The sequence below is a fragment of the Hippichthys cyanospilos genome, chromosome 6, assembly GCF_059441005.1.
Source record: "Hippichthys cyanospilos isolate Australia breed blue-spotted pipefish chromosome 6, RoL_Hcya_1.0, whole genome shotgun sequence".
NCBI classification, from domain to species: domain Eukaryota; kingdom Metazoa; phylum Chordata; class Actinopteri; order Syngnathiformes; family Syngnathidae; genus Hippichthys; species Hippichthys cyanospilos.
Window position 1 is genome coordinate 4,299,824 of NC_142374.1, and position 122,677 is coordinate 4,422,500.

General features: G+C 38.6%; 2 protein-coding genes across 4 annotated transcripts in view; both read right to left on the minus strand.

Moving 5' to 3' along the window:
* Positions 1-10,454: 10,454 nt before the first annotated feature.
* Positions 10,455-80,600, minus strand: spon1b (spondin 1b). Its single transcript, XM_088417626.1, has 16 exons — positions 80,085-80,600; positions 77,231-77,337; positions 65,073-65,206; positions 51,625-51,698; positions 46,162-46,284; positions 44,558-44,706; positions 24,143-24,207; positions 22,948-23,149; positions 21,650-21,790; positions 21,145-21,220; positions 18,708-18,890; positions 14,697-14,867; positions 13,779-13,946; positions 13,495-13,653; positions 10,930-11,181; positions 10,455-10,844 (listed from the first exon to the last, which is right to left on the minus strand). Exons 1-16 carry the CDS (start codon positions 80,302-80,304, stop codon positions 10,681-10,683), a joined length of 2,388 nt encoding a protein of 795 aa, XP_088273752.1. The 5' UTR covers positions 80,305-80,600; the 3' UTR covers positions 10,455-10,680.
* Positions 80,601-92,861: 12,261 nt separating this feature from the next.
* kiaa1549la (KIAA1549-like a) overlaps positions 92,862-122,677 on the minus strand; it is a 98,845-nt gene continuing 69,029 nt past the window's right edge. For 2 of the 3 annotated variants that reach the window (XM_088416481.1, XM_088416479.1), the window contains 12 exons: positions 122,421-122,614; positions 116,251-116,393; positions 110,012-110,136; positions 109,557-109,771; positions 106,366-106,498; positions 102,625-102,866; positions 102,236-102,401; positions 101,758-101,855; positions 99,012-99,157; positions 98,621-98,775; positions 98,450-98,532; positions 92,862-95,693 (listed from right to left, as the gene is read on the minus strand). In XM_088416481.1, the coding sequence (XP_088272607.1) occupies positions 98,500-98,532; positions 98,621-98,775; positions 99,012-99,157; positions 101,758-101,855; positions 102,236-102,401; positions 102,625-102,866; positions 106,366-106,498; positions 109,557-109,771; positions 110,012-110,136; positions 116,251-116,393; positions 122,421-122,614 (1,650 nt within the window). In that variant the 3' untranslated portion in view covers positions 92,862-95,693; positions 98,450-98,499. The remainder of the gene's footprint in view (positions 95,694-98,449; positions 98,533-98,620; positions 98,776-99,011; positions 99,158-101,757; positions 101,856-102,235; positions 102,402-102,624; positions 102,867-106,365; positions 106,499-109,556; positions 109,772-110,011; positions 110,137-116,250; positions 116,394-122,420; positions 122,615-122,677) is intronic. The other variant, XM_088416480.1, reaches the window with a different exon arrangement.

Below are 122,677 nucleotides of genomic sequence, written 5' to 3' on the forward strand. Positions count from 1 at the left end.
CCGTATGTTTTGGACACTCGGCCGTATGTTTTGGAAAAATAGAGGAGCGGAGCTGTTAACTGATCTCCACCTGGTGGTGTGTTGTCTTTGATGGTGGGGAGGATGCCGGTGAGACCTGGCAAACCCAAATGTATCGTGAGGGCCTGCTGGGAACATCTGGCAGAGTCCCCCTGTCAGAAGGAGTTTCAACTCGCAATACCGGCAGAATGTCTTCCTTGTTGCGGGGGAGGTGGGGGACAGTGGTTCCTTAGTGGACCATGTTCTGCGCCTCCATTGTCGAGATGACCAACCGGATTTGTGGCCGTAAGGTTGTCGTGCTTGTGGTAGTCTATCCCCGAACCTGCTGCTGGACACCAGCGGTAAGAGATGTCATCTAGCTGAAGAAGGAGTCCTATCAGGCCTTTTTGGCCTGTGGGACACCGGAGGCAGCTTACAGGTACCAGCTAGCCAAGCGGAGTGCGGCTTTGGTGGTCGCTGAGGCAATAACTCGGGTGTGGTAGGAGTTCGGTGAGGCCATGGAAAGCGACTTCCAGACGGCTTCGAAGAAATTCTGGTCCACCATCTGGCATCTCAGGATGGGGAAGCAGCGCACCATTATCACTCTGTACAGAGGAAATGGGGCACTCCTGACCCTCAACTCGGGATGTTGTGAACCGGTGGGCAGAATACTTCAAAGACCTCCTCAATTCCACCGACACGTCTTCCTCTGAAAAAGCAGAGTCTGGAAGCACCGAGGTGGGATCTACGATCTCTGGGGCTGAAGTCACCAAGGTGGTCAAAAAATTCTGTGGTGGCAAGGCCCTGGGGATCAAAGAGATTTGCCTGGACAACCTAATGGCTCTGGATGTTGTACTGTAGGGCTGTTCAGGTTGACACACCTCGACAACATCGCATGAACATTGGGGACAGTGACTCTAGAAAGGCATAGCTTTCTGTTTACCGGTCGATCTACATTCTTGCCTTCATCAATGGTCACAAACTGTGGGTCATGACTGAAAAAACATCCCATATGCAAGCGGCCGAAATGAGTTTCCTCCGCAGGGTTTCTGGGCTCTCCCTAAGAGATAGGGTGAGAAGCTCGGTCATCCGGGAGGGACTTTGTGTCAAGCCGCTGCTTCTCCACATTCAGGGGAACCAGTTGAGATGTCTCAGGCATCTGGTTAGGATGCCTCCCGTACAGCTTCCTGTGGAGGTGTTCCGGGCATGTCCCACCAGGAGGAGTCCCCGGGGCCTGGAGATCCTCCCGGAGGAGCTCGATGGAGTGGCGGGGGAGATGGAAGTCTGAGCTCTCTGCTCAAGCTGCCTCCCCGATGACACGACCTCGGAAGGATGGATGGATGGATGGATGGATGGATGGATGGATGGATGGATGGATGGATGGATGGATGGATGGGAGAAAACCACACTACCCTAGAAAACCCACGAGGGGATGGAGAGAGCAAGAAAACTCGCAAACAAGCAAAAAGGCCGGAGCTGGAATTGAACACACAACTTCTACATGTGAGGCGAACATTCTAACCACTCTTCTACTGTGCCGCCCCCTTCTGATTTTCTGATGAAAATATTAAAAAAGGTTCAAGTATTAATATTTTGAGTTGCCACATTTCCAGGACTGTTCCAGGTCCAGTGTTCTGTCGAGGGTAGCTGATTTGTTGAGAGCAATTTGTTGGTGCCAATGGAGAGAGGCAGGTTGAGGCTGTCAAGTTATATTTAAACAATTTTTCTAATTTCAAGGATACTATTTTAAAAGCGCACCAGTAAAAACTTCCTTCCATCCCGTTTGCTTCATTTGGCTCTGTTGAGAGTTGCCTGTCTACGCCTCATATTTCCTCAGCAATAATAATACGAATCCCACTTAGTCATTGCTGAGGCAAAGAGGCAGTGGTCGATTGGCCAGTTAGCCGTGCAAGCCAGTTTGCTGCAGGAGTTAGTATACAGGCTCTAAAGCTGCTGGCTTGACGTAATAATAACTTTAGTCTTTAAATATGTAAAAACTATGACCAATCACAATCACAATTTACACACACATTTTTACTTTTATCCACTTTAGTTTGTAAGATAACACAACGCTTGTGAGGAAGAACAGCTGGGATAATGGATGGCTGGATGATCATTACAATGTTTGTGAAGACATTTCCTCATCTGTGGTGACGTTGAAGTCAAAAGATCCAAAGCATTGTGCAAATGTGCATTGTGTTTTTTTTATTGGATCTCTATGGTGGCCCAGAAGTGCAAATCACACAAACATCTAACTAAGCAAACAAAAACAGGTAAAAACGGTAATTGCAGAAAAAAAAAAATATATATATATATATGTGTATATATATATATATATATATATATATATATATATATATATATATATATATATATATATATATATATATATATATATATATATATATATATGTGTATATATATAAAGTATTCATTTACCTATAAGTGCTGCTTGTTATGTCCATATTCCTTAATAAGGGTTATCTCCAGCATTGTTTCCATAGCAATCATCTTCTTACTTCTGTCTTTAACATGACTAGCAATCTTGGGACCCAAGGCTTACCCTTTCAAGTTTAAATTAAGCAGTACAATGCACTATAATTACGGTTTTGTAACCACTTACAACTGAACAAAGCTTTACCATTCCGGCATTTTAAAGTGAGGCCGACCTATAACAAACTACCATCTCCATTAGGAGACACCGACAAATAGCAGACCACCATCTCCTTGAGGAGATGCCGACCAATGGCAGACCACCATCTCCGTGAGGAGACGCCAACCAATAGCAGAACAGCATTGTAGTTACGCGTTGCATGGAAGCAGTTCGACGGCAATAGTAAATAAGTGCAATTACCTAAAAATGCTAACAACACAAATACAGCCAAGCCCCTAGGGTCATGAAAGTGTTTTTGGTTGCATAGCCGGGAATGAAGATGAACTTAGTATTCCATGTCGCAACATGAAAATAACGTAAATCAGGGACATTGTAACACGAGGGTCCACTATTACTGGCTTGCTGATGCTTATTCCAGCTATGTGCTACGTTTTTCTTGCTTGCTCTATTTTCTTGTGTGCTCCTTTTTCTGTGTACCTTTATCTTATGTGCTCCTTTTTTCTTGCATGCTCCTTTTTCTTAAATTATCTTTTTCGTTTTTTCTTGTGTGCTCCTGTTTTTTGTGCGCTTCTCTCTTGTAAGGTGTTTTAGTTTGCAATTACATTTGTTTTGTTTACTTAATTTTTTGTTTGTGTGGGGCCCTGTGGGTCACAGGTTAAAGTGGAGAAGAGTGGGAATGTACATATGATTTTTGGTGGCAATCACTCACCTATTGAGATCATAACTGAATGTGACAAACCAAGCCAGGAAGCACAACATAGCTTGTCTTCTGCCGACAGTGATGTTGCCTGTCTTGCATCACACTGACTCCTCCCAATCTTGGAGTATGTCAGAATCAGTTGGAAGCTGAGAAGAAAAAAAACAAAACACCTGTGTGTATTTACTGAGGTAGATATAAGTGTCAATTTTCCTCACCTATCAAGAGTCCCTTTAAAGCGATGTGTGCTATGGTAAAGCATGATTACAGCCAATACGAGCCAATGGAAGCTGCCCCACTCTTTCACTTTAAAATTGGTCCAGAAGAGCCGCACAGTATTTGACACGATGGAAAGAGGAACTGATTTGCAAGCAAAACTCAACAGGTGGATTCATGAAGATGTAGAGATCACAGGTCTGTGAAGCGGGCACTTGAAGCAGGCACTTAAAGTCTGCCTTCCGCTGTGATCCTACTTGTCCGTTGTGCCATAATCACCAAGAAAATGAGTGACACACTCAAGCCTAATGAGGCCAGGCCTTGTACCAGAAATAATTCAGAGTCCACTGCACCATCATAGACCAATGGATTCTCATTCCTCACAATGGAACATCTAAAAAGCTCTCCAAAATTATAACTCCACATGAATGGTAAGAATCTGCTCATATCTTTGACGAACATGGGGGGTAAGCAGCAAATATGGCAATTCCACTATTCTCTGGCAAATTCCAGTAAGGTTGCTTAAAACCTGATAGTGAGCAAACACGTTTCTTGTGTTAGTGAAAAGCATGAGCAGTCAGGGACTAACCAGAAAGACCGAGATGGGAAAAAAAAGAAAGGCACCTTAAAGCCATTCCTCATTAAGATTGTTGTGTCCTCTCCATCTGGTGTCAATTTAAATAGACACAACAGTAGATGAAATTGACTTTGGTGGGGGACTAAAATAAGAAAGCACTTGACCAACGTATGACATTTGCTAGCTTTTTGATGACTTCATTTGGTGGTTTAGCCTGACTCCCATAATGCAAAGTGCTTGCTTGAATTGTGGGACTTGAAGCTGAAAAAAACTTTGATCCAAGAGCTAAATGTGTCCCACGCCATAACATAGTATCTAATTTGTGTCTGCTGTGTGGTTGACAGGACTTGTAGGTGGCCATGATTGGGGAAGGCGGAGTTATCGGCCATCAGCTATTTATGGACGCAAAGAGGACATGACAAGTACCGTTACCTGTGAAGTTACCCTCGATATTGCGTCTGAGAACTGTTTGTATTTTGTTTTGTTTGATACTTTGCTTGTAAATGGACTTTTTGGGCCATGTGCCACTCCTTCCGTTAGCACTTGGTAGCCTCATATGATAGTGTCCTCCCGTCTACTCTGTCTCCTCCACTTTTAGGAAGTGTGTTGTTCCTGCTCATTCGTCCACGCTGGTTTTATTGTGTCGCTTTTGGTCGCACTTTATACCTGCTGACCGACTTTGAGTTGATAATTTGTTCACGTGTTATGTGCTCCTTTAGTTTAAATAAATGTGTTCTCTTTTCGTTCACCTGCATCCTGTCTGCTTGAGGTTCACTGCTTTTTAGACTCAGTGCCATTCCACAGTTCTGTAACAGAATGTTGCAGGAAAGCTTTTGTTTTGCTGCAGGGGAAGAATGCTATTTCATGGAATGCATACCATTATAAATGCATAATCCCATCTGCAAAATCTGCTGCTTTGAATAGCTGTTAATGTTTTTTATTTTCCTCACAAAATGAAAATTCTTTGAAATGAAACTTGGAATATATATATATATATTATTTTTTTTTCTTTTGTTATGACCCTTTCAAAATCAGCTCAAGTTGGATGATAATAAGGCCAGTTTGGTGAAAAATCCCCAGACACCCAGGGGTTAAGTCATATTAGCTTTCTTTTATAGAAAGGTAACCGGAATACTGTACGTGGAGAAAACTCACGTGAGCACGAAGAGAACATGTAAACTTCGTACAGAAAGTTTGGAGCCAGAATCAAACCCACAGACAAGTTAACCACTCTTCCACAGTGCTGCCCCTTCATAGGCAAATATAAATTTGTAATGTGCAGTGACACAAAAAAGGATTACGTGGCTTTGTTTCAATGTTCACAAGATATAAACCTTATGTACTATGCATGCACTAATATAGCTTCCTTTTCTTCTTTTGACATAACCCTTAAGATTCAGTTAAGATTCAAGAGTTTTATTGCCATGCACAGTAATACTACACAATGAAATTCTTATTCTGTTTGTCATTCCTTCTGTATTCATCAACTTGGTAAGCAATTGCTGAGAACCTGAAGTGGTGTATCCAAATGCATTATTTAACAAGGTACATTAGACATCATTTGTGGCGTAACTACTACAACCTAACTACTTCTCATCTCGAGGAAAAAAAAATAGCCCATCAGAGTTTCACACACCTATGCACAAAGACCTTTTAGTTGAGCAATAGCCCATGGGACCACATGTAGCAGAGCCCCGCCAGATGTTTTTACGTACAGTTTACAGGCCATTGAATACTTTGAACATCAGAATTAGAGAGATACATGAAAAAGCATATTCGAGCAATATTGTGAGAAAAAAACTGAAGGTTAAGTGCATTGCAAGGACATGAACACTGTCCTTAATGATGTGTGCGGATTTGATGTTACTTTTCTGGACAAACCAACGACAAACTGTCAAATATTTTTTATCCTTTACATGCAGCCATTTTTTCTGCACCAGAGGAAACCACATTCATCCAGCCATTATCTCAGCCCATTATCCTCCCAAGTCGCAGGCATGCTTGGGCTAATTGTGCCGGAGAGGCAAGAAGTAGCATGAGTGACTGTTAATGACCTATGTAAATATAGTACATGCAAATGACTCTTTGTCAAGTGAAAGGCACATGCGGCTCCCTGGTTTGCAGTGCAGATACCGCAATGAACTCTCACATTTGCCTTCTGAGTGTATACACCAAATAAAGACTTTGAATTGTGACACCACTCGCTGCTTCTATAATGAGAACGTGTTTATTAGTTCAATACATTAAGGACACATTCTTTCTTGATTGTTGCTGCTGTATACTAATACACTAGAACTTGGGTCATTCCTGAATGCATGCGTGTATGCTTGCTGCCTATTTAGACTGAGTTTAAACTTCCATGCTCCCAAGTATATGGCAGTTTAGACATTTTTAGAAATTTGGAAAATATAACTGGATTAGGTGATAGGCCGTTACTGTGATGGTGATGGATGAACCAATTAGCCGCTTAAGCTGAGAAACGAAATATACGTTTCCGTCAGGCTTGGTTTGTCGTTTTTAAAATGTTTTTGTCATTCGGCGGTCCCTCAGCAAAACTTGGTCAGGAACGGACAGTCTCTCAGTACCGACAAACTGCCCACCTCTGAAAATGACCATATATTTTTCAGTTTTATGTATTTATCTTATTTGTCATATATGGTCCTGTATTTACTCTTTTTGCCATGCAGTTTGTTCCTTTATTTTGCTTATCTTATTGTTGTATAGCACAGGTGTCGAACTCCATTCCTGGAGGGCCAGTGTCCTGCATGCTTTCTAACCACCTCACAACCACTCTCTCAAACACACCTGATTCAAATGATTAGGATCATTTTCAAGCTCCTGTGTAGCTTACTAATGAGCTAATCATTTGAATCAGGTGAGTTGAGGCGAGAAAACCAGGAAGCATGCAGGATACCTGCCCTCCAGGAGTTCAACATCTATGTTGTATAGATGTTTGACAATATTTAGGGTTAAGTTTTTCAGGGAAATGTTGTTGTTGTCAGACGATCAAACTGTCAAGCTGTCACAGTTTTTTTCTGAGTCCGTATTTTTTTTTCAGGTCCAGTTACCGAGTCTAGTTTTCCAGGTCTAGTTTCCTATGCTTTTTGTGATTATGTGAGATTTTTGTGTCTAAATACTTCTTACTTTTCCATTCCACATCCCACCTGCTTCTGGGTCCATATTCTACTCCTCATGCGGTATTTGAAGCCACATATTTCTATAGAGGACACTAAGCATTTCCTATTCAATTTTCCACTAAACACATCCTTCCTTTTGAGCTGTGTAAAAGCTATAAGCCCTTCAGAGATTGTAATTTAGCCAGGCTCGAAAATCCTGCTCTCCGTTCAATGTGTACAGGTCAACCACAGGGAGCACAATGACAGACATTCAAACCACAAGAAATCTTCTCACCGTTCATGTAATGCAACAACACAAGAGAATGAGAAAATCAACTAAATCATTGGTAGAACATGTTAAGTCCTCACAGAAAAGTGAGCCGAGAATTGCTGATTTGGTTTGAAAGAAAACTTTCTTTCTTTGACCGGACACCAGAGGCAAAAATGACACAACCGCCAGACACCTTGTGTAAATCTAATAAGTCTGCTACAGCTTTCATTTTATTAGATTTAACGCATCTGCCTCTGAGGTGACTATTTGTTTGAATCGTAGCATATAATGAGAATGAATGAAACCAGTCATCCTGCCTTGTTCAGATGATACTCATCAATATTAAAAGCTCAATGGAGCAGCCGTTTGAGCATGTAATTTCAAACAATATTGCACTCACTCATATATTTCCAGAAAATTATGAGTTAGTATCAATTTTTTGTTTTTATCTTTTAAATGAACATTTTTAATGTTGTTAGAGGGCTTGTAAAATTATCAAACCATCACCGTCTAGCTAAAAAAAACATCACGAGCAAAACGAATGTCATGCTAGATAGATAACAGTGATGTTGAACCATGAAATCCTTTCTTTTTTTTTGGCGGGGGGGGGATCTTCAAGCCTCAGCTTAAAAATGTGCGTCAATCCATAAGTGTGTACCATCCCCATCTAGTGGAGTGAAGGTGTAAGAACACAAAAGGAAGAAATTGAAATATTAGTGTACTGTGTAACCGAACATATGCCAGTCTGCGTAGTTTTTTGAGTCATAGCACATTTGTCGTGAGCTATGTGATTAGCACTTGTTGGGTTTTTATACAAAAAAAAAAATAAGTATAACACCAAATGAAACATGGGATTTTTATTTATTTTATTGCAAATGTGGTTTCTTACAGAAAAGTCTGGAAACCCAATAAAGTGTGATCGCTGACAAATCCCTAACAAAATGCCTGCAGTCATAAGAGCTTTTATAGTTACATTTATCAAAACAGGAAAAAACAGATTATTTCCAAGGTGATGATAAATAACACACGTTAATCGGCTACGGCTTCACAATAAAAAAAGCGCACTGCAAATCTAAACCTAATTTAAGGCCAAATCACAAATTGCAATTAAATTGTCCATCCAAGAACGTATATAATGTGACACTTTTGATGTCTGTTTTTTCACAGACTGACTAAAGGCAGCTGAGTAAAGGCAGCTTTACTCATTTAGCTATGCATTTAAAACTGCATTATTATGGCTATTGCCAAAGCAAAAATATAATACTGTACATGCGAGTCAGACACAAATATTGCAGTTTCAATGCTACATCAGCTTATATGACAAACAGCAGTGACAAATATATGACTAACGTGAACAGTAAAAAAAAAAAAAAATCTCATTTTAAGCGTATGTATAAGGTACAAATTCTCAATCATCATCAACTCAATACATTTGTTACTTATATATGTATGTTAGCTAGCTAACAGATGAGCAGTCTTGTGTTTGCATCAACACGTTGAGGAAATACGACACCTCGTTTTTAGTATATTCAGGCAAATTTTACATGGGTTACTATGCTTCAAACATCATCTGCTTTGAAATGATTTCTAGACTAAATGTGACTGAAATATCAAATCATACTGACATTTTCAAGGAAGAAAGTAATTTCAGGGTAGCTCATAATTTATTTATGATAATTCAGTATGTATTAAATGACTTCTCTCATGTTTTGAAAAGTCATATTGCTCATTTCATTTGATAATTCTATAAAATGAAATGAGCAATATGACTGTTCACTGCATTCACTGCTAAACATGTGCAAGTAGTCACACAAGAGAAACAAGAAAAGAAAATACAAGTGTTTTTGGAATTGTTAGCTTTATGAAAAACCAATGAAGACATGCCCTCACATTTCAAAATGCAACAACGTCATTGTAATAGTGACTGACCAATGTAAAACTACCGTATTTTTCGGACGACAAGCCACAACTTTTTCCTCATGTTTTGAGCCCTGCGGTTTATATTCCAGTGCAGATTATCTGTGGGTTATTTATGTATTTATTTTTTTTGCTAGCCACCAGCAAGCAAATGTGTGTATATGTTCGAGTTGTCAATTTATGGAACAACTATCAAATAGAATTGAAAAGATGTGAATCAATGGCTCTGCTCAAATAGAGATAAAACAATATATAATTTAAAAAAAAGGTCTAAATTTAATATGAGAATGTATACAATTTTGGGTAAATTTGTGATGTGTAAATTTTATATATGTTTTTAATTAATTTATGATTGTATATGAATTATGTAGAATGTGTTATTATGTTCACTAAAATAAACTACAAAGGGAGGCAAAAAAAGATGTTATTGAAGTATTTTTACATATTTAAAATATTGTTTCAATTTTGAACTGCTACTTAACTAACATATATCCACCCATTCACTTTCTATAAATATGTTTGGACTAAACATGCAGGCATGTTCAGTCAGTCTATTAAAGAGAGGATGTTGCTGGTGACGGACAAATACAAAAAAATTAAATAACTAAAAAAAATGATAAACTTAATACAGCATCTTGTTGCGTAAAGATCTGATGTTATTACCTGCGGGTTTATAGTCCAGTACGGCTTATCCGTGACAAAAATCTTTTTTTTTTTGCTCATATTTTGCTGCTGCAGCTTATATAGCAATGCGCCTTATAGTCCGGAAAATACGGTCGTTTTTTTCTACACTTGGACAACAGTATTTGTGCAGAGTTTGTAGACAATGGTTCATCAGATTCAGGTTGGTCATCGGACGTTCCGCTATTGAACGGGTTCCAATTTTGCTCAGAAGTGTTCTATCATTCTAATCTTGGTTTCTCATATGCAGCTTTATTCCATGCCCCAACACTCAAAATACAGGAAAGCTACAGCACTAACACTCTTTAATAATTCTGTAGTCCTTTAAAGGATAAAGGGGGGGGGGGGGGGGGGGGGGGAAATCAGCCATCAGTTTAAGACAGGATTCACCTCACCTTTTCCTTTCAAGCCAGATCACTGTGCCCCCCCCAAAAAAAAAAAACAAAAACAAAAAAAAACACAAAACAAAAACAACCACAAAGACCTCCGCTGCATTGTGCGGTCAACATCTTCCAATCTATTTTTTCCATATACTGTACGTATTTCAAAGACATGGAAATGCACATACTTCTCTGTATACCACAGCAGCGCCCCCTAGCAGGGATGAATATTACAGGCGCGTATCTCTTTGCGGTCCTTGCAGTTAGCCGTCAGAGGGCCTTTAGCTCTTTTCTTCTTCAGCATGAAACGTTCCTGGATGCCTCCTCCACATGATTTGGTGCAGTCTGCCCAGCCGCTCCACGGCTGCATCCCACAACCTTGGAGGTAAACACGAGACTCTTTTATCTCTCCTAATAATCTCATAGGGTAAACAGAGGAAATGATTGAAACGTAATGACCAACCTGACTGTTCTTCTAAAGCTGCATCTCTTCCCTGTTTACCCCTTCTTCTCCTCTTGCCTTCACCTCTCTCCTCCTTTGGTTTTGAGCGGCACTTTCGGATCTTGCATTTCTTACGCTGAATGGTCTCGGGACATGCGCTGCCCCCAAACTGTGGCTCCAGTTTGACCATGCGGGTTCGAATAGTGTGGCCTTTACCGCAGGACTTGTTGCACTCGGACCACTCGGACCACTCTGAGACCATACAGTCAGTAGCTGGACGAAATTAAGAAAAAATAAATACATAAATAAATACAAATTTTCACTCTATCGTATGTGCAAATGTATGTTGGTCAATCAGATGAAATCCCAATGAAATACATTTACGTTTCTGGTTGCAATGTCACAAAATGTTGAGAACTTCAACACAACATTGCAAACCGTTGTGGAAATTACACCAAGTTTGTACTCAATAGTTTTATTTATCAAAGCACAATAAAAATATCTACTCCTTTTGAGGCCTTTCGCTAAATAACATACAATGACAATAAAAGCACTGTATTCTATTTTGGTCTCCTCAAACCCTGTGTCCCAACCGGGGGTACTTGTAAACACCTCAAGGTAAGTGAGGACAAGTGACAAGTGTCCAGCTAATGATACGATAAGTTTCACTATTCACACTATTTACAGTATCCAATCAAACGCATCGACAGCGTTCCCAGCATATTAACCCCATGCAGGTTAGCAAGCTAACAGCAGTGATGTGCGGCGTCAAGAGACGAAAATGCGAACCCCTTTTCCTCGCGAAACAAACGAGCAGCGACACATCCACTCACCAAGCCAAAGTCAAAAAGAAATGCGCTTTTTTTTTATGATGGAATGGCTGAGTATATGCAAAAAGAAGAACAAGCGGTGAAAGTGGGTGAGATCTTTTTTCATTTTCACAACTTGTGGCTCTTTTATTGCCATGTTGACAAGTACAATATACATTACACTGTCATTTCTAAAACAAGTATTGCTCAAGATATAAAAACAACAACAACAATAATAATAATAATAATAATCACCATGATAATAATAATAAGAAATTGTTGAAAATGAAAAAAATAGTTGTGACATGTTTGGCAACATAGTGCGAATTGAGTCTTCTGGTCGCCTGGCTTGCCCGTACGCTTCCCCAGGTTCAAATACAATAAATAAAATTAAAAAAAACACAAGTCTATTTTTGATTCAATAAAATTATAAATTTATTTCAATATTAGTTGCAAAGCTCTTCAAATAAAAATACTCCAAATAAAAGGCAAAAATCACAGTAAAGAAACCGTGTTCTCTGACTTTCAATCAATCTGCAAACTGTAAACATTTTTCATTTTGGACAGCAGGAGGTGCTGCAGGTGCTGCATTTACCATTTTCCGGAGCTATAACAAACATGGCTGCCTCCGGAGAAGTGCCACTCCCCCACTTGTAATAGAATTTAATGATAACTATGATTATATTTACTGTATAACATACTGTTGGTCATTAAAAACACATTACCGGTAATTTGAAAGTTTTTAAAATTTACAATGATTTAGTTTATTCCTTTTTAATGAAATTCTTACACACTGTCCCTTTAAAGGGCCATTATTATGCACCTTCTTCCCTGCCTTAGCGGGGCAGTAAAAAAAATGGCCATTGGACAGTGGGCCAAAACAATCAAAAGACAAATAACGAATAACTTTCTAGCTCTTGACCATTACAAAAAAATGAAATTAAAGTAACTCTGTTTTCAGGATCAAAACCAATAATAATTCCAAATGCTGTGAATTGGCTCCTACAAACATGTCAATCATGGATGTGTTGGTCCCGGATGACGCTCTTGACCTCATCTATCCCTTCCTAAATGACGGGATAAGTACCCAGAAGCACATTACGAGTCCACACATACGTTTAACAGTTGTTGGACATCATAATGTCGTGCTGTTCACATGAAATCTTGGAGTTTCGAGGTGCCTTGCACCATCAAAACACGCGCCACGAATGAGCTCACTGGCTTAGTCCAGGGCTGCAGCTAGGCTCAGACGAATTGAAAATTAGAGGAAACATTGGTTAGCGCGCCCCCCTCACTGTTCAGAGTCGTAGTTTGTTTCCAGCCTCCACACCTTCCTGTGTGGTGTTTGTAGGTTTTTTCACTGGGTATTCTGGTTTCCTCCCACATTCCAAAAAAGAGAATGTGAACACTCTAAATTGTCCTTTGTCCCACAATTGTCTGGCAACCAGGTCATGGTATACCCCAACTAATGCCTGAAAACAGATGGCATCGGCTCCAGTGCACCCACGGCCCCTCTGAGAGTAAGCGGTCAAGATATATGTTTAGGTAATGGATGGGTAATACTTATATTTGGTTCATTTTATTGTATTTTCTGAAAAAAAAAAAGGAAATAACATCACTTTAGCCATTATTTTAGGAAGGTTAAATAAAGGAACTGTACCACGATTGATGAAAACCTTCAATCATAAGAGACAAAATTAGAAAACCCATCTTAAATTCAAAGTAACATTACAGTGTTACATTAAGAAAAACTGCTTAATGTCAGTGGGATACTTACGACACTCTGGCAGCATGCATTTCTCAGTTTGCTCCAACTCTTCGGTGCACTCTGCAGGATCTGACTTCAGCATCCTTTGGCGAGTGCGTAGGCCACGTCCACACGTGACGCTACATTCGCTCCAGTCGGACCATGGTGAAAACATGCATGGGATAGTATCTGCACAAGCATACAGGTTCGACATCAATGAATGGAACTAAAAAAGGCAGTTACCTTGAAAGTCAGTCTTGTACTGTATTTGGTTGGATTCACATTACGGAGAAAGTCAATGTTTATTAACTCACAGCATTCTGGCATCATGCACTTGTCAACTTCAGCCACTTCTGTTTTACACATTGATCCATCAATTGGAGGCATTTTAATCATGCGCTCACGTCTTCTCATGCCCATCCCACAGGACACACTACAGGGATCCCACTCGGCCCACTCTGTCACCACGCAGCTGCTGGCTGCTGTAGGGCAAAAGAAAAAAAAAAAAAATCTTATATTCCTGACAGTAAGGCAAAGTTGAAAAAAAGAAAACTTGCACTTCTTTAGGGAAAATCATTGATGCTTGATGAACTGGCCTGGCTCTCAAGCTCATAAACACGGTAGCTTCTTCCAAAAGTGCTCTTTATAGAACCAAACTTATCCAATTACAACTTTATGAACCATGCTTTGTGCACAGTCATCTAGAGCAGAAAAGAGTCTTCTCCAAACTATTTCCACTGTTAGAAGCCAAGAACTGCATGTGAATTAACAGTATGATTAAGTAACGTCCAGGGTGAACTAAGTCTTCGACCTACCGTATTTCTCAGTGTACAAGTCGAGTTTTTCCCCCCTCATTTTCAACCCCCATATTGGGGGGGGAATCGACTTATACTTCCATAACTCAAAACTAGACCAAAGTTTTTCCAGATATCGGTGTTTGAATAACATTAATTTGAATGCTAAAAAAAAATATATATATATATATATATATATATATATATATATCTTTGTTGTCAACAACGAGGCTGTGTCGATCATTTGTCTGGTGGACATTGACCCATTATGAAAAGGAAAAAAATATGGCTTGACTTGTCCATTCAAGACAAAAATGTATTATTGTCCCTCTAATTGCACGCATCTCCATATTGTTGTTTATGAGTCTGCCATCATGTGAATAAAATAGAGTATGCAACCACATGTGGACACTTAAATTAATTTCATGAGGTACTCACAGCATTCTTCATTGACGACACACTTCTCTATCTCCTCTGTGTTGAGTTGGCATAGCGATCCATCCTCGGGATACTGTTTGACGTAACGCTCTCTGGACCGCATTCCCATCCCACAGGAAACGCTGCAGGCCGACCAGCTTATCCACTCGGACATCATGCATGTCGATGGCTCTGCACATCAAAATGGGAAAGACTAAGGCCTCCATTTTCTTACCCAGCACAAGTCTAGTGCAAAGTTAGGTCTTGTCTTCATGGGCGGAGTTTTCATTTTCATCAAGAGGTGCACTGGCTTTGGCACCGCAGAAGCAGATGGTACAAAAATCAAGATGCACCTGTTATTACACCCGAGCACATGTTACTATAGAAAGTTCCCCTTTTAATGGTTACTGATGCAATTTTTTTCATTTAAAGAACTTGAGTGTTCAGTACAATCAGACAGGTGGCTCAAGTAGCCTTGAGCAATGCATCAACTTCCCAACCAATAAAGTAGATATTTGTGTGCAGTCCTCAATGACTACTCCCCATCAGCGTGCCATGTCCTCTGTGTATGTAACATATCCAATAAAGAGTCATTACATGATTGCGTTGAGAGAAACTCAGACCCAGGGAACTTGTCTTACGAAAGGAGAAAGCATTTACATAACTTTACCCTACACAGCTAGCCTTCACATAAGTTGAGTAGAGGTACATTTTATCCTACATAATAACAGTTTACAGGAATATATCAATAAAAGCTGAAGGACAGTGAACTCATTCTGTGCCCGTCATTTTTAGATCCTCATTAATCCTACTGCATGGAAAATATAAAATAAAATAACAATTGGACTGGGACACTGGATTCTTTAGACATTAAATACTATACATCTTTGGGAGTAAATAAAAAGACACACCCTGACATCATTGCCTATTCAAATTCTAATTGCACAGGTAAATGTTAAATGAAGGTGTAAAACTCTTCCCAGACCTATATACTGCACATGCACAAATAGCAGGAAACAAATTGCAGATCCATCGCCCAGGTGATGAGAGGTGCAAGAGGTGCATGAGCATTTCTAGAGGAACTAAACCATTTAAACATATTCCATTCCTATTAGTCTCTGAAATGTCAGCCAATAAATTCACTCTCAAAGCATCAAATCCCCAATTTAGAGAGAGCCAGCTTGTTATGCTCATCCTGTCTTGTTCCCTTGATCTATCCTTGTCATCAGACACACACAGACATCAACAACCCTCTTTGTTCTCATTTGGCATTCAGTGGAAGTGAGGCTAGATAATTACTACATGATTGGCCAGCTATGAATGGTGGTAAGTCATTTGTCTTCATGTAGAACTGTTCTTCAACATGTGAGACCTCACCTGGTTTGCAGATCACTGATACTTTTATCAAGGATTCTGTTGTATGTATATACGTATGTATTGATAATAAAGTGCCTCACAATACCATAAATGTTATTTCATTTTCTAAGTGAAAATAAATAAAATTGGTTAGAAGAATAAAGTAGAAGGTTGCTAGTTATTTGAAATCCATATATCTTTTTTTGTGCAAAGCATCCTTGCATAGGCCATGGTTACTAATTTTCTTTCAGTGTCTCCTTTGCATGTTCAATTACTTTGTATGTTGACTATATTCATCAGCTGTCTCACGGTGACTGATAAAAGACAAGTCATTATTACTGATTGCTAGGGAGTAATGTGGAATCAGACAGATGGCATTCAAAACTTAATATTATTAATGTTAGTGTTTAACATGTTCAGTAGAAGTACTTTCGATTTAGTTTTCCTTACAAATGACATGCACTGTTGGATTTTCTTGTGAGAAAGGAATCTCTTGGTTAATAGAAGCTGCTGAGGAAAACATAGTGAATCCAACTTTTATTATTCTGTCAAGTACAGTAATTAAGGTACTGCAGTGTGACTGTCTAAATTTGTATCTACAGCAAAGTGTGACATTCTCATCATGAACAATCAACTTTTGAAATTAATTCTGGCACCTCTTTGACACACATTCACAGAGAAGCCACCTGATTTCCACCGTAGCATCTGTTTCTTCAAACTTCATTATTTCTCAAAACAAAGGTGGCCCCATTTAAAGATAAGGGTCAAACAATTCAGTTAAGCCATAACAAATGATGACAAATAACTTTATTCAATTGGTTTAAGGCAAAATAAACAACCAAGAGACAATGACTGTCTACCTGCCAATACAAAAAATAACAGCCGAGATTTAGCCAGTATATTAATTGAATGCTTTTTAATAGGAAAGAAACATTGTTGAAAGGATAAAAACAGGAGAAAGTATGGTATTCTTTGATAACAAAGTATGAAATAAGCAAGATCATCATTTCTATAAACGGCAGTTTGTTCCCAAGAGCCTAAGGTATCTATATTGTAGGCTGGTGATAATATCAATGTACCGATATATCACAATATGAAGTGAGGCAATATGCATATTGCAATACGACATTCATTCTCCAATATGTTGCGTGTCGGTTTTGAAACGCCTTATTTTCGTAATATTTTGTTTTTGATATCAATCTGCTCTGGAGTTGCTTTTGTAACATGATTTTTGTCATATTATGAATCATGTTTTACATATAAATCATTCCAAGTGCTCAAAAACAGCACATTAATGTTACAATAGTGCTGTGTGAATAGTGTGATTAGAGAGAACGAAAGATTAATGAGCAAGAAAGAGAGAGCGAGAGAGAGGAGGAGCCACATGCACGGCAGGAGAGGAAGTTGTTGAGGAGGACAAGCAGACAAGAAAACTTTCCTGTTCAAGTTTCCCGCAGTAAGCTCGTTCATGTGCTCCCGAGCAGTGCAATAATATCTGAGCAGTCATATTAACGAATGAAATGGAAAATTTGAGATTTCAAGTTTTGCTTTGTTTTATTTCAAATTGTATTCTTTTATATGTTATGTAATTTTTGTGATATGAAGGGGGGAAAAGGCAACCGTGTCTCGAGGTTTCACTGAATTTGATAAATTATAATAGATTACTTCTTGGTTTTGTCTTTTTTAAAATGTATTTATTTATTTATTTTCACCAACGCAAGTGACATTACAGATCTGTTTCATTTACGGTAGGAGAGAGCTGTCAGCAGTATCCTGTGCTGGAACTTGTGGCAGTGCTACATGTGTTTTCATGCCACATGAGAGCCATCTGAAAGAGTATTCCCAACTGCTGGGGACATTTTAACAGTCAAGTGTTAATATCATGTTTGAAATGAAAAAATGTTACATGCTTTTTTTGAAAAAGAATATTTCATGTGTGCTCAGAGATGTGTGGCTCCTGAAAAAGAAGTTTATCTTTCCAGAAGAGCACCTTTTGTTTAATTCACTTTTGGGACTTTTATAGCTTATCAACTGTTGTAAATGTTCATCTTGATTCTTATGCAAATTGATTTTTTTGGCAAACTTCAATTGAGTATTCAAGAAGTGCATTCACACATGTATGACGTAAATTACCGTATTTTCCGCACAATAAGGCGCACCGGATTATAAGGCGCACCCTCAATTAATGACTTATTTTAAAACTTTTTCCATATATAAGGCAATTCAATCACAATATAGTAATACTCAAAGTAATAACAATAAGAACTCAAATAATAACGCTAAACTCTCAATGGCATAATAACTCAATGTCAATATGACCAACCTTGTTCAACTGTAAACACACAAAAGAAACAGGTAAAGCTAACTTTATCAGTTCATTCCCCATCTACGAATCCCAATCTCAACATTCATCCATATAATAAGGCGCACCTGATTATAAGGCGCACCATCAGCTTTTTAAAATTAAGGCTTTTAGGTGCGCCGTATAGTGCGGAAAATACGGTACTGCTATTGTTGAGTATTTTGTGAAAAAAAAAGTTTCAGTCAATTAGTATTTTATCTAACAGTGCGTAAAGTAGACGTTTGTAGTTTTATGGAGTTGAATCAAGTTAAAAACGCATTAAGCTTTTGTAGGGTTACTGATGAGGACTGCAATAAATGTTTCAGATCTCTCACCCTGCATACTGCATCCAGGGCCCATGCAGGGCTGGAAATCTTGAGTGTGGGGACACGGAACACTGAGGTCCAGCTGAGCCTTAAGCATCCTTTGCCTCATCCGTCGGCCTTTTTCACACGATGCACTGCTGCAGGCCGACCAGGGAGACCAACCGGAGTAGATACAAGTCTCAGGTGTGTCATCTGGAGGCAGAAAATCGGGACATTGGCTTGTTGGAGGCCACAAAGAAAAATATATGCAATGCTTAGCCCATGCGACAATGTGTGGTTCCACCACCTTAACTGCTTGCAACTGGTAAGTGTGCTAAGGGTGTGAAAGATATGGCGTTATATTTGTGCCACAATTACGCACGCGCGGAAAAAAAAATTGAGCGGAGAAAATCAAACTGAGCGAGCGAAAACAGATTTTGAGAGCAAGAAAAAAACTATTGAGCGCGTAATGATAAGAGTTTGAGCGCGCGCCGATGGAGTTTGAACACAGAAAAAGAAATTGCTCGCTCAAAATTCCTTTTTGCTCGCTCGCAATAGCATTCTCCCGCTCAACATCTCGCTCTCGCTCGCGATACTCCTCCCTCCCTCGCTCAACATCGCGTTTGCTCAACATCGAGCTCTCGCTCGCTCGAGTCGTCCTCTGCGCTCGCTCAGTTCTGTTCACGCGTTACGTTTGTGCCACAAAACCAGCCAATCAGAGCTTGTAAAAGCACATTGATTGACAGCTTTGTATCCAATGAGATTGCTTGTTGTGTTCACCCGGAACGAGCAAACGAGAGTGCGTCACATCGACGTAGGCGGGAGGGGTGGGCTTATATTATTAAAGTACAAAAACTAACAAGGTATTTCTGTCAAATGATACAATACAGTAATAATAATAATATTAAAAGTAATTCTCCAGCCCAAGTCCGTGTTGACGCACACTCGTTTGCCCTTTTCGGGTGAACACAGGGCAAACGAGAGTGCGTCAACGGATAGCGTACAAGCAATCTCATTGGATACTAAGCTGTGTCAATCAAAGTGCTTTTACAAGCTCTGATTGGCTGGTTTTGTGGCACAAACGTAACGCGTGAACAGAACTGAGCGAGCGCAGAGGACGACTCGAGCGAGCGAGAGCTCAATGTTGAGCAAACGCGATGTTGAGCGAGGGAGAGAGGAGTATCGCGAGCGAGAGCGAGATGTTGAGCGAGAAAGGGCTATCCCGAGCGAGCAAAGAGGAATTTTGAGCGAGCAATTTCTTTTTCTGTGTTCAAACTCCATCGGCGCGCGCTCAAACTCTTATCATTACGCGCTCAATAGTTTTTTTCTTGCTCTCAAAATCTGTTTTCGCTCGCTGAGTTTGATTTTCTCCGCTCAATTTTTTTTTCCGCGCGTGCGTAATTGTGGCACAAATATAACGCCATAGAAAGACAGATGTAGACAGATGAGATGTAGAGGCAGGAGAAAAAATCACAGCCACCCAATGGCTGAGCTCAAGACTACTATGTACTTACAGATATCATGTTGTGCCAAAAAGGTCTAATTTGGTCTAATCTCCCTGTTTGATTGGCCTGAAAGGTCACTCAGCTAGAACTTCAGCTTTTGGCAAAAGCTTTGTTTCTTCCTTATTGAACAAGTCTTAATGGAAAGGTCATCCCACCCTCTGTTTGTGTGCCTGGTCTCCTACAAGGAACTGTAGTTTACAAAGGGTCCACACCCCTCGTCCCTGCTCCCTCACTTGCCATTACCTTCAGGGATGGTGCAGTACATTAAGGAAAATTTCAAACAATAGGCTACACCAGAATCTATGATCTCTTATGGAAAGGGTGTGTAATATTAATGTACCTTGTTGCAGGCGGGAAACCTGTGTGGCAGGGTCACGGTGCCAATTGAACAATTCTCAAGGAGTCTTCCCTATGTCTTTGTATCGCTAATGTTCATTGTATTAACTACCGTATTTCTCAGATACGATATTGTAAGCACCCACACGAGATCAAGTCTTTAGAATATCGGCATTTTAGTGACACCGACCAATAGCAGACCAGTATCTTAGCAACACCATGACGCCGACCAATTGCAGACCAGCATCTTAGGGGTGCCGCGACGATGAGCAATAGCAGACCAGCATCTTAGCGATGCCGTGACGCAAAGCAATTGCAGACCAGCGTTTTGGTGATGTATGCAGTGATGCATGTGTTGACAAATGAGCGTGGTGCGACTCACAGTCATACGCACGCACACACTGACCGCTAAGTTTGAATTTTGTAAGTTGTTGGTGCTGTAAAGGGAAAAAAAAATGCCGTAAAGAGGGGACGAAAAAACATAGTATTCCACTTCGTAATGTGAAAAAAAAAAGCCAGGGATGCCGTAACCTGGGGGTCCACTGTAGTTTTCTTTCGGTATGTAGCATCCTTGTTCCTAATTTTAAGTTTCTCCTCTCTAATGTAGACGTGTGCTAATACATTACCTTTATCTGCTTCTTCCTGGCCAATGTCTGCTACAATGTCATCAATGCTGTCTGGCACCACATTACACTGCTCACCCTGTATAAAAACAAGGAAGCCCAGGATTAAACACAAATAATACAACAATACATCCAACATATAATCAAATCTAAATGACACACCATTGATTTTTTAATAGAGCACACTAGTGATACATGTGCAAAAATAGCAAGTGATTTGATCATTGAAAGCAGGGGTCACCAACCTTTTTGAAAATGAGAGCTACTTCTTTGGTACTGAGTAATACAAAGGGCTACCAGTTTATGTGAAGACATCGATCATGTGCCCGTGAGCACCACATTGGTGACCCCTGATTTAAAACGCATTCTGCAAAACTGGGAATGACATCATGTGTCTTTCTGAATTATGGGCTAGGTTTTTGCATTATTACTCTACTGATTTCAATTAAAGAAGAAAAAAGTTTACTCGCTGCAAAAGAAAAACTGTATTTTATTTTATTTTTTTTACCTTCCTGGCGATACGCTCCACCACCAACCTGGCCACGGGGGTAATTGCCCCACCCTCAGGGTCGTAGAAGGGGCTCTGAGGGTGATCCAAACTAGTTAAAGGTCGAATTTTCTCTTGGGGAATGATGGGCTTGTTTGGTGACTATAAAGAAAGGCAAAAAAGAAAGGCGGTCACCTATAACTAAACATTTGTTCAACAGATGATTTTGTGTATGTGTGGAAATTAATGCACTTGATACGTGCATGGTGGTATTACTTTGGTACAAGCAGCCGCTCTACCCATTTTTTGCTTTGTCTTGTTCTAGTTGTGTAGTTGTCAAGTTCATACTTCATAATAATTTCCTTATGGGTTTTTTTTCTCAGTCATAATCATATGCCATAGATTTTTTTTACAAACATTGCCCATATTATTGCAATATGTATCACAATACACCTTTGTTGTATCGCAGTACATCGCAATACACCTTTTAAGACACGACACCCAGCACTACTGTCAACAGAAAATAACATCACGTGTGCTCGTGGCTCAGGTAACAACCAATCACAGCTCACCTATTTTCTGGGTTTGGTCGTGTGATGTTCACAAGCTGAGCCTTGAATGGTTGGTACCAGAGCCCTTAGTACATGTGTTATCATTTTCAGTTGATAGCAAGTGGAAAGAAAAAATGTGCTTCACAGGTGATAATTGTACTTTAAAAGTCATTCAGTTATCAAATTAAGGAGATACAAAAAAGACTGTATATTGCTGGAAATGGGTAAGATTCTTTTTAACAGCAAAAGTGAAATGAGATTCAAGACTGCTATGAAAATATTGCTTTCACAAACATGGTAATGTCCAGGTTTGATTGACTGTCAGAAAATGTATTAGTTTGTACCATAGAGTGAAGCCTTAATTTAACAAACTAATGAGTCAGTTTCATCTCTTGAGCCGCACAGTGCATAATGGTAAGGTACAGTAAATAAACAATTATAAAACGAATCGCAGAAAACAACAATGAAAGCTGTGATTAGGACGTTTTAAACAACTGTTCAGTTGATGTTAATTTAATCTATTTTAAACCAGCATAGCCTGTGTGATTTGTTACTTTGTCTAATCACCGCCCTCCGCTTGGGTAGTTAAGATTAGTTAGGTGCTTCCTGACATTTAGCTAGATGTGTGCACCGGACTGGGAGAAAGATCACTTCCTGCCAGTACAATTGCATTTCAGAGAATAAAACAGCTGGCTCTTTTGAACACCTGTCACTTTTCTTTTAGCTGTATAAGTAATTGTCAGTACAATTGTAATGAAATAAAAGTACTTCATATGTGATTCCACTGTCAGTGCCGGCATCCCAAGGAATAAGGTCAGTGACCAACCGCTGGACCCAGCCACAGTCCTTGGTACATAGGTCCTCTCCTGATAGCCCCACATTCCAGTCTGGACTGGGACCGAGCATAGTGAGAAAGGACATCAGGTGGCGTGTCTGGTCAACAGAGAACTCAGCGGATGGAGCTGCTCGTCTGGGGAGAAATGAGTAGCGGGGGAAAAAGTCAGCTGGGACAAGCAATTTTGAAAACCGATGGATGGAATAATTAGGACACATTGAAAAAGCGTTTTTACAACTACGATGGTACTTGAAAATTTAATGGGGTTTTTTTTGACGATGAAAATCAAGTCAATTCATTTACTTATGCAGCTTTAAAAAATACCTAATTATTAAGATGTTTAATAGCTGTATAAGTGTTAACAAGTACTGCACTGCCAACAGGTACAAATTAACACCGCTGTCACCCGTTGTATTTAGGTAGGTGCAGAGTGGACCTCTAAAATAGGTCCGAATACAACAGTTAAACTTACTTTGTTGGTGGCGTTCCTTTCCCTGTGCATCGGATTTTGCACCATCATTATTCTTTTTATGCCATTAATGTTATCATGTTAAAGTGATTTTTTTTTTTTTTTAAGATTAGTGTAGTAAAGTGTTTTTACTTTTTTCCCTGTTTGCACTTCAGGTTGTTTTGTTTGTGAGGCTGTCTCACACTATATATATAGTGAGTAACAAACAGAAAAAGGTAATTTACAATGTGTATTTAGTCATACTTTGTTTCCTTTATGTACATGGCTTACATGTAAGAAAGCAAATCTAATTTTTTATTTAATCAAAACAATTGACATTGACTCAGTGCATAAATGTAGCTAGATAAAAGGTTAATTATATGTAAAAACTACAGTAGATGGATTGTATCTTAAAATTATACACACTTATATGATAGAGACAAGTACAGGATGGCAATCATGCAGTAACTAATATATGAAAAAAAAATTAAGGGAAAGAAAAATCAAATTACGGTACTTGAAGATAACTACTTGCTTCTTTTCATTTTTAATAATGTATTTTTTAATAAACTATCTGTACTGTTCCACTTTTGTAAATCTTGCAATAATCTTAAATGTAATTCCAATGTTCCAGGAGCCTTTACCTTTGTTTGGTGTGAGTGACAGGGTGAAATACTTACAGATTGAGTGGCTGCCATGCTGGCCACTGAGCTTTGGTTTTTATCACAGTCAAAACGTCCTCACCCTAATCAGAAACGACAAAAAAGAACCAGTTGAATTATATGATGATTAATGATAGCGATAATAGCCATCATTCCTGTGATGAATTTCATTGTGCAAGACACAGCACACAGAGGGCAGAAAGTAGCTACTGTAAATGACACATGAGGTCAGATGATGCAACTCCCAATTAAATACAAAAGTAGGACACATATCTTCCTTTAAATGTAGTTACTTTTACTACACTTGTTGTGCTGCCAACCGTTCATTCCCTATGTATCTCTTGGTGTCTACTAAATTTCCATCATTTCCATCCTTCTGTTTTCCTTTAATAATCCAGTTGTTTACATCAATTTTTATTTATACTACTTTTACTTGATTTGTTTACAAATGGGCGGCTCGGTGGGACCCGAGTTCAAATCCACCTTGCTCTGGCCTTCCTGCGTGCCCGAGCCCACGTGGGTTCTCTCTAGGCACTTCGGCATCCACACACACTCCAAAAACATGCATGGCGGGGGTATCGGACATATTAAATTGTCCTTAGGTGTGATTGGGAGCGTGAATGCTTGTAAAATGAATGGTTTAAGCAGCTTAATCCATTCATTCATTGACTGAAAATGACACTCAGGACTCAGGTTACAACCAATAATTTTCTGAACGTAACATAAAAAAACTCAGAAAACAGGTTCATCCCCCGGGAAAAATTTGGATATCTGGGATTTTTCTGCCATTTTCAGAAATAATGCAGTATTCTTAACTTTATGATGGTCTGCCACAGATTATTTATGTTAATTGCATTTTTAAAGAACAAATAAGTCTTATCTAAAGAGTATTTTAATTTCTGCAGTTGTTGTCAGTCAAATTCATTACGTTCACACCTTAGATACACAAAATACACAAAGAACATGGCCAAGAAGTCAATGTTGGCCATTCCATCGACAGTCTTGTTTCAAGAAATAAAATGCACACATAAACCAATCTAGCACATACTGTGCACTCATAATAAAAGCAGGAACAAACACAAGAAAATGAGAGGTGTTTAAAATGTGGTGAATTTAAATATTTCTGTGTCATCTTTTTTTTTTTTAATATTTGACTAAACGAGCAATTGAGTGCCGTACGCAAAACGACATTGGATGTTGGTGACAGTTGAGCGCAGCTTCCGAGTAGTAGTAGAAGTAGTACTAGTAGTAGTAGTAGTACAAGTACAAGTAGACGGTCAGCACTCAAAAGCAAACTGAGCTCAGAAACGATGTTGCTTTATAATCAGACTTGTTCCTGCTTGACCAGTTGTTATTGATGTGTGAATTTTGTTTCATGAAATCCTGTCCGTAAGCTGGCTGATAAAAATAAAATAAATTAAACAAAAATGATGGAAGCAAAAAAAAAAAAATAAAATGATGGAAGCAAGCACACGTGCACAGCCGCCCCTCACTTCAGGTGTAATATCACACTGAAAAAGTGGCACCTTTGTGTACCTGTTAGATTGAACTTTGTAGGGTCTTTGTATTTATGGCAGCTCATTAAAAATATGTTTGCTGTTCTCAGAACGAAGCCTATAAAACAAGGACATGCAACTTTGTTTTCCAATCCCCTCATTAGCTATTAGCTTCACACTTTTCCTTTCATCAATCACTCTCTTTAGATTGTAATAGGAATGTAATGTATATTTAAAACCATCCAAATCTGTCAAAACCGTGACATATTTTTTTCCAACTCCCGCGTTATCTGCCTTAAGGGGCAACGGTAGTGTGTTCTCATTGAGTATCATACGCAAGTCCACCTCTGCTGCAGCAGCAAATCACATTGTCCTTTTGCTGCTTTGTTTGCCGCTACGGCTACCTAACACAGGTAACATGGCTAACAAGTTTTCATATTGTTGTGCCTATGGGGCCAGAACTGAGAGTGAGGGAGTGTTTTTAAAATATTGTTGTACTGTAGAATTGTAGTTATTTGATCCTAAGTGTCCATATTTTAGTTTGAATTGAATTAGAAAGGATTCATGTATATGTTTATTGGTGAGTAAAACCTGTTTTGCTCACTGAAGGTTTGTTTTGATTTGATTTACATATATATATATATATATATATATATATATATATATATATATATATATATATATATATATATTTATATATATATATATATATATATATATATATATATATATATATATATATATATATATATATATATTTAGTCAGAAACTGATATCATCCCATGGCTATGTGAGATTATGTTGTGAATTTGGGACCCTCTTTTCCCAACTTTACAATCAGACTTCTCAATTCAAAGGGACATTTGAGTGCATTTTTCATCAAAGCAAGAGGTCCAACTTTCCACCTCCCATGAATGCAGTCTGTCAGTGTTGGGAGTGATGAATTACACACAGAAAAAAATAGTAATACACTACAGTGATCCCCCTACTTCGCGGTTGATGGGGGCTGTCAACCCCCCGCAAAGTCTGAAACCCGCGAAGTAGGGTATCAGTTCCTCGATTTCTATGTACGCCCCAATATAGCCGCAGTAACCATAAACAACAATCCCTTTTTTTTTTTTTTTGCCTATTTTATTTCCTTTCTCCTATTATTTAACATTACATTATCCTTTTTAACATTATTGTATATTCATTAAATAACTAATATTACTTAGTTTGTTGAGAATGTGTTCTCAGGACTGGTTGTCTGCACCAAGACTCCGGTGAAAGAGTACGCAAGTCATCGCGTTGAATTTCACATTTATTTTGGCTCATGTATCTTAAAGTCAGTCAACTAACATATAAACACTTAATCTATGAATTTACTGTATTTTTAGCCGACATTAGCGGGTTAGCAACAACTAACAACAACTACTAACTATAAAGTGCAACCTCTACAACGAACACATAAACAGAATAAAACACTCATCGCTTACTAAACACAGGCAGTAGCGTGCGTTATCAACATAAATGATAATAAACTATAAATATGAGCTTACGTTGTCATTCACTACGTCACCGTAACGAGCCGAATGACGCACAGAGAACCTAAAACAGGAAACGGAAATGCAACGCGACCCGACAAATTAAAAACACACATTTCAAAATAAGATAAAAAATGTCACAAACTGTAACGCTTGAAGAATTCTTGACATAGTTATTAACTAATATTACTTCGTTATTTGATTAATACAGTACTGTATAATGTACTTTTTTGCTTTTTTTCAATTTTTGTACATTTTTGCACATTTTTTAGATGATTTTTTATTTTGATTTTTTATTTTTTTTTTTCCTGGAAAAAAGCGCGAAGTACTGAGACCGCGATATCTGAGACCGCGAAGTAGGAGGGATAACTGTATTTTAATTGGTTCAAATGAGAGTAACACAATGCATTTCATTGCATTTTTATTCTGAAGGTGGTGACCCCCCCAGAAAAAAATGCCAAAACCACCATGGGATCAGAGGAAAAAGGTCCGCTTTCTTCGTTTTGTTTCGTCTCTACAGACAAAATAATTGTTCTCTCGCCCAGAGATGCCTCTTCGACCTCGAGTTTAGGGGTCTCGAGGGGGAGTATTTCGTACCTTTGAGCGTAATGAGCTACATCTAAATGGCATATCCATATTTTCAGTAATGTTGGTTGGAGTAATAAATAAAATAAAAATAATGCAATGTAATGTCTCATGTTTCAAATACCTTAATATTGTAATGGAACTAATTACTCTGAAATGGCAGTAATAAGTAATAAATAATGCATTACCGTTTTGAAGTGACGCCCAACACTGGTCTATGTCAAGATTAAATTGGAAAGCCGATTTGATGAATGGAGAAGGCTCAAAACAGCTCTTGGTTTCAACAGACCCACCGCTGGCTTAACTTTTACTGATAAGATGAGAAGCAGAAATCATGACAGCTAATATACATTAGCTGCATGTGATAAATAATGTAATTCTCCAAATAAAGGACGCCCCTGTGTATAGGACGCATTCTTAATTTTAGGGTCAAATTCTGGCATTTTCTGTTAATGTATATAAGAAGCACCAAGAGTTTGGCAAAAATGTAAAAACTATAGCAAAACAGAATACATCTCATCTTTTGTAAATTCGTAATCTTTTCTTGTGTTCATATCCTTAAGTTATTCATTTACTGTATGGGTTAAGTGTATTTGAGATTTCATTGTGAGCGGTCAGTGAACGTCGCGCCAGTGTAACGTTGAATGCGCTCGAAACAGTCATTTTTCCTTTTCCTCGCGACACAGCTCTAATTCATTTTCCAAAACTTGAAGTTTTGCAGCATTCGTGTTCCACCAAGTTGATGAATGTGTGTACTGTATATGCCAAAAGACCACTTTTAATAAACAAGTCAACTAGATACCTTTCCATGTCCTCTAATCGATGCACACAGGGCCCATATCTTGCCACTCTTAATTGAATCAGCTGGAGACATCATAACCTTTATATGATCTCCTCGGTTTTAGTAATATTCCTGTGTGTGAACAAGGATAGACTTGGACACCGCTTCAGTCTGCTCGCTTCTTTTATTGAAAATAATGCCGTAACAACCTCAGCGAACACAGCTGCTGTTAGCTGCAACAGGCACCTGCTGCTAACAGCCAACTTAGGTCTGCCCTCTAGCTCGTCCCACTACGGTAATTATTGGAAGTATGACAGATCGAGTGTGACAGATCAATCTTCCTCGAGTGGTGATGAATTAAAAAAAAAAGAATCAAAAATTGCATTTTTAAGTTATCGTTAATAGGACACACTCTTACAGTCGGCCTTCATTTTTGGAGAAAAAAGTGAGTCTTATATTTGGGGAATTATGGTAGCTATCAAGGCCTGAAGATGTCATCGTTTAGCTTTAAACCCATATGCAACTTTTTTGAACTGTGTACTGTAAACTTCACACACTTGTCATGTGCAATAGGTAAAATATATGATAGCCACCCAAGGAAAAATTGTGACATGCAGGTATAGGAACATTGATAACTCATGCCGAACAACTTCTCCGTTCCAAACAGGAAGAATCCTAGTTAATGACTGCCCACGGGTATGGTGTTTAATTACACGACTGTCTCGAAGACATACAGTTAATTACAGAACTAGTACTGAATTTAGCCTTACTCATGCGAGCTCAGCATGTCTGTGCTCATGCAGGATTTTTGGGGTAAATGGCCAATTTTTTCCTTGTATGTATGTTTTTTTTTAATTTGATGTAAAATCTGATCAAAACGCAGTATACAGAGGGAAGCTTCATGATGTTTGAATGTGAAATAAAAAAATGTAAATAAATGAATAAATAAATGCCCCTCTCCAGCTGTTAGGATAAACCCTCTACAGGTTTGGTTTTAATGTGCATTGACATTTAATCCAAACAACTCAATGGAACAGGGCTGCAAATAAAGGTAATTGTAATAATTAATTAAATTATAAATAACTTTGTCAAATGAGCTAGGAATTGGGTGTTTAAAAAACATGATTGATTTTCATACTTTCATTGAAAAGCCTTTTTTCCAAATAGACATTACAGAAAACATATTTTTGTTATGTTTTGGTGACTTGTTTGGGCCGTAACATCAAAAAATATCAGGTAAGTTCAAAAAGTCATTTGCAAGTTTAACCATCCAATAGTTATAGCTTTTAAGCATGAGTCTAAATGGTGAAAGTATTAATATTTTCCTTATGACTACAAACCAAAATTATTTTATTGTGATTACAAATCTAAAGCCTGTGAGTGCAAAGTCTTTTCAACACAGCTTTCACTTCTACGACTATGAAACTTCACCACGCACGACTTCAAGTCTGTGTACGAACCTCTTATGTGGATCTTCTATGGATTGCCTCCTGTGAGTACGAGGCACAATATGCAAATTGTGCTGACGTCACATCAAGCTACTAGTGAAAGTACCGTGACCCCTCGCTATTTCGCGTCTCCCCTTTTGCGCATGTGCATCACAGATTTTTTTTTTCATGAAAAAAAAAGCTAGAATGTGGAGAGACGTGCTGTGATGGTTTACTACATGCGAGACGGACAAGTTAACTGTAAGTGCACACGGCACAGGCACTCCTCGGGTGATGAGATACAGCAGTACCCGTATTAAATTATTAAACCTTTTACAATAACTGTAGTACTGTTAACTCTACTCGTTTTCATGTCCTGGCTGAACATAGTCGGGATCACGGTGAGCCGCAGTTGCCCTACGAGTAGGCGCTCAGACATCTAACTAAAGTAAAGCTACCAGCTGACCAAACATGATTAAAAAGCAGAGTTTACTCTTGAAATTCAAATTTAATATTAAATGTAAGAGGATCCCAAAGCTTTCTTTCCTCCTAGCTCAATCTCTTCCAGCCGCTCATGTGTGATTGCCACAGAGAACTTCCTCTGCTATGTCAAAAAAAAAAAAAAAGTACTGCTCTCAGCTGATTGGCCAAGAAATCTGTCAATAAGCTCAAGGGGCACTCCTAGGATTAGCAATCATCATCAAACTTGTATATTGTTTTCACCATAGCCTTATTGGCCTTTTTATTTGTTTTGGAAAGTTTCTCCCTCCAGTTTTCTTTTTAGGAGCTAGAATGTATTCTCTGACGTGTTTAAGTCTGACCTTGGCCAGTCAAAACCATCCACTTCTTTCCCCTGATGGTGAAAATCCCCTTGTTTATGGAAGACAGGAAATTTCTCTTCATCATCATTTTTTCTTCCTTCCATTATACCTATTAAAGGTCACCTGTGATTTTATTTCATCTGGGATAGATTACTGCTCTGCTGGCATCCGCAGGAATAAATGGCATCAGTAGAGATAACAAATAAAACAACTGTGCCGATAATACTTTCAAAATGATGTTACTACAACAAAAGAGTATAGCATAGCAGTTCTTGCTGCTCCCTTTGACTAAATGTCAGTTTTAGCATTTATTTTAACAGACTTATGATCAATATGATGAGATCATTAAATTCCATAGCTGCTAATGCCACACCATGAACCCCGCTGCTTAAATAATTAATTGTGGCCATTTTCTCCATATTAAAGTTTTGTTAAGTTATTCTAAGGGACCGTTGAGACGCAAATGCTCAAGGTGTGCTTTATAATTCTTCACGTGTTCTATCTCATGACGCCAGTTTGTTTCTATTTCCCGTTTTTCCTGGCCTGTCACGTTCTGAATTCCTCATGTTTTTCAAGTTCTGTCAAGGCCTCAAAACATTCAAAACCTATTAACAATCACACTGGATAATACTGAGTGTATGGTAAAATGGTTAAGAAAGTGAACAGAAAACCTTTAAAATCATTTAAAATCTGGAAAACCTTTGAAAGTCTGAATCTGTTGAATGCAGATTGAATGTTGAGTACAAATGAAGACAAACTGTTATGTTATTTCTTTTAATCATGCTATTTCATGTTTTTTGTTTTTTTTAATTACATAAAATTATTTTTCTTTGTGTCATGGGCTTGTCTGTGGCTGTCATCGCTCTCTTTCTCTGGGTAATTTTTCAAGTTAAGTACGTCATAAAAACTTGCTCCATTGTTAAAACACTTGGGAAATAAAAGGTGCTGACATTTATTTGAGGTTATGAATGTTGCAATTTTGGCTGCGGATGACAGATAACTTATCAGAACTGCAGTCTAAAGCCTCTGCTTTTCAGGAACAATTTGATAAGGAAGCAAAATCGATTACATGCTCTTAATGACTGCAGATTCTTCACTTCTGGAAACAGGTAAAGTGATTGCTTCTGGTGTGGAATTATAACACATTTGTACGTGAGAGGAAGCACATTAAAACACTGTATATGCCATTGTTCTACTGGTGTTTTTGTTGGGCAACATTGTATATAGCTGAAATGCACCAACAATTCACAAAGCAGGCGCAAATAGCAAAATGTGTCTCTGGGCTAACAGGCAGAATTTTTCTTTGGTGAGATTTGCACCTATTTAAAAAAAGGGCTAATACACATATTTTTGGCGGAGAAATTGCGTTCATCTGTGCAAATAAGTCTCAATAATAGAAAATGTCAAATTCACTGACACAAATACGATAAGGCAGCTATTAGGGAGCAAATAATGCCAGCTCAAAGCTGTTTTAAAAGTAGCGCTCTTCAGTGGAACCTCAAGTTATGCAAGAGGACATTGTAAATGTAAAAAGGCGCTTGTTAGTTAATGTCAAAAAATGATGCCCAATTGTTATGAAATTTCACATGTGCAAAGTCTCCAGTGCAAAGCGCTAGCCTTGGTTTTCTATGGTCATCCTAAGGCATCTTGTTGCCATGGACAGAGCTCAATGATCTAGTTGTGCCCATTTCCTAGAGTAAGCCAACAACATGAATACTGGCAAAGACTTCTTTCTGTTACTGTTTTGAAGTTTGTTAAAGGGCCAATATCTTTGACAGGTTGGCGATTTAATTTCTTATTAAATATGAATTTTTTGGTATGAATATTTCTAACCAAAGAGTCAAACTTCTTGTTTGCTGAGGTCGCACCTCTCACTCTTTGGCTGCTTCGCCTCCTTTATGATGTTGTTCAATGTCAGCTAGCCAGAAATCCTTCATCCATCGATCATCTTGACGGCTCATCCTCATGAGGTTCACGGGTGCAGGAGACTATCTCAGCAATAAATAAAGGGGCCAAAAACAGGCATTTTACTGATATTAAAATAAGAAAAACATTGTAAATACACCACTTTCACTAATATGCGTACCTCCTATCAAATAGTCTGAAAATGAACGCCAGACTCCCACGGCACAAGGCCAAATCTCAGTGAATTAATGACTTTATAAAGACTGCGCTGAATGTTAGGGGAAAAAAAAAAACATAGACGTAGTTAAATTATGTGCGTGCCACAGAGAAAGAAAATTAAAGTGACACAAAAAGTCAACAGAATGTACGCGAGGAAATGTTTTTTGGAAGTCAAGGCAGGTGAAATGAAGAGACGAAAAGTGCAGTATTAAGAGTCAAAAATTCCATGCCCTCGGCCCTGTCACTTCATGAAAGGGTTTTTGTTTATATTTACTTGAAAAAAATGGGAGGACACACAGCAGTCACGTTGACTGGTGCAGGAAGCTTTAAGGTCGTTATACAAATAAGAAGGGCTGTGGAAGAGTGATATTATCTGTTACAGGGTTTGGGCTGATGTAGTCTGTTCGGGTATCCTGGCATGACAAGTTTATTATCACACAAAGGCAAGGGAAACAATTTGGAAACAGAACTATTCAGTCACGGGTGTTTGTAGAAGATCATATCAGTGGTATTTCGGATTAATTATTTTAGAATGACTACAACAGCTACATATCTCAAACGTTTCATTTCCAAACCATTGTGGACTTGTGTTTTTAGCTCATGGTTAATGAAAGGGCCGCTGGTTATGTAGTGATACCAAATTCTACGCAATGCTCTTCATAATCTTCGAGTGCCTGTAAAGCTTTCCTCTAAAATAAGTTAGGTTAGTAAGTATAGATCAGATAATCGCTAAGATGGAAAGCTGCCAGTAATCTTTTGCTTATGGTGTGTAATTAGTAGCTCAGTATATTATTGGCTGGTGATCTGTTATCCTATCTCTCTCAATAGCTAGAGGCTCAGTTAAAATTAATACACTATATCTTCTAGGTACAGAGGGCATTCAGATCTACAGCCTTAGTAGATCATGGCTAAACTGCAGACAGATCTTGGAGCTGATTTGGTATACTATAATGGTTTAGCTGCGGGCAAAATTTTGAGCCGCTCCGATAATTATCTTGTCACAGAAACCTTCCTCAGTGCGCTGAACACAGTGGGATGATGGACACAAACTATAACTAGGTTCTGAGGGTCTAATGAAGAAGGATCGAGACATGTGTCAAGAAGCTGTCACGCTGTTAATGCCATCCCACATATCAGCACTGAGGTTGAGATGGGGATCTTGATGATAACCTTTACCCCTGGCTCTTATCCAGTTTCAGGATAGCAGGTGAGGCCATAGTAAACCTAACAACAAAAACTGTTCTCCAAGGTTATGGTCAAAGCTTGAAACGAGCGATTTAAGATGGACGTTTGATTTGGACTATATCTTCTGACTCATTCAAAGCACCCTACTTTGTTCAAATGTGCCCAGTAGAAGAAATCCTGGCCTTTTAAATGATGTCTCATGTGTTTGGGTGGTATTAAATTAACTTTGCTGTTTTTCTGAAAGAAAATGGAGAATGCTCATGAATAGGCTGGGTCTCCGCAGGACAGACACTTGCACGCATGCACACTCAAACACAGACCGATCAATAGACAGACCGATACACAGACATTACATACAGGTATGAAGTGGTATGCAGGTATGCATGCGTGACAGAAATCACTGATGCGCAACATTGTGTGCTTTACTGCGTGCATTTGCGTACCCTGCTGCAGCCATGACAAAAGCAAGCCTGAGCTGAACTTTTTTTTTGTTCCTGAAAAGTTGTGCCATGGCTTGAAGCACACTTAAATGCGGTGCAAGATTTACCGCTCGTGTCCTCAACTAGCAGACGAAACCAGCGCGTTTGATATAAGCTTGAAGATTTTCAGTCATCCTTTATTTGGCGAGCATGAAAAGAGCATGTGAATGTAGCAAAATTTATGGCTAACAAACAAGCTAATGGAGAAGCAATGGCTAATCGCCCTCTTGCTAGGTAGTGAAACAAACTGCAGGAGCAGTGCAGTGGATTCCACATACTGACCCGAGGATTCAACACTATGTGTGTCAGCTGCGCCACGCTGCGTCACTGCAAAGACGCGGCACACCCTGCCTACTGCGTGACACAACCTGGAAGGTCAAACTGCACTATAAAATGTTTTTCTAAATTTTCGGAAACGAACCAAGCTCCATTTGTGTAAAGTTTAGCAGTTCATTGCATGCTTCAATTACAATTAATTTCAACCCTTTAGGTGAACTTTGAGGAAGACTTTTAAATGACAGAAAGGCAAAAGAAAAAGAAATATATATATATATATATATATATATATATATATATATATATATATATATATATATATATATATATATATATATATATATATATGTGTGTGTGTGTGTGTGTGTGTGTGTGTGTGTGTGTGTGTGTGTGTGTGCGCGTGCACCCCTGAGTATATATACATTTTATGTATACACAATCTCTATACAATATATTCAGAAAGGTTATGACTACTCAACCTTTAATTTGCTCCATTTTCAAAACAATAAGACCTTGAGTAGATTTGGGATGCTTGATTTCAAAAAGAAATTGACACATTAAAAATGCCATTAACTCAGTATGCAGTCTTATATATCATAAAAGAATAAATGGGAAGTTAACCACTGTTATATTGTTTAACCAACCAAGCAACACTCTTAATACACTCTCTTAACTTTAAACATCAATGAGGAGCAATAAAAAAAGGGTGATGAAAAAAAGGTACACATCACTACACCGAGAGGGTTCCTACCAGCTGCCTTGTTTATGTTAAGCTTTGTTTGTTTGAGTTAAGTTGTACACTGTACACACCATACACACTACACAGTAGTAGTAATAATAATAATAATATTAATTCCACAGGAAAAAAGCAGTCTAGTAGTCAAGGTATTTGAAGCTGTATTACTGCTATATTTGAAGACAAACTCGGAAAAATTGGGATGATCCCCAAGTACTTTTCACCGTAGTGGGCTGCTGATGACGCAGTATTGTTTTCATTGTTCTTTTTTAATCTTCTAAAGGTTTACTTTTGTTTTTACCGTGTTTATATTTAGTTATATATTTTACATACTTAGTTATTCATTCATATTTGGGTCATTTTTCATTTTGTACAACACATTCTGTTTGTTTTACTTTGCTCCAACAATTACCAATTCAAGTGCTTGAATCTGTTTCACCCTGTCAGCATTTATGTCATCCTCCTATAGGGATAATAAGTCCGACATGTCTAAAATGATTTCTGGCAAGCTAACTAAAATGCCTTTCAAATACTATCAATTAAAAGATGTGCATAACAAATATACGTATTTATATTCAACACTTTGGAGAAATCACATGGACACTTACTCCAATGTATTTGTTGCTAGTCTGGTTCTTTATCTTTAAAACGAAAGAGGGTTTATTCTGGCTGACATTCTTCAACCTTGCTTGATTTGCTCACTTGTCTCCTTTCTGCAGCCAATTAGACAACTGCAAGACTCTGCTTGTCACAAGCACTCTTAAATTCCCTCCAAAGGATGGTGAGATTTTATAGGCATGTGTGTGCGCGTGTGGTTATGGGGTGAAGATGTCTACATGTTTTGATGTCATCACTTCAGCTAACCACCTCCAGATATACAGAAAACATTTCCACAAACCATTATGCTTGCAATATATGATACTCTTAAGTGGTTTCAAATCACATGTATAATGACACATGCAAACACACGCACATGCACACACACACACACACATGCACACACGCACATGCTGCACAAACACACGCTGTGCAGGCCTGAAGAGTTTGTCATTTCCCACCCACCTCCTTCTGTCTGAGATGACTGACAGTAAATCCAAATATAGCCCATCTGACAGCACCCATCAGAGTAACCTGCTTGATGACCAGCTAGCTAAAAAAACATTGGCACTTCAATGCTGACAGCAACAGCAGCATTTTTCCTTCATTTATGAAGGACTGGCCACAAGCATGGCAGAGAGAAAACCAACAATTTGTGGATAAGTGTCATACATTCTATAAAAATCTTTTGCAACAAACAAACGAACATGAGCCTCATTATTTTTGGGGGTACCTCAAGTCTTCAGAATACATCATAATAAAGTGACACAATGCGTACTCCAAAAGTGTAATTATCTTCTGTGAGTGATTTAATCCCAGGGAAATTGTACAGAATCTTGGACAGTACATTACCTGCTTCTTCCAGTAAAATAGGGACTTCATATTAAGACTTATTCAATATTACTACTAGAATTTGCCACATTGCTGAGCCACAGTCATCAACAAAAACATTTTGGAGGACATACGTTTTTAATTTGACTCTTCCTATCATTTATGTTAAAAAGGTATTGTACACAAATAAATGCCAACATGCTGTCATGGCCGCATCAATGGACAAGTTGACTAAACTTGGCAAGTATCTTAACAATTGAGCTCCATACACAGTACATGTTTGAACAAAGTGGATTTGCATTGCTGCTTGCAATGTTCATTTTAGACTTTGAGCTTCATTTAAACACAAGGAATTGCTAGACTGCTTTTCAAGTCAAGTCAAATTTATTTGTATGGCCATGAATGTCCAAACTCTCAAAGGGATTCGCAGATAAATAAAAAAGTATACAAGAAAGTATACAGAACATCATGAATACATAACGTCAGCCCCTGAACACAGCGCCCAGAAGAGGAAGGAAAAACTCAAAAACCCCATCTGGGGAAAATGAGAAACCTTCAGAAGGGACCGCAGGTGGGAGGAGTCCCCTTCCAGGCTCAAAAGGTAGCACTCGATGCCGAATACTAACAATAACACGTTGTGCCATATTGCGCTTTTGAGCAAGTTATGACAAGCATATGCCCGCCAAACAACGATCCAGTCGAAGCGCGATCCCACTTTCATTGTTTGGCACGCCCGCCCAGCCAAGTTGTGCGTACTCAAGCTCACGGGACCTATTGCAGATGGCTCAGCAGAGTTTGAGGAACTTCATGCTTGCGGGAAGGCCCGCAGCCATGAGCTCTGTTACAGGATGCTAGGTGACACAGGCATTTTGAAGAGGAGAAAGACAAGCAAACACAAACACTATGCTTTTTTCTTCCCCGCTGTTAGTTCATATGCCGACAAAGGAACGGTGATTTACTTGTTGGCGAGCAGGTGCATGAGTTGTGGCTAACGGCAGCTACAGTTAAATGTATTGGATTACCGCAATACTTTCAATAAAAGAAGCGATCGGATTGAAACACATCTTGGGGCATCACGTTGATAAATCCCCATGATTGTCTTACATCCTTGATTATAAAACGACAAGTGGCTTGTGTCATAGCTGCATGTCTGGTGTTTGTAAAAAAAAAAAAAGCAACAACACAAAATTCATTTCAAAATCACTGAAGAATTCATATGCACATCATCAGCAATGTTAGGCTTCCAGTATCGCTTGTATATAGGCTGTATGGGCCTTGCGACCTGTGGAACATTGTAAAACGATGACACAAATTTACGTAACACAACAGCATGGTTGTTACTCATCAAACGCTGCAAACTTGCAGTTGTGTTACATGGATTATTGCAAATGTTTTATAGATCTGGATGTCTATGAGACCCTGAGGGTGACTGTGATTTGTGGACAAGTGAGCTGGGGCGCGAAAACAATTTCCAGCCAGCATCTGAAAAATTAAGGCTGACCTTTGAGATAAATGCTTGTTGGTTGTTTTCTTAAGCAACCTTAAGCATATTTTTACGACACAGAGGTTATTTTTGTTAAGTCCGTGAATTAACTGGTACCCAAAATAATGATGTTTTGGAATTGATTTAGTTTAATCTTTGACAGTTCATTCATTTGTGCTTCATTTGGCTCGATCTTTGTTTTTGGTACCGCCTCTGGCCACTGTTGATATTACAGTTTGTAGTGAGGAAGGACGGTGTGGCTTCTGTGGAGTCACTAGTTGGTCACACACGCGTTGTTCTGTCTCTGAAATCTGGCCACATGTCTGTATGTTGTACTTGCATTATTAGAATGTTGTCATTTATGATAATATGCCCAAAATGAGTTTGTTTGTTGATCCAACAACATGCTAGCTAAAGTTGGTTCTTATCTTAAGCATATTATATAGTGCTGCCTTGTATGTGTTTAGCTCGATAGCATTTTCGTTCGTGCCAGGTATTTTCCTTTGATATATGTTTGCATATGCAATGGTTTTAATTTGTAAGTAGTCATTTGCATCTTATACATGTTTTGTATTGAAATGAATAGCATTTGTAATTGAGTGATATGATTGATTTAATCAATGTAATTTGTGTACCTTTTTGTACAATGAGGCGGACGCCTCAAAAGTAAGCTGGGGCTCCCATTAGTTTGTCGTTAATGGTGAGCTCACTTTATATTCAAATCCCCTAACTCCGGTCCACAATAATAAGCGTTGACCGGTCCGTCGTAGAGTATACTATCTCTTTTCATTGTTACATCGAGAACTCAGTGATGACGTGAGGTATCAAGGCTGCTTGTCAGGCATCGTTAGTGAGTGTCTTTTTAGATTGCTTATATATTATGCAAGTTTAATTAAAATACTGCCACACTTTGGAGGCGCCGCTGTTAAGGTTGCTGAGCAGACTCACTACCATTAGTTTTATTTAGGCATCTGTGTCATTGTCGAAAGACAAGATTGACAATTCAGCGACAGCAAGCTACTTTCTTTCATGTCAAATTTGAAACAGACAAGTTAGCAATTTTCAGCAGAATATTGTCCACAGTTGTCACTAAACATGACAGAGAGCAGTATTTATTAGTGAACATGCATATAGCAAAAAATGTGTGTATGAATTTTTCAACATGGCGGTCCTTTTTCATAGTTTGGAAAGCTGACAAGCAAGAGAAAAGCAAAGGAGGGGGTTTTCAATGCTTTCATTGAACCATTTTTTCATTCAATTGTGCCATTTTGACATTCCCGAAAAGCAATAAATATGTGCAAAACAGCATATGGAAGAATGTTGTCATCTCTGGCATATCTGTGGCAATTTCCTGAGAAGTGTTTTCTTCTTTCAAGCAACATTATCTCTTTTGTGGGACCATCGACAGTTTACTCTCAATCTCTCTCCAATGAGGCAACAAGAAATAAAATCAAGAAACCTGGATAGGCAGCTCGGTGGAAGAGTGGTTAGCACATCCGCCACACAAATCAGAGACCCGAGGTCAAATCCAGCTGACTCCAGCCTTCCTATGTGGAGTTTGCATGTTCCCCCTGAGCCCACTTGGGTTCTCTCTGGTTAAGCTGGCTTCCTCCCACATTCCAAAAACATGCATGGTAGGTGTATTGGACACTCTAAATTGTCCTTAAGTGTGATTGGGTGCATGAATGGCTGTTGTTTCTGTGTGTCCTGTGATTAGCTGGCAACGATTTTAGGGCGTCCCCTGCAGCTACAGAAAATGGATGGATGAAATGAACCTGGGTATTCATACCTACACTTTTTATATTTAAATTTGCATATCTATACATCTTTTGCAGTTAATAAAAACTAAATGATGTTAAATGTAACAACTGTTAAATGTAAGTGTATATTTTCTCCGTACATTCGTTAAAATTGACAATTTATAAGTAATATTAGGAATTCAATTGTCGCAAAAAGCCGTAGACATAGAAGCAATTACAAACCTCTCAGGCATCTTTTTTAAAGTGAGATTTTGTGATGGAAAGAAGTGTCAATTAGCACAGCAGAAATAGCTGTAATTTTTTTCTTGGGAGGCAAGAGTACCGTGTGCTTTAGAAGATACATCTGTCACTTACCATACTTAGTCTTTAGAATTCTCATATTATTTACTCTCAGTTGAAAGAGCAAAATTATCCACAGTTCAGAGTCATACAAAACTGCTTTGCATGAGCACTGTCAGACACTACAAAGCACCATAACTAAAAGGAAGATGATCTGGAATGCCAAGGCTCTACTAAAATATGATCTCAAATTCATCACAACTACGTAAGAACATTTACTTTTCATGGCCAGTGTTCATTACTATTATGAGACAAATTATTTATTATTCACTCTCTATTCAGCAATTCAAAGAGGTGCATGTGAATTGGTTCTGCCCACTTATTTTTTGCAGTCTACTCTTTTTTACCATTAGGCAATCATTTTGCGTTGTGCTAAACTGTTTGAACAGTATTTCGGACAAACGATATAAAAAAGACCAATCGTGCTGTTTTTCACTAATGCACATGCACACGCACCCACACACACACACACACACATATATATATATATATATATATATATATATATATATATATATATATATATATATATATATATATATTTTTTAGTGGAGATCAACAGTACAGTATCGATCAGTTTTTCTAAAACCTCAAAGTTACTCCTCTTGACATATGCAGAACCCATAAAGTATTATTAGTTGCATTTTTACGCTTGATGAGACTGAGAGTGTTGTGACATTTACAACCACAAGGAACTTTGACTAAAGGAGGCTGCCATCCTTTCAGTGGAGAATGAATTTCAAAGACTATGTGGAGAGGGATACTTAAAGAGATTTCAGATGAAGGTCTACATTTTATCTTGAATTTGAACTAAATGGGACAGGCCATTTTAACCATTCCTTCTATTTCTTGTTATAGGGAATATTTACTCGTCAGGAAATACAATTTGTTTACATTAATCATCAGTTGGTGGCGCTGCAGCCAACTTGAGTAATCATGCTCACTGCAATCAAGGGATGAGATTTTTCACATCCTGGCACGATGAAACATGTTTCTGTTGTGGTATGATGCTTTGCGGACTTCTCTGCGAGACTAATGAAGCTTCACTCCAGTTAAATAATTGGAGGTCAGAGCAGGGAGATGCACAGAAGCTTTTCTCAAGGCCCTGTTCACATGACTTCATCTGATTGTTCCTGAGGATAGCTGGGAATCTCAAATTGGGGATTACTGTCCCAAGTCAGCTTTACACCAGCCACATATTCACTCAGAACTTTAAAGACATGCTTTACATATATGCGACTTTTGAAGCAATTAAAAGTACAGAAATTATTTTTTTCATTATTTGATAACCTTTCATGGACATTTATTAATTTTAAAAACTAATTTAAAAATTATATACAATATTTCTAAGAGTGCAAGTGAAGTTTATTTTGTTTTGTTCTTTTTCCCTAATTTTCAACACCCATTGGGGGGGTCAACTTATAACACAAAACAGACCATTTTTCCCACATATCTGTGTTTGACTAACATTAATTTGAATGCAAAATAAGTACTATCGTATTGTTTACAAAGCTTAAAATGATTTCATATATCTCTAATTCAATATACAGTAGTATGCATTCGTTTTAGAGCATTTGCATCATTGTTGTCAACAACAAGGCTGCATGGATAATTTTTCCGGCAGACATTGACACATTATGAAAAGGAAAAGACGGATTGACTTGTCTCCTTCAGCCCTTGGATGTGCGTTTGACGAAGCCCGCATGGACATCGGCAGGTGGGGAAAGAAACAGCGAATGGCAACCTTCCATGCTCTGATCTCACAACAGTTGCCACTTGGGTAAAGAACAGCCCGAGTAAGATGATTAGCAAATAATTTCTGAAGACATCCACTTCAAACAATTGGACGAGTCTGAAGATCACAACCCATGGAAGAGTAATGAGGATGTCCGCGCAAATGATGAGCAGGAAGAAGAGTCCATCTGGCGCTATTTGGTGTGTCAGATGGTAATGATGACTTTAAGGGCTTTTCGACAAATCCTTATTCAGCTGTGTCAAAAAGTAAAACATTGAAACTTCAAATAATATTGTTGCAACTTTAGTTTCAGCATTTGCTGAATGTACGCGCATGTGTACATTGCCTCGCACTTGTCTTGTTTGCGTCCCACAACCTCCCCCCGATAACCGCAACAGTATGTTATTTGATATACGATGAAGAATGCATCTAAAAGTAATGCGATTTTGTCATTTTAATCAGCCATACCATGTGTTATAATTGAACAGTCATGATCTATGTAACTACTAAAGCCAGGGGTAGACTTATACTCACATTTTTGAAAAATGCACCCAAATTAACCTTTAACCAGGCACAGTGGCCGCTTTCGTCCAACAGACTAAACAGGCAAAGACAGCCTTTATTTGGGAAACGTTTTTATATTTTTAATTTCTAAACAGGCATTTTTTTTAGGATTTTAGAGAAATTTAAGGTTAAGTTACTTTTGGTCATTCTCGGCTAAGAAAGCTGCTGTGTGCAGTAAAGTGTTATGTAAAAAAGGTGTATGGAACACATGAGCCACTTGAAATTAGATTGAACAAAGTATTATAGACATGCAATAAATCTGCTTTTGACATTGATATTTATCAATCCAGTCTGACAAGATCAGGCATTGCCAGACTAATGAAGAAAGGTTGATAACTGTGACTGATATTTGACCTCAGTTACAAGCTCAAAATATTCATATGACTAAGATTATAGGGGAGCAGATGTCACCTTGCAACAATAAACACTTGTGGGCCCTCTTGGGCCAAACGTGTGAGTGCTCCAAAAAGTCCAAAAACATGCAGAGGTTTACATTTGAAGTTGGATCAAATGCTGAAACGTTTTGTCATGTGTGAGTGTGTTTCTTTTTTTTCTCTAATAAAAGCCATCTGCCTGTGCCTTGACAGCTGGATCCTAGCTCAAAATCCTTCACCAGGGCACATGTAAAAGCAAACCATACAAAAGTGACTTGAAATATCATCATTTAACTCTGTTCACGAGATTTACCATCAGGTTAAACATTTCTGACAACACTTTCTGTTTATTATAATAGATTGATCCTTTGCTCCTTTGATCCTTTTTGCTAAGTCATTTCATTGCAAATTAGGCATGGGATGATATCCGATTCAGACAATATGATAACCTTGAGCAAAAATATCACACTATCACAGTATTGAAATTACAGCTCACAAAACATATAGTTTTAAAATATTTTTGGGTAAATAGCCATTTTTCTACATTATAAAAAATGTTTTATTTGTAAAATATATTACACAACATTTGTTAAGATAACAAACACACTTAAACAATCTTTCTGTCAATCGGGAATCTTCCTGTCACTCTGGCTCTTGCCCGCTCATGCACTTCGGCAAGTGGAAGAAGTGGCTTCTTTTGAGTTACACCGACAAAAAAAGAAAATGCTGCAGCAGATGAGGAATTATGTATGATACACAATGAGAGCTACATTTGCACTACCCGTTAAGGTAGATGTCACGGGAGAGGGGGGGAAAAACAAAAACTTCGGGTTTGGACAGACTTGGGCGGTTTTAAATAACCGTGACTTCTAAAACCGCAATATATCACCAATCCAGTTGTCGTCCCATGCCTATTGCAAACGTAATAAATTGTGCATAGTCAGTATCATTTTTTGTGTGAGTTTTGTGTGAGTTATTTGAATTACTGTCATTATAAATTGTTTGACTTTGGAAACGCATTCTAATAATAATAATGGTTGGTTGAATATGTCATACTTTTTAACCATAATAAATGCTCTTGAAATGTTATCATTTGAGACCATTTTTTTCTTCAGCTCTGGACTAAAAAATTGATCAGCAGTACACTGAAAAAAAACTTTTTGTTTGTTGTACATTATTAAAATGTCCTCAAAGCTCGTCAATTGAAATGTTAGTGTATGCATTTGTTTATATATGAATGTGTACATATAGAATTATCTGTGAGAAAAAAATAACACATGGGATCTCAAAAACACTTCTTCAAAATGTGAGCCTTACCTTCTGTCGAATCTCTTCTTCCATTTTAATGGGTGAGCCAAACTCAGCAACTTGCCGAACCCCCTCACTGGCATAACCCCCATACTCCCAGAGCACATAATCTCTAGAGTGGGAAGCGCCAATCAGTGCAGACCAGTGGTTTGCCCGTCCTGCATGGCAGAAATGTAACAAAATCTGATGAGTCAAAATGATACAATATGAAGACGGACCTGATGTAAATTGTTTTATTGGCTATTCTGATACAAAGTGCCTCTACTGAGCAAAAACACATTAGGTATAAATATTTCCTCTCCACTACTGCTATCGAAACGTAGAAGGTGTCAAATTAATTTCTTCCATCAAAATGTCAGATATGCCGTATTTATCAATGCACAGTAAGTTGTTTTTTCCCCTTGTTTTCAGCCCATATTGGTGGGTTGACTTACACCCGCATTTCTGAAAACCAGACCAATTTTCAAATCTGTTTGAATAACATTAAATCAAATGTGAAATAAGTAAAATGTCATTTACAAGGCTTAAAATGATTATATATACACCTCTAATTCCATGGAATAGGCATCCGTTATAGCGCATTTTCACTTTCAAACACATTTTCGTCAAGTGTCGTCTTATTGCCACTTTGTTGTCAACAACGATGCATGGATCATTTTACTGGCGGGCTTCGACCCATTATGAAAAGTTAGACGCCTTGACTTTTCCGTTCAAGACAAAAATGCAAGAGCAGTGGTATTGGACGTATGGATGTCAGCAGGTGGAGGAGAAACACAGCGAAGATCAACCGCTCCACGCTCTGATCTCGCCACAGTCATCACTTGGGTAAAGACGGCTTCAGCAAAGCATTTCTGCAGACCTTCATTTTAAACAAATTGGACGGGTCCGAAGATGACTACTCGCGGAAGAGTAATAAGCATGTTTGAAGAGATGAGGAGGAGGAAAAAGAGCATGTCCGAGATAGCCAAGCTTTGAAATGGAAGGAGCTATTTGGCGGGTCTGATGGTGATGATAACCTTTAGGGCTTTTCGACAAATTCATATTCTGCTCTGTCAAAATATAAAGCATTGAAATTTCATAATGTTTTATTGTTGCAACATTAGATTCAGCATTTGCGTCTGTGTGCGTGAGTACATTGCCTCACACTTGTTTACACCCCACCTCGTCCCTCCATCATCGCAACAGTACGATAAAGAAATGTGTCTATAAGTACCGTATTTTCGTCATTTGAAAACACACACTATGTACCGGATTATATTGGTCAACATGCAAAATCTCTGGTATATATGATTTTTTTTCATTTGGGTTATGATGCTGAGTCCTTAATGTTATGTTATGGATTTTTGGATGAAATGGGTCATATTTTCTCATACTACTGCTGCTGACAATTGTTCATTGTTTGGATAGTATCACTTGAGCAAATCTCCTCTAATATTTGAACCTAAAAAACAAATAGCTAAAAGCATATGCCAAGGGGTAAAAATCTCAAATACTGCTATAAGGCAGTATAGCAGTAAAGTACATATATAGCATCTTAAAGAATGCTTTATTTGTGTGGTGTACTTGTGCACATATATTGTATGCATGACAGCACACTTGAGATTTGAGCTCACTTGGATAGTCTTTGGGATGCACTTTCTCTGACCAGTTTCCATAGAAGGTGAGTTTGTATTTGGCCGTCCCACAGGCACAACACACCAAGGCAGGGTCTACTGTTGCCTCCCCGAACAGACGCTCTGCACAGAAGAGGTTATGACTCACATTATCTAAGGTAAATATAGAAAAGAAAAGCATGTCAAAATACAATATTCAAACACACACAAAGTTATGTGATAATCTTACAACAGCATGCATAAAGGAAATAAAAAAGTATTTAAAGTAAATAGCATTAAGACTGAAGCCAAGTATGGTGGTTTTTGGTGGCCTGTTTTAGTTTCAGCTTAGTTTTTGGCACAAATTGTCATTTTAGTTTTTGTCAGTTTTAGGCATACAGTGGACCACCAGTTTATGACGTCCCTGCCTTGCGTTTTTTTTAACTTACGACGTGGACCGCGACATTTTTTTGTCCCCGCTTCACGATATTTCTTTCGGCTTACGATACATCCAACATGGCAGTCAATGTGCGTGCGTCACCGCCATGTCATACTTCTATACACATGTCACCGCTTCAGTCACTACAATGCTGGTCTGCTATTGTTCGGCGTCATGGTCAAAATGGCCGCAGGGTAAATACTGTTTTTCGTCTTGAGTGCTTAAAAAAGGTGATTTATTGTGCATTGTAATGCTTAATTCAAACTTGAATGGGTTAGCCATGGGTCCCAAGATTGCTAGTGATGTTAAAGAGAGAAGTAAGAAGATGATTTATATGGAAATAATGCTGGAAATAATAAATACAAAGCTAGCCTAGGCGACCCTTATTAGGGAATATGGGCATAACAAGCACCACTCAAAGGTAAATAAATCCTTTCTATATGTTTAATTTATGATGTTTTTTGATTGTATACGTGTATATTATATATACGTAGCACTTACTATACTATTTTGGTACCAATTTTTAAGATGTATATTCAATGTTGATGTTTTTATCTGGGCTTTTACAAGCATAAGCTATTTAACATAGGTTTGGATTGCCCGCCATATGGTGAATTTGCGTTACGATCCCAACGGCGGAACGGATTCATCTCGTAAACCGGGGGCCCACTGTACTACTTTTTTTTTTTGTCTTAATCAACCAAAAGTCAAAACATTTTAGTCTTACTTTAGTAATGTCCATGACTCTTTTATTCTGGTTTTAGTTAATGAAAACTAATGACATTTCCATCTACTTTTAGGTTTAAGTACATTGTATTTCCGCCTCCTCTAACTAGTCCCATTCAATCACACAATATAGGTCTCAGAATATTGATGGAATGATTTTCTTTTAGCCAAACCCAATTATTAATGCATAGAATCATGAATACATCAATTAAGACATGTATCATGTATTACGAGTGACTCTGGGTCTTTTGAACGGCTCAAGCATGGTCTTTAGTCCTTCACTGTTGATTGTGCTAACAGCTAACCAAGCTAACCAAGAGTGACCAGTTTTTCAAAAATAATAATTTGGGCATGACAAGTTCACAAAAAAATAAAACACATCCTCACAAGTAATTATATACAGTACAGCAAATTTCCTTGCTAGTATACTGTAACTAGTAACCGGTGGTAGTGTTATTAGTTTAGCTAATGCTAAATGTGATCTTGGATGACAGTTCAGCAGTGCTGAAGGCACTCACCATCGTCCAACCTTTGTTGTCCCAGTGTTGTGCCAGTGTTTTGAAAAGTTTATCCACATCTCCTGAAACCTGAGCTGAAATCCATGCTGTGACATGCAGCTGTTCTGATTTTGGTTTGTCAAACAAATAATCAAATGCCCACTGCAATGTGCTCACAGGCTAATTGTTGCTCTTAGGTATACTGAATAAGTACAGTGGATCCCCGTGTTACAGCGTCCCTGGCTTATGTTTTTTTCATGTTAGGATGTGGAATACTGAGTTTTTTTTATCCCCTCTTGATGGTATCTTCACGGTTTTGCAACAAAAACAACGGTCATGACCCAAAACTGTATTTATAGTGCATTTTACTGCCTAATTCAAACATGAATAGGTTAGCCATGGGTCCCAAGAGTGCTAGTGATGTTAAAGAGAGAAGTAAGAGGATGATTTATATGGAAACGAAGCTGGAGATGAAATCAAGAAATATGAAGCTAGCCTAGCCTGGGCTACCCTTACTCGGGAATATGGGCATAACAGGCACCAGTCAAAGTTAATAAATCTTTCTATATTTATGATGTTTTCTGATTGTATACCTTTATATTATAAATACGTAGCACTTACTATACTCTTTTGGTACCAATTTTTAATCTGTATGTACAATTTTGATGGGGTTCTAAACGCATTAGTTATTTAACATACGTTTGAATTGCCCGTCATACGGTGAATTCTCCTTATGAGCCAAACTGCGGAACGGATTTATCTCAGAACACGGGGGCCCACTGTACTTCAATTGACCTTTGAGATGTCCTACTGTATGTGTGGTCTTTGAATGCATCACCAGTCAACTGTCTGGACTGCACATTACTCACGTTCGTTTTCTTTTTTCAACGTAACTACCAATGAATTAATTTTTTTTAATGCTGCAAAAATGTGTTCATAAAACTGTATCAATTGGCAGAAAATAACTTGTCTAACATTGGGAATACGCCGCAAGTTCAACTCACTATTGGTCTAACTTCAATGTACACAATTCATCAACACGGCAGCTGGATTTAGTTCTAATTGACGTAAACGTGAAAGTAAACAATTTAAATTACATTTCAATTTGTTTATCGAACTGTGTTATTGACATGCACATGGCTAAAACACGATCTGCAAAAAATGAATACACAATAATAGGGCTGCTGAGGTTTGTCAGGACTTGGGACACAAGGTTCAAAATGGGAACTAAAAAGGGACAGGGTGGTCACCCTAACCCAGTGCTTCTCAATTATTATTATATATTCTCATTTCCACTCTGGAGTTGCCTGGGCATTCTTATTGCCCTCCAGCTCAACACCTGTACACTGGGGTTTACCCCAGTGGACAAGAGGATATCTCCCCTCCGCCTTCGGGTGGGGGGACGGGTCCTGACTGTTGTTTGTGCCTTTGCCTTTGGTGTCCTTGGAGGGTGGGCTGGAGAGCGCTCCCTCTCGGTACTCCCTCGTTCTACTGGTGGACTCCAATGCTCATGTGGGCAGTGATAGTGAGACCTGGAGGAGCGTGACTGAGAGGAACCCGAGCAGTGCTTTGTTATTGTGCTTGTCACAGATGGTCAATAACAAACACCATGTTCAAACATATGGGTGTCCATATGTGCACTTGGCACCAGGACATCCTAGGCCTTGGTTCCATGATCAACTTTGTGGTTGTATCATCGGATTTGTGGCCACATGTTTTGGACACTTGGGTAAAGAGAGGGGCGGAGCTGCGTCAACTGATCACCACCCGGTGGTGTATTGCCTCCGATGTGGTGGAGGATACTGGCAAGACCTAGCAGACCCAAACATGTGGTGAGGGTCTGCTGGGAACGTCTGGCAGAGTCCCCTGTCAGAGTCCTCTGGCAGGATTTCTCCCACGTCCCAAAGGAGGGGGGTGACACTGAGTCCAAGTGGATCTTGTTTTGTGCCTCCATTTTCGAGGCAGCCGATCGTATTTGTGGTCATAAGGTGGTCTTCCTTACGACCTGTTGTGGTACTTGTTGTGTACCTGCTGTGGCGGCAATCCTCGAACTCGAAGGTCGAGGAATGCTGTCCCTTTTGATCAACACAGATCGGTCAACGTCTTACATCTATATTTTGGCCAGGGGGGGTGTTTGCTGGCTGCTACAACAACAGCAACAGCGGCCAGAGGCAGCGCCAGAAATTTTCAATGTCGCAATCTCGCGGTGGCCGAGACTGTGTTAAATATTGTGCTGACAATGCTGCGCTATCGTTAGCTTAGCACAGTAACTATGGTTCAACAGCTGTTAAGTAAAGCAAACGCTGCACATACCAGTTATGCCAAGTTCTCGCTTCTGCCTTTCTACAAGCCAGGTGAGTGCTCTTGCTTGGCTCTGTTTTGTATTGAAAGCTCAGCTGACCGGATTGCTCTCCGGTGACCGCAAAACGGCCGCCATGATTCATTCCTGCCCCCTGCGTGAGCCGATGAATGTTTCCGAAGTTGACTGGCTGTCGCGACGCGAAACGCGGAAAAAGTAAAAAAAAAATTAACTTCACGTGAAAGGCAAAATTTCGCTTCTCGTGACCGCGCGCGGCCATTCGCGTCGCTCCATTCGCGTCCATCGCCTGATGTGCATTCGCGCCCAGTCATGCGAACTCCATTGACTACAATACAGAACTCACAGCACGTACCATTAAACTAAATCATCTCCAAAACGTTATTTCGGGTGCAACCCATGCGGCCCGGTACCGGTCCGCGGACCGGGGGTTGGGGACCACTGCCTTACATTACAAGATCTTGTCATGTTTTCAAAATTACAAGATATTTTTTTTTTTACAAATCAATTAAGCTTTTCTGAAAGAGCAAACACATAAACCATATTAAATTAAAACAAAAAAATAAAAGTTAAAAAAAAATGGGGAGAACACGTACACTTCATAAATTTGCAACATGTATATTGACAGACATTTTCTTTTGGATCTGTTGGTGAAGAACCTGTGAGGAGACAAGGATGTCTCCAAGGGCCGAACAGCATGGGCTTAGTCTTTCTGTTCCTGATTAAGAAGTCCACAGCATGGACTAACACCTACACCTCCCACTATCACAAACTGATTCTTTGCATTGTTGCCAGAGCTCTCCCCGAAACCTTAAGGGCAGCAAAGACTTGTACCTAGGTCCAACCCAAATGAATAAATGAGGAGCGGAAAGCATATGTGACCAGACCGGAAGGAGATTTGAGAAGGTCAGGTTCTTTTCCGCCTTCCTCGTGAGAAAAAAAAAAAAAACTACTTGTCTTTCTTCCTATTTGTTGTTTATACAAGGTTCTAGGTTGCCTGAACCTAATAAAATGATCCTGTCAGGCCTTCCAGAGTTCTTCGATAACTTCGAAAGCAAAACTTGTCAGCAAACCTTTAATGGTGAATAAGGGGTTGCCTGTCCACATATTAGCCCACAAATTTAGACTTTAGATATGTAAATAAGACAAGTATCTGCCATTATTGTTGAATTCCACATTTTCATTACGACAAGTCCAATTTTTAAATGTAAACAAAAATACTTAAACATACAGGCCGGCAGTATTTACTCTGCAGCCAATTCACAGCAACCCCAAGGCAGAAATGCAGCTCTGTGGTATTAGACAAAAGAATATTTCAACACAGACTCCCAAGAGAGCTCCTCACAGATTTCCTTTCTGCCTCTCTTGGCATCATTTAAAAAAAAAAAAAAGACAGCCTTCCCTAATCACGAAAAAGAGCCATGGTAAAGAACAGCCCCATTCTTAGTGGTCAAGGATATGAGTAGCAAGTAAGGAGTGAGACGATGATGAGCAGCTGTCATTACCTTTCTCACATAGCCGGATGGTAAGAGAGCCCTCATCTTGAAAATAGATGATTTTCTTTTGAACAATGCTGGCCCTGCAGAAAAAGAGTATGGCACATAAAAGGGCTGAATATATTACATTTGCAGAAAAAAACAAAACTGTTTGTTAGAAATAAGGTCAAATTGAGCATTTGATGTACAATAGTATTGTGCGTCTCTGCCCCATTATCAAATCCATGCATATAATCTTCTGTGGGCAAAATATAATTGAATTTTCACACTGGCCACGGAGGATAATTATGTTCTGATTTACTCGAGGTTTGCACATGCAAAATCGGAATAGCGAGAAATCGCTGCTACTATCAAACCCATTAAGTGAGCAAAAAAACATGCAATTAAGTACAAGAGTTTGGGATCTTAATAAATGAGGCCTTGAATGTCACGGATTTGATTGTACACGTTAAAATACAATACAATACATACACATGTTGCAGCAAGATGGATATTGAAAAATTGAGACGTTATATTCATAAGGTAGCAAACTCAAAATGCATCAAATTAATCAGTAATTTTGCACCTGGATTTCTTCGAGAAAAAGACAATATGTCATCCTTTGCAAATGTGGTCAAAATATTGATTGATTGAAAGCTCTCTAGTAACTTTTAGGATCAGTTGGACGTGCAAGGCTACTTTTGATTCAAATTATATGCTGTAAATTATGCATGTAAGAGCTCGTGTTACTTGTTCTCTACAGTTCTTTCATTTGCAAAAAGATGTGACAGCCTTTTGGCTAGTGTGTTGAGTGGAATGTGAAGAAGACACTGGTCTATGTACCAGTGTGATGGCTCTCAGAACTCATTATCACACGCATTGCTGTGAACGCCAATAACTGTGAAGCCATGACTAAGACTCAGGAAATGTTCTGCCAACAGTTCATGCCACAACTTATTTGCAATATTTTCAAACCAAAGATGTTTTCTCTGGAGAATATTGTATTTTTATTTCATTTGTAAATAATCCCCACACAATATCAAAGATATTATAAAAAATGCCACCATCCCTACTGTGTTAACTCTGTGTCTCCCATGAGCAGTGTAGGGCGGAATGCATTAGAAAAGTAATGGAATGCATTGCAAAAATAATGGAATGCATTACTTTTTGCTGTAATGCAGTAATGTGATGCACTACACACAAAACAAATGTAATATTTTACTCGGGACAAATGAGAGTAAGGCATTGTGTTACAATTTATTTTTTACCTGAAATATTTAAAAAATATTTTTAATAATATATTTTAAAACTCTTTTTGAGCACAGTCATTGAGTCACATCTTTGCAGTTATATTTCATAGTTGTTCCATAAACTGATTCCTTGAGCAGATACACACATTTGCTTGACCGGTGGGAAAAAAAAATAAACAGCAGATAAACCGCATTGGACTATAAGCCGCAGGGCTCAAATCACGAGGAAAAAGTCGCGGCTTATAGTCCGAAAAATATGGTATTCACTTTCTGTTATTAGTACCTACTGCAGCAGAAATGAGAGCGGCAGCAGCAGACAACAGGTTGATTATGGACAATACGTACCGAATATGGACGTATGTCTATTACTTTCAGGTCGTTAGATATCAAGACAAGAAAAATATAATAGTTAAGTGCACTTTGTGCACGACAACTAAAGAGCTGTTCACTTTGCCAAATAGCACCAGTAATTTGACAAACCATTTAGAACGGAGCTATAGTAACTTGAAGTTAGCAAAAAGAAAACACGGAGGATTGGGAGTGGGGATAAAACAAAGCAGAAAATTATCGTTCTCTCGCTAAGGGATGCCACTTCCACCTCAAGAGGTTAGGAGACTCGTGTCAGTATATCATGCGCAGAAGATAGACTGCCGCTTTCCACAGTGGATTCGACAGCATTTTGAAACCTTGTCGCAATTGGCAATAATGACAAAAGAAGCCAACAGCAATTTTCACTGTACATTTGCTATTAATTACAGTCTATAAACACTGAAGTTGTGGTCAATGTGTATCAAGATAAAGCATCCAAAAACTCATGTTAAACAGTACGTTAAAAACAACAACGATGTTTGCAACTGGTTTTTAAAGGTTTACAATACAATACGGATTAAATGATTTGTACTGTTTTTAGATTCAAGCCAATTTTCCAGTGGATGTGTAATTACCATAATGAGCTACATTTAGACTGGCAAATCCATATTTAATATTGGCTATGTGATTAATATAAAAGTAATGCAATAGTAGTGAAATGCCTTACACTTCAAATACAGTAATATTGTAATGTAAATAATTACTTTGAAAGGACAAAATTAAGTAATAAATAATGCATTGCAGTTTTGAAGTAAGTTGCCCAACACTGCATATGGTGGCAACAGGGTCTTGGGTGCTTGCACTTCATCAAGCAGACACATAAAACGGTGTTATTAAAGTGAGCAAAAACCCATTGACTGGACACAAGGGAGGAACTGGAGACATTATATTGAAGTTATTAGTTATATTGCTTCTATAAATCTCACAGTGCAAATGGTGCAATATGGTTGACTGCTAAGGCATGAAATTGAAAACAAAAGTGAAATATATGGAACATCACCATGATTCGATTGATGACTCCATTATATATTCAGTGTTGCTAATGGCCAATTTGTGTGAATCAAGTCATTTAATCATTTAATGTACCAAGATGGTGGCCACTGGGTCGTTGTCAGCTCGAGTGGCAAGAAATCTGTTTTTTCTTATTTTCCCTTGAGCAAAAAAAAATGTAAATTGATTACAATTTGGAATTGTAAACTACAGTACAGAGCGGTAACTTAGCTATTAAAACAGGAAGCTAATAGAGTCAGTCAGTGTTGCTGTTGAAAATAAAGCTTTAATATTTTGCTTGGGCTTAGATTTCTCCTACCTCAATTTGTTCTGACTCACAGTATGTTAATCATATTTTGGACGCCACACTTGTCCTCACATACAAAGTGTATTCACTCCTCATCTCCTGGCTGCCGACTTTTTTTTTTTTTCCTGGAGGTGTCAGCCAGCACTACATGCTGAATCCTGAGCATACTGTCTGACTCAAGTGAGAAAGTGGAGGGAGTTGGGACACGTCAAACTGAGAAACAACATTCCGGCTTCAAAGAAGCTCTGACTGCAATAACAAAGCTCATCCACGTAAGAAAATATTCAAATTGGCATGAAAAACAAACCAAGTTAGCCTTTCATGCTGTTTATGTTGCTCCGATACAAGAAATTAGTCAACAGGGGAAATGAGCATAAATATACAGAAAAACTAAATAAATAATTCAAAAGGTGAGAAAATGTGTACGTGATACTGATCAGACAGGGAAGCATAAAGGTTGAGAAAAAGCATCTCCCTACACGTCCTTTTTGTAAGTACCGTATTGCTCCGTGTTCAAATCTTCCTCGCGTGTAAGTCCACCCCAACCTTGGAAAGTTCAATTTAGGTGAATTTTTAAAAAACCCGAATATAAGCCTACCCCTGACTTTTGTGGTTACACATATCATGGCTGTCCAATTAAACTTACTTACTTACGAACTTTAGCATTTCTTCATCGTATATTGAATGACATTCTGTTGCGGTTATGGGGGGAGGGGGTGGGACGGGGTTGAAACATGATCAGTGCGAGACAATGTGCTCAAATAAAACGAAATGAAGGACCATTGCTTTATTTTTTGACACAGTTGAAAGTGAATTCATCTCAAAGTCACCCTCACTATCTGACAGGCCAAATAGTTCCTCTCATTTAAATCCCAGACGTCCTTTCCTTCCTGCTGGTCATTTGCGCAAACATCCTCGTTACTCTTCCAGGGGTAGTCATCTTTGGACCCGTCCAATTTGTTTGAAATGGAGGTCTTTGGAGCTGATTTGCTGATCGTCTTACTTGGGTCATTCTTTACCTAAGTGACAAATGTTGTGAGGTCAGAGGGTGGACGGCTGCCCTTTGCTGTTTCACCCGCCACCTGCCGACATCCATGCCTTATTGTTCAAGCATGCAATCAAGGGCTAAAGGAGACAAGTCAATCCGTCTTTTCCTTTTCATAATCCGTCAAAGTCCGCCGGAAAAATTGATCCACGCAGTCTTGTTGTTGACAACAAAGAGGCAATAAGGTAGCACGTGCATTTGAAAGTCCAACCACGCTAAAACAGATGCATACTATATTGCATATTATATAGTTAGAGGCGCATATACATATAATCATTTTAAGCCTTGTCAATGACATAATATGACTTATTTTGCATTTGAATCAATGTTAAAAAATTGGTCTGTTTTGAGTTATGCGGGTATAAGTCGATACCCTCCAATATAGGGGGAAAAACAACTCTGTACACCAGAAATATAGTAGATATAAAAATCTTTTACTGTACAGTTAATTCATTCGTTGTTCTTAAAGACACTGCTAGGTACTACTTGGATGTAGCATCAATGATGAGTCCGTCATGAAACAGCCTCGCCTGGGCGACCCAGCCAGGGGAGATTAGCTCCTGGCTTGTGTCCATGTGGCCCACTACTCCACAGATCCCCCCTTCAGATCCATAGCCATTTTGAGGCTTTTTCTGCAGCCTCTATGTCGGTCTTGATGGGTTTTAGACTTGGGGTTAGTGCCAGGCCAGCAAAACCCAGGCAGCCCCGCTCGAGCGGTTCGCAACAGGCTTTCCAGTCATTGCTCCGGCATTCAGTCACCAGCCCAGGATATTTTGCCCTCTTGCCATCGTTAGCCTCCTCCATTATGTCTTCCCAGGATACAGTAAGCTCACACCAGGGTCTCTTGCTTTATTGACTCCGATGTTAGTAATTTAAGTTTCTTTAAGGCCCTCTAAACACCAACCTGACGATGGGCCACATACAGCGTAGGCCTATTACTTAGAGCAGACCGGCTCAGAAAAATCCTCATGAACACACTGCAGCGACGCCAATGACTTTGTACCTTCTGCGCATACGTAGTACTTCTCCGTGACATTGGTGGGAAGCCTGACGTCACGTCCGTAGCCTTATTCACAGTGATCCCTCGCTCTATTGCGGTTCATCTTTCACGGCTTTGCTGCTTCACAGATTTTTTACAGTGTGGATTTTTTTTTTTTACAGTGCATTGCGCTCTGAATGCTGATTGGCTCAGGGGCTTTACTGTTGTCTAGAAATAAGATATTGACGCTGTACTGTATTGGTTTTTCACTTGTCAATTTATTACAAAAGGCAAGAGGATCCAAAAGCTCGGTATCGTCTCTCTGTAACCGCCCATGTGCGCACACGTTAAGAACGTGCTAGTGAGCACATTTATTGACAGCTTGGTCTCTGGAAGCGGATCATGTGACTCGTAGGCGTGCCGAGAGCAAACGCTCACACTAATGTAGGCACACAGGCAGCAAGGGAAAAATGCACAGCTTTGGAAATTTGACTTTTACCAAAATTTCTTTTGTAATAAATTGAAATTTCAAGTGTATTGTTATAAGAGGCTCCACTTTAATTCGGTCCGGGCATATCCGTTTATAAAAATCTTCTTGCTCAGAAAAAGAAAGAGCGCCAACAATCAACCATAACAATGTTCTTCTCTCACAGAGAGACTCCTGTGCCTTCAGTAGAAACAGACACTAAAGCGGAGCGGCACAGCTGGGACTGTGAAATACGTGAGTGACAATGTTTCCAACCTTGTATTACTATAATAAAATAATTCTTTTAAACAAATTTTGGGCATTAAAATATATTGTATATTGCATTGTAAAATAATTAAAAAAAAAATAAAGCTGACTACTTCACAGATTTCACTTTGTGCCTGTTAATTTTGGAACGTAACCCCTGCGAGGGATCACTGTATGCGCAAAAAAACAGACAGCGTTCTTTCTCTATTGTCCAGGTAGGCATTACGTCAAACACCAAAGTTGAAATGTGATAAGAAAAACATGAAAAAGATGCTTGTTTTTTCAGGGTTCGTCACTTCTGGTTCTCATCTCATCTTGTGCTCTAATTTGCACAAGAATCGTGGAAGGTGTGGAACCCTTTTCTGACGCCCCATGACAAACGCAGATGTTCCCACAGGGTTTGGCCACACCAAGTTGACAATGTACGACGGCTTCTGACCTCTGACGTCGAACTGGTGTGTAGAGGGTCTTAGGGTGATGCAGTGGCAGACTAGTACGTATGTATGTACCATCCCGTGGCTCAAAAACAAAAGAAGAATTAAAGGGTGTTTTCAAACTTTTGACTGTTATGTTTATTTTAATTTGAATACCGGAGAATAACCACCACTAAAATATGTAGTCTTCACATGGGGAAACCTGTGATGAATTAAGGTATTATTTTTTTTTAAATAAAACTGAGCATTAATCTAACCAGATGGAAAGAAGAGAAAGATTTTTAACCAAGCAAATCAGCCACATTTGGCACTGAAACAGTTTCCATAGTTGTGCCTTGGCTTCAATCTTGTGTACAGTATCTTGTGATTCCAAAAGCAAATTCCTCGCAGTCCTTAGAGTATATCCATGCAAGTGTTTGTCGGTGTTTATAAGGTCATAGCGTCCTGCTGGTAGTTGAAGAGAGTTCATCCAAATATGCTCTTAGAGAATGTCTTCCTACATGGGTGGGTAGCAAAAAGGCCCATAGGACTTTGAGAGAGTAATGAGAGGTTTTCCTATCTGAATTCCTAGTAAGTTGTTTAAGTACTATTTACAAATTCACTTTCTCTGCCTTTTGACCATGCAGACTGTGTTACACATATTCATGTCATGTCAAACTTCAGCTCAGTCAAGCCATCAGTATTCCCATGCTGTTGCACCAAGAACTACAGGATTGGTCAACAAACCATCAAGCGCACCCGGTGGCAGCACATCAAATTGTGAGCCTCTCTTGAACAACATGCTTGAAAATGTTCAGTCTTAATGCAAACAAAGATATAATCATTGATCGGAGAACAAGCAGCTTGGAGTCTTGGTGGTTTAAAAACCTCAATGTGAATTGAGTTATTTCTTTATTGCTAAAAGTGAGGTATGAAAATTCCTCTCACTTTAATACCCGAGGATCCCTTTCTTGGAGCATTTGGCTGGAGAATTTCAGAAACACTCTCAATGACCTAACGCTGGAAAACTGTTACTTTTGTGTCTTAAGATAGAATACCGAACACATGAGATATATTTGTTATTAATATTAAAAAGGACTAAATATATAGAGGGTTTTTTTCCTTTGGTATTTTTGCAGATTCTAGAAATTAGAACCTGAATCGTGAACCTGAACATATTTTTAGACTTGTTAAAATGTCACTTAAAACACAATGCACACCCCCCTATTTTCCGATCGCATGAGGCTGGCAGTTGGAAAAGTAGATATCGGGGCAGATAACTTTGGGTGCCAGTGGTGTGGACAAACTCTGTTTCTGCAGAGCTATAAAGTTATAAAGCTGTTTAAGAAGTCAAAGGGTGCGTGTATAATGTTTTATTTTGAAGAGATGGGAGGCTCTCCTCTTCATATTGAATGACTAACAATGCATGACGATGTTAAAAAAAATAAGGGTAACATTAGGACAGTAAAATAAACCAAAAAATGGATCAGGGCAGAATTGGTTCATTTTCGTTGAAAGTAGTTTGAAAGTAGTTATTTTCCAGTTGATTTTCATCTTAGGGTTAAAGTATTTGAAGGAAAGAAGGAAAGAAAGGCATAAGGACATAGTAAAAAACTTTTCAAAACTGGTGAAACCAATCACCAACTTCATCATTCCCTTGGGGAGAGTCAGCACTTGCTGCTTCTTTCGCCAGGTAGACACTTCTACAGGTTGAGTGAAATGAGTTAAGGCAACAGCCAGCTGAGGAAGGTCTGACATTTGACTTCCTCCCTCAAGGTGCAAAAGAAGAGAGCTCAGTGCCAGTGGCAGCAGCTGAGTCGAGCAGAGACAACACTTGATAGAGCGAGCTATTTAAAAGTTGCTGACATCTTTTACTTGCCAAGACAATGAAGTGAATGCTTCACGGTTGACTTATTTTAGGTGTACAGCTTTTGCATTACTAGGTGTAAATCCTATCAGCCCTTTTCCAAAAAAATCCAGCGAAAATGCGTGATCCATTAAAATGACGCAAAATGCAAACTTACGATTATGAACCGGTATGATTAACACAAAGTAAAGTTAGCTGAGGTTTAAACAGAGTGACTTTGATATTAAGCAGCATGATCGCTTAATCGCTGAAACATCTCCCTAACAGTTGTGAGGTTTGGTATTATGACTCAGGAGTGCTTCCATGACCTCTTCTGGGTAGTCCGGATTTCTTTCGCATAACAAAGCATGCTAAAATAAATGAATAATCTAAATTGTGTGAATAATTCTTTATCGATTGGTCTTATTTATTAAGGCTATTAGCCAATATCAACTAGGATTAGCTTCAGCTCACCTGCAGCCCTACAAAGGAAGGAAGCAATATAGTCACTGAATGAAAGGATAGACCATGGCATGCCTGGTTAAAAACCTTTAATGTCTAACAGAACTTCGAGTATTATATTATTCCATTTTACTTCCTTGGATCCAGAAAAAGAATCTTTATTTCTTTCAAAGGTAATACATCGATAAGCGTAACCCTAACATTGGCAGAGCTCCATACCGTTTTACATTCTCAGGTTCACGGATAAGGTAATCTGTAAATGTGGTTTGTAATGAACAACGGAGTGAAATGCGGGTGTCGTAAAATCTACTTTAAGACATACGAACAGAAACGAAACACCACAGCAGTCACCTTGCATGGCAACTTGCCTTTAAGTGTTCAATGAATGTTCTTGCCAAGTTTAAGACCCAACACCACTAATGGCTAGTAAAACAACTTAAGATAAGGCTTTGTTTTAGTTGAACAGATATCAGCTATGACATTAATGTCCATTGTTACAGCACAACTATCGTAATTCGCCAAATATAAAACACACTTCTGTATATGCCGCACCATTAAATTTGGGGTCAAATTCTGGTATTTTCTATGTTACCATTTATAAGACACTTTAGCAACAATGCAAAAACCTTTAGCAAAACAATAAATCTCATTTCTGTAAACTCTTCATATTTACTTGTGTTCCCATTCCGAAGTTATACATTTGTTGTGTTAAGGTAAGTGTGTGTTAGATTTCCCATATTGTGAGCGGTCAGTGAACCCCGCGCCACTAAAATGTTGAATGTGCTTGAAGCTGTTGCTTTTGCATTTTCTCGTAACACGTTTCCAGTTCATTTTACCATAATTACTCAAAGTTGAGCAGCTTCCGTGTTTTTCCAAATTTACAATTGCGTGGATATGCCAAAAGACCGCAATAAATAACCGAGTCAAATAGATTACCTTTCCGTGTTCTCTAAACAGTGCATCAGCATGGAGACATTGAATCAGCTGGAGACAGAACACATTAACTTTTTCCTCTCGGTTTTCCTCCTGTTTTAAATTTTAAGTGTCACCGGTAAGAACTGTCCAAAAGACAGAATGTAAACAAGAAAAGTTGTTTTTTTTAGGACAACTTGCGAGTTCGGTATTTGAGCCAACTTGAAAGTCCAATAAGCATTTTGCGGGCCACATAAAATGATGTGGCTGGCCGAATCTGACCCCCAGGCCTTGAGTTTGACACCTGTGGTCTACCTGCTTCTTTTATTGAAAAGAATGCGGTAAAAATTCCAGCTATCATGAGCAGGTGTTGGCTTGATGCTGAGGAACTTGACGCTAACTGCCAACTGATGTCCCCCTCATATAGCTCCTCCCATTACTGTAATTATTGTAAGTAAGAATATGGCCGATAAAAAGCATTTCTGGAATGCTGTTGAATAAAAGTAAAACAAAATCCAATTTTTAAGTAACCTTTTATTTTTACTTTTCGCCTTCATTATGGGGGGAAAAAAGTGCTTCTTATATTTGGGAACTACGGTAATTTATTATCTCATTGACAACGTAAAAGATTCAAAAGAATTTTACTTTGCAGTGCCTGTTCTAAACAGTTACTCTTTCCCAGAAGGATTTATGAAGCAATCCATCTGGCATGTCAGGTTACCACTGCACTGCTAGAGGCTCTGATAATCACACACTATGAGAAAATAAAATCCACAGGTCCCACTGTCACACCGGATTCATATGAATGATGGCTGCGGATACAAATCTGTTTTCATATAAAGAACTTTTTAACATTTTGCAACTGTGATTGTCATTCTAGATGGAAAAATACAAGATTAAATAATGGTTGGTGGCATTTACGCCGGAATTGGCTGTTTGTTGTCAGGCGCAGTGGCATGCTCAATGTTTTTTGTTTTTTTTTTAATTGATGTTGCAGAATTAAATGTTGCACTACTGTGTATCAACAAGTTTCGTGTCAGGTTTCTACAAGTTGAAACCTAACTGGTATTTTCAACGCCTGAAATTATTATTATTATTATTTTTATTTTTTTTTACCAAGATTAATACCAGGGCCTTGATGAAAGAATTTTATTAAACACTGCAACTTCTACAAAATGACGAATGAACGGATGGTTTTCTTTTTTATGCAATCAACTATATTTCTTAAATTCACATTAGGAATGGCAACAGGCTAGTTTTTGGGGGTCTGAAAAAACGTTCACAAACATAATCTATACAATGTAATAATTTTGAATGTACAGTATGTTCTTTCAGAAAAGTTAAACAATTCATCCAATTGCAAATACTTACTATCAAACCAGAATTTTGTGAAAAAAAGAAACACTAATTGACATCCCAGCAAAATCAAATATACCAAATATAGTATCCAATAGTAGGGATGGAACAGTCCTCTTTGTCTTTTCTCATTGGGCCTCAGGCATTTTACTTTTTGGCTCTAAAAGGTCAACGATAAATGGAAAGTGTATTGGCTGTAGAAAAGACTTACTTGGCATAACATTTTAACAGATAAGTAACAGAATATCATCATATTATTTGCACAAGTGCAATGATTTTGAAACAATGGGTGTTGAGTTGTCAGCACACTGAAAAATATAATCCACCCAGTCTATTTCACCATTGAACGAAAAAAAAAAAAACATTGAGAGAAGACTTTAGTGGAGAGCTACAAATTATTAGGGTGTATGCTTTTCAAGCCTCCAAGAATAATTTGAGACATTTGTTGGCCTGAACACAGACAGTCTCCGCAGTCCAGAGAAACAATAAGTTCAAATAAAGCGTTGAATGCAAAATCAGTGTTCCCTGTGAGCGATTCGGTTTTTTTTTTGTCCTAAAGAAAGAGTGAAGATGTGTTTTGTTGTCATTTCATTAATAAATGCTTCCCATACCGAAAAGGGAGCACAGATGTGTTACAAAGGATATATTTCCTGTTAATAATTAATGGGATTTAGAAGGCTTTGCTGTGGTAGAAGAATCCATCAAGTTTAAAAGAAGAGTTACAAGAAGTTTAGAGGAAATGAGAGTAAGAACTTGTTGGATGGTGTTATGCTTAATCTTTATCTTCCTGTTGGGGGGGCCAGTGACAGTAATTGAAGATACATTTACATAGCAGATGTGCCTTTTTGCAAAATAAGATTCATTGGCCGACAAACACGGAGATGGATGCATGCCATCTGTCAAAGAGAAAGCAGCGGATAAATTAAAACACAGCTGGGAGAGTACAAGAGCAGCATAGGCATGTTAGTGCATCTCACTCAGCTGTGGGAGTCATGGAAGGTATTTCCCTCGGGAATTTAGGTGAGGAGATGAAAACCACACATGAGAATAAGTAGAGTATGAAGGCAAAGAGAAGCAGATGATCCAAGAGGCAGTTCACAATTGTTTTCTGTCTACCATTTTAACATAGTGAAGTGAAGACTCCCCATTTGTGTACCCACAATCTGACTCACAAACGTTCCGACTAATAGAGATCGCTTAACTGTCATAGCTTGTGCATAACTTTCTCAGTTGCAACAAAACTAAGTAGTTAATAATTGTGAAATTGGGCAGGGTCATTTTGCCTAAAAATAAGATCTCTGAATTTCTCCACAAAAAATCCATTTACGATTATATTCAGACACCCCCCGCCCCACTCCTATTTTTTTTTTATGAAAATAAATAAAAATGACAGAGATTTCAAAACAAGTTTTGTTTTTATTGTAGCTAGCATTTAACACAGATAACTCCTTCTTATAATTGTGCAAAATGTCTGCCTTGCATTAAATACTTAACTGTAAACAAACATAGCATAGTACAACATTATATGAGATTGATAAAGTGCAAATGTATTTTTTTCAACTTTCTTGAAGATAAACATTGTAACTTTTATCACTTAGGACTGTGGTTCCCAACCATTTTTCAGTGAAGTACCCCCTGCGAAATATTTTTCAGCAAAGTACCCCTTAACCAGTGCAAAGCATTTTTGAGTTGAAATCAAAAATAATAATAATAATAAACCTTAAAACATGCCATCAGTTTCTGATTTATTAAAAATTAGAACCTTTCAAACTTCATTTGTACCGGTCCACAAAAAATAATCAACATAAAGTGTCAGACTTGTTCTTAAAAAGAAATATTAGAAATAAACATGTGTCCACAGAAACATTTTAAACACAGAGTGTACTCTTTTGGGATTAAAGTTGGGATCTGTTCACAAAAGTAAATCATCCACTTAATATATATTTGTCTACAAAAAATAATCAACAAAATGTTTTAGAGCTGTTCTCAAAAAGAAATAATTTTAAATAAATATCTGTCCACATAAAATATTAAACATAAGTGTCCTCTTTTGGGATTACAGCAGAGATATGTTAACAAACATAACTCGTTAAGTTAAGTATTATTATATATTTAACCACAAAAAAAAATCAAGATACAGTGTCAGATCTGTTTTCAAGAAGAAAAAATTATGAATAAATTTTTGTACACAGAAGAATTTTCAACTTAAAGTGTCCTCATTTGGGATCACAGTAGTGGTGTGTTCACAAAAATAAATCATTAACTTGACAACTAACGAGAAGTGGCACGTGACAAGTTGGGTCGAACCATTTTAGAATGGGGGAGAATCTGGGCTTTTAAAATAATGAAATTGAATAACCGCCTGAACATAAGATTTAAGAAAGCACCCTTAAAGTATGTGAATGCTCGTTGTGCTGCAAGCTTTGAAAGAAAAAAAATATGCTATCATCAAGGAAACCTATCATGACGAGACATAATTTAGGTGAGACGATTCCAACAGCACATTTGATTACTACCTCTGTAAATTAGCGTGAGTTAGTAGGACTCGCATGTGACTCATGAAAGTGTCCAGTGACTGTAGGGCATAACAGATTGCAAAGCCAACTTGGTACAACACGAGAAGAGGCAACTTTCTCTCAAAACAATCAAATGATAAACACTTTATTGTGGTAGCATTCTCATAAATAGATTAATGGTAGCATAAAAGTATGTCAAGATTATGCAAACGTTTATGACTGAATTGTCAAATTGTGAAAGTATCATCTTGCTTTGTTTGATAGTGTTTTGAAGAGCAATAACTGAAGAAAGTAACCTACTTGAGTATGACGCAACCACTCTCAGTAGGTGGTGCTGTCCAATAAACCTGTATCCTGGTGCGTCTGCGGGGTGTGCTTTCCGTCACCGCGGGGGGACAGTTGGTCATGAACTGTGTGTCCTCTTCATCAATAATCTAAACACACATGCACACACAAGGGATTTGTGTTGTCAAATTTATGACAGCAATTTAGAAAATGTCTTTCTTTGCATGAAAAGTGTCTAAAACGAGTGAAAATCTCGGTGTTCCAAAGAACACAATATCACATTAAATGCTAATAGACTCTGGCCATTTCTTGTGACCCACTTTCTTGAGACCCACACTTTATGCAAGTGGTTGGGTAAACCCAATTTTTGTCTATATGGCCTATGGTGCTATTGGGCATACAAAACAGCCAAGTAAGACAACCAAACACCCCACCTTAATAAGCAAGGCAAGGCATACCATATTTGTAGAACCCTGTACATATATATGCTTTGTATGTTTAAATACTTTACATACTCGCCGAAGTAATGTTTACATCATCTACATCGAGGCATGAACAACACTGAACAGCAGTGCGAGCTGGTGTACATTGATCTTAGTAGACAGGTAAGAAGCAGAAAATGCGACTTCATTTTGGCCAAATCCCAATACTAACCCTTACATCTTGTCTTATCGCTTACCCTGCCATTTGCCCAGACATGAAAAGAGCAGCAGGGACATTTTACAACAATTGTTGCGTGTGCTTGCTACACAACCAGCACGCACCTCGGTGTGATGACGTCACACAACCAACAGGTCCCAATTCCTTGACCGATATTGTTAACCATTTGTCTTGGCCTCCCCAAAAAGGACCAAGAGGGGAGGAGGGAGACAAAGATTGGGGGTTATGCAAAAAGAGCTACACACTAATAGACCTTCTTTGTAACACACAAACAGACATGCAAATACAAAATGTGCAATGTGTATACAGCAGTCTGGACACACACATTCAGGGATTTCAGTTTTGACCTCCCAATGCCTCTCTATTCAGTTCACTGCTTTACTTTGTGGTGCTAAGCCTGAAGCTATGTTAGTCAAAAGCAGGCACAAACAAGCGGCCAAAAGGCATTCGAAGAGACAAAGCGAGCTGAGGAGGAAGAAGACGGACAAGGTAGAGTTGCTGGCAGCAAAGGAGTGAGAAAAGCACAGGACTGAAAATTAAGTTAGAAAAACAAAGGCAAGTGTTCAGACAAAAACTGAAATAAGAGACAAAGAACATGTTTATAGAATTTGGATTGTGAATAATTGTGGCGTTCATAGGGATTTTGGTTTAGAATGCAACATTTGAGGCAATAGACGCACAATGATTTTTGCAACCCCTTATTTGCACTTCATTAATCAGTGCCTCGGAAAAAACTGGAACATCATAAATTTGATCAGGAAAAAAAAGGTTAATTGTTGTGTTCTTGTATAAAACTGTAAGAGTGAGGGTTGACTTTTTTTTGTGCTTGTATTGTCATGTCAGGAGGAGAGTTTGGACCCAGGAGCAGACAGGAGATGGAAGTGGAGAAGTAGAAAGAGTTTTTATGGACAAAAATCCAACAAAAATATCACCAGAAAACTTAACCCAGAAGCTAATCTCATAAAAAGAAACAGAATCAAAGCTAAAAACTCGAAAGATCACACATAGAACTTAAGAGCTCAAATACTGTCATGTATCATCCTATACAACAAAGCGTAAAAAAGGACTGCATGGAAACAAATACATCCAAGAGCAGCAGTCACATGACAACATGCATACAATTTGTGTTTCTGGAATGTCCTCCATTTAACAAAAAAGTAAATATTAGAATTGTTATTCACATACACTGTTTCCAAAAATGAGAGAGCCGTCGTGAAGGTTGCAAATTGTGTTGTAGTTTTGCTAATTTACACGAGTTTGCCCATCTTCTGTCTGCATGATCGTCTGCATCTTCTGTCTGCAAGATCGTTTATTTTCAAGACACAACTGGTCCACATAGTGTAAAATCATAATAAAGATGGCCAGGCGCTGAAGTGGTGCTTTCAAAATCCTACACACTGCATGTGGGAATTGTCTGCAACATCGAAGTCAAAGCAAACAATTGAGGTACTCACACAATACGGACCACCAGAAAGCCAAAGCATGACATGATATTGTTCTCACTGTTTGTTTCGTTGCGGTTTCATTTAAGCCTTGAGGGTGCCAGCTGTCTTACCTCACCCGGCATCCAGTGAATCACAAGCCAGAAATTGAAGATGTAAATCCATTCAGTGGGTAGAATACTGGCTTACATAAACATAGCCAGCCTGGGTTCGATTCCCGGTCAATGCCCAATTCACAATTGTCTTGTGATTGACTGGCATTCAGCCTTGGGTATAATCCACATTCATTCTAACTATGCTGGGATAGACTCCAGCCTTCTCTGTAGCACTGAGCAGGATAAGCAGTATAGAATACGGAGTTGGATGCAAGGAGGTTCTAACAGAAATTGGCTTCTTTATGAAGAAAATCCAAACGCATGGAAATGGTGATATTTTGACCAGTTTGCATCTAAAGAAAAACTGATGTCAAAGATGAATAAAAGTTACATTTGGACACCCCCGTACCCCCATTTTCATGAACATACTATGTTGAATTGTGAAGGAAAGAGCGACAGCAGACCTGTTAGAACATCTGCCTCACAGTGTTCCTGTCAGGCCTTCCTGTGTTGAGTTGGCATGGTCTTCCCATACCTGTGTGGGTTATCTCCGGCCTTTGTCCTGTTCAGAGTGTACCCAGTTTACTGACCGAATACAGCACACCTGTCACTCCCTTGAGAATAACCAGTTAAAAGGACGGGTGGATGGATGGATGGATGGATTTTCTTGTTGCAGTCAAAGACCAGATATAATTAAGGAATTGCTATAAAAGCAAAGGCAGAATCTGAGAAATTGAAAGGAATGATTGAAGGTGTGTGCACATCATTTTGTGATGATAAAAGTAAAGAAAACTATATGGAAAATATCAGATGTGGGGCCTCGGGATCAGCAAGGCCATCTCTTTATTTATTTTTTTCATTTTTAAAATGATTTTGTAACTTAATTTTGTTCATATTCAAATAATGGATATCACATATCATGTGTAGTGATAAGTTTGAACTGCTGATGCGGTTTTATATATATATATATATATATATATATATATATATATATATATATATATATATATATATATATATATATATATATATATATATATATTTGTGCACAGACCGCCACTGGAAAATACAGTATATTAAGTGAGTAAGCACATTTCCAAATGGCTAAAAGGGAATTCTCACAATGGTCTATTTTAGTCAAATCTAACTAAGAAATCAGCTCTCCTGCCGGACTTTGAATACAGAAGCAGTGTGTAAAAAGTTGGGCATAAAATTGGGCGAAGTGTTCCAGTCGACAGCGTCTATCCTCCAGAAGCAAAGTCATTGATGTACTGCTTCAAATTAGCTTGGCAAGACTTTATATGGATACTTGTAGGTAGATTCGAGTAGACTGAAGTTCAGACAGAAAAAGAGATGCAGATTGAGAAAGAAAATGGGGGAAGTGTGGGAGACTGGCAAAGGAACGTTTGTTTTCACTGCAGAGGCTGGCATGTCTGTGTGTGTCCACGGTTTGTCTATCTCAATCTCTTTCAGTCTCTTGCTCTCTGTTGAGACGGTAAACACAGAGGCTTCAGAGTGCCTGCACAAGCAAACTCAGACCTTGTTCAAACACTCATGCAAACACACACATACACACACACCATCACACACAGAAAAGCAATGCTGGAGGCAAAACAAGGCTCAAACATACACCCAAGATCCCAGGAGAAAACAGATAAAAAATTATACAGTGCAGACGGGTGTGCGCTTATGTCGCTACTGTACCACAATGCATCTTAATAATCAAGTGAAAATCAGATACATGGTGTTAAAATTGAATACGTGAAAACAATACTCGAAATGAAACTTTTCAGAGTGAAAGCAGTCAGAGGTGAGGACATATTGAAATGTCACGTCGACACTTAAGGATGAGCTGACTTTTAAAAGTAACAAAGTCCCAATGAAGACCTTGGGGCACTGGCATTTTGCCTTGAGCATTCCATCAGTCAAAGACTTGTGTTTCGTACAAAATTCCATGAGGACATTTGGGCTTCACCAATGTTGCGCAGTGGCACCACAATGAATGTTGTGCTTGACTCAACTAAAGCAAAGCTGTAACAACTTCAAGCAGCTACTTTAAAAAAAAAGGAGAAGCAGGTAGAAGAAAAAAATACCTACTGTATCTAAGCCAAACCTTTGAAATGCAGACTGATCAACAGAGGTGTTGATATATTTATGAGTTGTTTTTTTTAAATAAGTCATCTAATGTGTTACTATTTCCATAACATTACCCATAAAACGATTCGTATCCAAGTCACTGTCCATTACTTGTTTTGTTTTATATTTTTCTAAGTAAAAAGGCCCCTATTCTCTGTCGTGCATCCTGATCTTTATTTATTTTTACTTTTGCTCATGTAATGCTACTTCCTTACCAAAAACAACCCCAGAGTGAAATTTTTCTGCATGCACCCATGTCTCAGCATTTCTGGTCACTGCTATGCTCTGAGGACTAGTCCTGCCTAATCGGAGATACTGACTGGGTCCACATTTTGATACATCACAGAGTACTGCCCGCATACGGTCCATGCAGACTAAACACACGCCTACATTCCCCTAGCAGTCAGCGACGTACATCATGAAAGGGATGCCGCCACCACACAGAGAGGCGGGTTTTAAGGGAAGCATGAGTCTTAGTTCCAGTTAGAAATATAGCCGGGGTGGGTGCCCCCAAAACCCAGGTTTTACTGTCTTTGTGGGAAGCTCTTGGAATTGCATGTCACGTTATGTCATGTCAATGGCTTGTTCCCTATGTGATTAAAAAAAAAAGGAAAACATCCTGTTTGTATTTGCGCTAAAGTGTACACAGCAGGTTGCATTCTCTTTTATATGGTTAACAGTTACACCACTAAGCACTGCTAATGATTGATGATGAGAGAAAACCTGTACAGTGAATATAACATTTTACAAAGTTTAATTCAAAAGACAGGGCATTGTACTTGATGAATGAAAACAAAATAAATATTTCAGTTTTTGTACAGGTGGTGGGGGATGATGCCCTTGCTCAAGGGCACCCTTGACGGTTGCCAGAAACCAGACGTGCATTTCTCCAACAACTATTTGCCAGTTTTACATTTTTTGTTTTGTCCACAGTTTGACTTGAACTTGTGTCCAACTCAAATATTCTCGTCCTTCATTTTTGTTTAATATGAGTCAACACACACACCTGCTCCCGTTTAAAATGCCTCTGATTAAGCTAAATAAACATCAGATGTTATTTTAGACTTACCCTGACATTGTTCTTGTTTTTACTTCTAGAAGAAACCTGAAGGTTTTTAAACTCAAACTGACAGGTATTTGAAAATGCTCAAAATGTCCTCCACCTTGACTAAGGCCCCAGTTCCAGTTGAATAACAGATCCAAAGCATGAGGGCTACCACATAATATAGGGAGTGTAGTTTCCTTAGCTTCTTTCCTTATGATGTATCTTGGTGTAAGTTTTTAATAAAACAAAAGTCTAACATTTGAATAGCTTTGTGTATAATATTCATATCCACAATGTGTGTGTCACAAATGATTTCTTGTATGTGGTAAGAGTGGTAAAATGCTAACAAAAAAATTATAACACACAGGCAAATCAACGTCAAACACCAATAGTCCTCCAATAAATAAATAAATAAATACACACACACACACACACACACACACACACACACACATATATATATATATATATATATATATATATATATATATATATATATATATATATATATATATATATATATATATATATACACACATACAGTCGGCCCCCGGCTTACGAGCACCCTGATTTACGAACAATTCGCCTTACGAGCGTGGATCAGGGAGATTTTTGTCCTCCGCTTACGAACAAACCTCTCGCCTTACGAGCAATTCGATATGCCGGCCATTGATTATGTAGTAATGTCCTCGTTTAATTGCGTCAATAAAATCAACAGTAGCAACATCATCAATCATCAGTAGATACTTGTGACAGTAACGTGAACGCTATTGGTCTTACAACGTCACACTGACTGTCTCACTCACGGTGTCTAAATATATTACCATTTAAGTGTAGTGTTTGTACAGCTAAAGGGAAAAACAGCTGACATGAAATTAAATGTGCCGATTGCAGGACAAAGAATTGTCATTGGTTTAAATGTGTGTTTTTTTTTAAATTAATTGTCAATACATTCCAACCGTTTAAAAAAAAAAGTGCGAATAATTATCAGTCAGTCACGGAGATGCGAATATGCTATTGGTCGATTAAGGTCACCCGGTCTCACTCACGGAGATGCTATTGGCCGGCGTCACACGTCAATCACAGAAATGCCGATATGCTATTGGCCGAACGCCTTTACTAGCTTGACGGGACAGGATGGAAGGAAGGAGGGAAAATTAGTGAAAAACGGAATGTTGTGAAGACTTTGCAAACTTTATCTGTTAGACATAGCTTCTAAAATTACTAGCAGCGGTAAAGAAAGAAATAAGAGGATGATGTTTTAGTATCTGCGTGATTTGCACCCTGACTGAAAGAGTTACTGTAACACTGTAAGACCAATAGCATATCTATTGCCGTGTTAACTTTGAGCGTTGGACTCTGCCCCCCTCTGCTTACACCCAGCTCAAGTCTCGTCGTTTCAAAGGTAAAAGCTATGTATCCATTGTATTAATTATATAATGCAAGTGTACAGCAGATTATGTCACTCAATTTTAATATATGTATGCAGTGTGTCGTTTGTACCTAAGGCTTCGGCGCGCGTTGCACGCATTCACGAATTAACATGGGTTTGGATTACCCGCTATACGAGCAATTCGAGATACGAGCGTAGCCGCTGAACGGATTAAGTTCGTAACCCGGGGGCCCACTGTATATATATATATATATATATATATATATATATATATATATATATATATATATATATATATATATATATATATATATATATATATATATATATATATATTAGCATCTCATGCATTAATGTTAAATTAAGAACATTAAAAACAACATGGCTTGGATGGTAATACAGTAAATAAAAATAAAGTCATCCTTGAATTGAAGTCTTGATAATATAAGAATAAAGAGAGGCGCATTACTGAATGTACGCAACATTGTGTGTTTGGGTACTTAGCAAGAAAATAATTACTTTCAGATCACATTTGGGTGTGATTATCTTTCTTATCAACTCACCATCTTTCCAACTTTGCACACAGCCAATACAGCCTAGTCCTCAAAGCCCTCTAAGTTCTGTTTAGCTTGTGTAATTGCCTTGATCCGAAATCTTTGCTTTGGATGAGGCACTTTACAGTGATTAGGTTTGTTTATCCCCTGCTAAACTAGAGCCCTTGACAATTTCTGCTTGATAATATATCAAGTCTGCTCATCTCCCTCCCTGTCCAAACATGCTTCATGTGTCTCCCTGAGCAATAACATGTTGCTGCCCTAGATAAATATGACCCATGTCCCACCCGAATGTAAGGATGTCTGGGAAAGACACACAGGCAGTCGGCACATTTCCTTGTGAACATTTGCTGCGAACATAGGCACAATGTTGCTCAGTTACCAACAAAGATTCAGCTCTGGAACTTTTGCTTGTTTCCCCGTGTTTAAATCAAAAATTTAAACCTACATGTTTCAAAAGTGCCTACTGTCATGACATGGCATGGTGAGGCGTGGGAGATGCGGACCCAGTTGCAGGGAAGCAGGGTGCGTTCAAAATAGTAATTTAATAAGAAATGTGTAAATACACAAGGACAAAAAAATCATACAATGTAACAAACAAAAACACAGAAATAAACTCACTACAAAAACACTTGAATAACAGACTCAGAGGAAAACTGGACTAAAACTCAGGGAGACTAACTCCTGGGCAAGACACAATTGGAACAGGAAGTTGATTGGCCAACACAAGGGAAGCAGGCTAACATGAACAGGTAGACACAATCACACTAACCCGACACACAGACACAAGAACGAACACGAACAAAAGACCATATCCATTTCCTAGAGTCGCTTATCCTCACTATGGTCACATGCTTGCCGGTGCCTATTCCAGCTGTGTCCGCAGAGGGACGAACAACTATTCACGCACCCAATCACATCTAAGGACAATATAGAATGTCCAATGCACCTGCCATGCAAGTTTTTGGAGTGTGGGAGGAAGAGAACCCACACTAGGCGGTCGTCCTACCCGCTGCTCCAGCTGCCCTACTATCATTTTGTTATTCATAAGAGCACATAAAATGTTTGAACACATGGTTGTTTGTTACATAAAAACAATAATTAGTTAGTTTTGTATTAAATAATGATCAACAAAGATTTCTTAGCATAGGAAATTGATAAATAAGAATATACAATAATTTGCACAAATAATTTGAGAAAAGGCCAACACGCATGTGGTATTTGGGGGGACTTTGTGGTGACCCTGCTTTAAACACTTCACACCACTGCAGCAGCTACGTATCCCTTAAAATGTAATCAGTTTCAAATGCAGACAAAAGCATGAATACCAACTGTCTGTTTCCCAATACAATATGCCTGATGGGTTTTCCAATATGTATTCAACACATTACAAAGCCAGTATGTCAACTTTCATTGTGCTCCAACTCATCCCACGGTTTGTCTATTCTTGTCCTCCCTTGAGACTGAGGTGTTTGCTGTGCGCATCCACGCAGACAGTGTTAAGAAGCAGACAATAGAGCTGACACATTTGTGTTTTAAAATGTTTCAAAAGTACTGGAGCATGGGCAACAGAGTGACAGAGTGGTTTAGTACTGCTTCTTTACTGTTCTGGGTCAGATTAGCTCATCATCCACAACATGGTTTACACACAGATTTATATACAGTAAAACTTGTCTACAACGAAACCTGCATGTGCAAAAAAATCCCCCAGTGTGAAAAAAATTTAATGCATTGAAACCTTTCCCTCTTTCTTACTTCCTCATCCCAGGAAAAACCCCCGTTGCATAATACGAAATGTTTTTTTCTGCATTTGCGTTGCACTGAAATTCACTACGGTGGAGATAAACCTGCAGGGAAAGTCCTGCTTGGTTTATACTTGACGCGCCGGCACGCGTTTTGCAGCGCCATGAACTTGGAGCAGCTTTCCCCCCGCAGTCAGACGATGATTCTCTCTTTCCTTTTTTTTTTTGTTTCGTTTTTAACTTCAGTCAGATTATAGATTACACAACACGTTTTTTATGTTTACGTCCGAGACATAGATTGGCTATAGTGAAAGGTTCCCTGTTGTGAAAAATTACTGGCTACAAATATGATTTTGCTGTAGAGGAGTTCTATTGTACCTGTAATTGCGTTTGAAGTATTTCTACTTTTGAATCCAGCACCTACAAGATACAATCTCTCATACCCTAACTAGAAGCTTGGGTTCCAAGTAGACTATGCTCAAACAGTATGAGGAACACTCATTAGTGGCTTTAAAAAGATTAAAAAGCCCAAGTACTATGGATTCTTGGTACCAGGCAACCCTGATGAACTTGTACAAGGTCAACGAGTTTGCATCTTCTACTGTAAACCACCATATTTTAACTGATGAAGTCAGTGTTTTGAGATCAAATGTAATCTCTAAACTCCTGCCGTCTGGAGGCTTTTACTGATGTTATTAACAGTTGTTTTGTGGTTTTCCTCGCAGTTCTCATGGTGCTCCTTTCGTCGTCTGATGCTGTTTTCCGTATCATACCCGTTCAATATCTTTTACTTATTACAGCTGGGGTTTCTTTCTTCTTCCGTGTATTTCGAATAGTTGTAATGGCTATGGCCAATGTTTGTAAAGTGGCTTTGTTTGATTTTACCTCTCTCAATTTCTCAATTGTTTGCTTTTTGTGCATTGAGAGGTCTCAAATATCATCAATGCTGGTCAAACTAGTAAAAACTGACTAGTAAAAATGCAGTCCTCAAATACCATACTGACATTTAAAATAGCATTTTCATGGCTTGACTATTCAATTTAGTGGGACAAACCAACTATATACAACGGTTCAACTGTCAGCAACACGTAAAGCTTCGCGACATGGCTCGGTGGTAGAGTGGTCTTCTCCCAGTCGAAAGACCGTGGGTTCGATCCCCCAACCATCAAGGCCATGTCTAAGTGTCCTTGAGCAAGACACTGAACCCCCAGTTGCTCCTGATGCTGCGTCATCAGTAGGTAAATGACTAGTTAGTGTAAAGCGCTTTGAGTACCTAAGATAGGAACGTGCTATATAAGTGAAAGTCCATCTACCATTTACTTGGAATAAAATGAGCTTCTTCAAACAAATGTTGCTCACTAGAGAGCTCAAACATTGACTCTGTCTCACGTTCATCTTATAATTTCAAATTAGAAATGTTTTCATTGGGCATGCATAGATACCAATTTTTCAGACCACATACAAATACGAGAACTATTAGATACTTGGTGCCAACACTGGATGGTACCATTACTCCTGCTGTTGTGATGGAAATTCCTTTCATTTCAATCAAATGTTTAAAAACACCATCTTTTCTTGAACATATATTGTATTTCAGTCAAATATATGTCTTCCCATTCCAGCACCAAAACAGCAACCTAGTGGCTTTAACTTGGATGTTGTTTTTGTTTTTTTAACCTTGAAGTGAATTCAAACACTAACAGGACTTAGTCTACTCATTTAGCTACTAATGGCTCCTGGCATGTAATGAATGCTGCTGTGAGTGCAGTACCTGGTAAAATACAAGATGGAAACAGGATATGAGCACATAATTATCTACTGTTTTTCTTGGACGATAAAAAAAATATCTCAGCACCCTGTGTCTTCCATGTCCTTGAAGAATCACACCACACATGCCAGAAATGGCACCAGCCCAAGAGCCACTTGGAGGTATTTGTTTGTAAAGTGATATTTTTTCTGACAATGAACCGAGGCACAATATCAGCACCAACATCACATACTGGTTTAGGGTATAGGTGCACATGTAATATTCAATTTACAGAAAAACGAAAAATTTTGTGGACTGTTGTGGACTTCTGAGAATTGAGTGATGCATGACTGACCAAATTGCTGACAATGTTATTTCATCTACCGTCTTGTTGATTATAACATTACCCACATTTGCAGTGATAAAAGCCATGATGTTTCCGAAAGTGATGTCCAACCAGAAAATCTTTTGATGAGATGGAGGCAAAAAACATTTTATCACAAGCATAACTGCAGATAGTGAATGCAAAAGTCAAAAACACAAGTTGTCCGATAGTACCGTGTGCCAGTGATCTCATCCATTGTCTATAAATCTGTAATTTACTTATGGCAAACAATGAATAAAACATAGTGGCTCTGCACCAAGATTTAAAGGTTCTTTCCCTTGCAAATGTCAATTAAGAACCCTCTATGAATTCTTCATTGACTTTAACTTCAAAACTTAATTACATAAACCACATTAGGGAATGAGGTCCAGTGTTATTGTCAAACATGCATTGGCCCGCAAATTTGAATCCTGGAAGATTAGATTTTAATTTAATGAGGAAACAGCAAACGCTAACAATACCACTACATAGCCCACTTGAGCCTGATAGTGTGGGGTTTTCAACCAACAAAGAAGAGAAGAAGACAGGGTGGAGTCTTGTTATGGCCAGCATGTAGAAACACAAGGACAGATGTGTGTTCCTGTTTACAATACACAGCAGGTAATTGAGGAAGTCTGTCTTCCTGCTCAGCGACTCTCAACTTCTCAGCAGGAGCTGTGTTGCTACTTAGTAAAATGTCTCACATCTCCGGCTTGTCTACTCCGAAATTCCCTCTATGTACCTCCTTGTCCATCATGTCTTCATCTCTATCACCATTTTCCACTTGAACTAATATATGTTATTCATCTGGAATAACGGCGGAAGTCTGTCTCACAAATTCGAGCTGCGCCAAATACTCAACGAGATTTTATGTTTCTTCCCGACATGCAACCTAAAGAGATATGTCAAATCTTTCAGAAACACTTTGAGTCAAGCAAGTTGGTTCAGTCGAAAGCTCAAAATCAAATTGCAAAGATTCCCTTCCTATAGCTCACCTGGAACTGGCCGGTGTAGTCATCATCTGTGGTACCCTCCCTGCCCTCCTTCAGTGCAATGAGGGTAAAACCTCTGAAATATGCAGGGCTGGTTGCCAAGAGGATCACTGTAGGGAGGACGGAGAGTGTGTATTAACACCTCGGACACATTGAGCAGTAAAAAGGCTTTACTACATTGACACATCAGGGTCGCGCTGCAATGATGCGGGATCACCCTGAATGATGCTGGCGGCAACGCAGCTTTCCCGTCACCATCAGCATGATGTGAAAGAGTGAGCACTGTAAATGGGGACTTAGCACTTCACTATGGAAGCAATGAGACATTGTACGTCCTGGATAAATATGAGAAGAATAGGTAAATGAATGCAGTTTCATCAGAATGTTGCTTTACTTAGCTCGACATTTTGAATAAAATTGTTGATGAATAATTTGTATTATATAGAAAGACTGCCAAATACAGAGGAATAAAATACAATCATGAGGCATCTTCAGCAGTCGTCAATGGATCTCGGGTCCAGTTTGAGATCACAGTTTGCCTAAATTGTAAAACAGGAATGACACAGATTCTAGTATCCTGTATCTTAAAGTCATAATTAGCATTTCACGGGCCATAAAAAGATGGGGCGGGCCAGATTTGGCCCCTGAGCCTTGAGTTTGACATCTGTCCTTTATGCTGTAATATTGTACTCACAAACTATTCATTTAAATTTAGACAAACAAAGTCAGCCCTTAAGCGGTTCTGCTCAGTTCCCTTCGTGCTAAAAGTTAACTGTGTTAACCACAAGTTGGAGCAGGATAATTTGAAAGTTGAATCCACTGATTCAGGATAATTGGAGTCAGATATGTGAATGATCTTCAGTTGTGTGTGCGTCTGTGTGCTTCGATTCACTCGCTGGCAGAGAGTTAAAGAAGTGAATAAAAGTCAGCATTCACAAGTAAATAGACATCTCTCCCTTCAAAAGCCTGATGCAATTGAAATGAGAGACTTGGACGGATTTTGCAACATCTATAACAATGTTCAGTGCACCCTCCCTATGACAGCAGATACATTCCAGACCAAACACTCAATAAGTGAAATCAGCGATACAGAAATAACCTATTTCAATACACCCTACAGGCATGTTTTAATCACATTTATGGCACTTTTAAGTCTTTAACACGTGATTAAAATTTTACCAACACATTAAAGTAGCTACTGTATATTGAGAAAGTGCAAGAACTACTATGTATAACAGAGAGTATTGCACAACCATTGTATCAATGTCGCTGTCCCTCAATATGTTTAAATCAGCATTAGGGCCCCGGAGCCAACAAAATAGTGGGATATTGAACCTACAATTGAAAGAGGGTTTATTGTCAGGGAATAGCACCAAAAATGTCAGTAGGGTGGTCAGAAAGACGCAACATTTCACGTGCAGGCAAGGATACAGTTACAGTTACGTGTTTATTACAGAATCCACACTCCACAGTGAAATAAAATTCACATATACCCAGAAAATTGTTCAAAACACCCACAATACAAAGCAGAGTCAAGTCCAAATCAAAAGGAACATTTTACTGACCTGAATTCACTCAACAATATCCTTTTATTAGCCACTGATTTTCTTTTGTGTATAGTATTCTCACATTGTCTACTTCCCTTTCATGCACTGATTTGCTAGTTAACAGAGTGAGCAAGTGACACTGAAAGCCGACGCCATTTTGCAGAGAGCGACTGGTGGCTCAGTCTTCCAAATTATATCAAAAATCACAATGACTCAAAAATCTTTTAATTCTCCATAACTCTAAGTGTTGCTTTTGACTTAGGTATGTTCCTGCTTGTATTATGAATGTGCTCTGGGTAATTGGTATATGTGTGCCTATTTTGTGAAATCTGTGGATAACAATGCCTTCTCAGATATAATGTTTGCTTGCTGTGGTATCCATAATCATTTTGATTCGACATTGGCAGTAACAATCAAGCGTACTTTTCCAAACACAGATCTTTTAAGAATTTGTATCCAGGTTAACTGTATGTTTTTTTTCTTAAAATATACTGTTGTATAAATGTATTGTAACTGAAGAGCAAGAGACCTAAAAATACTGTGTCCATTTGAAAATATCAGAAATGGCATGGCCACATGATAGTTATAAAAATAAGGAGAAGAGGTAAATAACAGAATTTGGTATCCGACAGCATAAAAGGGTATTTTTGCAGCAATGTGAAATTGCTGCCAAATGGGCACAATTCTTACTGTTTTCATGAAATGCATTGACTGAACTGTAAGGACTAATGCACAAACGAAGAAAGGTATGAGAGTTTACTGATTAATCGATTTTAATCCACACTCATCCATTCTTTTTCTGTTTGTCTAGCTAACAGCTGACTGGGGGATGGTAACGCCCTAGACTGGTCGCCAGCCAATCCCAGAGAACACAGACAAATAACCATATAAAAAAATGTAATATTTATAACATAAGAGGAAGCCACAACACCAGGAGAAAACACAGGGCAGTGTGACGAGAACGTCACGGGAATGCAAAACAAAAATATAAGAACCGTGAGACCATCTATCTGCGCAACACAACCAAAATCTCAAATAAATGTTAATGTAGGCTAGCGTTTTATTTGAAAGATGAGCCCGAATGAAAAATTAAAGACTATGTTTAAATGTAAACATGCAAAAACACATTTAAAAAAATTAAGTTATAAACTCTCCCCATACTTTAAAGTGGGCGCGCACGTGCAATGTTTTCCTCTTTAGTTAAAAAAAAATGCTATAACTTCAGTTATTTGTACTTATGTGAACTTGATCGACATTGATTTTACGACTACGCGCGGATTTTTTTTTTTTTTTTTTTTTTTTTTTTTTACCTCTGTAGGTGCTGCCGGGCTGGTAGGCTTCCGGGTCGCCCTCAATTCTAAGGCGAAACTCATGGTGCCCATCACGGCGGGTCCCCTGGGTCTGCGCCCGGAGGATCCGTCCGCAGTACCCGTCCGCTCTACCTCCGGAGGGTTCCTCCACGAAAGCGATCGCGTTGCACACAAAACTCGACAGCACATAATACTGCAAAAGCAATAGCAACATCGCCATGTCGACGTGCTCAGCCCGGTGGGGAACTACAACTGTGGTCTTTTTTTATCAAGTCCAAGAGAAGTCGGCAAGGTCCTTTTTTGGCAGAAACTTCCACGAAGAGCGTCAGTCAGCAGCACTGAAGGTGACGAGGAGGGGAGGGGATGGGGATGGCTCCATGTGGACTTCTGAGAGGAGAAGAGAGATAGAGGCGAGTTGCTACAGATCCCGGATCAGGGGAAGGAGTCTGGAAAGAGAGGGCTTGGGGTGGGGGCACCACTAACTGACAATGGGATCACCCCGTGTCTTCCTTGCCTTGGGGCGAGTCTCCTCCTTGCACACGAACGCACACGCGCACGCTCTATGCGATTACTGCTGTTCTCACAGACTTCAACTCTGTCCGCCAGACGCATTTTTTTTTTTTTTTTGGGGGGGGGTTCCACTTATAATAACAAGATTGGGAAAAAAAAAACGTCACAATGCTCACAAATGTACAACGTTACAAGAGTTTGAATGTTGTCAAATTAAAATCCCTTGTTTTGAGAAAAACGCGTTTAAAGTTTAGAGAAATTCACTATTCAATTGTCCATTAGAACCAGTGCCATAGGAAAACGATATTGCAATTTCCACATTTTCAAATCTGAGGAAGTATAAGATCTCAACAGATGAAATCAGTCAAAAACGATTCCCGTGTGGAGTTTGCATGTTCTCTCCAGCAGTCCTCCCACACGCCAAAAAACATGTGTGGCAGGTGTATTGGACTAAATTGTTCTTTGGTGCGAATGGGCGCACGGATGGTTGTTCGTTTCTGTGTGCCCTGCAGTTGGCTGGCAACCAGTTCAGGGTGTCTCCCCGCCTACTGCCCGAAGTCAGCTGTGATAGGCACCAGCAAGCCTGCGCCCCTCTTGAGGATAAGTGCCTATAGATAATGGATGGATGAAGTAAGGTAATATAAAATATGAAAAACTTCCATATGCTATGATTCATCTTTCTTGTATGGAAATCTTCTCACACATTACGTAATTGCCAGGTGGTTTTTGACAGTTGCAGGAAAAACAACTTTTGAAACACCCTTATGTTTGATTTATGGTGAGACGACCTCATAACTGACTAATCACTCCCACAGCATCATCTACCAAAGTTAGCGTGTTTTCATTTTTGCTACATGTGAGTGTGTGGGTTTAATGTCAAATTACTGTAATGGGAAATTTATTTTTAAGATGCTTTGTGTCAATTAAAACACGCTTCACCGTTTGGTGTGGCCTAGCGGTGACCAGAAGGTTTTATCGTGGATAGTATATCTAAAATGCATTTGGAAACATTAAGAAAATACATTTTGTGTGCTTTTTTTATGGTTTACAAATTTTCGTTTTGATTTTTTTTTTCACAGTAAGTAACATCAATATTTGCAGGATTTAGAAGTCGCTCCAAATATTCCTGCTTGTGGCAATGCACAGGGAGATTAGATTTGCAATGAAACATGCAATTGAATTCCACATATTTGACTTAAATTTCATCTCAAATAAACCAACATGAACCCAGAATTATTCAGTGACATATCATTGCAAAAGTAGGTAAACGTTATGAGTGGTGACATTGAAGAGGGACTTTTTTTTCTACTTGTCTACTCCTCTATATTCTTTCCTATTCAAATATTACACAGCATGCTTTTCATACTCAAATAAAACATACTATACTACTTCTACTATATGCGTCTGTGTGTGTTGTGTTTTAATTTCTTATCCTTTCCGTGACAATACATCATTTACTTTTGCCAGCAGGTGGCGCAAGAGTATCTGCAAACCTTAAAGATTCCCAGGGGCTTTCCGCTGCTGTATGTGCCTCATCATTGTGCCGCTTTCATCTTTCCCTCTTTTCGTTTTATAGTAAAATACATAAATCAAATGGGATTATGGAAATGCGGGATTGCGTCTCTTTTTATTTTTTGTTTAGGAGCTTGGCATGTGTTGCAGTTAGTTCAGTCTCAAGTGCTTTTTTTTCTTTTGTTACTTTTGCTTACATTTTTGACTTTGTTCTGAACACATGCAAAAGTGTGTCTAAATCTGCTTGAGTTTGAAAGCTGGAGACGGTTTAACTAAACAGGTCTGACGTTCCTCACTCTGTGTGATGGCGCCCATCTGGAAGGACTCTTGCACAATAAACAGATGCATGACGAAGGTCTGGTGCTTACCCTTGACCGAGCTTGAGAGTCCACGTCTATCACCTTCAACTTACATTTTTTTTTCTGGTCTCACATCCGTCAGAGCCCCGCCCCCTTTCCGTCATCGTCGGTCTGTCACTTTTTCAAGCAAAACAAAATTATAATTGTCAGCCGGTGTCATATTTGCCCAACCTTCCACCGCCATTAGAGGGTGACATTTGATCTTTTTCTTCTGGTCCGTCAATCGTCAGGCATCGGTCTACTTCTGTATATACTCATGAGATATTGCACTTATTCTCATTCATTTTTTCTATTTTTGTATTTGCACTTAAAGTTAACATGTCCATAGTTTTACAGTTACACTGCAATTGAAACACTACACGGTAATGTAGGTCAATGCAAAGAATTTTCTCTTGTGAGGCAAATGTGACAATCACTATGCTACAGAAACTCATGGGTTCTAAATTTGTTTTTCTGTAAAATATATACATGTAATACTATGTCAAGGCATTAAAAAACATTTAAAAAATCGAAAGACATGTTTCTGCTTCACATGTGAGGTGAAATATTACACGCAATTCTGTCCTGTGTCAAGTAATGGATAAAAAATGTCAGTTGAATGTAATAACCACTTTACTACGGACACTAACGAACTGCTCTTCCTGCTTCTCTGTAAATTAAAAACATACATTTGTGTGTTGATTCTTAGAATTAACAAAAAGTGAAGATTCTGCCCAGTTTTGAGCCAGGGACTCTTCCCATGTGAGGCAAACATGACAACCCCTACACTCCAGAAACCCACGGGAAACAGTTTTTGCATTCATTGCAACACATTCACGGCTTGCATAAGAAAAAAAGAAACTTTGAAAGAACGAATTCTTCCCCGCTTCTAGTTGAGGATGGCCTGCATGTGAGGCAATATCCACGACACGACAAACCCATGGGTTATGGTTTTGCCTGCTTTCCTGTGAAATACTGTCTATACGCATAGTCCTGTGCTAAAGACCTGTATCGTAAAGAACCTTTGAAAAACATGTTTCTGCGCAGTTTTGAGATAGGGACCTTTCACGTATGAGGTGCATGTCATAACCACTACACCACAGAAACACATGGAAAATGTATAGCCTGCTTTTCTGTACAAGGATTACTATCACGACTCGGGGATGGAGGACCCAAAAGCACACACAGGTAGGTGAAGGTATGGACAGAATGTTTATTTGCTGAATGGTACTTGCGAGGACGAAGGCAGATGAGGACGGACCACAGTGGCGGGGCTCTCTGGGTCGGAGAAGAGGGAACTCGGCAGGCGGACGGATCAGAGAGGAGGCGGATAGGACGGGACCTGGAGCAGGGGGCTTATTTCCGCAGGACGGATAATCTGGTCGGAAGTATTGCTGGAAGGCTCTGCTGGACGCATGGAGACGATCAGGCAGATTGTGAAGGGAAAAGGCCGGGGTTGTGGGTTGGTGGCAGCCGATGTTGTTCAGGGCTGATTGGCCGGAGGGGTGAGTTGGTGAGATGTGTTGGGCAATGACTGGCAGGAGGGATGAGCCGGTGTGATGTGTTGGGCAATGAGTGGCTGGACCGATAGCTTTGTGACAGATCGCTTTGTAACAATTACATGCAATCCTGTATGGGATGGATAAAGAACAAACTTTGAAACAAACTTTGAAAGATAAGTTTCTACCCAAACAGGAAAAACCCTTGAAGCGTGTTAGATGTAAGTGATAACCACTACACTACAGAAACTACCACCATTGCTTTCCCTGGTTCTCTGTAAAATATATACACACTGCGTCAATTCCAAGCATTAAAAATATACATGTAGAAGGAGGTGTTTCTGACCAGTTTTGAGCTGGGGACCTTTTGCATGTGAGGAACCATGATAAACACAACATTACAGAAGCCCAGGTATAAAGGATTTGCCAGCTTTTCTGTAAAACAAATAAATGCAATCATGTTTTGATGCCTTGCATTTAAAGAAAAAAACAAAAAAAAACAAGACATATTTTTGACCAGTTTTGAGCTGGGGACTATTTTTTTTTACTATTTTTTTTAACTTCTAGGCATCAATACAGGATTGCATGTAGTTATTTTACAGAAAAGCAGGGAATGCAAAGTATTTTGTTTTCTCTAGTGTGTTAGCTATCACATTCGTCTAACACGGGAAAGGTTCCTATCTCAAAGCTGGGCAGAAACATGTTGTGCTATTGTTTTTATTCATGCTACTTAATTAGCAACAGGCTTGCATGTCTGTATTTTACAGAAAAGCTGACAATTAGTAGTTCAGTTGGTTTTTGTAGTATAGTGGTTTGCCTAACACGCAAAAGGGCCCCAGCTCAAGACTGGGCAGAAATGTATAGACGTTTCTTTTTAAGTTATAGAACTTGACAGGATTGCGTGTGTATTTTTTCACAGAAAAGCAGTAAAAAGTTGCAGTCAGCGGGTCTTCATAGTGTAGTGGTTATCACATTCATTTTACACGCAAATGGTCCCCTGATTGACACGGGGCAGAAGTATAGCTTTCAAGTTTTAAAAATAAAAAAATTATGCTCCCTGTTTAATATGCGAAAGTTTCACATTCTGAAACATGGCAGAAACATGTTATTCCATTTTTTTAATTCATGCTAGTCAGTTAGCGACACAGAATTGTATATTTTACAGAAAAGCAGCAGATATGATGTTCCAATTGTTTTTGTTTGTTCATCTTTTTGTGTGTGTGTGTGTGTGTGTGTATTTGTTATCGCGTTCGTCCCACATGGGAAAGGGCCACAGCTGAAAAACGGCCCAGAAACCTGTTCTACTGCCCTTTTTTATGCTAGGAATCAACACAGAATTTTATGTATATATTTTATAGAAAAGCAAAAAAAAAAAAAAAAGTGCTTTGTGGGTTTACGGTCATCATATTTACCTCACGATAAAGGTCAACAGCTTCAAACTGGGTCAAAACATGGGATTCTGTAGTGTAGTGGTTATCACAAGTAGCTTACATGTGAAAGGTCCGAATTTCAAAACTGGCCAGGAATATCTCTTAATGCTAGCATTGACATATGATTGTGTGTATTTATTTTGCAAAGAAGCAGGGGATGCAATCCTGTTGCTTTCTTTAATGGAGTGGTTACCTCATTTTTCTAACATGTAAAATGTCCCCAGCTCAGTTTCATGCTTGACATTCAACATTCTCACTTTCATTCTGATAGAGAAACAATTTTCATCTTGGATCCGGAATTTTCAAGAGACAATATTTTTTTCCGAAAAGGCCTTTTGTAGATGTTTCCTCACATGGGTTTCAAAATGTTGTAATTTTTATGCTGACACCATAGCATGCTGTCATGAATATTTGACAAAAAAGTTGGCAATGCTTTCCTCTCTCGCTTTCAGTAGTGTAGTGTTCATCTCGTTCCCCTCACAAGCCACAGTTCCAAATCACAAATCTGAGCAGCTGCAGATCTTTCTACATTTTATTTTTTTCATTCTTGGCAGCGGCACAGGATTGTATGTATTGATTTTATAGAGAAGCAGGGAGTTAAATGCTCTTGGTTCCTATAGTGTAGTAATTTTCATATTCATTTAAAACAGGTGTTCTTTTTGGAGTCAGGGACCCTTTTAGAAAGGCAAAAAAAAAATCAACAGCGGCCAGAGGCGATGCCAAAAAGCAAAGACTAAGGCAAGGCACAAATCTGTAACTGATAAAAGATAAACTAACAAAAATGTCAAATAAGTGCCATGTTTACTTTTTTTAAGTTTGTGTTTTTTATTAATATGGTGAAGTAGATATTTGAACAATCTAATACACATTTTGACTGCTAACAACATTGTGTGTTTAATAAAGCCTACTGCTCTAGTACTATACATGTGACAATAAAATCTCTTTGAATCTTTGTATTGAATGCTGAAACTTTTAATGAATGGTCATGGATGTTATGATTTATATCTACCAGCAGAAACTCACTGGTGAAAAATGTACATGTATATCACATTTAGAATATGGTTGAATCAGTGTTGATTCCTAACATTGATTCAATGCAAAATCAACACAAATGTACATGTAGTTTACCCATCAGATGATGGCTGAATCAATATTGATTCCTAACATTGAATAAAAAAATTAAAAAAAATCCTCAATAGCTGGGGCGCTTGTGTGTCAAGGCACCACTGCATTTAAAACATTCCTCCATCAAACTTCCTATGGAAAATCAACTATGTCAAAATCAACTAAAATGTTCATGTACATCCACATTTGGATGATGGTTGAATCAAGATTGATATACTGACAGTTATGCTTGAAAACATGTAAGTCACCAAACACTTTTTGTATAATTTCAATGTCAGGGTTCAACATGGATTCAATATCTCTACCTAACCAAGGGATGTCAAACGCAGTTTGACTGTGGGCCAAATTGTATTTTTACTTTCTGTCGGAGGGCCGTTGTGACTGTGAAGTCAAATAAATTATAAGTGTGATCATCACATATTTAACTGATTTTGAAATCTGAGGCCAGTAAAAACTGTTCAAAAAACGTTTTGAAGTTGAAGACAACTTGTATAGTTGGTGTTTTAGTCAGAAACCTGAGGTTATAATTGGCATTTCGAGGGACAAATAAAATAATGTGGCGGACTAGATTTGGACCTCGGGCCTTGAGTTTGACACCTGTGGCTTAACCCTGTATCAATGCTGATTCAGACAGATTTTGCTACGTTTTTGAACATGCTCTCATACTCATCAAAAGTCATAAATCATTTGTGACAAACAGCATAATTTAAAAGAGGACAATTTTGGACCACTCTGATGCACACCTACAAAAATGTCACTGTCATTCAAATTTTACATGATCCAGTGTGTAGGGCAGTATTGGTAGTACGCCTGTGTTACACTACAAAGAGAATGCAAATAAAGAGACACAGATTTGAGAGTAGAGGATGGCATGAATGTAGTAAAAGTAAAAAGCGCCATTTATTCGTTCCACCTGATTGTCAGACAATAAGAAGCTGAATCCTGGAATTGGCTGGTGACCAATCCAAAGCGTATCCTGCCTTTGATTCAAAGCCTGCTGGAATCGTCTTCTGCTCACATGCAACCCTAATGAGGACAAGACCTACAGAAAATAGATGGGTGGAAGCAGCTAAATCAACACAAAGTAAAGAAAGAAACACCCAGCTGGCCGGCCTAATGAGAATATGGATCTCTTTTTCAAGGCAGGCTTGAAATAGTATTAGCCATGTGCCAGCTATGGAAGACATTAAATGAGTTGACATTTAGAGAAGCAGCAGGAGAACAATTGTGTTCCACCAGCTAATTGTCTGCTCCTCACATAATTATTTTGTCTTATTATTTTGTTCTGTGTCAAAACCTAGTTCTTTCCCACTGTGATTAAAATAGGGGGTACAGAGGATGGGGATTTTCAAACAATTTTTTAACAAGGTTTTCATTTTAAATTTATTGACAAATAATCTAGTTTTCATTGGACCAACCCGACCCGTGACTCTTGGCTGGATTATACATAAAACTGTCTTTCAGACATATGGAGTCTAGACTTTACAGTTCTTTACAATCTAGACTGATGAATGCAAGAATTTTCCCATTAATGTTTGGTAATATTTGACACAGTGTTGACGCTATGAAATTTTTAGGTGTGATTATAATGCGTTAACAAAAAATAATTGATTACCATAATAATATGTTGCTGCTTTTTCATCCCAGTTTTCATTACAAACAATACGGGAACCTTTGTTAATATAGGCTTTCTCCATACACTGAATATATTGGGCATACATCAGCACACAAACCTCACAACATCCCTCCCTGCAATACGGTTTTTTCATTTTACAACGTAGATTGAGATTTTTTTTGGTCCCCTCTTTACGATTTACGACAAAAACAACTGTCATGACCCTAGGGGTTGGCTGTATTTTTGTTGTTTTGTCTCCATCTTTTGGCGTTTTTAGGTAATTGCAGTGCAATGCAGAAATCTTTGTTGATACACGATTTTTCAGTCACATCAGCACACAAACCTCATATCTATCTATCTATCTATCTATCTATCTATCTATCTATCTATCTATCTATCTATCTATCTATCTATCTATCTATCTATCTATCTATCTATATATATATATATATTTTTTTTTTTTTAAACATATATATCATTTTTATCAGCCGATTTTTAGACTTGATTAAAAGTCAAAGGCAGCCTGACTTGTCTCCTTTAGCCCTTGAACATGTGCTTTACCAAGCCGGCATGGATGTCAGCAGGTGGGGGGACAAACAGCAAAGAGCAACCTTACTCTTCCCGATCTCACAACAGCCGTCACTTGAGTGAAGAACATCCCAAGTAAGACGATCGGCAAATCATCTCTGAAGACCATTTCAAACAAATCAGACAGGCCCGAAGATGACTACTCACGGAAGAGTAACGAGGATGTTTGCACATATGACGAACAGGAAGGAGAGGACATCCGAGATTTAAATGGGAGGAGCTATTTGGTGTGTCACTTGGTGATGATGACTTTGAGGGCTTTTAGATGAATTTACATTTGACTGTGTCAAAAAATAAAGCATTGAAACTTCAAATTGTTTTATTTTTGCAACATCAGTTTCAGCATTTGCATTTAGTACACATATATTGCCTTGCAACTGACTCGTTTCCACTTTGCCCCCTCCCCCCACAACCGCAGCAGTATGTTATTTAATATACAATGAAGAAGTGCATCGTAAAAGCACCGTAATTTCATCATTTTAATAATGCTCACATGTGTTTTAATTGGACATCCAATATATGTGTAACCAGGGCTAAAACTTATACAGGGGTTTTTGGAAAATTCACCCAAATTGAAGTAAAAAACTTTTACGCAAGGTCAACATATACACTGAAAGAAATACGGTAACTCAGCACATACTGTACAGCAAATGTATCGTGTATAAATCAAACTTCCAGGTTTTTCTCGTAAAGAATATTTACAAAAATTCTATACAAATATATATATATATATATATATATATATATATATATATATATATATATATATATATATATATATATATATATATATATATATATATATATATATATATATATATATAAACCTTTGAAAGGAGATTCAGGCTTTATTTTTATTCACTATTTTGCAGAAAGTATCATGAACGATATCTTTTTTTTTTTTTTGAATGTGGATCTGTTATCTCCAGAACAGCAACCACAAGACTCAGCTCAACTGTATCTGCATTTGAAATGATCTCCAAACTAATTACTAGTCTCATAATTTTCACCAGAATACTAGTTAGTAATGGCCACAGCCTCTACGTTTTTTCTCGCTGCCAAAGATTTGGTCTTAGGGACAATTGTGTCAATAGCATTTTAACACATTGACCCTGGGGGACATCTGCGCCCATTAGAGTAGCCTTATATGTGTGTGCGTCAAAGCGTTGTCAAGGAAAGGAGCCTTTGGCAAGAGGAAACATCTGTGAAGTAAACAGAAAACAACTGCTTCCAGCAAAGAGGGATTTATGACAGAGAAATAGGACGTTGTGGTGTGAGTGTGAGCTATAAAAGTAAACAGGAACAAACATTTAAATGGATTAAAAGTGGAAACAGAATTGCAGGAAGTGGGAAATGATTCTTCTGGAGCGAAGAAAGTGAACTCCATCTTGCAGCTGCCTCTTAATGACATGAACTCTGTGACCCCCCTCTGGTCTTTTCTTTTACTTATGAGTCTGATGGCAATTTTCAGATCCATTTTCTCCTCTTTATTTCTGTCCTTTTGCTACATTTACCCAACTTTTTATCGGATATTCTTTTTTGCTGAGAGCCCATCAATATCTGTGACACATTGTCACATTGTCTCTCTCAAAGGACAAAACAACACATGAGCGATTGGTATCCACCACACGCAGAGTGGAAGATGTAATATCAATAGTACTTACAGCTCTGAATAGGAAATGCAAGAGAAATCCTGAGTGAAGAAAGACATAAATGTAATTAAATAATGGTAAATGAAATCATTGTACAATAAAGTGGAATTTGTAATGGAAAATGCATTGTTTGGGGATTAAAAAAACCCAAACAAGTATATTGATTGACTGCTTGGTCTCAGTTAGATTGCTTGTTGTGTTTGCCTTGAAAGAGCAAACGAGATTGCATCACACCGACTTGGGAGGGAGGTTCATATCATTAAAGTACAAACACTAACAAAGTTGTTCTACCAAATTAGACAATACAGTAATAATAATAATACAAAAATAATGTCCATACATTGTTTACAAAGAAGTCCACCTTTTCCCACCCAAGTCTAAGTTGACGTGATCTCATTTGCTCTTTCCAGGTGAACACAACAAGCAATCTAACTGGAGACCAAGCAGTTAATCAATGTGCTCGGGTAGATGTCATACAGCCTGGCGACACAGGTTAGCTGAATTCTAATTGGAGAAAAATTCATACATATATTTTTGACTTTTATTGTAATTATGATAATGATGTCAGGATACGTTAGGCCAGCAGTGAAGGCCTTGCTGGCTCTGATGGCCCATCACTGTCAAAACCAAAACAATTTTCTCCACCCATCTGTGTTCTTGTAAGTCAGTGCTTCTCAAATAGTGGGGCGGGCCCCTCTGGGGGGACGCGAGGTGATGCCAGGGGGACCATGGACGATCCCAGGAAAAAGGCTTTGTTTTTGTCATGTGGAATGCAATTGCAATAAAGTAATAATTTTCATCATTTTCTTTTTGTTTCGGGCACTTTGGTGCACTCGCTTCTTTTTTTCCGTTTTAGACTAAGCTGTAACCCGTATAAACGCGATACAAATAATTAACAGTTGTTGAAAGTTGATTTATATTGTGTTTTTCTGTTGTTAATGTTAAAAAGGATACATGTGTAGGTATACCTAAACAATTTTCATCAATAATAATCTCATTTATAGTCAGTGTATCGACTCAAGGGAGGGGGGAGGGGGGAGGGGGGCGCAAAACGTTTTCTCTTTTCAAGAGGGGGCCTGGCAAATTATAGTTGAGAAACACTTGTAAGTCAACATTCATTTGGCTGCGAAATAAGTCATATCCTGTACAAAGTGTAAAAGGATTACATGTATTTATTATTCTCTAACATAAGAAATATGCATTTTTGTCAAGAGTCGCCATCTTGTCTGTTAACGGTCGAAAATGAGGCTGTGTGGTTTATTTTTCATCTCTCTTTGATGCATTGAGTATGAAAAGGAAAGGAAGCAACCTTACAAAAGAAATGTAACAAACATTGCCCTTATTTTACCATGGACAAACTCGCACCTTATGCTGACAAGGATATCTATGGCGAGCTGGGAAGGTGCACAAGGTCCCTTTGGACCTGGCGAAGTAAGCAAAGAGGAAGCAAGGAGGTGGACTGGGGCACCCATATTCCTTGTCATTCAGGTACCGCGTTTTGTCCAATATACAATGTGTAAATGCCTCGAAAAGTAATGTCATCATTTTAATGAAACACACCTTGATGTGTTCTAATTGTACAGCCATGATAGATGTAACCACTAAAGTCAGGGATCGACTTATACTGAGGTTTTTGTGAAATTCATCCGCATTGCAGTAAAACAGGGGGTCGACTTTCCCCCCTGCTGCCTGAGGTCAGCTGGGACAGGCACTAGCAAGCATGTGATCCTTGTGAGGATAAGCGGCTCTAGAAAATGGATGGATCGACTTTTTAAAAATAAGCTTGAAACTGGATGAATTATGCCTCAATGACTCAATAGTGTGTGTTGCAGTAGGTGATGTCAACCCAGCCTACATCAGGTGTTCATTAGGTGTTCCGCAAGGCTACATACTTGGACCTGTACTTTTTTTCATTTCAGATACAGGATTGTCAAACTCATTTTTATCATGGGCCACATTGTAGTTACGGTTTCTGTCAGAGGGCCGGCATGACTGATTTTAAGTGTGTGTGCCACATACTAAGCTAGTTTTGAAATCAGAGGCTGACAAAACTGTTCAAAAGAGAGCTTGGCAATAAGAAAATGCCTGTTTTTTTTCCCCTCAAATGTTTAAGAGTTGAAAACAACTGGCAAGTTTGGTATTTTAGCCAGAAGCCAGTTTTTAGCATGAAGTCTCACGGATCTCATAAAATGATGAGGCGGGCCAGATCTGGCCCCCGGGCCTTAAATTTGACTCCTGTGCAAGAGATGATTTACCAGCAAACCAATGTAAAAATACTCATGTACAAATGTACACCCACAAGTTAGTAATTATATTCTTGCTATTAATGTAGAAGATGATTGCCACATTCCTACAGCTGAATTGACCTAAATAGGAAAGACTTGTCTTAAAAACAAAAAAATACCGTTTATTCATTTTGGTTGATTACAAAAGAGAACACGTGTCAACATTTTCCACTAGTTGTTCACCAAAGACCATTGTGAAAAACACAGAACGAAACAATCAAAATAAATGTGATTCATCTTTATTGTTTGAGTTCACCAAAATCTTTCTGCATGACTACATCCAAAAGCATTCTGTGTCATTGAGACATCAACACCGGAGTGATGCCATGGCATCAGCGCAAAACGACATGGCCAAAAAAGGGAGCAAAAAAAGAAAAACCTCCTTATATCCCAGACATTACTTGTCCACCTTAAATAAATTAATCTCACCACAACCCATGTAAACCACAAACATTTCACCACTCATCACAGTGAACAATTACTCTTCCTAAAATTCCTATATATGGAAAGACACACCTTCCTAACAATTCAATGAAATTATGTAAATAAAAAATGAAGTGGCAATGGTAGAGTAGCTCTTGAACTTGTATTAGGAAACAAACACAGGGTATTAATTGGGCATTGGGCCAACCATCATAAACCCCCAAATGGTTACAGAAACAAATAAATGATCTCTGCCCTATGCCTCACCCAAGACGAAGAGGAACACTTTAACAAAATCCTCTTTTTTAGTTTGGTTTTTAGTGTTGCTTTGACATATTTAAAGATGAACCACAATGCGCCAATCCAAGCAATCACATGATCCTCATCTTAAACTGCAATAATCACACACAGGCCTAAGGTGCAACCGCTCTAATTTTGTCATTATAGTCAGCTTTCAATTGAGAACTATTTTATAAGTATTATATGTGTTTGTATGCTGTGCAGAGATTTACATTTGATAACTTCAACCAGTTAATGTGATTCGTAATTTAACAAAACTGATGTTATGATTGTGTGTTTAACTGTACATAATACAAATTCCGTTAGAAACTGAATGCTATACAATAGCATTTTTTTGCATTGTTTCTGCCATGTTTTTCAAAAGTGCTAATTTCATTTTAAACTATTCAATACTGTAGGTTTATCTCTTTTGTACTAGCGCTCTCTAGTGGACATTCTAAAATTTTGCCTTGTCACCCACCTGCTATACTCGCTTTTGGTGGTCTTTTGGTATTTGATGACAACACGTACATATTGGCTGTTTTAATTCAACTTCACAAAGAAACTATGGCTGTTATCTCCTTTGGTGACCATCTGGCTGATTAGGGGCTGTTTGAAGTACAGAGTACTCAAGTTTCCAGTTTTCTTCAAAGACGATAAGAGTCAACATTTAGACTTTGACATTCTTGTACAAATGATTGTAATATTTTCACTTGTATGGCTATTATATCGTTGTCTGGCCATGAGAAATGCAAAGAGGAGACTTGACTAGCCTGTTCTGCTGTATGCCAGCTAGAACTCAACTCCTTGTGTACCAGCTCATCATTTTTTTTTCTTAATGTAATATATTATGTGGTCTTCCAGGTAATACCGGATGGGATTTTGAAATATATACATCCTTCACAAAGTCAAGGATTTTCATTTAAAAAAAAAAAAATCACAACTGCATCATGAATGCACAGAATGAAACATATCATTCAAACAACTCCCTGTAAAGAATCGCTCCAACAATACTTGCATAAATCTCTTCAATAAATCATCTGCTATATACAGGAGTACATTAAAGTGGTACATGTAAAGCTTGTCCAGGACCAGAAGGTGACTTGAACAGCAGTAAAACTAGTGCAGTGACTAAATATCCAACCAACGGGTCTTTTCTTTCAGACGAAATATTTGCAAAAATTAAATGTCCCTACACAGCAGCCATCATTTAAGTACATGTATTTTTTTCCCTCTTAAAAATGTGTTTTGTTATAATGGTGGCAGGTTTTCACTTCTAAGCTGACTCACAAGGCAAAACATTTTAGAGAGCATCCGTCGTTCCAGTCGTAAAACAACTCTCAGAGTGAGATTTGCATTTGCATCCAGGTTCACTTGGTTGTTAACACACAAAACTTCATAAGCAGATGACAGCGACGTAAGTAATTCACGTTATCATTGTTCAAAGAAATGAAAAAGGATCGATCTTTTAGTACAGAAATGCGGACCACAAAGCTGCCGTTGTTCTGTTTTAAAGATTTTTTTTGCCTTGAAACACAGTGAGTGAATAAAAACTCACATCATTACAATAATTAATGCACAAATGTAAAGACAAAAGCACATACAGTATCTAAAACCAAAAATGAGACAATCAAGACCATTTTTTTCTGTATTTTTCTTTTGATTTCTCTCACTTAAGTTTAAAATACACATTAACCAGTGGCAGAAAGTTCACAAAGACATTTGGACTCCTAGAAAAACAAAAAAGAATCAAACAAAAGAAGGAAAGAAAGAAAGACAGTTTATTCCAGCCCATTTTTTTTTCTGGTTGTACTGTAGACATCAGAGTCAAGCCCAAGACGGTCCAGATGGGCGGGGGTCAGTTTGACAGCACACGAGACAACTGCTCTTGCTCGGTCCACAACGGGACTGCATGATTGTGCTGTGTGGTGCTGGCCAGGTGACAGTTACCATGTGACCAAAGATGGGTCATACTGCGTACGTTGTGAGAGGCACTGCTTCACGCCATTCACGCTCCATCTGCTTGAGTGGTGTGAAGGGATGTTTGCTGTACACTCTTCACCACATGGGAGCCGAGCTATTTCAGTCAGGACCCACGGTGGATCATGTGAGGTCAGGGGCTCAGGGAGCACGCAAATATGGCTGCAGATCTATGACCAAGTGAGGGGATATTTTGGCGCGGGTCGGTTTCAGTGAAGGCTTGGTGATAAAGGCCTCGGGGCTGTAGATCCAGCAAGCGGAGCTGGGCGTATGGATAAAGGGACAAAGTGTGTGAGAGGACGGGAGTCCAGTGGTGAAGAACAAATTCAGACAGGATCCAGGAGAAAAGTCGTCTTTCCACCGTAACAGACACCTGACACCCAAACAGAGACAATGTAAGTCATGTTGCTGTATTTTCAACCAACATAATTCTAAAGTCAGATGAGGATTTTGAATTATTAAATAATTTGGGGTTCACCTACTACATTACTGTTTGCCCAATAGACTACCACTGAAATTTCATGAGAATGTGAATATGATCTTAATTGTTGGTATAACAAGATTTAATCTAAATGCTTAAACAAATAGCAAATGAAGAGTTGTATTTTCTGACCAAAATGCGTTCATTCAACCTAATTGAAGGCAGTTTAGTACATGCACATAGTACATGCTCTGTTGAGTTGAGTCAAACTGTAAATAGTTAGATATTCTAATTTAAATTCTGTATAGTTTAAGGCTTGCAAATTTAATCAGAAAATTAAGTTAATGATGGGCACTTAAAAAAAATGCAAGAACAACAAAATGGCACATTGGGCTCACCAAGGTAAATCTACAGTTAAATGATACATTACTTGCCATAAGGTTTTAGGAAGAAAAATAGCATTTGATGCCTGACGTAAAACTTTATTTTGAACAGAAATACTTTAAACAGAAGTAAGTTCCTTACTAATTAGAAGATGTTCAGACAAAAAAAAAAGGAATACAATATTTGGAATACATGAAGGATTTCCATATCCACCCATCCATCCATCATAAAGTAACTGAAGGCAAGCTAAAGTTAACATCATTTACTGTAACTACTGTGTGTAATTTTATCAGCATGATTGTAGAAATGGTGATTCTACATTTTCCACAATAGATATAACTGCTTGCAATGAAGAAATGCTTTTCCATGAGAATGGATGCTCTGCTTAAAAGGAAACAATGATTGCTTTGAGAAGGTTGATGTCTGGAACTTTACCATGACAAGGACAGCTCTGACCGCAGACAGATATCACTCCACTTGTTATCTACAGAATATCTTGTCACACAGCATGCTTTGCCACACATGTACTAATCATGCACACACATCAAAGGACAAGTACACTGGGTTCTGGCCATGTTTTTTTTCTAGGGCGGCAGCCTTCATATAATTAGAGACTTCTGAATCAAATTAAAAGAGAGAGTTCGGAGAGGCTGCTGTAGAGCGCAGTAAAATTGTACTAGAGCAGTCCTTTTCCATTTTCCTCATGCATGATCTGTAAAAGAACGCCGTTTCTCCTTTTTTTATTCATTGTTTCTTACAAATGTGTAACAGGTGAACCTGACAAACTTGATGTGGCAGCACAGTAGTACCAGTTAAGTGTTGGTTTTCCAGTGATTTCTTTTCACCCCGGACTTTCAAAGCCTGCCAGCATTCACTGGTTTATTGTCAGGTTCGCCTGTCAGACGTTTGTGAGAAATTATACAAAAAAGAAGGAGAAAAGAATTTTTTTTTCTTTCTCATGCATGAGGAGAACGAAAAAGGACTGCACAAGTACAATTGTATTTGTTCAAGAGGTCCCTAGGTACAAAAGTCATTGCTGCCCTGAAGGATGGGGGGAGACATTTGGCAACAATCTAAACAATTGGTTTTCGATGGTAAGGAATGCAGTTTGGAGTCCATGTCGTTATCTCATTCCTCAGGAACAGAATGCGCGACGGGTTGGGTCGCGAAACCCTCGTAGGGCCACGGGCCTGTCTCTTTCTTGCAGCTAATTGGGACGCATCAAATCTTATTCTTCACAACCAACAGTAACAGAAAACATTCATCCGAATCGACTAACATACTGATCACATACCAAACATACTAACTGATTGCTCTTTTCACTCAGTGTCCAAGATATGCGTTCAACGGGACAAGAGAGGGCAAAGTGGGAGCACTCGTCAGCAAATACTTCAAGGATCCAGTGACCCTTTCATCAACCGACCAAGGTAAACCCCAAAATACAAGAACCAAGCCAGGAGCTCACACCTGCTCAACAACCATATTACAGTGCACCTGATCCCTTCGGTCAATCCCAAAAGTGGGGAACCCATGGAAAGGAGTAACTTTATGGGGAAGTACCTGGTTGGCTCCACTGTTGGTGGTCACCATTGCGCTTGCATTTCAGGCCCTGGTGACCTACTTCCGGGCGAGCAAAAAAAAAAAAAAAAAAAAGGAGCAGTATTTTTACCTGCCTTAAGGGCTCTGTGAGCCATGCTTTTTCTGGCCCCTCACCTAGGACCTTTTGTGTTTAATGCACTTGACCTTGGGTGTGCCTGCCAGGGGCATAAAGTTCCAGACAGCTGAGCTCCTAAGATCATTAGAGCACACAAATCTCTCCACCATGATACGGTGGCAGCTCAAGAATGGGGACATCTTTCCTAAGACATGGATTATTCCATGTATTTGTAAAACAAACAAATGATTATCAGATGATATACAGTACTACAATGTAAATCAATTAGTCTAAATAATGATCTAACTTCAACTCAGAAATGTCTAACTACCTAATATAATGGGCAATGAGTCAAGTTTGATTGTGTATCATATAATCTTTTATTGAAGTTAGTGTAATGGCATTATGGCAGCAATTTGTCTCAGTCAGAGGACCTCTCATGCACCCTAGTTAAGACTGATCGTGATCAGACATTACAAAAAGACTAATAAGACATTAATACAACTACATTATTACCCAGACAAATTCTCAAATATGAACAGATGGTTTCATCAAAGGAATCAACAAACACAAGATGTCACAGAGCATTTATATAAATAACACTGAACCACTGCTACACACACAGTGTGTCACTCAAGATGCATGGTCGCGATGATGTGAACATACTCACAGAGCTACTGATTGTTCCCATTTGGGAATGGTCGTGGGGCTGGGGGGGCTTCAGCAGATGGTTTCGAGGTGTCGTGAGTTCTGCTGGGAAAAGGTAGAAGAAAGCTTCATTCACAAGTCTCAAAATGCATCAGGTATCAGAACACATAATCAAGAAAAATGTGTGTCTAACAGGTGGGTCGTTCCACTGCCGCGGAAGATCTTCGGGCTCAGGAGGGTAGGACATCCAGGACGGGCTACGATATGAAGATGGAGGCGACATGACAAAGTAGTCTGAGTAGCCAGGGTGGTTAGCTGATATAGCATACACTGCTGTTATCGGGTTTCCTGTGACATAGAAACGTAAAGTGTTATTGTTAAAGACATTCATTGTCAGCCCTCAGATTTTTTTTTTCTGTCATTATGAAGTACAGGTACTACATTTTAAAAACCCATTCAACAATTAAATCTTTTCTAGTAACTTTGACAAAGGCAAATTATATATTTACTGTATACAAAACAATTCGTAACACAATCCATGATTTCATTTTTGAGCTCCAAGAACATGTATACACTTATCTTACCTGAGTAGGTGCTGATGGACTGATCAACAGTAACAGCAGGGAAGGTAGTCCTAGATAGTGGCAGGTAGGGGGGGCCATTGTGCTGTTGGTCCTGGAGATCTGAGGCCTCAGACACTCGAGGCTTCAGGCTAACATCGGGAGTAGAACTGAAAATTGTTAAATTAACAAACTGTTAATTTGATTATTGCCGTGAGATATCAGTTGGAGTTAGTTTGGTTGAATAGGTAGAATTGTAAATTAAATGTTTTTTTTTTCTTTTTCCAATAACTAATTTTCAGCAGGGAAACTCAGTCTCCTAGTCCATCCATCCATCCATCCATCCATCCATCCATCCATCCATCCAATCTCATGAAATAAACAATTTGGAATACTGTATGTCAGGCATGTCCAAACCCGGTCATGGAGGGCCACCTATCCTGCATGTTTTTGATGTTTCGGTCATCCAATGCAGCTGATTCAAATGATCAGGTTTGTTGTCGAGCTTCCGCTGAGCTTGCTGATGACGGATCATTTGAATCAGGTGTGGTAGGAGAACAGAAATCTCCAAAACATGCCGGATAGGCGGCCCTCGAGGATTGCGTTTGTACTGTACATGCCTGCAGTTTGTGAAAATAAGCTAACGTTAACGTCATTTACTACTTGTACTATGTGTAACTTTATGAAGCAGCAGTACTTGTTAAGTGTTGGTTTTCTAGCGATTTTTTTTCATCGCAGACTTTCAAATCCTGCCAGCAGGTTTATGGAGTGGTTAAAATTTAGAGTATGAACTGCATGGCAATAGGAAGACAAATCTAATGTTGAGCAAAGCGGTGGGGGATAAGACAGTTAGAGAGGTCGCTGAAATGTAACTGGAATTTCACCTGCAGGCTAAAAAAAAAAACGTAAAAACGGCCCTTGGACAGCCAATAAAGCAGAAAACATGAAACAATCACTCTGTTATGTTTGTTGATGACAAAAGTAATATCCCTCTTTTTCCACCAGATGGCAATCTGAGATTTATAAGCAGCTCAGTGCGAAGCAAGAACGCTCACCAAATAGAAATGAACAAGCTGCTTCCTCTAATGATGCACACGTATGATGGAGAGGTGACTGAGATACTGCTCCTTTTTATTCTGCACCTTCTTCCCACTGTTCTTCTTGTATGCACACTTCTTCAAGTCTCACAGATTGCGATGGCTAGATTACACTCAAAGCCGCATTTGGATTCATTTTGAAGTCTTGCAAGTGTTCTCATTTATCCGTCTATTTTCTTTATTGCGTGTCATGGTAAAAGTCATGGGGTACTAGAGCCAAACCAAGGTGCGGTACACCCTGAACTCTAGGTTACTTACATAAAATAAAAAATTAAAATTTGGTAAGGGGCAATGGACAGACATTGACCATGAACTTATAACATTAAGAGAGGGGAGGGAGTTGACGTGTTTCTGGGTTCAAAGGGAGGATATACTTGAAAAAGGGAGTAGATGGCTGCTTGCAGGGTAGATAGTAGTTTTGTCTGGAGACTATATGAAACAAAACTCCCCTTCTTCTTGCCGTCTCATTATTGACAGCATTTCCATAAGATACGTATAGCACTATTTTGGCCAATATTCTTATCTGTGTGTATTTGCATTCAGCCATAGCAATATGGCCAAATTTCATTTTAAAGTAAACAATCAATTGAATATCATTTATAAATATACACTGCATGTGTATGTGTGTAAATACTGTATTTTTCAGACTATAGGCCACGACTTTTTCATCATGATTTGAACCCTGCGGCTTATACTGCAGTACGACTTATCTGCTGGGTTTTCCCGTCGGTCAGGCGAATGTGTGTTCAAGGAGTCAGTTCATAAAACAACTATGAAATAGAACTGCGCTCAAGAAAAGCTTTAAAATGTATTATTAAAAATATTTTTTTTTAAATGTCTAAATTGAAAATGATCTTGTATAAGACTGTGTGAGGTGTAAATTTAATATCCGGTATACAGTATAAATTATTTTATTTATAAATTTATGATTGTATAGAGAGTATTTATTTGCAGTGTGTGCAATTTTCACTAAAATGACCTGTCAATCAAACAACGGGAGACAGAATGTTATCAAAGTATTGATTTTGAGTTTTAACGCCTAAGTATTCTGTTGGTTAAATCCATCCATCCATTTTCTATAAATACAATGTTGGGAATAAATATGTTGGTATGTTCAGTCAGTTACAGAGATGACTTTGCAGTTGATAGACAATTTTAAAAAATATAGAGAGAAAAGTTTAATTTTACCACCATATGTCTGCGGCTTGTCGTCCAGTGCAGCTCATCGTTGGCAATAGATGTTTTTGTTTGCTCAATTTTTGCTGCTGCGGCTTATATATATCGAATATTTGTGGAAAGACATTAATTCACTACTCTTCGCCCTCCTTGAGTAATAATCATGCATGAAGTGTAGTTTATTTGTTGCTAAGGAAGCTAGAATTACTGGCTCGGAGGAACAACTTTAGCGCTGTGCTTAACCCCGATAGCTACCCACAGTTCATGTGGCACAAATTAGCTTAGCGCATAGCATCCCTCAGTTGTTCCAGAGCCACAGGGAAGCAGGGAGGGTAAATGGATAAATGTTCAATGTAACCCAACCCCTCCCCCTTTTTAAGCACCTGATTAAAAATACTGCTGGCAGCCCTATGCTCAGATATGCTTGAAACACGGGCAGAAATATATACTATGTAGTGTGTATACCGTACAGCCCTAATTTGCCTGCTAACTAATACCGTCTCAGTGAAGGTCCAGGCGGAGCTCCTGGTCTTGAGGGGACAAGCGGCGGAGGAGACCCAATGCCCATATCAGGGAGTTGTGTGAACCGGAAACCCTGCAAACACAAAAGCATCATTATTTTAATGACTTTCAATACATATTTTGTAAGTTATGCTTTTACATAAAAATATATACTATATAGGACTTTATTGATGTAGGATCTGAACATCTTTGTAAAGGACACAAAGACAAGATATACTAAAAAATGTTATGTGGTGCAAATAGACTTATTAGTAGTGGTGTTGAATTCAGAATTGGTTCAGTGTTGGTTCAGTGGAAATAGTTGTGTGCCTCTCTATGCGCGATGTGATTGCCTGGTGAGGGAGGGAATCTGCCTTGTCCCCAATAGTCATCCGAGGCAGGCTTCAAATATCCACCACTCTGAGCGGTATTGAAAATTGATTGATTATTAATTAAAGAGACTCTATTTCTCACCGGTTTGGGCAGGCTACACTGGTGCAAATCTTCATAGCCCAGGCTTCTCTGCCTGCTACCACGAGGGTGGTTCATAGTCCCAGGGGCACTAGTCACTCCGTCGCTGTAATGACTGGTGTGAGACGGATTGTAGGCGCTGTGGATGTGATGGTGGTGATGGTGGTGCCTACTCAAAAAGAGAGAAATATAATATCAATTCTCTCCTGGGTTTCCACTTGCTCTCCAGCATACTGAATGTGAATTTTAAATTTCAAATACTTTGCTTTCTGCATATATTTACACAAAAAGTTCAAATACAGCCTGAGGCCTGATATTATGTCTTACTGCAAAAGTACTGAAAACTTGTGGACGTGCCACATGATTTGCATCGTTATGTAAAACAACTTTACTTGGTAGGAGGAGAAGGTGGGTCATGGTCAGGGGGTGCCAGGCTGAAGGCGTTGCCAAGCAACATATGCATTTGCGTGCGGACGTCGTCAATGGATGGCTGAGAGCTCAGTGTGGAGGAGTCAGAGCCGTGGTGAGCTTTCACCCCCAGGCTACCATTTCCTGTGCCAGTACATCCACCTCCATAGCCAAGAGAGCTCATGAGATGGTCAACATTAGTTTCCTCAAATGGCTCGGGCTCACCCTGCAAACAGCAATGAGGCTGGAGGGATCAGTATTCATGACAAAGAAGACACGGTTGATTAATGTTCTCTGTTAATTACGTCAGTCTCTAAAAAAACATCAGCCTATTCAATTACAAAACTTTGATTCGTTTTTCCTGTTAAAATGTGTAAATCAAATCACACCGACCAGAAAAAGTAGGGTATGTGTATAAGGTCACAAAACATCTTCAGGCTAGTTTGCAGGAATGACACATTTTATATTCTATCTAAGCTCTTGGTTCCTTGGAGCTTTTGCCAGCTTCTCATGTTACAAAAGGGTTTTAATTGCTGGTCATTACAAACTGCTACACAAGGAAACATTGAGGAGTGACGATGCGGGTTGACAGTTTTATATAAATTTTGCAATATCAGTTGCTGTGATCATTGATTTGTCACCTGTTTCATAATGGCCATGTAATCGTAAACGTTTGACGTGTTATTTTTTTGAAAGACAATGTTCTGTATCTACTGCTGTGACTGGTTTCTTCATTGATGAATCAGTTGCCCTGCAATCCCGATGGTCTTTTCATTTGCGTCTAAACTGTCATTGAGAGTCACTTTGTGGTGTGTATTGTATTTGTTAGAGGTTGCTTGTGTTACCAAACTGATAGCTACAGTACCTTAGCTATTATGCTATAATGCTAACATCACGCTAACTGTGGGTTAACTACTTGAAAAAGTTTCAAAACTTGACTTAAGTCAATTATAGCTCCCTTTTAATAACACCGATAGTGTGTTAATACAGCCAAACGTGTCTCGAGCTCCCTGACAAAATTTGACGACACCACATTGAATGTTGAACAATGCTGACTGTTAGAAAGCCCACATTGTTTATATGTTTGTACTTTCGTTCGATGTGCTGTTTGCGTGCGATGTTGTACATTCCCATGCTGTGAGCATTCCGTGAACGCACCACTAGTTTAACGTGAATGACCCACCGTAGTTTTCTTTTTCTTCCTCGTCCGCGACACCGTTCAGTCCGTGACGTAGTTTGATAAAGTTGCTTATAACGCACATTCCAGCACGTTTGTGATTGTGTGTATGTGACGAAAGGTGAGTTTATTTCCTTGTAACGTTCAATTTGGACATTAGTTGTGTGTTATAGAGCAGGTGTATGCTTGTGTGTGACGTCCATTACTGCGCTTAAATCGTTGTGTTCGGCTAGCATGCTAACTATGCTAATAGCGTTTCGTTCTATGAGGAAGCATTTATTTGTGTGTGGCTAGAGCTGAATACAGTGAGATTAGAAGTTAATAATGTTATGCTGCTTGTTGAGTAGTGGATTGAATGGTGTATGTACTGTATGTATGTATGTTAACATTTGTTCTTTGTCTGTATTATTGCAGACCACAGTTAATAAATGTGCTAAATGGAGCAACGATACATGTTCTTTAACTGGAGCATACACATCCATATTTGCCACTCGAAAGGGAACTAGCTGGAGACATCATAGTCAAACCTGAACCCCACGATTTATGATCCTCTCCGTTTTACTGACTGTTTTTGAAATGATGGAATTTAAAGTTGAATGTTGATGTAATTTGAAAGGCTAAATTTGCTAAATTTAGAATGAAGCTAAGATGTGTGCCATCTTTGTAGGTTAAGCAAGCACAAACTCTATAATATTTAGCTGAAATTGAGAGAAAAATGGAAGTAACAAAGAAAATGTAAATGATTTTTATTTTACTTTTATTAATATTCAAAGTTTGTGACGAAAGGACAAAAAAATAAAAAGTAATGCAAAAATGTGATTTAAAAAAATCCTTGCTGATAATTGTCAAAAAGTACAAAGTAATGCAAAAATGTGATTAAAAAAAATCCTGGCTGATATTGACCAAAAAAAATTTTGTTTAGATATTTGTTTTCTTTATAATAAAATCACATGTATTTGTTTAGGCTAGTAAAATAAGTGTGTTTTTACTTTCAGTACAATATGTGACCAACTAAAACCACTGGGAGCCCTAAACTGGCAAACACAACTGTGGCCAACATGGGATGCATAAAATTTGTCCAGCTAAAACCCACATACCCACAACCCCATATCGGCAAACACAATTGGGGGAAACATGGTAAAGACATCAAATGTCATCTTTAGAACCCACTTAAGACCCAGTCAGAAACCCATATAAACCCATATGGGCTGACACATGTGGCGACCTGGTGGAACCCAGGAGCACGAACCCATCGCGTGACGTACATGGGTCACATATAGTTCACCCAGTTAGAATCCAGTTAAGGCCCATTTAGAAACAAGTTCAAGTATATATTGAGCAAATACAAAGTGGAACACATTTGGTCTTTGCATAAAATTGCCCAGTCAAAACCCACCTAACAGCCAATCAGATACTCATGTAAGCCCATGTGGGCTGAGACATCGGGCAAAAAAGCTGAAAATTCAGGACTCTATAACCATTAATCTAATACCATTACTGACATTATAAATATTAAAACTCTTGGCTAATATAAGGTAATTCATTCTCCTCCTTCCTCAAACAGTTTGGCATATCTAGTTCTAAAATGTCCTATCTGTCAGCCATCTGAATCCATGAATGGGCTGCAATCATATGCAGTCATTGACATTCAGCAAGGTTGCTCTGTTGCCACAGCCAAGAAGCAGCAAAAAAAAATAGTTCAGTCACTTTTGCTATCACCGTTGTTTTTATGTGCCCTTATCATCCTTTCTCCAGCTTCTGCCACCTTATCTTTCAGTTATTTCTTTGCTCCCATCTTACTCTTTATTTATTCATTTGGAACCCCACCCCCATCTTCCTTTTCTCAAGGTTTGTTCAAAGTTAATCTAGTAATATCTGGTGTATGCTCAGAGAATCACTGAGTCAGAGAGAGTTTAAAAGAAGGAGCGGAAGGATTAAAATCATAAATACTCTGCTGTGAGAAGATTATCATTCAGAGCAAAATAGCAGTGTTTTACATTGGTGCCACCACCAGGGTTTTTTCATCATATCTCATAATGTATGAGTGTGAGTCACTGACTGTAAGAATTGCACCGCTATCATGGAAGTTTGTAATAAAACCAAGATTTTAAAATAGTGAAGTTTTAAGGTCAAATTCAAATGAGTCACTGCCATCAATCCATCCATCTTCTACCGCTGCCTTCCGGTGTCGGGTCGCGGGGGCAGCAGATTGAGTAAGGAAGCCCAGACTTCCCTCTCCCCGGCCACTTCATCCAGCTCTTCTGGAAGGATCTCCAGGCGCTCCCAGACCAACCGAGAGACATAGTCCCTCCAGCGTGTCCTGGGTCGTCCCCGGGGCCTCCTTCCAGCGGGACATGCCCAAAACACCTCACCGGGGAGGCGTCCGGAGGCATCCTAACCAGATGCCTGAACCACCTCAGCTGACACTGACATATTTATATAATTAGGCTATTAAAGAAAAAAACATGACCCTATAAAACGTATTTCTTATAAAGAGTATTGACCTGGCTTCAAGAAACAATGATTCATGATCGCTCTGCATACTCACATCGTAGCCATTGTTGCGGATACCTCTTCTGGCTCTCTCTCTAAGAACCAAAAGATCCATTTCTGTTTCCACAGGGCTGGGGCTGCTCAGGGATTGCCTGCTCCAAAAGGTGGGCTCCCTTGGGTGGGAATACCTGATAGACACAAGGGGGTGGAGGAAAAACAAAAGGTGATCTGCAATGACAAAGTGGTACTTGAATTATACAGCGCATTTCCTCTTTACAAGTGCTTTACGCTAGACTACTCATGAACCTACTGATGACGCAGTATCAGGAGCAACTCTGGCTTCAGCATCTTGTTCAAGGATAATTCGACATGGTCACCAAGGTAAGGGATCGAACCCGCAAACTTACACCTTGGGTGACAAGCACGCTATCGCTGAGTTATCCCGCACCAAATTGATTTGCAATGCCACAATAGTATTCAAATAGTTTCTTTTGTTGGCTATAGTAAATATGACTAAATTTTTAACCAAAAATCATAATACCGTATTTCTCCGTGTACAAGTCGAGGATTTTCTTTCCTCATTTTCAACCCCCATATTGGAGGGAGGGGGGTCAACTTATACCACATAACTCAAAACCAGACCAATTTTCCTTGAATAATATGAATTCAAAAGCGAAATAAGTAACATTATGTCATTACAGGGCTTAAAATGACTACATACTTACATATATATATATATATATATATATATATATATATATATATATACAGTATATATATATATATATATATATATATATATATATATATATATATATATATATATATAGAGAGAGAGAGAGAGAGCGAGAGAGAGAGAGAGAGCGAGAGAGAGAGAGATATATAGATATATATATATATATATATAGATATATATATATATATATATATATATATATATATAGAACCAGTGACATATAAGACATATAAGACCAGTGACATATAAGACAACTCTCACCAAAAAGCTGTCATTTCCACAAACTATTACAAAATTATCATGACTTAATTAGGAGGAGTTTATACTTGTAGTATTACTATATACATATATATATATATATATATATATATATATATACATATATATATATATATATATATATATATATATACATATATATATATATATATATACATATATATATATATATATATATATATATATATATATATATATATATATATATATACACACACTTCTAATTTGATATACTATGCATCCTTATTAGCACTTTCAAATGCATTTTCGTCATGACGAGACTGCGTGGATCATTTTTGTGGACTCTGACTGATTATGAAAAGGAAAAGACGGCTTGACTTGTCTGTTCAAGACAAAAATGCGAGAGCACTGGCATGGCACGCGTGTATGTATGTCAGTAGGTTGGGGGAGAAACACAGCAAAGCGCAACTCATCCATGCCCTGATCTCACCACAATCGTCACTTAGGTAAAGAAGGTTTCAGCAAAGCTTTTCTGGAGACCTGCATTTCAAACAAATTGGACAGGTCTGCAGATGACTACCCGTGGAAGAATAACGAGGGTGTTTGCGCAAATGACAAGCAGGAAGGAGAGGACGTCCAGAATTTAAATGGGAGGAGCTATTTGCCATGTCAGTCATGACAGCCATGCTAACTTTAAGAGCTTTTCAACAAATTCATACTTATCGTTTATTGTTGCAACATTAGTTTCAGTATTTCCGTCTATGCACGCGCACAGTTATGATATGTGTAAGCACTAAAGTCAGGGATAGACTTATACACGTGCTTTTGTAAAATTCAAGCAAATTGAATTAAAAAAGGGGGGTCAACTTATACAAAAGGTCGACTTGTACACAGAGAAATAGGGTAGATTTCTTGAGTTCCTGTGATATGGTTATTGACCTGTTAACATTGCCAAGAATGTTTGCTGATTGATTTTTTTCTGGATTATCTAAAATGTTGTATATACTACTTACATTTACTACACAGAAAATGATCAAAACTCTGATTCCCTCATTATATATGATGTCTATCATTGGCACCTCTTGTTATAGCTGACTTTGAGAGCGAGGCGAGTAGACTGCAATCTGCAACTAATGTGGAGTAATTGAGCAGTCACTGTATTACACACAAACTTTAGGTTGTATGTCAAATAGGAGTTTGTTTTTTGGTTTGTTTAAAAACAAATGAAACGTGCAAAATGAAATCCACGCCAGTTCATGCGCCACAGCTGGGCTACTACTTGCTGACATATGATTGCAATTTGAAGATCTTGTGTTGTTGTTTTTTTTTTTTTTTTCCAAGATAATAGCTTGTGAATCACATGATAGAAAGTGGGTCACGAGCGCATTAACTATAACTTTATCTGCTGGCTTTGTTGTGTTGTCGAACACCATTTATGGCTGAGAACACAGAGTTGACCTGATGCCAGATTTACACTTTGAGAAAAAAACAATTTCACTCTGCAAAACTATAATTTTTATTCTATAATCGTTATTGTTCATATTTATTTAATATGCACCAATCAGAGCAGCGCTCCAATTTTGTTCTATACCAGCTATACAATGTTAATAAATATTCTATTCTGTATTCTTCATGTTGTATTTTTCAAGAGACTGTTTAGGAACATTTTTCATTTCAAGGCTTTGAAATTGACATTCAAAGTCATTTTTTACATTTCTACTTGTGTGGTGACAGCTAATTGATCTATATTTATTCTTGATAATCGAATAATCCTTAAGCTAAATTTGAATTTGAAACGGTTCAATTCCGTTCAATGTTATTGGCCCTTCAGGAAAGCAGAGTAAGTCTTGAATCAAAATACATTTGCTTTTATTTTGAAAAACTACAAATCAACATTTTTGTCTATTTTCCAACATATTACAGACAATTACTGAATAATATTGTCTGTCCATTATCTGCATTGTCATTTTGAAATAATTTTCTAGCGTATTTTTAATACAATATATTTTAATAGAAATTGAAATATGCTTTTTGTATCTATTATTCAACCAAACAATTGAAATTAAAAGTTATTTTAAACCCTAACATTAACATTACTCCTATATACAGTCATGAATGATCATTTTACTTATTTTATTCCACTTTATTTTCAGCAGTGAGGCGTATGGGTTCAAATTTGAACCTTTTTTGTTCTAACCAGAAATACAATGCAAATGATAGCATTCACAATATTATATTCTCAACCTTTCTTCAGTGTCAGTCGTCTTCACCTTTTATGACATCCTGCAAAGGAGGCCCTCTTTTCCTCTGCAGTCATTGGCTCCTTGACTCCGTTGTCATGCCGACTATGCCGACTATGACCGTAACCGTGGCTGCCACTCTCCGAAAGGGAGAACTCTCCATAACCCTTCCTGCGGGCTTTCTGGCGCAGTTTGTTCCTGTAGTGTTCAATGTCGGACTTCTGCTTCAACCCGCCATGATTGGCCTGCAGGGGATACAGTATGTTTGGCTGTCAATAACCCAGAAATGACACATGATGCCATTAATGTTTTGTCAGGACTTTGAACTCACGTGTCATCTAAGCATGTCCACGTTTTAGTGCACTTGTGTGCGTGGAATTATTGAACCTTATACAAAAATGTGCTAGGAATTCACAGATCATTCATCCATAAAATGTTCGATGGGGTTTAGGTCAGTGTGGCTGTGAATAAGTGTGTAGACTCACCTCGCCATTCTGGATCACAGAGTCTTGGCTGTGGGAGGAGGATGATGGGTAGGAATAAGTTGGCTGAGCTGTCATAGGTTTGATGGTGATGAGCCGTAGAGAGCCTGTATGATCATCGTATGGGTCTGTGGAAGATGAAAGATGAAGGTTAGCTGTCCCTCAAGGCAAATCTGATCTTACGTACAGAAAGACGGAAAACGTTGCCATATTTTTCATGCAGCAATCTGTCTGTGTTTAATAATACTTATACAGCGTAGCATGAAAATTAATACTGTATGTCTGAAGTCGATTATATGCTTGCACGTTCGGTTAAGTGTCAAATGATTCATACCGTGGTCGAACTCAAGAGTCAATTACTAGAATAAAGACATTGTTCCCCTTTTTAGCTAGGGTGGACAAAGTTGTTTCAGCTTCATTTTCCATTTTTTTTCATTTCCAATTTATTGAACAACTTTCTGAGGAAGCAATCATTTCTTTATGGAAAGTATTATCATGCAGATTATATATAAATTTAGAAGCTAACAAAATGCATAATTCTGAGCATTGATCTTAACCGCATTTAGAAGATTTCATTTGTTTGTGAGAAAATACAGTATATGAATACATTTATATTGTATATATAACTTGTAAATGGTGTCAGTACAACTGTGCTTCATTGACTTGTGCTGAAAATAATTATATGATGACTGAAATCACTGGAGCTTAAATTTAGCAAGGTGGCATGTATTACAATATTAAACACACATCTACATTGTGAATTTGCCAAATATGTATTGTTGAAAATTGCTTCCGTTTCCTTCACTGATTTAGAAGTGCAATGATTATTTGATGCATCAGCAACTCAATCGACAATCAAATTATTTGATCAATATTTTAAAACATAAAATACTCAAATTCCTCCTAATTTTAGCCTCTCGCCAGTAAATATTCAGATTTCTTGATTCCATGAAATCAAATGTGTTGAATCAAAATAAGGCATTTAAAAATGGTTATGTTAAACAATGATCACTACTTTGGTGAATTTTTAGACATGTTGTTGACCAAACTAGTAAATCATAGAAAAAATGTTAGAGTGTGTTCTACACCGTCCATTTGGGGGAAAAAACAGTTTTCGAATGGATAGAAATTAAATCAATAAAAAAAATCAGACGAGTCAATTAATTAAAGCAATCAACCCTGAAGAGGATAAGTTGCTGGGAAATAGATGAATCAATGTGATGAGGTGCCAAGCCATGGTCAGTCTACTCCAAATCGCCCTACTGTATATGACAATTGTATTGCATTGTATTGTATTGTCCCGTTGTAAAGTCCTTTCAGGTTATGAGCTTCTCAGCATATACTGTATACAATATGCAAATGTTATTGTAGGCAACAGCAGATGGATGTCGTTGTGGTATACTCGATCTCTGATGACTAAATGCCTGACATCATAGGGCAGATGGCTTCATTGTAGGACTAAAACAGTCTGCCATTAACTCAACCTCAAACCCACACAACCACAACTCATCTCGAATGCAGTACTACATGTTTTTGTGGATCCTCTTAAGTTACTTCAGTCTAACTGCTGAGGATAGGAATGGGAGGAATGGGAGCAATAGATTTTGTGAATCAGGTTGAAAAACATCCTACACAACTTGAAGATATTGTGTATTTCCAGTGGACTATAGTTTACAAACCAAACACATTCAAACCCTGCAGTAGAGTAACAGTTGTCATTTACAGTTTAGAATTGTAGGACACTTATAGATGGCTAAATGTGTCAACCTCCAATTATAAATCAACTTTTTTTTCTTTCCCGACTCAAGCTGGTCATTTTTTTTTTTTTATATTTTGATGTAGCAGGAAGAGCACATTTGTTCTGTCTAGACAAGGGAACTATTTACCTACATCTGCAAAGGAGATGGGTGACAAAGTCCAGTCTTCAATGCAGCCTGTTTTCTTTTTCCCTATGCAACACACCTGATTCAAATAATCTTCCATCCATCCATTCTATAGGGTCGCAGACGCCTATCTCAGCTGGCTCCGGGGCAGAAGGAGGGGGACATCTTGAACAGGTTGCCAGCCAATCACAGGACACCCATAGACCAACAACAATCATTTGCGTGCCCAATCACACCATTTTTTAGGTCCAATTCACCTGCCAAGCATGTTTTTGGAATGTGGGAGGAAGCTGGAGTGCCCGGAGAGAACCAAGGCGGGTTCGGGGAGAAAATGCAAACTCCACAGAGGAAGGCCAGAGCCGGGCGGATTTGAACCAGCTCCTTTGAACTGTGAGGCAGATGTGCTATTCACTGTGCCACGGAGCCACCTTCAAATAATCAACACTGTTATTTTATTAGGCCTCTGCAAATGGGGTGAGGTGATCATTTCAATCAGGCGTGTTGGTTCAAATTAACATGAAGAACAGGCTGTAGAGGCGCTCTTAAGCACCGGATTTGGGTACCCCGGTTAAGGGTATTTAACTTAACCTACATAATGACTGAACATGGGCATAATTCCAAGCTTGCTTGTTGCCAAATATAAAAATACACTCCCATCTAAGGTTTAACTTTTGTGATACTTAGGACAGACTAAGAGATTAAAATAAAAAAAAAAAAACATGGATGTATCTGTCCAGGCTCAACCAGTATCTAGTTTTTTTTTTAGTTTGTTTGCTTTTTTTTTATCATTACTTCTGACCTTCCAAGTCTCTCTGAGCAACACTACTCTTTTCTGTATTCATTCATTTGCGTGTATAAACAACATAATCCACAGTGACCAGCAAAGAGCTGAAGCAAAAGAGAGAATGGGTAACAGTGACTAAGAAAGATTTGAAAAGAGATGAAGTCAATCGGAGTAACGTTTGTGCAAAAAGATCAGAATTTTGATTGATAGGCAATGGAGTTCCCCAGTAATCTGTTGGTGTACTGTCCAGTCCTGTTAAGTACAATACCAAATGTTAAATGTTAAATGTTACACCAAGTCGTTATGCTTACTGAGATTGATTTTGATTTCTGTCGGTTAATTTAATACATGAGCTTTGAGGGTTGATTAAAAAAGTATTTTTTATTTCAGCATTAAGGCACGGACTAGAAATTATGGTTAATGCGTCGCTTAGAAGCGGTGTCATCCAGTGGCATCACTCCAAGGCGACAACCTGTGCCAGCACGGATGTGTAAAGACTGTAACACGCTGCCCGCCTTCACTGCAGATCACAATGTCATCTGCAATGCATCATGGCCCATGGAGATTCCAGTTTCACCACATCTGCCAGCCTAACCTTCACTTTTGCAAAAAAAAATAATAATGGGGCTTCCAAAATAGACGTGATGTTTTTTGTTTGTTTGTTTGTTTGTTTTTTGCCATTGCAGACCATATTTTTAGTCCATAAACTTTTTTCTAGTTCTACGAAGACAGTGATTTTCTCTGTACTTCTCCATCAACACCCTAAAAAAACGTATCCTTCTAATGCCTCCCTTACAAATCATTGTCACTTCCTGCTCCACCACAACCGCCTCTTCGCTTTTTCGGTCTTTCTTATTTACCTCAAAGTAATCTTTACATCTATCTAGCAAACTAGTGGCACCAGCAAACACACTTTCAACTAAATCCTTAATCAGCCTAATCTGCTGCACAACGCTTTATATTTGTCCAACCTGTAAAGATCTTTTGAACTTGATCATCTTTACATCCCAGCATGACTATCATTCCGTGTAAACACTGTTTTTTTTTTTGTTTTTTGTTTTTTTCTGTGGAGTGCGATGTTATGTGGGTAAACAACCCAATGAGCGCCCCTAGCTAAAACATGCAGGATAACAATATATTAGGGTTGAGAAGCCCTGGCCAAAATTTTAAAAGATAAGTCACAAACAACAAATAACTAAAAAACAAGCCACCAGCCAAGTCTATATTACTGGTGAGTAAAAAAGATCATTGACAACATGCCTTACAATGATTTACAAATGCTAATGAATGCTTCCCTACTGTTTGTGAAAAGTAACACTATTTGCAAGGATGTTTGCAATGTTTCAAAAACCCTGGCGAAACCCAACATTAGCTAGCCTTGCATGCACTCACGGCCTGAATACTATTTAGTCATGGCTCTTCATCTTATTTGTTTCATTTTCGCCAAGTTTTGCCGTTTACGAGATAAGCTATAATGCCCAAGCTGTATTAAGGCTGAATGTAGGCTCCCTTGCAAAAAAAAAAAAAAAAAGGTTCCTGCTCTACGATGCAATCTAGCCCACGCTCAGCCCCTTTGCAACCATCATGGTGCTGTAGTGTCTCATTCTGGGCACTGAGTGTCACCCACATACATTTAAAAAACATCTCATGAAGAAGAAGTCATGGCGTCATATCAAATGCTTTGGGGCAATGTGCTAACAGCTGAGTTGTGAATAAAGTAAATTTCAAACAAAATACAAGACTGATTGAAATAGAACAGAGACAATGTGAAGGTTTGGTCATGGCTCAGATGGAGAACCTCGCCCACTGGAAACCTCTAGGGTGATTTTACCTGCAATGAGCAGCAGTATGACGAAGCTAAGTGCTAATGCTAAAGTACATTTTATTTTTGATGTCAGTGGAACGATGAGCAAGCTATTTGGCTTAAGCATGGCAACTGGTCCCTTTGGCTTGTAAGTTGCAGTGCTCATTTTCGCATTGTTTGTATAAATATATATATTTTTTGCGTATTGTTACTTTTTTTTGTTGATTAGGGGGACGCCCGGAAGAGAGTTATCGTGCACTAACCTGAGTTCCGGCTGACAGCAGTTTGGGATGATGCGCTTGTTAAACGTTTTTTCTTTTTTTTTCGATTTTTCTTCTTTTTTAGTAGTTGCAGTGCTGGTCTTCGTGTTGCTTGCAAAAGTAAGACTACCTGCATTTTGTAACATTTGTTGTTCGGTACGAGGAAGCCTGCGGATGAGGACTGAATTGTTATCGAGCACAAGGTGAGATGTGACCGGTCAGCGCCTTGGGACGACGTACTTCTTGCTGGCCGGATCAAACCTCCACGCGGCCCACAGGCCGTATGTTTGACACCCCTGATCTACAGCGTGGTGAAACAATATAAACCTTGTCCCTACACAGTACTGTACTAACTACTTTTTCGCCACCTGGTCTGCCTGGCATACCATATATTATCTTCTAATCATGAGGTCAACCAACTTCCTCACTGTTCCTGTAATAATTCCAACATTCAAAGTCCCGCCCTTTAATATTTTCTAGACAGACGGAGGGACGGACAGAGGTATTATTATAGATGGTATAATAAGTTTTGATGTGTCAGAAAAAAACTTCCATAATAGAGGGGAATAAGTGTAAAATTCAAAATCATTGTCTTTGAAGAGAACTAATGCAGAGTATTTTTAAAACATGTACACAGTACAAATTACACACATGGTATGTTAGGGGTTTTGGCCAAGTTGAAAAATGTTAATTGTACGAATGAGATGTATAAATGCATGGATGAAAATTGGTGAGATGACCGGTCCAAAAAAACGTGGTGGCGCCCAAATTGTTTTTCTTTCAAGAGTGCAGCCATTTCATTATGACTTCAATGTATAACAGGACATTTCTTATAATCAAAACCATGGGTTTATAAACAAAATGTGGGATTGAGTGTAACTTAGAAGCCATTTTGAAATGACAAGTTAAAATGGTGTTGAGGAGAGTTAAATAATTAACCTCAAAATTTCTGGCTAATTTGGTCCTCAAATAAGAATCCATCCAGTTAAATTTGGGCACCAGAAATGACCAAAATGACATACAATGCCAGACTACCCTGCGTATTTACCGAGGCTTGGGACCAACCTAGAATTTACGCTGCCTTGTGCCCTCAATTGATTTGTATTACTGTAGCTAAAGTAATAATGTTTCCTTTGATGTTCCTGTCAGTGTGTGTCATCACCGACAAGCGGGATGATGCGGCAGCAGACTGAGTCACTGTATGCATAATGGTCTTTTGATCGTATTCACTTCATTAGTTCACAGGAATTATCCTTTGGGCAAGATGTCACTGAATGAAGTGTCACAAATGTGTTGCATGAGATGGGCCTGTGTACCCAGTGATTACTATACACTTTAATTAGCAACCTACTGTTGTGGGCAGAAATACTGGAGATAAAGACTTCCTCACCATCTGGGTCTTTTTGCTTCATCCCTTGTCGATCTTTCTCCCTCATTTACTCATCAGCCTTCCGCATATTTCACTCATATTTTTTTCTGCCCCGTCATTCACCTTTGACCCTCCCTCTCACCATTGGTGCTCCTCTTGTGTAGATCCTCCTTGCCGTTCTTGCAGCTGCTGCCAGTGGCTGTCTTTCGGGCCGAGGAGCTCTTGCTGGCGTTCAGCTTCCCGGAGCTGTTACTCGACATTGAGCCATCCTCGCTTGGCAACCGCCTGTAGTCGCCATGGTAACAGAGAGGGTTGCGGAAGGCGAGGGGGACGGGGGGTTAGTCTCAGCATGTATAAGTACACAGAGCAAAGAGGAATGGAAACTTGTTCAATAAAAGATGATCATTTCACATTTAAAATATTTGATTCGTTCGATGGTACAATAATAACATGTTTTTCATATTCAAGTGTCGTTTTTGCAACCCAAATAGATACAAGAACGTAAAAACTATTAAGGCAATACCAAATAATAAATGGGTAGATTGTTGCTCTCTTACTGTCTTATAGTTACCCTTTTAAACAGTATTGTTTTTAAATGGCACAATTTTGGAAGAAAATTCTCACAGAATTCCTGAAACACTAGAAAAAAAATAATTTAAAAGCCCCAAAAAACAGATGCAAATGTAATACAGACCTCTTCTGCCTCATTTTTATTACTACAGAAAAGCTGGTGTTGGTTCTTTGATAATGTTAATGGTCCTCATTAATATTACCCCATAATGTATTTTTTTCTGTCTATCTGTCTGTCTATCCATCCATCCATCTCACTGCTACCCCATTGCAGGCAGTACATAAATTATAGAGAAGAATACTATGTAAAGTAAAAAATAGACCTTTTGCTTTTGTATTTGTTTTTATTCTTATGCCTCAGAGACACCAAGCTTGTGAACCGTGTGCATGCCCCAAAAGACAAACACGCAGACATGCACGCACACACACACACACACGCGCACACAGACACAGCCTTGAACCATGTAAGCCACAATAGATACACCATGTGACAGGTCCATCTCATCTACAGGTGGTGTGACGTGCACATATTCTGTAGATCAGACTACTGCCGCAAGGGAGGCTAACACATTGACAAATACACACAAACACACACCGTGGCCTGTAAAGCGGTTGATACAACTGGAGTTTCGTTTAAGGTCAAAGGAAAAAAGAATGCTCCATGTAGCCAAAATTTAGTGAAGAATTTTGGAAAGAATAGAAATTGAGCTCTAAAATGCATGCCTTGCTTTTTAGTGTCAATCTTAGTTAAGGGAGGATGTGATTATTTTAAGCAATCAAATGTTGTTTGTTTCAGTAAGAAAGAGAAAATATTGTGGTAACTTCAAAACGCAATGGAAAATATATTGTATGCGCTACTTTCCACACAGAGCTGTTCCTGAACAATTTAGGGTCTGAAGCAGAATTTTTGAGGGAGGCCCTGCCTTACACCATCTCTCTCCATCCCCAAAATATCAGAAGGTACAAAATGACCAGCGGCATAAATGTGCCATTTGAAAACCTGTAAATAGCATGAATAAAATAAAATTAATTTGCCCTTATTGAATGAAAATGACACTAACCTAAAAGTAAATCCGTCAACAAATCTAAAGTAAAGATTTATGTGTGTGCCTTTTTACCAGCAAAAAAACGTGTCTGCATTTTTTGGATTCAAAGTTTCCGTGGTCATTGTATAGTTTGAAACACTGAAACAAGGAGAGTTACGGTAGCAGAGAGAACAATCAACACATTATAATCTGGTGTCCCTGGTAGTTTATGGATGGTGTGAATAGCCAGCAGGCCTGTTCCAAAATAGAGCTTGCCAATGTTGGGACACTATGATTTCCTCAAAATTGAAGAAATAATCATTTGAAAGTGTGAACGGATATTTCCTCTAAAAGTGTTTCACCAAGGTGGGCACTGTCCATCACCGTCGGACGCCCGTTTTGCCAATGGACTGACGGATGACGGGAATGCCCCAAAAACGGCAAATCAAAAATGTCGGAAGTATATGTTCCATCCGTCGCTGTAATTGTTGGGTTAGGTATGGCGTCAGATATTAGTCAGACATCCGTCAGCCTGCTATGCCCCTTTTTTGATGACTTGGATAGAATTCAACAGACTTGCGTTATTATCTCGTCTGTTGGTGCAGCTTTGTAACGCGAAATGTAATCAATGTGACATTTCACTTTGCAGCACCACCATATAATGGAGACGCATGAGAGAATAAATGGGATTTTGGTCTATTCACTGCTCAGTAATAACAGCTATAACACTATACACCTTACCAGAGATTTATTTGTAGTCATTCCCTTTTTCACCCCCGGTTTCAAAAACCAAAACTGTATACAATCTCTCCGACCAAAAGTTTAAAGTGATGTTTAGAATTAAGTGTTAAGAGATTTTGTTGTGTGATATTTTGCTTTTTAAAAATGTTTTACATGAAGAAATTGCTTGCTGAAAAGTCATAACTAGAGAATTCTTGGATGCCGTTCAGGCCCGTTCCACTACAGTCCTTTACACTCTTTCAAGCAACCAACGGCCTGCACCCAATTTGCATTCTGCTCTTGGCCATGAAATGCAAGATTTATGGTTTTTAAATGATCTAATTATTTTTTTCTAGTAAATTTAAACTCAGCAACACTTTGGCTTACTTGCAGTGTATGTGACAAATACAATTTACACCAATTTATACAAATGTAAATGAAACCATCTTCAAAAAATGTAAGACAGGCAGGTATAAAGAGAGAGTTGACGTGGACCCAATCAAAGTCATGTGAGGCATGTTAAAGTCATTCATTGAATATGCTCGGAAATAGTGCTGCTCACGTTCTCTGAATTCCCACAGATGTAAGATATAAAACATATATTTGTCAAGTGTTTCAACTGCAGTATAACCCATGAACTACAAACTTGTTGATGAGTAAAGTGTAATAACAGAAAAAAGAACTATTATGAATGCAAAGGTGTCAAATTTAGCCTCTAGTGTTGGTGGAAGGGTGGTCAAAAATACAATGTCAGACTGACGGATGGACGATTACAATTTCGCCTGATTCGCCTGACTAGAAAAAAAATGACGATGCGACGATGATGTAAGGGGGCGGGGCTTGGGCCTCTGACGATGATGGAAAGGGGGTGGGGCTCGGGGCTCTGATGAATGTCGGACCAGCAAAAAACGTAAGTTGCCCGCCTCTGGTCTTGCATATTGATGAATGTTATTGTGAGAAACCATTTCCATTAACTATCTTCGTAAATAAAAAATAGTAATTTTTAAAATCAACATAAAATCCCAATATCATTAAGCAATTTGTTCAAATGTTTCAAACGAGTAGGCCTTTGCATTGATTAGTTGACAAGAATTTGCCTTCAACCGATAATTGTATGACCTCTGCTGTGAATTGATCGGACATACATCTGATATGCTCATTTGAATCGAATTTGCTAAAGTCAATAAGAACCACAATATTTTACTGGTTCCTTTTCATCCAATGAATGCATAGGGTGATAACAACATATTCATAAATAGTCATCAATACTGCTGAGGGTGTGGGTTAGGTGGCAAAATGGGAGAAGGAAGTTCCCTTTCAGTGACTTCAATCTAAGAGCCACATTTCAGGAAAACATGAACTTGTAATTGTCCCCCCCCCCCCCCCTCTTTTTTTTTTTTAGAGCAGATGTGGTACTCTATGCACCTCATGCCTCATAGTATCACATATGTGCATCAATTGTAACTCTATGTATAAACAAATGTGTCCCCTCGCGCAAAAGATGTGGCCCCCTATGGATGATGCACAATGCATGGTCTGCATTTAGCAAGGGGCGGTCCTGTTACCACAGATCCCCACATCAGTTGTCCCATTGTCACATTAAATCAACAAGTGATGAAGGAACAGGTAGAGTAATGGTGATAACCATTTACTATATTTTAGCATTTCTAATAAGCATGTGCATATGTGCTCATCTCAGCTACATTGACCCAAAAAAACAATTTATGTTCCTGTCATGTCCATTACCTGGTGCTCCTAATCCAACTTGTTCTGTGAATCAACTAATCCACCATGGTCTGGTGCCTACCTGCTCCCAATCTCCTCTGTGTTTATACTGCGAGACAGCTGCATTGAGTGAATTTTGAAGGTAGTAGCACTCACACCCTGTAGCTAAACAAAATAGCTAAGACAAAAAAGCAGACTGAGTGACTGTGAATAATATTGTTTGATTGTGAAAGGCGAATTGCCGTTTCAAGCATGTCTGTGGCATTTATAAAGAAGTCCTCAACTATCATCTTGATATTCTAGGATTATACTATTCCCATTGCAACATTAGCTTGAAGATTTGTAATTGCTTCCATTTATAGATGGTGGAATATGCCTCCCTACATGGTGTGTTAAAGCTGATTATGCTAGCATTTTATACGGTCATCATTGTTCCACTGCCTCCGGCATGGCAAAAGTCAGAGTTATGAATATACATGTGTTTATTGGCCTCAAGCGGCAAAGCACGACTAATCCCACCCCAACACATTTTCGTTTAGTGGAGTGTAAATATGAGACTGATTTGTGTGCGTGTTCTTGAATTTGCATTTGTGTAAGGAGGCAAAATGCATCTCATTTGTGACTTCCTTTAGAAAAGAGTAATCGTGAAGATGGGAAAGTGTTGGAGTCTTTTTTTAGAACAAGATTTAGAGTAGTTTGGCGAAAAATCATTCCCTTAGCATTTTCTGCATTTACCCATAGTGTACTCCAGATTAAATTCAATACATGACACAGTACACAGGCAATGGTATTCTTCCCATAATTTTAATCTATCTATTTTTGCTACTGCTTGCCCTCAGAGGATCATGGTTGAGTTGAAACTCCACCTAACTGATTTTAGGCAAGGAGCGGGGTATAGCTTGGACAGATAACCTATCAATTGAAGAGAAAATATCAGCAAACTTTCACAATCACATTCACTTTTTTTTCTTGTTTACGTATTTGTTCCTCCCTTCAATTGCAATTTCATTCAAATCTTTTACATGATTAGTTGCCAAAACAATATGCCCACAGCCATGCTCATCAGAAGTGGGTAGAGACGTGACACTGTCTCATTGACAGCCATCTTTCCTTCCATTCATCTCCCATTCAATGTAGCTCATTTTCTTGCTCAAATTCTGAGGAACCAACTCTGACCATTTTCCAGAGTCAATACTGATGGACACATCTTTAGGATTGACTGGAAAACTGTGACAATTACTTCGGTGAGGTCATTTTCTGGCTAATATCATGTCAAATTTGAGTAAATCTTACGTTCTTCCTTGCAAAAGATTATCTTTCTTCCTCATGGTTTCAATATATTACGGTACTGTAATTGAAGCTAAAGATTTCATGACTATTCTTTGAAATTGTAAATTACACCTTACTGTTATGAGGGCAATTGGAAGAGCTTGAACAATCATCACATTCACGTTTGTGTTTTCTCCATCTTTCATTGACAGACCGTGTCATCATGATACAGATATGAAAACGACAAAAGGCGAAAAGTGAGCACCATACACTCCTAAGGTAAAAACTATACATGCAGCCACAGATGCAGCGTTGTCGGATTTTCGGTGCAATCTTTGTACACCTGTTGTTCCTGGCTTTCGATCCGTGAATTCTAATCCACATCACAACACATTCCTTCTCTTGTAAAGAGCTGTTTCAGAAAACTGGTTGGTCTCATGCAAAGATTTGTGCAATCATCTAATGCCAAAATGTTTTTGGTTGATGAGGCAGTTCAACAGACATTTTGATCAACACATCAGACAACATTGATTGCATAATCGTTTGCATGGTTTTGCCAAAGCATTTGCAACTTGTTCAAAAGCAGGGAAAAGGGCTTTTTTCTGAATAATGGGCACACTGATGTAAATATTTCACAAGTAGTTTTCAATTGTCTATTCTAATCTGAGAAATGTACCAATGCTACGGAAAAAAGTGTAATTCTCAAGAAAGGAAATACACTACAGAGCTAAAGAATTCTATTTTTATACGGTGCCTTAAACACGGAAATACAGATTCAATCCACCGACACGCTCAGTCACAGAAAAAACCTCCAAAAAGCTAACAATCTGACAATCTGGCATATTGTCTGAGGCTTTACCCAGTCTTAACAAAATCTAATGTTTGCTTCCGCTAAAATGTTCTGGCTTTTGTCCTTCTGCTGTGAGGTGAGAATTGCAGCTGTTCAAGCACAGCACATCAAGTTGAGAACAGTATGTGTATCATAAAACAGTTGTTATCTTACCCTCCTTTGTGTATGTCAGCAGATGGTGGCCTCTTGTTGGCAGTGCCATCCTGGTACACCTTTTTATCCAATGACATTGACAGCGGGGCATCTCGTACAGGCAATCCCAGAACTAAAGTGTCCTTGTTTAAAGAGATGGTTTCATCACTAGTTCGGCCCATGTGCTTTTTGGCGTAGTCAAAGCCCTGAACAGGCTGACAAAAAAAGGAAAACCATGAGTCAAACACCGCAATTAAGGCCATTTCAAATTAGCAACT

Bases quoted from the DNA above. Each gene is read 5' to 3' on its own strand.
- spon1b (XM_088417626.1), bottom strand. From the start codon at position 80,304: ATGGCGATGTTGCTATTGCTTTTGCAGTATTATGTGCTGTCGAGTTTT. The intron at 46,285-51,624 runs GTAATGACAGCT...TCTTCTGTGCAG, and splicing joins CATCCGGCTATGTGAGAAAG to AGCGTCTGTTCGGGGAGGCA. The intron at 13,654-13,778 runs GTGAGTTAATAA...ATGCTTGTGCAG, and splicing joins GTGCATGATGCCAGAATGCT to ATACTATCCCATGCATGTTT.